This window comes from Acanthaster planci, unplaced genomic scaffold (assembly GCF_054643075.1).
Source record: "Acanthaster planci isolate LZ-2023a unplaced genomic scaffold, COTS_SCS Contig19, whole genome shotgun sequence".
Classification (NCBI taxonomy): Eukaryota; Metazoa; Echinodermata; class Asteroidea; order Valvatida; family Acanthasteridae; genus Acanthaster; species Acanthaster planci.
Window position 1 is genome coordinate 9,604 of NW_028257643.1, and position 144,179 is coordinate 153,782.

General features: G+C 40.8%; 2 long non-coding RNA genes and 1 pseudogene across 14 annotated transcripts; 2 read left to right on the top strand and 1 right to left on the bottom strand.

Annotated features, from left to right (window-relative positions):
* The first annotated feature begins 8,425 nt into the window (after positions 1-8,425).
* On the top strand, positions 8,426-85,331 carry LOC147795475 (uncharacterized). 10 transcript variants are annotated; one of them, XR_015423855.1, is made up of 11 exons: positions 8,426-8,549; positions 53,779-53,905; positions 64,117-64,215; positions 77,615-77,730; positions 78,960-79,318; positions 80,542-80,715; positions 81,750-81,891; positions 82,846-82,957; positions 83,188-83,255; positions 83,547-83,611; positions 83,786-85,331. It is a non-coding gene; the product is annotated as an uncharacterized LOC147795475 (long non-coding RNA). The 10 variants fall into 10 exon arrangements; XR_015423854.1 differs by lacking the exon at positions 78,960-79,318; XR_015423853.1 differs by lacking the exon at positions 64,117-64,215.
* A 7,124-nt stretch (positions 85,332-92,455) lies between these two features.
* LOC110990706 (uncharacterized) lies at positions 92,456-112,120 on the bottom strand. 4 transcript variants are annotated; one of them, XR_015423861.1, is made up of 7 exons: positions 111,930-112,120; positions 98,687-98,798; positions 97,980-98,124; positions 96,764-96,845; positions 96,217-96,292; positions 95,562-95,774; positions 92,456-95,409 (listed from the first exon to the last, which is right to left on the bottom strand). It is a non-coding gene; the product is annotated as an uncharacterized LOC110990706 (long non-coding RNA). The 4 variants fall into 4 exon arrangements; XR_015423864.1 differs by having other exon boundaries at positions 96,193-96,292; positions 96,764-96,874; XR_015423862.1 differs by having other exon boundaries at positions 96,193-96,292; positions 96,759-96,874.
* A 23,219-nt stretch (positions 112,121-135,339) lies between these two features.
* Positions 135,340-136,273, top strand: LOC147795476 (uncharacterized; annotated as a pseudogene).
* Positions 136,274-144,179: the final 7,906 nt, after the last annotated feature.

A 144,179-nucleotide genomic window follows, 5' to 3' on the forward strand; every position in this document is an offset into this window, starting at 1 on the left:
CTTTTAAAAAGGAGGCACTGTAATTTTGATCATTGCTGATAGAAGCAAAACTTTGAGCAAGTAAGTTAGCTTTATCTTCGTCTCAGAGATAAACTCTTTATCACGGTCTTTTAAAACTGAGATGTTAACCTTAGTATGCGTATTGTTAATATGATGAATTTTGTCCCAAATCTTTTTGGAAGGAGTTTGGGAGTTCAAGGTATCACAAAAACTTTTCCGATCATCTCTTTTAGCAGCTTTAATAGTTTTAAGAACAATAGCACAGGTACGTTTGTAAGCTATAAGGTCTTTCGGGCAACAGGTTTTCCCTAACAATTTAAGGGCTTTTTTCCGGTTTTCAACAGCTTGTTTACAGTCATCATTCCGCCATGAAGTAGACATCTTTTTGTTCTTTTTATGAGAAACTGTACGCGGGATGGAATGATTGATAGCCTCAGTAAGTTGCTCAATGTACTCATTATAAGCATCTTCAGCATTAATATTAATGCTTGGTTCAGTAATATGGTTATCACACGCTCGTTGAAAGGCATCCCAGTTGGCTCTTTTGGTGGACCAACGTGAGTTATAGTTTTTGGAAGTGTACTGGCATTTTTGATTAAATTCAATAATGATAGGATAGTGGTCGCTTCCCCAAGTATCATCTAAGGTAGTCCAGTTACTCTTGGCTGCGAGATCTGGAGAGGTGATAGTAATGTCAATGCAAGTAGTAGTACCATTGGAGGTGTTAATTCTAGTACCGTTTCCACTATTCACACAGACAAGTTTGTGTTTGTCCATTACATTTTCGATGATATTACCATTTGCATCAGTCATTTTACTTGGCCGTTAAAGTCTCCACAAATAATAGTGTTCTTACTTATATGATTTTCGATGTCAGTTAAAGAATAGTCCTTCAAAGTGAGACAAGGGTTATAAGCATTAATAATTTTTAATTTACTTTTATCACTATTATACATTGTACACTTCAAGAACTTGAGACTGGAAAAGAGAATTTTTGTCAGCAATATTTTTAACAACAAGGGCTTTTTTGGTAAAAATAGCACATCCCCTGCCACAGGATTTGAGGTCAGGTTTCCTGTCCAATCTGTAAATGTTATATCCAGGAAGATTGAAATTCTTACTTTCTTTAAGCCATGTTTCTTGTATACAAATTATGTCGGGTTTGTTGTTCCAGTCATTTATATCATGCTTGAATTCATTTCCGTGTGCAATAAGTGATTGTGTATTCCATTGTAAGATAAAGACCATGAGGATAAGATTCATGTTTATGTTTGCTGACTTTTCCCTTTTGACCGATTGGATGTTTTCAATGCTGATTTGAAGTTTCAGGTTGTGAGGACTTAGCAGGGGCTTCTCTCTGTTTCCCCAGTGGGCACGAGACGTCGTTATGACGTCTTAAAGACGTCAAATATTGACGTCTTATTAATGTCTTTTTTGAGTCGTATATGCAAAGCCAAAAGACGTCAGCATCCTGACAAGTAAACAACGTCAGTGGTCTGACTAGAAAAAGAAGTCAGCATTATGACGAGTAAAAGACGTCAACATCGCGACTAATAAAAGACGTCAACATTGAGACTAATAAAAGACGTCAACATTGCGACTAATAAAAGACGTCAACATTGAGACTAATGAAAGACGTCAACATCGCGACTAATAAAAGACGTCAACATTGCGACTAATAAAAGACGTCAGCATATTGAGCAGTAAAAGACGTCAGCATTAAGACGTCTTTTATCCATCAAATATCAAGGAAAAAAGACATCTGCATTGGACGAGTCACATTTTTTTTACTTTTTATGATAAAAAGAAGTTCACATGCCTTAACACGCTGCCTGGCTATAAAATAAATTTTGACTAAAGCAACTGTTTACAACTAAACATATTTTTTTTTATTTAACTCTCATTCTTCATATTATAATAACCTGTTAGCACACTTTGCTGAAAATGATGGTCTACACAAATATTATGTACCAATAATATTTCTGGTAAATTCAATAGCTTTGGACGGACCATTACAATTGCACCCACCACAATCAACGTGACGATGAAACAAAGTACACTTGTGTTTACACTTCCTGGATAAAAGCAGTTAAAAGGTTTTACTTTTACGGACAAGGCAAGAATGGGAAACATTAATCATACAGTACATGTAGTATAAGCCATGTAACTGAATATTTGGCAAAACATTTCCAGCAAGGCAAGACTTAGTAAAATACGTTTTAGATGTACATGTAATGGCATTTATGAGAGGTAGAAAAACAGACATCAGTTGATGAAAAGATGTATGCTTGTACAAATAAGACAATTCAAATCGAGTTGGCTTAGAATTTAAAAAAATGGAAACATTGAACACTTTGAGAAAATGTTGTCTCATGCAGTGGTTTGTCAAATTTTTAGAAAAGGACTATCCTGGAACAGGATGATCTAGTCAGTTACAATTTAAATTACTGTACGTGTTTTAATGCCGCAAAATATTTTACCCATGCCCCCCAAACGATCAAACGTGTAATTTTGTTATTACCGTACTTTAAACAGCCTTCATTGCTTCAACCTGAGGAAATAAACCGGACGAAACAATGTACATATTTTACTTGAACAACAAAAGGTTTAAAGTTTTCAAATAAGACCCAATACAAAAATAGTCTTTATGCTCATTAGTTAAATATCACCGAAATATATGAAACAGCCAGGAAACAGGCCACCTGATGCACTAGACTGGTCGCACAGTTATCCAGTGGGCATGCCTGCTGAATTACTCAGGGCTCTTGGTTCGTCTCTGGTAGGAATACTAAGCTTGAGGTACTTCGCTATTCGTTGTCTTACTGCAGACACTGTTGTGCCGTGTGATGCAACACTTTCTGCAAATGTTAGACAAATAAGACAATTTATTTTGTAAAAACTATAAGGACTTTGGTGGCAGCAAATAAACCGGTCCTCTACCATTGTTTACACCACGTCTGAGCTTAAGTGCGCATGTTCATTGTGATTGAGAATGAAAAAGAATTTTTCTGCCACCAACTGTCTCTGACATGTCTACATCAAGTGGCCAATATTGTACATGTACATTGCATCACATACATGTACTGCCGTTACATTTTCATAATTTAGTCTCACCAATACAATGGTAAAACGTTTAATCTTAAAAGGATAAATTAGATTTATTGACGCTGATAGTATTTGCCATATTTGATGACGCTGAAGTATGGGCACTATGGCTAGACCAGATGCTCCTTACTGCAGTACGACTGCGAGTCTACGTACGACTACGAATAAACACTGTCTGTAGTCCAACCATGGAGGTAGGAAACAACCGTGGCCAACCCGGTTGACTGTTGAGGATTAAAATTGTTGCGTTTAAGCCTGACGTCTGCTTCACCAACAATGCCCATACGTAACAGAACTACATTTTATAAGCACTTACCTTTTAAGGAAGGGCCTAACCTGTCTTACTCTTCTTTAAACGAACAAGCTGCTTGCAGCGATACTAGTACATGTACATGTACTCGAGCTCTCTTAATTCAAAGCACGGACGAAATTATGAAGTAGTCTGGTTCCCTGACCTGAAGATCTTTATTCCATTGGAAATACGTGTAGCCGCCAAAGTCAATAGACCTAACCGTAGTTCTGGAAGCCCGTTTTGACTTTTGGACATGACCTCAGTCTGTGCCATCGCTGGTTCCAGTCGGCATGCTCAGAGTCTCCTCGTAAGGCTGGAACCAGCTAAGACTAAGCCAGAGCCACTATAGTAGCGCGGTGCACACGCTTGAAGCCAGTCGTTGCTTGCGAGCAAGCAGGCAATGAAAGAAAATAGCCTCATCCATTTTAAATGTATGGATATTTTAATGTCATGTTATTTTAAATCAGACGAGGGGGTTGAGGGTCAGTTCCACTGCAAATAATCATAAATTACAAGCATGTGTACTAAACCACACTCGCAATTCCTCGTGTTAAAATTTCCCTGTAAAATGGACATTCGCACTATTACTATCTCACACATCCCTCTTGACGAATATATGAGAACAGTCAAACAGAACAGTCACCTGCGGCCGCAGGCGGGATTTCGCAATACACTGTATGCCATTGTTGACCTTCCGCGGTGAAACCGAGTGAGAACCGGCAAACTAATCCGAGACAAACTAAAAGTCACCGTGCAAAATCTTCATAAGGTTATCTAAATCTTTTTCTTTTTCTGCTGTATGTTGAAGATTTGATAACGACTGTAAAATGACGTCGTAAAGTCGTCGTGTGTTTCATGTATTGCTTGTTGAAGAAAACAATTCAAATAGAGAAAAAAAAAAGACGTCATTAAGACGTCGTTTTCTCCTTTCACTGTATGTGTGGTACCGATGATTTGATAACGACTGCAAAACGACGTCTTAAAGACGTCATGTTTTTTTGTGGTCATGGTTGCTGAAGCAATGTTTCGAACCGAGGATAAAAGACGTCTTTAAGACGTCGTTTTTTTGTCACGACCACTTTACGACACACGACCACATAACGACCACAAAAAGACGTCTTTCACGCGTCGTGTGCCCACTGGGTCGTTTTGGACTGAGAGGATTTCCTTTGTGTCCCCTGCGGGGATGTACCAGTGCTTGAGGATTGTGTATGAGCATTACGTTTTCTCTCTTTGTCTGATGCCTGCTGTGTTCTGGTGATTGATGGAATAAGTGATCAAAGAGAGACTTTATTTCTGATTCCCTACTTTCTTTATTTTTAGTTGACTCCCAGATTTGAAGTGTTCCAATAAGTAGTTCTATTAGCGAGTTATTTGCCAACAAACATGGTGAGATAGGTTCATTTTGGCTAGCTACTGATACATCTTCGGTTTGAGTAGAAATCTCTCTTTTGGACGACGGTTGCAAATTCTGTCTTCTTTGTTCACTGCTCACATGTACATTTTGTGTATTTTGTGTGTTCACACATGCTTTGTTTGGAGTCCGGGTTTTCAATTTAGGTGCTGGAGAAGGTGTGTCAGGCTTTTCAGCATGGACAGTGATGTCTGCACGGATGGACTTTGCTGCCTCAGCATAGGATATGTTGTAGGTTACTCTAACTTCTTGGATTCTCTTCTCTAATGGTATCACAACCAGCATAGGCAAAGGAGTGGCTTCCACCACATCTGCTGCATTTGACTTGGTCTTTTTTGTCACACTGATCGTACGTGTGAGTACCACTACATCGGACACATCTTGTTTTGCTATGACAATTGTTTGCAATTTGCAAGGTTTTGACAGTTGAAACAGCGTATGACTGGTGGTATGTATGGCTTAACATTGAAGTATTGATAACCGAGTTGAATGCACTGAGGCAGGTGAGGCGTGTTAAATGTGAGGCAGACAGAGAGGCTGTTTCCAGTTTGTCCATTTCTTTTGAAAGGGAGCCTTCGTACATCCATGACACCTTCTTTTTTGCATTCCTTGAGGATTTCTTTATCAGAGAGTTCAAGCGGTACTCCAGAGATAACACCTTTACTTTGTGTTTCTGATTTCGCAAACTCGGTGGTTACGGACCACTGTCCAAGCATATTGATTCTTTTAAATTTGTTAGCCTGACCAGGTGTGTGGCATTTAACACTGATGCCACCTTGGTTGGTTTTAGTGACATTTTTAATGATGTTCGATCCGATTTCATTGAGAGCTTTGGCTATTTTAATGGGATTTATCTGAGCAAGTTTGGCATCTGGAGAATTTATGATAACAATGGTAGGATTTGCATTTTCTTTGGACGAATACGGATAAGCATTTACATTTCTGCTCTTTTGGTATCGAGAATAGGAACTGTTGTCAGACTCTGTAGAATCTTCACTTGGGCTTATTGGTTTCGCTCTTTTGCTGGACATTGGTCTCCATGAAGTTTTTGGCGAGCTGACCCGAGTTTCCATATCTTTGGCATGCTCAGTATTTTCGTTATTGCTGTCTGCATCGTTGTCTTAGTTATCATTTTGGTCATCTTGGGCTTGACTCATGAGAAGGTCTAATGTAGAGCGTGGTTGCTTATTGTTTTGGTTTCGACAAAGCCTAGATTTATATTCTGATATCTGCTGTTGTGAAGCTGATCCCATGTCATGTCTTCCTCACTTTCGTCGGCCATGTTGACTCGACGATGTACATGTAGCTTTAGTACGTGTAGTTATAATCTGCAGATGTTACTGTAAATGGTCATAAAAGCTGCAAGGAAAAAAAAGACACAGCAAAGCAAGCAGAGTCATGCAAGCACGAAATCAAAGAAAAGATTGCGTATGGAGAAGGTCTCACCACTCGCACAGCAACGTAGAGAACACGTCCGTACCCGTTCAAAGCTCAAGCCGCTCTCCACCTCCGTAATCTAGACAGATTGCTGTGTTTTGTATCGGTTACCCAAGGAGCCAAGCTGACAGCTACCGGTAGGTGGCAGGTGATTATATGGTAACAGGTATGGTACCCTTTTAGAGGCAAGGGCATGATTCTTTGGGGAAAAGCGTTACAGAATAGAAATTTCCCTTTGCTCCCCTGCACTAGGAAAAACTGTGCTCAGCAACACACGTGAATTTTTTGTTTTGGATGACCATCTTGGCCAAACTTACTGGTACATGTGCATGTAGCTGGCTCTTGAAGCTGCTGCTCTGGGTGGAATTTCGTGCTTGAGTTAGTTTGGTGCCCGTCACAACCGTGTCTGGATTGTTTTCTATGTATGGAAATACCGTTTTGGGATCACTGCATTTAAGCTCACTGCTCTTTCTTCAAGCGAAAGTTTCTACCCAAGGAACAAAACCAGCGCAGGATTTCATTGTAGTAGTAGTTTTGTAGATAGAACAAAAACAACACACAGACTGACTTCCTTGCGTTCTAGTATGCGCTTCATTACTGCATTAAAGCTCTCGCTTTGGTTTGTTGTCATGTCAGGATTGTCTGTGTACCCCCCAGCCGTTGTAGCACCCACTTGCTAGCGGACAACAATATTGCAGGTTCAATCTCGAGGTCAAAGTAATCGATAAATGCCTGACTCCACTTTACCTTCAGTGTATCACGAACCTGAAAGTATTTTTCTTTGGTGCTAGACAGAAGAAGTTGCTTGACATGGTGTCTGTAGGCCTGGCGGTTTCCTGCCTTCCCTCCTTGTTTACTGATCCAGAATTTCACATCAGAGAGGATTTGGTTCCAGCAGCACATGCTATTGGCCCAGGGTCATTTGCATTGCAAGGCATTGACAATACTCTTTTCGCAATTGGTTACAATGACGGGTTCACCTTTGCGTAACTGAGGGCATTGCATCTTGACAACCTCAAAGAAATCCCCATGATATGCTTCCAATTTTTTTCATGTATCAAGACAGCAGCTGGAATCAGTGGTTCACTGGCAAAAGAGCCATGTTTCATAGTAAGGGCAGAAATATGAAAGTCACTCAAGTTGAATGTGGTGTCATACGGTATGAGACTACAAGTACAAGTAAGTTCATTGAGAAGTTCTTGCAAACCAACGTAAAGAACCAATTCAGGAAGCACCTGAAACTGGTGTGTGAAATCCCCAAGTTAAGTTTGTATACATTGTATATTTCATCATGAGACAGCCGGCTCTTTGATTTCTCAAATTTCACTTTGTTCCTCACCTGTACAGTATCCTTTGGGTGCAGCACTGGCACGTTGAAAGAGGGCACATTTCTGGATGTTAAATCCCTGTACACCTTGTGAGGATTTCTGTGTACCTGCTTTCTTGGCTAGGTCTTTCAGGACTGAGGGACATGTTCTCTCATATGGATGGGTGGGCTGTTTCTTAGAATTACCATGAGGAGGGATGGATTCCTTCGAAACGGCTTCTTCATTACCAACATATTGTATCAAGACTAATGTGGTTGGACCATGCACTGATATGCATGCCTAGTAACGGTGTCTGGACCACCAAAAGAGTACATGTACATGTACATGTACATGTAGGTCGTACCTACGGCCTACATGTACATACATGTACATGTATACATGTACGTGACTTTTGTAGTATTGTTGAATTGATCAGAAAACATAACAAATCGGAGTGTTGCACTTTAAGTGACTCTATTTAAACCAGTATGTAATTGCTTTTTTGTGTGGAAGACTTTAAATTAGTTATAAACTATGGAAACACTGTAATTCTGCTGTGAGCTTTGTTCAACCATAAATAACCTGAAATATAGTACCGTACATGTACTGTTCCTCCCCAAGAAGATTTACTGTACAACTTGTGGCCCTTAGGAAGTGCAGACACTGACAAATTGGTATCGTTGCTAAAAATCCTATGATTCCTGAGGTCTTTTTTGGTTGAGTCTTGACTTGGTTGCCAACTATTTGGTCTTGAGACTTCTGTTACAACCAGTGGTCTTTATTAATTAGCCTTTTTGATAACAAGATCTTGGTAAATGAATTTTTTTTTAGTAAATAATTGAATCTACTGTAATTTTCCATTTTCTACCTAGACAGCTGTTAACAAGTTAACATTCAGCCTGTTCCTACTTATTCATCTCTTTGCCATCAACCTTTCAAGACGACATCACTAATTGATTAAGAGAAGAGTTACAATGTATGCATCCAAAAATTGGTAAGTTTATTTCCATTTCTAGGCAGTGTAGGATTTTCACAGCTCATCAATGAAAAGTATTTGAGTTTCATTAATGAATCCTGAAAGTTTATTTTCCCTTTGTCTCAGTCACAAAATTAAAAGGGAAAAGTTTTAATTTATTATATTTTTGGTCAGTTGCACAAATTTTCCTTTGTTCCCAATTCATCACACTTGCCTTTCTCATCTTGAGAAGCGGATAACAATTCAAATGACCTCAGAGGGATGTACTGTTTTGGCTTGTGCATCTCAACCAACCCTGTAAAATCATGCTTCTGATGTTTTAAACTGTGCTTTGTAGCACGGTTGGCTGATTTAAATCATGTTGGTTTAACCCTTTGCGCGCTATCGGCGACTCCAGTCGCCCAGTTAAAAATACCCCTGCACGCTGTCGGCGACTCCAGTCGCCGATATGCATTATGCATGTTCAGTGAAAGAGTTCTTGGAATATACTGACCCCTGACCTTTATCCGGGTACTTTCAGACAAGATGTTTACATGAACGACGATTTTCACTTGTAAAGAAGCGTACTTTTCTTAGAAAATTTCTCGTTATTTACCGAGGAATTCTGTGCTACGACCACTGCTAAAACAATAGGCGCGCACAATGGATGTCAATGAAGCATTTGGGGAGATCTTTGGAGACTCTGACTCTGGAGATTCGGACTTTGAAGAGCCTTTTGTGAGCGGTTCAGACGACGATGAAGCCAGTGAAGGTACGTGTAATGATAATGATTTACCGGGGGAAAATGGCAGCATTGGTGGGTCGGATCCTGTCGACGTCCCTGCTGAAAATCGGCATCGTGTGGCAAAGGCCGATGATGATGCTGCATGGAAAGAGGCCTTGCAGAGGGCGTACGAAGACGACTGGTTGACAAATTTCAGCCATCAGCAGGGCCAGCTGCTGTATGATGCAGATGAAGAACCAACTGAATATGGGATTTTTTCCCATTTTTTTGATGGGGAGGTCATTGATCTGCTGGTTCATGAAACAAACCAATATGCTGCAACAACAATTGCAAGCAAAGGAGGGATGGAGAATCTCAGCCAACATTCACGATTCAAGAAATGGAAAGAAGTCCAAGCCAATGAAATGAAAGCTTTTCTTGCCATTATGTTGTTGATGGGTATTGACCGTCGTGCTAACTACGAACTTTACTGGACCACTGAGTGGACATTGGAAGCACCTGGCATAAGATCTATCATGTCACGGGATAGATTTTACCTGATACTTACCTTTTTTCATTGCACGGACAATGCCCAACTCACTACACCTGCGGATGAGAATCATGACAGACGGGGAAAAATAAAAGAGGTTATGGACATGATTGTGGCTCGATGGCAGACAGCCTATTACCCAGATCGAGAAGTGTCTGTCGATGAAACAATTATCCCATTCAAAGGACGTACTGCCATGAAAGTGTACAAACCAAATAAGCCCCACAAATGGGGATTGAACTGTTGGAACTTGGCAGAATCTAAAACGGGATATGTCTGGAAATCAGAACTTTATCAAGGCAAGCGAAACAACCAAACAGAGGTTGGTTTGTATCACAATGTTGTGGCAACTTTGTGTCAGCCCATCTATGACAGAGGCCACCATGTTTACATGGACAATTTGTTTACATCCCCTGCCCTTTTTGATGACCTCAGTATCCACGGTACAGGGGCATGCGGAACCCTACGAACAAATCGTGTCGGAACCCCAGAGGCAATAAAGAAGGCAAAGCTGAAAACCAGTGACCCTCTTCTTTCTGTTCGTGAAGGAAAGGCCCTGTATGTGTCGTGGTTCGACAAAAGACAGGTGAATATTGTTTCAACTGTTCACAATGCGACTACATTCCAAAAAAATGTTCGTGCACGAGGCCAAAAGAATCCTCGCAAGGTGGATAAGCCTGTCGCCATTGAGTGTTACACAAGATACATGGGAGGAGTTGACCGTTCAGACCAAGGGATGTGGTATTACCTTAACATTCATAAAACACTGAAGTGGTGGAAAAAGGTATTTGTCTACATATTGGAAGTGAGTTACGTCAACAGCTGGATAATCTGGAAAGCCCTGCATCCTGGCACTAGACAGCGTCCTGAAAAGTTCCGCTTTGCCATTGTCGATGGGTTACTGGAAGGATACGCCAGACCCGGTGGAAGACCAGGAAGAAGATCTGTGGATGCACCGAATCGCTTGACAGAAAGACACTTTCTGGCTGTCAATCGGAATCTCACCCCAGCCGGACGTCCATCCAAACCAGACTGTGTAGTGTGCTCCAATCGAGCAGTTCGACGACATCAGACTGAGTATATGTGCGCTCAATGTAATAAGCCAATGTGTCCCGCTCCTTGCTTCAGGAGATACCACACTCTCATGGACTATAAAATAGACTGTCTTCCAGGATGTCATCGATAAATGCATGAAACAGAAGAAAACGGAATCCAAACTTTCATGCAGATGTGCACACACACACACACCATGTACATGTACATGTATGTAATGCATGACCAACTTGACCAAGCATGTGTGGTGTGTGAAAAGTACATGTAGGTGACCTTAAATTTTGGGTGATATTTTTGGTGATTTTCAAAAGGTTATAACTTTTCTATTGCTGCACCTAGAAAAATTATATTTGTATCACCAGAAAGGAAATTTCACCAGGGAATTTTTTTTTATTTTGTAAAACCCTCAAAGATGCTTCTTTCATTATGAAAATGCAACTTGACTTACTGCCGGTGAATAAAATGTTCCGCTGCACAGGAAATACAGCGGCACAGGATTAGTGCACAGATAAATTGATAGCGTGCTAAGGGTTAAATCACTGATTTTAATCACAGTTTTAATCCAGTTACTTATTTGAACAATTACTGATTTAAAGTACTCTTTTGTAAATACCGGTATCCCCTTTTCCAAAGAAATTAAACCAACCGACTCCTTTTAATTGCCAAGTACAACACATTATCGACACATTCAGATAACCTTTCATTTCATCAGTGCTTGACTGAACACAACTTTGGACTTGAACAAAGTTGTTTAATATTGTCCCAGTAAATGTGTGAGGGTCATATGATTATCTGTCAAGCCAAGTGTCTTTTTGAAAGACTGTGTATGGAGAGTGAACTGTTTACACTCAAGCATGCAATGCTACCAGTACCAAAAATCTTCAGTAGTACGGTATTTGTTATGGAGGAGTTTTGAGTCCTTTGCAGCCTGTACATGTACCGTTACATGTACATGTACCCACCGGTACTGGTGGACAAAGTCTATTGGGCAATTCCCTATGAGAATTGAGAAAAATTACAAATATTAAAGCTGATGGAATAAAAATTAAATTTACTGTGCGTTGTCAATAAATGTACACCTGGAACAGAGCCAAAAATGTTTTTGAAAATAAGGCAAAGTAAAAAAAAATGTTTCTCGTCCAGATTTTTGACAAAAACAAAGGAAGTGGGGCTTTTTATTTTGTATTGTTTTTCAAGATAGCCGCCATTTAAAAATTTCCTGCAACCGTAAGTGTTTCCACTCATCAAAAACATGTTAAAATGAAAGACAAGTTGGACAAAAGAACTGAACATAATATTTACAGTGTCATTTAGTGTTTGGTCCACAATGAACAGGCTTAGATCCATTTGCTTTAACAGCCAAAAGTCAAGATTTATTTTGGATGAGTAATTTTACAGATAAACTCAAGCACCAAATGTCAACTCTCAAAATCTACAAGTGTACATGTCAAGCTATAAATAAAAATGTGATTGTGTTTTTCCATAAACATGTGAAGAAAAATATTTGAGGCAATTTTTTTCTTTACATTTTTGTCGGTTTACTTTTGGAAGTCTTTTTCTACTACTGAGATTTTACCTTTGGAGCATGCCCCAGAGGTTGGTTCCACAAAGTTGACTAGAAATGGTCAACTACATGTACCTTGCATTCGAATATGGTCAGTCCAACTGTTGTTTAACAACATTAATAATGTACATGTAGATATGCTTGAGATCAAATTACTCTAGATGTCTGCATTGTAGTTGACTGCATTACAGTTCTTCATTGTAATAATACATGTACATACATGTACATGTTGCTGCATTGACACATACATGTACATGTATGGACAATTATATTGTGATTTCACAGCACATTAGGTTATTCAGTGTTCTTAGTTTGTGTAATTCTGTTACCATGTTTAATGTACATGTATGCCGTTGGATATGTGGAACAAGTCCTACCCCACAAACTGAAGCAAGATTAAGCAGTTTGAAGCTGACAAATGTATTTGGAGCAACTGCCTTGTTTCTGATCACAACTCGGGGTTCAGAAGTTGGAAATTTCATGTTCTTCTCCAATACACCCTTGTTGCTCATGTACATGTATATATGTACATGTACATCTAGGTGTAAAAATTGTAATAGCTTTCAGATAGGTACATGTATACAGATGCAGTGTATTATGGTTTATGTTTAGGTATTATGGTTTATGTTAGTTAAAGCTGAAAAACATGCCCAGATTAAAAAAAAGAAAGATCGCTGTTCAAGTGGTAACAGAATTACAAAAAATGGTAATGGAATTACACGTGTGAAATGTACATGTACCTTGAGAAATGCCAATGACGGAGTATGGAATATTTGTACGTACCGGTATTGGCCCAGAGAAGTTGAGAGAACAAAGGAACACAGATTTTGGGTATGCTTCAGCCTTTTTCGCCGAGCATTTATTCCAACCGCAACTTGAAACAACAGATACAAATGTTATGGATTTACAGGAATTGCTATTGGGCCCCAGAAACACCTTGAACGATACACAAGTAAAGGCAACAATAATACACGTACATGTACATGTATGACCTTCGGAACTGTGTGGACAAGGACGTTATTTTTCATCTTGTTTCTTACCCAACCGACAAAACCAGACATGATACGCGAATAAGCGGTGGGCAAACTGGTGTTAAATTCACTTACGTTTATTCGTCAGCCCATACTCGGCGCGATTCACGAAAACACACATGCAGTCTCACCCTAGTGCTTGTGTGTCCCGTTTGAGGTTGAGAATAATAAAACCCAGAAACTGTCAGTGATCGAAGCAAATGAATTAACAACTTCCACGAACAGGATCGTCAGTAGCGGCCCAGCAGCCAGATAGACCCCCACACAATTTGACAAAGCTATTGGCGTTGGAAGTATCCACTTCACGAAAACTGACAGAATGCTTCTGTTAAATATAAACTTGGATAAGAAAAAAAGTCAATTTCCCCAAATGTAAAACTTTCTCAAGCATTTATACAAACGGACTGTTGGCGGCATGATGCGACACGTAATTTGATTGCCCAATGTCAATAACAGCATGAACAAATTTCTCCACTGGAGATAGGCGACCAACTGACGACCCTCTGGCCTAGATCAAGAAAAACTTCAATGCTGCTGATTCTTTCGTGAAAAATCCTGGGAGAAATGATAAACCACAGATTTCTGGGGACAAGGAAGCAATTGTGTACCCCTGTTTCCCCGAGTGACCTAACCGGACGAGTGATGTTGAATTCACTTATTAATCGGCCCTGATCCTGTGATCCAGCAAGATGTACGAGAAAAACTAACAGAAATTACTTCGATGTCCTGTGTGAGAACACGCAACTGTAAAATTACGAATTACAAACTATGTAGAATAGAATTGTTTTGAGTGCCCAGAGGTCCAATGAACCCCAAACATTTGAATAAAGCGGATAAAGATCCATGATAATAAACTTTTAAGGAAAATTATATCTGCTCCTAAAATGTACGTATACTGACGATGCAAACAGTATGAAAATATTACAGATTTTCACGAACAGAACAAAATGCGAAGTATTGGAAACCGAGTCATGCGAGTCACTTGCATGAATGGTACACTTTGGGAATGGGCGACGTCAATAACATTAGCGTGTGAAGAAAAGGGCAAAACGTGCTATCAGCTCCTTCTTGATTTGTGCATTGAGCTTTCAGGATCTGCCGGATTTGCCTGCTACCGTACTTGTCCCTATACGTTCGGAGGACGTCTGTGATTGCTACTACTGGTTCACGCGGTAGTTACGTAAACTGAGAACTTGACAGCACCAGTGATTTATTTTTGCTTGCGTATGATCTGTTCGCTTCACAATGGTCCAGTTAGTAGGCCTACCCTCATGAAGCCTTTTTTCACGCACACAGGGTAAGACACATTAATTTTCCGTTTCAAACATGGGTATTTTCCGTTGTGACCAAATCCAGAATTCCGCTTCAGAAACTCAAATTCCGTTTCATACCTTCGTAAGCATGAAATAGGAGAGCAAGTTTTCAACTATGAATAGAAACCATCTGCTCTACCACATCCTGCCTCCCCGGAAAAAAAGAAAACAAACAAAAATAACAAAAATACTGATTGGAAACACTCTGCAGTGTTTCCAATTTTTTAAATATAATTTCTGTAGTGAAAGTAAAAAAATCCACACTATAAATACCCCCAACCCTTGATTTCCCATCAGTGCACGATTGCACAGGGCTGGCCCGGACGCGATTGTCAAAAAAGTTGCTACGATTAATCAACGGACAATTCATGTGCCACTCCTCGTGTATAATATCAGATTATATGTACATGTACATGTAAATACATGTACATGTACAATGTAGTCACAGAATAGGTATTGCATGTTACAGTCAAAGATTACAATAGGTTAATGTTGGAGTCGAAAATAAATTTGAGCCTTATAATGTACGGTTGTGACTGAAAACTACACTCCTCATCGAACACTTCTGCGGGCCCATTCAGCTATGGTACACCAAGCTTACTAGGTATCATTTTATTCAAGAAATATGTACTTGGTCTTCGGTGTTGCTGCCGCGGTTTCATCGTTTCACCATGCGGTACTAGCCTTGTCTCAAGGTGTCTATGCGGATTCACAGAGTGAATAGCACACGTGTGCAATAATAGTACATTGATGTGTGAGTATGAACTTGTTTGTGACTTGATGTCATTGCTAGTACGGTGCAGGTGTGAACGGCCAATGAGAACCCCATACCGCGCCGCTGCGCTCTGCTGGCTGCTGCATGCTGCATGCATGGTGCTCACGCTCATCGTAGCACTTGCAAGTATCGGTACCGGTGCGGACAACCCAATCATGACGGAGCGGTGCAATCAGCATGTTTGATTTACGGCATAATTCCTTCATTAAAAGCCAGCAGTTTAAAAGGGTTTGGTAGGTAATTTATTTGTAGTACTTTGCAGAAAGTTTTCTTTACTTTTTAAGCCATTCTAAGATGGGAATTGTGCAAGTTCCGTTTCAAGTGGTGGATTCAGTTTCTAAGTGTTGATTCCGCGAATTCCGTCCGTTTTCCGCGCTCGCGGAAAACCATTGGCTCGAAGGGTTTATTTTGCTCAACGACTGACCCAACATTTTAATGCCGCTAGGGTCATGAAGTGCCAATTAAGGTAATGTTCAGGGGCCAGCAATCTGCTCTGGTTATAAGACATATGACTGTCACTGCGGCCTCATTATGTATGGCACATGTTACGCTGAAATCAGTTCATTGATTCAAAAAGTCCGAGTTGCAGATTTTACACTTGTATTTGTAGCACTCACGACCGTTTTTATAATGTGAAAACCTCAGGGATGTTTGCCAACACGCGGTCATGTAATGCGCATTTACATGTACAGTATTTCCTTTTTCCTTGTTTAGGTCATCTTTTTTTTAACTCTCAAAATATAAACGCGAGATATTTAACTTACATGTGTATTGTACTCACAGTTTATAGGTTTCATATGTCTATTTAGACTATTAAATATCAATTCTGGAAGGCCCCTGTGATGTTCACTTCATTCTATTTTCTTTTTATAAAAGGCAAAGGTGAATTAGCCGATCTTTGCAAACAAAGGCCCAATTGTTAACACCTTCATGGGGGCAGATAATCAATGCACACAACACCTGGAACAATTTGTTAATAAGGCCTAAACGATTTTCTTAGGTTTCTTTTGTTTTTCCTGTTTGTTTCTTTTTTCATTAAGTTCTTTCTTTCCATCTATTTCTTGATTTTTTTTTTTTTTTAATCCATTTATATACAAAATGAACCAATAAAAGAAACGATGGATGAGACATGCCAAAATAACTTAAGGGATGCGTCCAGCATTATTAAAACTCACTCGTCAAATCTGTCATTGTTACACTTCAGAAAATGTTATGCGATATATACTCATTTGCAGTTTGCAGTAATTGGTCCACAGAATTTATATTAAATGTGAAGACTGTACAGCCGAAGGGCTTGTAAGACACCTGTATTAAGAAACATCTTAAGCCAGTGAAAAATCCCGGTACATGTACATGTTTCAGTGACAAGAAGGGACAGCTCGTTAATTGTTGATTCCCAACCTAAATATGCACATCATACATGTATTTGCTTGTTTGGGCATTACAAATGCTTTATTACTCAACTTTGATTATTTTTTGTATTGAGTGATTCCTGTATCTTCTAACCATGGATTGGGTAGTACATGTATTAATCAGTCATGTTGTATTTACAGACAGGAAACCCTATAATGGAGATGTACATTTTAAAGTTAAACTAAACTAGGTTAAACTCTTTAATACAGCAAAGAAACCAAAAATTAAAAGGATCTTTCTGAGTTCTGAAAGAATGTACGATTGTGTTGTGTTCCAGCTGAAAATGGATGTTACAATTGAGATCTGCAATGAGCTTCCTATAGCAGAAATCACTACATGTATCCCCATTTTGAAAAGACGCAGTTGCACCTGAATGTGTCTTTTCCTCACTTTATTTTGTCAAGTTTTAGTAGAACAGATGGCAGGAACTCGTACATGAGGGCCTGGCATTGATACATGGGCATGAAGAATACTACAAGTATGTTCCACCTTGCTTTGATATTAAATTCGAAACAAGCTTACGTCTGCCTCTAGTTTAAACAAACAAAAAAATCCGTAAACCTCCATACAGGTTGATTAATAGACTTCAAAAGAACTGTGAAGTTTGAAAAAGCATATACATGTAGCAGCGCTGAACACTTCATGCGTTTTGTCTTTGCAGAGCAATGCTTGAAAATTAAATTGTGAAAATCTTTACCAGAAAATTCTTTATGCAATTGGCACATCAAAGCAGCAAGGACAAATACAACTTAAAGAAAATTTTGTCGTGAAAGCTACATGTACAAACAGCTATTCTTGCATTAAGTTTTTGCCAAACTGGAGCTCCGTTGTGAATCGGGACGTGACTAATGATTTGTTATTGATTGAGGAACATAAATGTGGAGTATTTTTTAAATTTTGCAAACTACTCGTTCTTGGACTAGTGGCTCGTTTGTACGGGGATGCAAATGCCATATTGTCACGCAAAAACCTGCAGTAATAACAGTGTGGCGTGTTAGCAGAGACTTGGTCAATTTTCACTTAATTAACCTACATGTAGTTATCATATACGGGTGGTGTTGCTATGCGCACTTTTAGAGATCTCAATTATATATATAATGGTTTTGCCCGTACCCAACGTATGTTAATAAGCACTGTATGCTCAGTGCTGTCCGATAGCTTGCGAAAAAAACCTCACAAGCTTACTCGGGTGGTTTTTTTTTTCGCAAGCTCTCGGACAGCACTGAGCATACAGTGCTTATTAACATACGTTGGGTACGGGCAAAACCGTTATATATATAATTAACATCTCCCCAACGCAAAAATACATCTTGAAAATTTAGAGATCTCCTTGCACTCCTATTGTACTCGTCAATTGTTTTAATGCAGGTTTTCCACACGCGCTCACGTTCATCCTCGGACCCCGGGCAAAGCTTATAGATGACTGCCTTTATTGCATTAATACGCACTGCATCCATTTTTGTCAGTCCCCGTACCCCGCGAACATTTGCAATGACTCTCTCCGTGTCCAAGAATAAAAGAGACGCCAACTTTCTGGCAATTTCTCTATAGTTGGGCACGAGACCTGCCACCCGCTCTACTACCTTCTGGCTCACAACCAATTGTGGTTTGCCATAAATATCGGCAGTTTCTTCCAGGTAACTCCAGATCTCTTCCATCGATTTACTTTTTTGCACTGCTTGGCTGTTAAGTACAGTTAGCTGATGAACTTTTTTCTCCAGTTCAACAATGCGTTCCATCATGTCACCGCGACACGAGCGACAAGTTCCTGTGCAGGAACACTTGCAAGATTTATTTCTTGCACTTGGTATTTGTGGAAGTGCGGGGGTAGCCGGAACTTCCAAGTTTGGAGCCGGGAGAGTCGTGAAGCTGGTCCCTGGAAACCTGCAGCTACCGGACGGTTGGTCCCAGGAATCTGATGCATTTGATGACCTTGGGGATGGCTCATTCCATGAGTGGTGGGTTAGTTGGTCAGTGAAGTTGGAAAAAGTTGATGGTCTCTGGACAGGTGCTGGCTGAGTGCTTGGGTAGTTGGTCATTTGGCCCCAAGAACTTGTTGCCGTTGCTGTTGAGCTCCTCGGAATTAGGGGTGGCTGGGTGTTTGAGTAGTCTTTGAAGCACGATGCTGAGGGACCCTGGTTTGGTGCCGGCTGCTTGCTGGAGTGGGGAGTCACCTGCTCTCGGAAGCGTGATGATGCGGGCTCCCGTGTCAGTGCTTGCCGATAGCTGGTGTGGTGGGTCATGTGAGTGCTTGGAAGGGGGCCCAGTTGAGCCGTGAAGGAAGATGCTGATGAGGCCCTCTTGGTTGGTGCTTGGGGAGTGCTGGAGCTTGATGGTGGGTTGAAGAAGGAGTTCAGTGGTGGCAGAGTTGTGCTCGATCCTGTGTGAATCCAGTTGTCTTGACACAGTGGCATTGTGGTGTTTGATGTTACTGCCGTCCTTGAGTTGCTTACCGGCCTACATGTGTAAGTGTATTTGATATGGTCTTGGGAGGGGCATTGTACCTTGGTGGTGGGGTAGGGGTCTTTGGCGGCGGGGTTGGAGATCTTGAAGGGAGGGTTGGAGATCTTGTGGGTGGAGAATCTAGAGACATGTCGCTCTCGCTCTCGTCCAAGTAGCCCGTGTCAGTGGTTTCTTTGCTATAGTCTACTTGTGGGATGAATGCACTGCTGTTTTCATTTTGCTTTCCTTTTTTGTCTGTTTTATGACAATCTCGCACTTCTATTTTCTGTTTCAGTTTGGCTATGGTCTCAGTCACATTGTTTTGGAGATCATCGACTGTTTTCTTTGGTGGTAATTTATAGTATACCCAGTGTCAAATTCATCGCTTGCATCGGTGTCACTCTCTGTCGAATCAGGGCAAACTGTGATGATTTCAGCCATCTTTAAATTGAGAAAATGAAGACTTTCATTCATTATTCTTGGAAAGGTTAAACATGTATTATAATTTCACTTGAGATTTCTCAAGCATTTGATATCCAACACACCCTTGCTGATGTATTTTTTAGTTTTTGTTTCCAAAAAGAACAATTATGTTGGACATGTCGCTCCTACAGCAAGGTTGATTTTTGTTGCACCACTGAGAAACACTGCTCTTATTTTCAAGTAGTGCACTTCCATAAAGAATCAAACCTTTTCTACCTGCACTAATTTGGCTCCTTAGAGAAGTTGCTTTGCCACGCCAGTAATACATGTGGATGCATCAAATATTCAATTATACGGTATTTTGTATGATTGAACAGGTAGATTGGCCTTATGAAAGTGTTCTTTGAAAGTGTACCAAATTTCTTGATGCCGTCTCATGGACTGGATGTGTGCATCTTTATTTCTGTTGATTAAACCTTCCATGGAGAAAAGATATTCCCGATAAAAAGTAACGGTGCGAAATAATCACCTTTTTTGGCTTTTCTTCTGGCTTTTCCCTGTGGCTTTCCTCTTGTCAGTCTTCGGTGGACAACTTTTCTTCTGAGGAAAAAAATTGATTTACAATAGTTTTTAAAACGACAATATTCATTTAAAGCTGATGTACATTATCATTACAAATTGGCACATGATTTGTCAGTCCAGTTGTACAAATACATTAGCTACTGAACTACTTTATCTCATGCGAAGAAAGTATGCTACAATTTAGGCTCGGTCATATGCCACATGATGACGTCATCAATACAGAACCCCAAATTTAATCTCCAGTTCTTATCTGAAAGTAATGCTCAATTTGACTTCATTTGCTACCAAGTTCAAGCAAATTATTGAAAAAGAGTATTAAATTGTTGGTGTTATCTGGAATGGACAAAACCTATAAAATATAGGCTATTGTTCCGGTTTGGAGCTTTTCTTACCTTTACCTCCAAACAACAAATTAGCAGAGTCTAAAAGAAAATGTTGTTTACTTTGAATTCCTATTAACTGTAAACAAACAGCTAACTTAAGAGCTCGATCTCAGTCTTTCTTTGTTTTCACGAATTGATGAAAAAATATTTATTTGTTTTCAGTACTGAATTATTCTACGATGAAGACAACATAAATGTATCTGTAACAAACTATGGATGAGCATTTTCCGATTCTGACATTTCCGGACTTTGCAAAAAAAATCCTCACTCCACAACATTAAAGTGATCGAAGAGACGTTTTGAAACGGATTTTATTTTCAAACGCTTTTATTCGGGAATGCCCATTCGCAAGATTTAGTCGTTTTTGGTGATTTAGTGAAATATCGACGAAATATTCCGAAAGAAAATGCAATAAACATATCTAACTTGGTTTTTGCAAATCGTTTCCAAACAATTTTGCCGGTTTTCCTTGGACATGGCAGTGATTTTTCGTAGAAGTGATTAGGCAAAAAAAAAAAAGAAATCGCTCTGCTCACAATAACATAAAAAAGGTTGCGTAGGTGGGTATTTATTTATTTTTTTTTTTTTTGTTCTAATTTTTGGGTGGGAATTTTTTTTATTAAAAAGGCAGTTTTATTGTCTCCACGATGTCTTCCATTCACTGTTTGCCCCCTCCCCCGCGGATTCGTGACCTTTTTGCGCTGTATGGATGCCGCCATCTTTCTTTACTCTGCTGTCCGGGCGGCCTAGCCTGTCGGGCTGCACGAGCAGGACCGAGTTTGTCACTTAAATTTCCACACTTAAATATTTTCAATAACGTGATACATCAACTATATCAAATATTTGCATAAAAATGCTTGAATATTTTGTTGACGCTCGTTGATACGAATTAGCATGAGCCCATTTCAATCACGTGAATGGGGCATGGACGTGGACAACGCAGGCGATGCGCTTATATAACAATTCAGTAAATGGGATAACGATATTTAGCATTTTCTGCGTGAATCTGGAAGCTAATTCGATATTTCTTACACACAATGGCAGGTCTTCAGGTCTTTAAAATATGATAAAATTACTTTTAAATCTTCAGAGTTGTTGACGCTAGTTGTGTATGTTGACCCTTGTTGATGTTCAAATAACATGACCACAGTAAATGGACATAAAATTTCCGATGTTATAACAGTGCACCTACTGACTTGTTCTGTATTGGGGGAAGAACAGGGGCCTCCTGTAACGGCTGAGATGCCACCACTGCATGTACCTCCGTTGCCTCGATTATGTGTTCATAACGAAGAGTTCTGTTGCCTCCAGTTACAACCTTTGAAAAAGCACAGTATGTTAACGACTATAACACCATGCAACAAGTCTCAGAAATGTGCTTTGTATGAACTGCAGTTCATTATTATTACATGTGCTTCAACACGAATACACTTTTGCGGTTTCATATCAAATACATGTACTCGCTCTGCGAATTCCAAAAGGTGGAAAGCATTCAAAATTCCAGAAAAACTGGAGCAGATGTTACATGACATTAGATCAACTTCGGTTATTCTTCAGAAGTGTGAAATGGTGAATTCAGTATATAACGATTTATTTCGCAAATCGCAATTAGTGTCGCGCCTCTTAAATGGCAAGGGGAAAGTTCAGGTGCTAGATTGATAAAGAATTGATTATGGTGGGATGAGTAGAAGTTTACCGTAAGAAAAACGCACAGAAACACAACTAGGCCCTATATGTTGAACTTGGCAATGTACAAACAGTTTCGCCTTAGGCAGCTTCCCGGGCCTGTTCTGTCCTCCATACTTTCAGAAAGAGATTTCTGTTGCCGAGTCAGACATTGTGTGATGTTCTGTGGAACCAACACACGTAATTTAGGCAAGTCGAGGGGTTTTTGGTTTAGACAAATGCTACGCATTCAAAAGATTTACGATTTACTGGTATTGTCGCATTAATATTTTAAATAGAATAGGCATGACAGGGCCTGACATACCTCACATTTGAAGATGTCGTTTACTTCGACGACGAAAGTTTCACCCGGTGTCCCGTCAGCTTTCAGATTGACTACTGAGTCTCCTCTTTGAAGATTCTTGGGTTCGCGAAGTTTTGGCCACTGGCGGAAATTAACTTCCCGCTTGAGTTGCCGGCGTGTTTCAGGAACGCGGACGTTCTCATGTTTGACCCAAACTTGATCAGCTTTCGGATAGTCTCGCCATTTTATGCGAAACTCTTTTTCGTTTTTTGCCGTAAGCGTACCGTACAACCATAGCCCGCAGGTGGGATCGATAGCTTGCACCAAACGTCCGACATCCATGGTAGACTGAGTGGAATGATTGCCGTTTGGTTCAAGTCAGAAATTTATACTGTACTCCATAATAGTACAGTGCAATGCGTGTCTGTTTATTCCCTTCCGCTTTTACCAACAGGGGAATTCGCAGGTCATAAGGTAGTGCGGATGTCGGAAACAAAGATTATCTAAAGCTTATTGTTTACTTAACAGATTAATAACACGTTACTAAGATGTGAAATAAACATCTTTCACAAGACACGAGAAACAGTGGTTTCACTGCCAATAACACATCCATCCACAACAATTCCGTATGCAATCTGGTAATAATTGATGATTGCAAATTTCTTTTTGCAGTCTAGACCATCACAATAACAGATAAACTTATCCAAGATGACAGTTTAAACAAGTCCAAAGGAAAATTACTTTTTTTGCCTATATAGTAGCTGCTTAATTCTTACTTCAAGACAATCCCTAACCACTTTAACAAAAATCTGCCTGTCCGTTTAATATCTTATCGATTTCCATTTTTTGTGGAGATTGGAGTCATTGACTCCCCTGAAAAAATGGAGTGTGGGATGACCAGGTTGGAAATTATCTGGATTAAACTATCCATCGGCCTCTCATATGCAACACGAGGACAGATCAGAACCAATTTTCGGCAGTGAAACAAAGATAGGAAATTTGGTCGTGTTACTTTTCATGGCTTTATGAGAGTGAGGCTAACTTGGGGACCCATTGCTTGCCTTTAGGGGCATAGGAACTAAAATTGGATCTGAAATCCAATTTCCTTTTTTTTCTTTTTCACAACAACAACAACGGGGAAGCTGGGGGGGGGTTTAAGTGCCATGGTCCTTATTGCTACCTCCGTTCTCTACCGTAGCCGTGATCTGGACATGGACCAGTGGATGTAACTAGTGGAAAACTGGAAACATTTTCGGTGAGCCTCTTGGAGTGAAAATACATCTCTTCGAATTTTGGTCGAACTCAGTTAGTATGGCATGAGCTTAATCCAGGGGAGGGGTTGGCTACTGAATCTTTCCCGTGAAGAATTTTTCAGACTTCTAATGGCTAAAATGTACTCAACATCAATGAGAATGGGGGAAAACAATAAATATTACATGTAAATGGAGCCATAAATATGGCATTCTTAATATATGTTACACAATACATGTACATGTATGTACATCAATATCATAAACATAAACCTACATGTATATGGTGATATGGTACTGTAGCGTTTTTCCCCCTTGTAAAAATAAGAACACTTGCATCTACAGTAGACTCCATGTACATTTTTCTAAGCAGTAGATTAGGAGCCTTCAACTTTTGACCCTGTAATGTCAAGCCACCTAATTGATTTAAGAGCACTCCTACACAGGACCCACTTTTATTGCTTTGGCCTTCTTACCACATTCCTCTGGCAGACTTCTGGTCTAGGATTTATTACTTTATAATTAGATTTTAATTAGATTTACCCTTGTTCTTCCGGCCTATGTTCCCAACCTTATTTTCACCACTTGGTCATTTTTAGCCAGTCTCATCACAACCACTCTTCAAGCAACATCTCTACATGCAGTACTCCCACTCTCTCTTGTACAAGCTGAAAATAGTTTAGAATAAAAGTTCCTTTCTTCAAAGTTAGTACCTGTTGTCGACATTGTTCCTTTTTGTACAACACTACTAAATTGGTGACCCTGACGTGATTTGAACATGCCACTCGAAGAAACACCAGCAGTGGGCTCGACTGCCACACCCATGACAGCTGCAGTTAGCCTGAAACTACCTCAGTACTGGCCAGCAGATCCACATGTATGGTTTGCTCAGGTGGAGGCCCAGTTTGCCACAAGAGGGATCAACGCGGAGAAAACGAAATACAACCACATCATTTCAGCTCTCACCCCGTCAATTGCTCAGGAAGTCAGGGACATACTCCTAAATCCTCCACAAGACACCCCCTACAAAACCCTGCGTGAGGAGCTGATCAAAAGAACAACGGCAACTGAACAAAAACGACTACAGCAGCTTCTGACAGACGAGGTACTTGGCGATCGTAAGCCGACGCAGTTACTGCGGCGGATGCGCCAACTCCTCGGTGACAGAGTACTGGAAGACTCGATCCTGCGCCAGTTATTTTTGCAACGGTTACCGGCTAGCGTACAGATGGTAATCACCTCGGCAGGAGACTCAATGACGATGGAACAACTCGCCGAGCTGGCTGACAAAGTTATGGCTGTGTCCATCCCATCTCACGGGGTGAACTCTGTGACACCGGTGGCTACCCCAAAAGTAAACCTGCAGAGCGAGGTAGAGCTTCTTCGAGGCGAGATAAATCGCCTAACCACCCAAGTCCAGAAACTCTCGACTAACCCTCAACGCTCCCGTTCTCACTCTCGCAGTCGTCGACCCCGTGCCAGCACTCCAACTCCTCCGGATGACGCCAACGTGTGCTGGTATCATGCCAAATTTGGTGACGGGGCCCACAAGTGCACCCAGCCCTGTTCCTTCAATGCCAGCAACCAGGGAAACGGCCAGGCCGGCAAGTAAAGGCGGCATACTCTGCCGGCCACTCCACACCCGCTCGCCTGTTTTATGTCACTGACCGCCACTCTGCACGCCAATTCCTCGTAGATACAGGAGCTGAGGTGAGCGTCATCCCTCCTACCCCGCAGGAGCGCACCCACCGTCGACATGGTCAAGATCTCCAAGCAGCAAATTCATCGACAATTGCTACTTACGGTGAGAGATCTTTGACACTTGACATTGGCATCCGGCGGCCATGTCGCTGGGTTTTTGTAATTGCAGAAATTCAGCAGGCCATATTAGGCGCAGATTTCCTTCGTCATTTCAATTTGCTGGTAGATCTTCGACATCACAGGCTTCTTGATGCCACAACCAAGTTGAGCATCACCGGCAAAGCCTCGAACACACAATCGGTCGGTCTTGTCCTTGCGCCACCGCCCCCATCACATTTTGCAGACATCCTGAAGGAATTTCCGGACATCACCAGTAGATCATCCTGTCGTGACACTCCAGTCAAACATAATGTTACGCATCATATTGTCACGACAGGCCCGCCTACCGCGGCCCGCCCACGGCGTCTAGCCCCTGACCGCCTTAAAGTTGCTAAGGATGAATTCCAGCACATGATGGCTCTTGGCATCATTCGGCCTTCTGACAGCAATTGGTCGTCGCCCCTCCATATGGTCCCCAAGAAGCAACCTGGTGATTGGCGGCCATGTGGAGACTACCGAGCCCTGAACTCATCCACAGTGCCAGACCGTTATCCTGTGCCCCACATACAGGACTTTACCAGCTCACTACATGGCACAACGATATTCTCAAAAATCGATCTCGTCCGCGCATATCACCAAATACCAATGGCACCGGAAGATATCGCGAAAACAGCCGTCACTACACCGTTTGGACTTTTTGAATTTGTTCGAATGCCATTCGGATTGCGCAACGCTGCCCAGACATTCCAGCGATTCATCGATGAAGTCACACGAGGACTTGATTTTTGTTATGCTTACATTGATGATCTTTTGATCGCCAGTGCCGACGCTGAACAACATGCTCAACATCTTCGTCTTCTGTTTAGCCGCCTCAATGAGTATGGAGTGGTCATCAATCCGGCCAAATGTTGCCTTGGTACGGAATCACTTGAGTTCCTTGGACATCGAGTTGATGCTCAAGGGGTGCAACCACTTGAAACAAAGGTCAGTGCCATCCGCGATTTTCCGCAGCCAACTACTCTGACCAAACTGCGCGAATTTCTCGGACTAGTTAACTTCTACCGCCGCTTCATTCCTCATTGCTCGCAAGTCCTCCAGCCACTCACCGATCTGCTCGCTAATGCAGGAAAGAAATCAGCACCGTTGCCTTGGAGTGACACTGCTACGGCTGCATTTCAAGCGATCAAAACTGCCCTCACTAATGCCACTCTCCTCGCTCATCCCAAGCCAGACGCGCCTCTGTGCATCATGTCAGATGCTTCGGATGTCGCTGTTGGAGCCGTTCTCCAACAACGAGTGGACAACGCATGGCAACCACTCGCATTTTTCTCCAAGAGACTTCAACCCGCCGAGACACGTTATAGCACATTCGGTCGCGAATTGTTAGCCATTTACCTCGCCATCAAACATTTTCGGCACTCGCTTGAGGGTCGACATTTTCATGTGCTTACAGATCACAAGCCGCTCACATATGCTCTCAGCACCTCATCTGACCGTCACCCCCCTCGCGAAAGTCGCCACCTCGACTTCATATCACAATTTACCTGTGACATCAGACATGTGAAAGGTGGAGATAACGTCGCAGCCGAGGCACTATCACGTGTTGAACTTAACACTCTTCGCTTGGAACAATCTTCTCTCATCGATTTCCGCAAAATGGCGGAGTTGCAGACAAGCAGTGCGGAACTGGCACAACTTCAGACATCATTGTCATCCTCCCTCAAATTCCACGCAGTTCCTCTCCATTCTTGCGACACAACATTAATTTGTGACATTTCGACTGGACATCCACGTCCGTTCGTGCCAGTAGAGTTTCGTCGCACCGTATTTGACGCACTGCACTCCCTGTCACACCCAGGCATTCGCGCCACGCAACGCCTACTTACTGAGCGATATGTTTGGCCATCTATCAACCGAGATGTCAGACAGTGGGCCCGGTCATGTATTCAATGCCAACGTGCAAAGGTTAGTCGTCATACCTTTGCCCCCCTCTCTCAATTTCCTGCCCCGGACTGTCGCTTTTCACATGTCCACATCGATCTGGTAGGACCATTACCACCATCCAATGGAAATACATACATGCTCACATGCCTGGGGATTCGAACCGCCGTCAAGGCAGACTTCGGCCACAGTGTGGCTGAGCGTGTCTATGGAACCACTCTTCGCTTGCCCGGAGAATTTTTCGATACTACCACAGATGCCGTGGACCTCGACCCAACGGCCTACGTTCATCGTCTACAACGCTCCATGCAAAGTCTTCAACCACCCCCTGGCCGTTCCCAACAACGGACTAACATTCATGTTCCCTCAGACTTGCATACGTGCACCCATGTTTTTGTCCGCCGTGACGCGGTACGCAAACCTCTCCAACCCCCCTACGATGGCCCGTTCAAAGTTCTCAGCCGTTCAGACAAACATTTCGCCATCGACCTAGGACATCGAAAGGACACTATTAGCATTGACCGCCTCAAATGCGCACATCTAGACATTGCCAAAGAAACAATTACTGTTCCGCCCAAACCTAACCAACCTGCCCCAGCACTCGCACCTAATATCACTCTCGATAATAATCACAATTCCTCTACGTCAGGCACTCCCTCCAAGCGTACCACACGCTCCGGCCGTACCGTCCATTGGCCAAAACGCTATGTTACATTCGTTCGTTCCTAATTTTTTTTTTGTTAATTTCTCAAGTTATTTTACTTTCCTTTTCATTATGTAGTCACTCACTGGAAGGGGGCTCCTGTAGCGTTTTTCCCCCTTGTAAAAATAAGAACACTTGCATCTACAGTAGACTCCATGTACATTTTTCTAAGCAGTAGATTAGGAGCCTTCAACTTTTGACCCTGTAATGTCAAGCCTCCTAATTGATTTAAGAGCACTCCTACACAGGACCCACTTTTATTGCTTTGGCCTTCTTACCACATTCCTCTGGCAGACTTCTGGTCTAGGATTTATTACTTTATAATTAGATTTTAATTAGATTTACCCTTGTTCTTCCGGCCTATGTTCCCAACCTTATTTTCACCACTTGGTCATTTTTAGCCAGTCTCATCACAACCACTCTTCAAGCAACATCTCTACATGCAGTACTCCCACTCTCTCTTGTACAAGCTGAAAATAGTTTAGAATAAAAGTTCCTTTCTTCAAAGTTAGTACCTGTTGTCGACATTGTTCCTTTTTGTACAACACTACTAAAGTACAACCCCCTTCAAATTTTATGCTAGGGCAAATCATCCCCACAGCCTTCCCCTTCCCTGTCTGCATTACATTGTTGCTATGCATTTTTTTCTCATTATATTTTTCCCCTAATAAAACCTAGGTGCACAAAACGTTTGGAAACACGTGCAAACGAACATGTATACGGGTACCAAAACCTTTCATATGACGAAGACATGATTTATTAAATTTGCAAAGGTTATCACAATAAATATCTACAGAGATACATTCTCAGTTTTGAGAAGTTTATGTCAAAACATCAATAATGAGCTTCCCCTAAATTTAGGTACATGTAGTTTCCGTCAATGACGTGGTCATTATGAACGGTGAATGAGTACAACACTTCACGTACTGAGTGGCCTGGGCAAGTTTAGCCTTTATAAATTGAAGAGTCCCACATGGAAGTACTTGTAATAATATAACTGTGGCGGCCACTTTGGCCTGTACACAAATTTATGCCATTAAACAAGTTTGCACTCGTAGTCTGGTGACATCAGAATTCCATGCACACAACACTTCTATTTTATTTTAATTGCGGGTTTTGTCCTTACACTGACGTACATACATGTATACATTTGTAAACGCTGTATGAGAGCTTTTGAAAAGCTGTATTCAAACCCACGACCTCCTGCTGCCCACAGTTACTATTTACATGCGTAAACACTCCTTCAGTGACTTGATACATGCAATCATGGTTTCATGAAGTGCACGGCCATTAATTACTAGGGTTACTGGGACATATCCTGTCTATTAAAAAAGAGCTCAACTTTGAATAAAAGACCTAATGAAGACTTTAGGGGAAGTGTGGAAAGTTGCCTAGAGTGCAAAGTCCTAGTATCCGGCAAAAAGCACCTTAAAACCCAGTGGCTCGACCTTCGCATTCAATTACTGCCGGAATAACTTTACGCAGGTGGGAAATGTACTTCCTGCATTTTTTGAGCAAGTAAGCTTGGTTGTCCAGAAACGAGTTAGGCCATGTATCAGCTCTTCTTTGGTTGTAGGCTTATATGCCTGCAGAAAAGACGAAATATTAAAACATAACACGTTTTTGAATTATCTACAGGAAAAATGTCATGGACATTTGCTAAAAGGTAAAGGGTTATATTGTTCCCTTGGCATCAATTGAGGAAAGATACTGATCTTGGCCTCGGATTTTCCTGTACCGCAAAGACGCGAAGCGATCCCCAACCTTTACATGTCTACCATTCGAAAATGTAGCTTGTTAAATTCATCCATTTTTAGTCCATGCTAAGATCTGTACATAAAATGTACGGACTGAATAAAACTCAATATGTACTCGCACATGTACGTTCAGAAGAGCGAGGTACATGTACGTTTGTTGATACTTTTTTATAACAGTAATTACAGACAAAACCTCAGTTGGGCAGAAGTTGTCCACCTTTAAAATTGATTAGGTTTTCCTAATAACAATAAGATTCAATTATTCTGCACGCTGATAACGGTGAAAAATTTATTTTATGAATTCTTTTTTACCCTCCTGAGAAACCATTTCATCTCACTCCAAACATTCTCTATTGGGTTCATGTCCGGTGATTGGGGGGGAGTCTTTACCCAGTTGATGTTCGTGTCCATGAAAGTCCGGACATAAATACTTGTGTGCTAGAATTAAGAATGATAATAATTTAACTGCTGTGCAGTTCAAGTTCCAATGGGGCCCGCTTACTGTACATGTATTCTTGACGTAAGAGCGTACTATGACCATGTCCTTCAACTGAATATATACATGTATGGTACTCGTAGCTGTGAAGGAGATTCGATTGATGTTCACAGCATTCACCGGATATGAAATGACAAGCAAGCGGTCATATAGTGTCCATTTTTATATGTATATATCCATGACAAAATCCAGCAATTTCACTAGAAAGTTTATATTCATAAGAAGTAGTGCATGCATGGTTGTAGGTTGATGAATAAACATCACGAATGAAAGGTACAGATGTATAACATAGAATTTTATGCTAAACTCAGCAATATGCATGTTGGGTTGCGGGAAACTATCAAGGAATTATATGTTTACATGTACCCTTTTATAATTATTCTTCCTACATTGTCATATTGGCCTACCTACTGTGAAGCCCAATAACAATGAGGTTATTTTGGCGCCCGTATTTATAGTAGACATGCTATCATACAACAAGCTTTTTTTACTAAGGCTTAAAATGGCTCTTACTTTCGGGTCATTTTCCTGCATGAAGCGGTGACCATTTCGATAATGTTCATCGAGGAACGGCTTCAAACCATCTTCTAGAATTGTGTCTTTGAAAAATGTTTGTTCCATTATTCCATCGAAAATCATCAGCTTTGTTGTCCCTTTCCATGAAATCCCACCCCAAACATGGACCTTGGTGGGATGTTTCGCCCTCGGCTTTAAAATCCTCTTCCCACCTTCAGACACTTTTCTGAATGTTATCTTTGAATGACGATCAATTTGGACGGTTGATTCGTCCGTGAAGACAATGTCTTGAAATTTATCGTCGTCTTGGATGCACTTTAGGGCGTACTCCAGTCGTTTTATTTGGTTCTCTAAACGAATTAGCTGGCAGTATTTTGCCCCAGTCTTGACCTAGCCAAGTTTCCGTCTTGCTCTACGTACTGTTCTAGCAGAAAACCAGTCGCCAGTTTCTGCTCTTAAGACATTTCTTAAATCGTTTGATGTCGTTTCGTCATCATTTTGAAGAGTTCTTTCGATGATCTCCAAGTGTCGGTCCTTAAGAATGGTCTTTCTGCCTGTACGATGACAATCCTTAACTTCGCCAGTTTCCTTGTTGCATCTAAGAAGTTCCTTAATGCCCTTGAATGGTTGTGTCCTTCAGCAATAAGTTGGCTGCGGATTCTTCTGCAGGACAAACCATTCCCTGCAAGGTGAATTATTTGTACTCGAACAGAAAATGGAATTCTTGCTGGCATGATATAGCTGCATGCGTAAAATAATTTTGGAAGAGATTTTACTGGAATTTGAAAGCGCAGTGATACTGAATCAGAACGGCAGCCTGGGCAGGAAGTGAAGGCCGTATCTAGCCCGAATCGGGATAAGCATTCGGAAGGCGGATGTCCCTTTACGGCGAAGCGATTTACACCTGCACCGGAACTTCACGTAAAGCGGCTCACAATATAGTGCACAACTTCCTGTCAAGTTGGAAGCTGACCCTGTTCACGTTGGGTTTGGCTACCACAAGAACACTGTCATTTTACTTTCTTCGTTCCTTCCTGACAGCACTAAAAAGATCCTTTGCATAAATCATTTTCAAGAAACATGCCTTCTCCAATTACTGAACACAAATCAAAGACTGTAGCATCAATAAAGAGTAGACGAGTGGTAATCGGTATAAATGTCCTTATGTTATAGATGTACATGTATCAAAATGGTAAGAGCATGGAGCTATAGCTCCATAGTAAGAGCTAGTGTGCTCAACTGTAGTACATGTACATCCCAGCTCCGGCCATTACTATAAATTCGAACTTACAATAGTAATGGCTTCGCAGACGTTATCGTACTTAGTACTATTCCTCCATGGTGTAATAATACGGGACGAACCTGGTGGCAAAACTGTCAATTGTCTGAAATTTACATTTGATTATATCTGTCGAGTGAATTTCTTGCATTTTGAGGTGAACTGTTTTACAAAGCAAGCAGGAAAGGAGTGTTCTACGACACAAAGAATAAGCCTCGAATACGAATCCTCTGTATAAAGTTACATCCAAGTCTCTCAATTATGTTACAGTTGATCAAAAACTCAACAATAACCAATATTCCCGACTTCCTGTAGATTTAAATTTCTTCCCTTTCAGTCTCCAGTTTTAGCCTGCTCTAAGATTTGATTCCTCTCTAGAAGTGAGACGTTTTCCGTCAGTAGAATTGTCAATTTGACATAATACGGAAACTTGATTATTTCATTTCACTAAACTGCCCATCTCGTGGTGGCTTTCCTTTGTCCCTTGTGAAGTTGTGCTGTGGGGCTATACCAGGCAAGATATGGGGTACCCCCCTACCTGTCCAATCCATAAACACACTCTAGACTATTGTTACGTAACCCCTCCCCCCTAGAAGTCTGTAAAGAATTTCTGAGATTCCGATCAAACAATGACCAACACAAAGGTGTGTGTGGGTGGGGGTGGTTCTCTCCATCCCATATCTTGCTTCAAATGCGTGTGGCAAGCTCTTAAGAGTCGTGGCCTGTCCACAGACGTTTGGTGACAAAAAATTATTACGGCTGTAATTCCCCAAGCATTAATGAACAATTACACGCCCATAGGTGAAACGGGTTAAAAGGTTCAATACTGAGAATCCTGGAAGGCCCCGGGTATGTTAGCTGTTTCGTTGAGTTTGATCAAACCAACAGTTGGTGTGAGCCAAGTCAATTGTCCAAACGATTTCAGCAATGAAACACTGGTGTTTGGGCACTGTGATTCATGTTTGAAGTCCAATGACGGGAAGTTAATTTAAATTCTGGTTAAAGGTAATATGCTCTACTCATTTTTTTCGATGTGAGTGAATAAAGAATTTCAGACCGCAAGTGCAGATACATGCACTGTTCTTTTTGTTAATTTCTAAGCGTTAAAAATAATTCATAACATCATGGAATGCATGCATGGCATGAGGGACTTGTGTAAAAGAAGGGTCACAACATAGTATGCTTTACCACACTCCCACGATTGTCAATGATGTTTTACACATAGCCCTCACAATTTATGGACATGTACAGTGTATTTCCTTTTTGGCTTACACCTAACGATTCTGAATCGTCACTGAATAATTCAATAGGTACTACTGCTGTTCTTAGTCGTACCCGTAAGGGTCATTACAACAGCTGGGATTTCCAACATTATTTCCAAAATGCTTGCAGGTGATCTTGCACTGTGTGATTTTATTTCACTACGTCCAGACACTTGTAGCCCCCACCGAATTAATGGGGCCTATTTTGGGTAGACATTCTGAGAGTGCATTAAAATTATGTCGTAACAGCAAGATTTGTCATTATTTGGTTATCCCTATTTCCCTGGACATGCAATACTGTTCGACTGGGGGTAGTGCATTCTCCATTGTAACGAGGTTTTTAAGATCTGGCTCGTGGTCGGCAGTTGTTCCGAACAGTTGGTATTAGTCTTCTATTGATCATGGTGACAGGAACGCAATACGCGCGTGCATTGACTGTTGTCTGCACGGTTTGGTGCCATGACTAAGCAACATATGCACACATTGGGCATTGAGGGGAATTTCTAAAGCATTCATTCACTTGATCATCTTTTTTAATTATGTGTACCAGAATTCCTTTTATGAAAAGAATTTTAATGCTTGATGACAAAATCTGAATGTTAGTTGGTTCGATCTGGCTGAAAAAAGGGATACCCCGGTGAATTCATTTCGTCTTTTTTCATGTAGGGCCTACGGAGATTTACCTTGACCCGTTGTGGCATCGGCATTCCGAATGATCCCATATCGTTTCGGGGGTGGCGGGGATATCTTTGTTTTTTTGAAAAGTGGACCGTAAAATTAATCCCGTTTTGAGAATTTGTGAATCAGTTGTGCCGAATCAAATTAAGCCGGCACTCTTCGTGAAAAGACTGCTCGGTGGTGACATTAATATCTGTGGTCAGGAGCACCGATCGATGTCGTAAACATTATTTTGCGTTCTTTGTTGCACGTTGGACAACTCAGTGTAGTTCGTTGTGCATCGCGATCGGATTTGTAAGCATCGGACTCTTGATTCTAATAGGGGCTGAACATGTATGCCACAGTTTTAGACATGCCCATATGTATTTGTGGTGCACAGAACGCAATGCCCGATGCGAGCGTGCAGCGCTTCCTTTCTTCACGTTCACGGGTTAGTGACACCACTTCGGAGCATTTCGCGTGCGGTTTACTCAATACACGTTGCGCCCCTGTTGGGCCAACCCTTTCAGTGCGTGTATTGAGGACAGCCTGCACGGTATATCAGGAAGCGTGTATTGCGCTAACGTGTGTGTGATCAATATATCATGTCATCGTGTGAACCTTTACTCTGGCCTTAACTGTAGCTATTAGCAAAGTACACAGTGCTAACAACGTAGCACCACTATAACAGAGAACTTCTCCATAGCGTCGTGAGCAAGAGACGCCGGGTTTAACGACACAAAGTAAAAGCAAGAAACGACGGATCTTGTAATGCATGTGTAACAGGCAAGAGATGCCGAAACTCTAACACATAGATAATGGGCAAGAGACGCCGAACCTTTAACTGGTGGCCAGTAACCAAGAGACTGTGTGTGCAGCAAGTCGCCAGAATGTTTGCCCCCATCCCAACCCCCCAAGGTACGGGGGGCCCACGGGAGGGAGAGGCCACCCTGCGACTGGGGCTTTTAGACCCAGAACAGGACATGACTTGAGCCAAACAAGTTCCGATATTAGGAACTTGCCCAAACCCTCACCCTTTTTGTTCTCAAGCCAGTTACAACCCCCACCCCACTTACAAGGGAATAACAACATACGGACAAAGGTGCACATGCTAGGGCTTGGAAATGGGAGGTGGGTGGAGGAGGGCCTCAGGGTTGTGTTTGAAGAAGGTGATAGCGGCAACTAAGTTCTGGCAGAACAATTTGTTGCCTAGCTGGGAGAGGTATAAGCCATCTGGCCAGAAGATGCAGTGTTGGCGAGGGTTGATACTGTCAGAATGAACTATGGCATGGTCCTTTCCCAGATGTCTGCACAGCCTAGAGCATATTTATTAAGGGCATTGACATTTCTCCGGCCCACTCCAGGGCGTTCCTCATTATAGTAAAAAAGACGCAACAGAATGTCTGACCATATGATGGTGGTGTTGGGGAGCAAATGACGAATGCCTTTGAGGCCCTCCTCCATGCTCTCCCGGATCTCCTTCACTGGTGTGAGAAAGAGATCATTAGTCCCAATGTGGACCACCAACACATTGGGTGCAGGTGTGCGTCAAAGCTGGGCCTTGACAGATGGAAGGAGTGAGGGTGTTCTGGCTCCCCGAGTGCCCAGCCATGTGAGAAGTCCGAGAGAAGGTGTGTGCCCCATGTGTCCCGCAGCACGGTAGACAATACTGTCCCCCACAACCCAGGTGCGCATTGTGCCTGTAAAACAAAAAGGAGAAAACCAAGGGAACAGAGGAGCACATGTCCTACTCAGAGGAGTCTAAGTGAGAGTGAGGGGGGGTAGGGGCCTTGTCTGGGCAAATGTACTGTACCTAAGAACTGCGGCAGATTGCCACCGCCCCATGGTCTGAATCTGTGATGTCATTCATGGCCGCGGTAGTAGCAGCGCCAATGCAGAAGCTGTACGCATTAAATCCTTCAGTTGAGATCCCGCAAGCCTCAAGGGACCTGGACAACATACAACGGAACTGGTACGAGGTCAGTGGGGTGCCGTCAATGTGGATGAAAAGAGGGCCCTGACGTGCTTGCCGCAGTTTCATGTAACTAGATACCAGGGCCATGGGGCAAATGCTGGGGGGCTGTTGGGGCCTGAGCTGCAGGTGAGATGAGGTGCCGCGCTGATCCGTGCTAGAAAACCTAATGGTGACGACTAAACTGGCCGGGGGCATAACTGAGACGTCACAGACATTCAGGATTTTGGAAGTGTCACAAGATCGGCTGGGGGCAGAGAACTCCCCAACCCGCAGGCAGCCAAAAAAGGCGAGCAAGAACGCCGCGCAGAAAAGGTTGGCTTTAAGGTCAGAGAAAGTAATTGTTGGCATAATGTTGCATAATTTCGTAAGCAACTCGGTAGTAATGGGGCGTCCGGAATCAGTGCTAGGCTTGAGCCTGCAGTAGCCTTCTTTTACTTTTTGTATGAGAAAGGAAAGAGTAGGGTCAGGCCAACTATTGATTTTGTGAATGTACATGTATGCCACCGCAGCAGAGTATGTACCAATTGTGGACGGTGCCAGACCTACCGCAGACAGATCCGCAACAAATGCAGCGACATGGCTACCAGGGGCAGGCCGCACAAGGGGGAGCTCAGCCTGGATCCGAAATTGGTTGAAACATTCGGCACCCCGCCCATACGCTGCCCACGTGCTAATAATAATAATAATAATAAAGCATTTATAATGCGCACTATATCTGCAAAGCATTCAGAGGCGCCGGTCTAGGTGGAAAAATGAAAAACTCAATTGTGCATTCATAGTGAAAAAGCTTGTGAGAAGAAGAATGTTTTGAGATGATGCTGGAATTGCTTGATGTCATGTTCTTGTCTTAGATGATCCGGGAGTGAGTTCCATAAGCGTGGTGCAATTGTAGAAAAAGCCCTGTCTCCGGCACTGGCCAGCCATTCCGGGGAACAACTAGGGTATTACTTGTTGACCTCAGACCCGGCCTGACAGAGCGGAGTTGCAGCATGTTTGCAAGATAAAGGGGACTAGAGCCGTGGAGTGTCTTGAATGTGAGAAGGAGGATCTTGAACTGAATTCTGTATTTGATGGGTAACCAATGTAGTTTGTTGAGAATGGGAGTTATGTGAGCTGTTCTTTTGGTGCTCGTTAGAAGACGTGCGGCAGCGTTCTGTACAAGTTGCAAACGATGAATTGTACCGTGCGGAAGACCAGTGAGCAGGCTATTGCAAAAATCAAGTTTAGCAGTGATAAAGGCATGAATGAGTTGCTCTGCTGCGTTCTGAGAAAGTACGTGTCTGATACTTGCTATTCTTCTTAGATGCATTTATGATGTCTGACAAATCTTGGACACATGTTTTTCAAAGTTTAAGAACCGGTCAAACACCACACCAAGATTGCGGGCATCCGTACTGGGTACCAGAACAGCATCGCCAATTTGTAGGTTTTGGATTTTGATTTTGTGTTGAAGTTGTGGCGAAGAAATAATCATGAACTTTGTCTTATGTGGGTTGAACCTCAGGAAATTGTCCAGCATTCACTTCTGGATGTCGTGCAAGCATGTGATGAGAGAATCGAGCATCTTTGTATCATCATCCTCAAGGTTGGGACTGAATGAAGTATACAGCTGGGTATCGTCTGCGTAAAAATGTGACTGGATATTGTGTTGCCGAGCGAGTTCCCCAAGAGGCGTTGTATAGAGAGTAAAAAGGATCAGACCAAGAACAGATCTCTGGGAGACCCCATATTTAACCTTAATCGCACACATTATGTCACTATGAACTTTGAGAAGGGCCGTTTCGACACTGTGACAACTTCTGTACGCAGACTGCTGATTTTCACGCAGCTGATATTTTGATAAGTGTGCATTTAGTCTTCCTGCAACAACTTTCTCAATGACCTTTGACACAAACGGCAAATTAGATATTGGACGATAGTTTTTCATATCATTACAGTCCAAGGATTGGTTTTTGACGGTTGGGGTGACCAAGGCCGTTTTGAAGTTGTCTGGGAACTGACCAGAGTCCAATGTCATGTTGATCATCCTGGTTATGGGTTCCACCAGAACAGGCAGATTCTTGACCAACGTGGTGGGTAAGGGGTCCAATCTGCAGGACTTGGCAGGAGCTATCTTGATTATCTTTTCAACTTCCTCAGTAGACACTGGTGTGAAGGTTGTGAACGTGGAAATTGAAGGCCAGACTGGATTTACCTCAGTTAAGGGTGCTGCTGGTTGTGGATTATTAATCAGTAAGTCTTTTCTGATCTGCTCAATTTTCTCGGTGAAGTATGCGGAGAAACTAGATGCAAGTTCCTTTTTGGACGTATGCCCAGAAGTTTGGGACCGTTGCTTTTCATGTTACATGTAAGTTGATTTATGATACGATAGAGTGCTTTTTGATCGCCCTCACAACTTTGTATTTTGTCATGTAGAAGGCTGATTTTGCTTCTTCAAGAGTTCGTTTACACAAGTCTCGTTGCAATTTGAAACGGTCATAATCAATTTGCAGACGAGATTTTCGCCATTTTCGTTCCAGCTGACGTCTCTTGCATTTTTCAGTGGTAATTTGCTCCTTGTACCAGGGAACAGCAGGCCGGTCAACAATTTGACGAGTCTTCAAAGGTGCATGGATGTCTATTAACTGACTGAGTACGCGATTGTACTGATCAGTAAGGGTCTCTATCGAGGTGGCAGGATCGGTGAATAAGGGGGATGCAGTGACGTCACTCGTGAACTTGTGCAAGTCCACCGATTTTACTTTACGGTACGAGACTTGTCTTTTTATATGCTTCGGTTTTGGGAGATCTAAGTAGCAATGAATGGCACAGTGATCAGATATAAATTCGGAGATGGTTACTGACTGTATAACGGTGTCTGATCGGCGTGTTATAATGAGATCAATAGTGTGGCCAGACTTATGTGTCTCGGAGTTCACCATTTGCTGCATATCGTACTGGAGAAGAAGATCTCCGAAACCAGTGGTTTCGTTTGTGTTTTTGTCCCAGTGGATGTTGAAGTCACCCAAGATAATGAGACACCCTGAGTAGAACACCTGTCGATCGAGAAGCTCAGTGAATTCTTCAGTGAACACACTGAAAGGGACTCTGTTTTTCTGTGAAGGTGGCGGGCGATAGAGAACAATGATGCGTATCCATTGATTGTTGTGGATTAAGTCGACTTCAATGTGTTCAAAAGAGGTAGGTGATGGTGTACGGTCGTCGAGTGGTTGCTTGGAAACGGACGCGGTCAGTGCAGATTTGTACAATAATGCCACGCCACCTCCCTTCCTGCCCTTTCTGGGGGCGTGAACAAGTTTGAAACCAACGGGGGTTACCTCAGCAGGTGCTTTGTTATCTCCAAACTTGAACCAAGTCTCTGTGATTGCCGTAATGTCAATATTATTGCCTATGATGTGGTCTTTGATTGACTCAGTCTTATTACATGCTGATTGGCAGTTAATCAGACCCAGTTTCATAGATGCAATGTCAATAGGACTGTGGTTGGAATCATTAGCTGTATGACAATTTCTTTCCCGAGCATATTTGCCACCTCTACAACCCCGGTGTACATGATGCCACTTCCCGATGCCGACACGTTTAACATGATTGAAAGTATCTCTTGGCAGTAGCAGTTGATGTGGAGACATGTCGGCCCCTTATATCCTTTAGCCTGTTGCTGCTGTAATGCAGAATCCGTTGTTGCTGTTGTTCTGTTGATGGCATGGTTAGGCACAATAGAGGTGCACACAGAACAGTCACGGACAGTAGATGTACTACGTGCTACTTGAGAAAGAAGCCCCCAGAAGTAGAAGTACATGTATACGGGCATTTAGAGCTTCCAAAAAATTTTGTAGGACCTCCATCCCTATGGGGGCAGCCAGTGGGGCCAGGAGTCGGAATCGGAGTATCTGTGAATGAAAGAGCGCATCTGCTACATGTATGTTATTGTGGGTTCCTGGTATACATGTATGTCAGGCTTTTAACTGAACATTGACTTGTAAACATCGCAAAACAAAGAATCTAACTAATCTCATTACTCGAGGGAACTTAGAGGACTGCTTGTTGATGATGGAGACTACAGCAGTGTTATCAGAACGAATTAGCACTCTTTTGCCCAATAGACTCCCACCCCACAGCGCGAGGGCCACTATTACCGGGAAAAATTTCAACCAGGCGATGGAAGGCTTGGAATCGCGTATGGATTGGGGCCATGTACCATGGAACCACCTACCCTGGAAGAAACCCCCAAACCCTTTTCCCCCACTGGCATCGGTAAAGAGTTGAAGACCTAAAGCAGCCAATACTGATCGGGGATTATGATGGTCCCATTGAAATTCTGGAGGAAGACATGCCATGTAAGCAGGTCTTCCTTGGCTCCCAAGGTGAGTTTTATTCTGTGCCATGGTCGTTTTGCCCCGGATGTGGTGTCAATGAGCAACTCCTCCACAGCCAATGGATGTCTGTACAGAAGCTATCACAATTGCCTACCTCTATCATTCGACTCACCAAGAAAAACTGTCACACACATTTTTTTGAAAAAAATAAATATGATGTAAAAAATACTTGGCAAGAAATTAACAAAATTTTTTTGGAAGGATGTTAAAGCAAACATCCCAAACTGTTGCACTGATGGCCTATGTGGTTCGATGACATTCATGTTTCTGTAGTAAAATGTGGTGTTCCATTTATATCCCGTCCTCTCAATCACATCTTCAATCTTTCTCTTCAAACTGGTTCTGTTCCCCTCAATCTGAAGGTTGCTAGAATCATACCTATATTTAAAAGTGGTGATTCTTGTGATATTCATAACTATCGACCTATTTCGTTCTTCCCTGTTTTTCAAAAATTCTGGAGTGACTTGTCTACAACCAATTGTCTGCTTTTCTCTCTAAGTTCAGTATCCTCTTTGAACATCAGTTTGGTTTTTGTCCAAAACACTCTACTGACATGGCTCTCATCCAGTTGACAGATCGCATTTCTAACTCTTTATCCAATAAACTCTTCACAGCAGGAATTTTCATTGATTTCTCAAAAGCATTCGACACAATAAATTAAAGCTTTCTTCTCTCTAAACTAAAATTCTATGGTGTGAGAGGACAGGCTCTTGGATGGTTTTGTGACTATCTTTCCAATAGGTCTTAGTTTAGTTTTGTTGCTGGTGCATCTGCGTCACGGAGAGTAATTACATGTGGAGTTCCCCAGGGTTCAGTTGTTGGGCCTCTTGTTTTCCTAATTTATATAAACGACCTGCACTCTTCTTCTACACTGTTATCATTTCTTGTATTTGCAGATGATACTGCAATAATCGATTCAAACACCAGCCAGCATTCTCTCGTCCAGACTCTTAATATCAAACTTGCATACATGTATGTCTCATCATGGTTCCAAGCTACTAGACTTTCTCTAAACTCTGATAAAGCCAAATGTACGTTCTTTACTAAGTCTGGATCAAGGACTGTTAATCTTCACATTTACATCAACAATTCATTAATTTCCCAGGTACATTCTGTAAAATCCTTAGGAGTTACACTCAACTATCAGTTGAACTGGAATGACCACCTTTCTTCGATTGGGAAGATCACTTCACAGAAGACAGGTGTCTTATCCAAGCTCTGTCCTTCCTCCTTTCACTCTATTCACCGTTTATAATACTGTAATCCTTATTTTCTTACTACAACTACATGTATCGTAACATTGTCTGGGCACGCTCAAGCTACAATCAACTCCACCCACTAGTAACCATTCAGAAAAGAGCTATTCGGATTTGCACTCAGATCACTTCCACCAGCACACACAGCCCCTCTTTTGATATCAACAAACTTCAAACCAGAATTGTTCAAATGTTCAAGTACACAAACAATCTTCTCCCAAATGCCTTTTCTTATTTCTTTACCCAGTCCACAGTGTCCGTCACTATCCCACAGTGGGCACGAGACGTCGTTATGACGTCTTAACCTCCACTTGTGACGTCACCGTATTGTTTTGCTGCTACATTATTGTGTACAAATCACATCACCTCTCCATTGTTTGGAAAGATAACGTCTCCATCTCTCCATTCCTACAAAATAATGGAGTTTTGGAATGGAATTCATTGTTAAAACATTACAAAATTAGTTTTTATACCAATAATAATGTAATTTATTAAGATATTTATTTAATGGAAACGTACATGTACCATTTGATCCAAGGTGCATTGTACCAAACTTTAAACAAGCTTGACAAGTCTCATGTTTTTTATGTTTCAAAGTTTCAGCTGATTTGTAAACAGTATTTTTGATTATGCCAGTCAGATTTAGTAAAATCCTATTTTTCTTAAACTCATAAATTTTATGCTGTACAGTTTATCAATAAATGCAGTTTATACATTTTGTACAAAAATACAAGACATAAACAGCAGATCTTAAATGTTTAAATTCAGGGTCAGTGTAATATTCCTTGGTCGGGTTATCGCTTTCGAGAACGCCAGCTGACATTAGTTCCTCCTCTTCCTCCAAGGTTATAACCTCAGCTTGGTTACGTCGACTCCCCAAACCCTCCTTGGCACGATCCTTCATAAAGTCCATCCAGTGTATTCTTGATCTGTAAGAAGTCAGGATCTTGCAGAAATTTGTAGGCTTTATTCATGGTGTCAAAATAAAGCTGAAGACAAATCATGAGTTCGTGAAATGTTGGTCCTGGAAATTTCTCTCTTTTTTGTTTGTTCATCTCGCACAGAAATCTTGCGATAGAATAATTAAGCTCATCCTTGGTCATATCCTCGAGACGAACATTGAAAGGACTTATGCTCAGTGTTGGGCAGTTGATGGCTCGCTGGTTGCGCTGACCTTGCCATTGACGATAAGGTCCTAACGCCCACTTAATCTTGTTTATAGCCTTATCAGAAAGTCTGAAAAAAAATTAGAAAGTAAATTTTTGGTCCAAATATTAGATACAATGTATGTTCAGTGCAATTGTGATCTTTACGTAAACTCTGTACTCTCTAGTTGGGCAGTTCCACGGAAACATCAACCTCTGGGCCAAAATTTCAAACTGGTCCAAATGTGACAAATTATATATCATTTTGAAGCTTATGGTGTATACTTTCATGAAACATACTTCATTTCTAACAACATTCAAGAATTTGGCTTTTACACATGTATATGATACTGAAAAATTGGTTTTAAATACCAAGAAATTGGGGGAAATATTTCCCCTCTGAAAGATTTTCTGTTTTTTAGCCTGATAATAATTTTTTGATCCAGTTTTGTTACGGTTTGAAGAGTGCCCCAATAAGTGAACAATGACAGAAATGAATTTTCATTTTCCTTTTGAAATTCTATGTAATGTCTTATTTTATAACACTTACTTTTCTTATATACCGGTACATCCGACACCAAAATGACACAGTTTTTTATCCCCTCAGTGCACCCTTTAGCAAAAGACTGCCAATTTACAATACAAAGCACAATGAGTTCCTTCTTTCTCGACATCAGCTTAACTCCCCCAATTATTTGTTCAAATACTCAAAAATTGTGGAATCAGATGTGTATGTCCGACACCTTGTATGTCCGACAGGACCGTGCATTGCTGGCAATGCAATGCTTTTACACTGTACAGAAACCACTACCACCTCATTTGCATACATGGAAATGAGGCCCCAGCCTTTTGTAAAAGTACCAAATAGAATTCACTTTTGTTTTTTACTAATTTGCATAAATTTGACTATTTGAACATACACATCCTAATAAGGTTATAATTAGGGCCCAAAGCCATTCCACATCATGTGTGGACAAATATGTGCTTTGCACGTATGCAGAAGTAAGTCATGTCAGTGTGAGCTTTGCTGAAGACAAGTAAAGTTCTAGGTGTTGTATACATGTACATGTAATCCACATCAAGAAAGAAGAATTGTCAAAGACTAAACAAAGGTGTGTTTTTATACCTTTGTTCAAGGTACATGTAAAATCAATTGGTTTCACATGGTGTTGCTTGAGGAGTTAAAGGGGGTGTTCCACTTGTATGTGCTTTCCATGGCATATACATGTACAGTATCTATCATGAAACATACAATGTAAGATTAGTTTTAAAAGCATCATGCCATTAGTCTTAAATTTCAGTGAAAAGGTTAATCTCTCAGCCTAATTGCCAGCCCATTCCTTTGATGTTGCAATCATCTAAAATCATCTAAAAGGGTATATACATGTACATCTACTCATTTAGCTTCTTTTTGGATTTTACATGTGCACTATAACCTGTGAAGTGTGCACTGGAAATCTTTAAAATTGCAGCTTAGTACACACGCAGCCTTTGTCATACAATTATGATTAATTTCATGTTCTAAGACCAAAAGATCTTACAGGTACATGTATGCAATTATAGTACCGATGCAAAACACAAATCAACGAACGTTTGTGGCAAAAGCAAAATAAGTGGTCTAGGAAAGATGTTACTATTTTACCCAACCAAAAATGGTCATAAACCGAATAGTCTTAGAAAAGAGCCAACTTCCCTCAATAAGGTGTCAAAATACATGGCACAACCTGTTAGTTCAAGTAAAGTCTTAGAAAAACGAGTTGGAAGTAACATTCATTTTGCACACCGAGTGACTCTGCCCTGTGCACAATGTCTCCAAAACAATCAGTTATACATAATCTACTCTACATAAAACCAAACGTCTTGACAAAATTTATAATCGGCAGGTTTTTAATGTGTTTTTACAATTCTGAACAAGAATAGGCCTACATGTACGTGTAAGGTGGTTATTTTCTTAAATTGTTCGGTTTGTAACCATTTTGGCGAGGTACAATTTTAAAATCTGTCTGCGATTTAATTTACAGCTGTTTCCCATTATAAAAACTGAAGGTTAAGATTCAGTTGGAAATATGATATTAAAGAAATGGTCCACTTTGATTTTTTCTCATTTATAATACTTTTTTCCAATAAACAAGAAACTGATCACATAAAACAAAGTTTATAAAGAAACACCTTCATTTTTAATTTTTCTGGGGAATGCCTACCTTCTCATTCTTACTCATTCGTGCTATCTCTTCGTCTCCTTTCGGCATCTCAAAATGGTTAGTTTGGATGTTTTTTTCCTCTAATGCGAAGGATGCTGGAAGGAGCTCATTGTCAGACATATCAGATACAATGGGCTGGTAGACACAGTGTTCTAATTGTGCTGTAGTAGGATTTTGTAAGTCTAAGGCGTCAGCTACCACATCATCAGTGTGATACTCAACACTGTCTTGTGACTGAAATACATTCTGTGTTAGGAATAGTCCGCCATCACTGTCACTTTCATTCCATGCCATGTTGATACAGAATGAACCCAGCTTAATTGTACAATTGCTTAAATATTGGGATGCCTGCATTTAAGAGTTATGTGACAACAAATCTTTCGGGTTTATTTTCTTGCAAACAAAGTTGCGACATTCGTACAAAATAACGGGGAGGCAAAACAATGCGGGGAGGTCATGGATGGAGGTTAAGTCGCATAATACCCTCGGTAAAGCGACATTGGTGGATAAGAATGGCCTGAGGGCAAACCGGCGGGCCCATTCTCACCCAGGAATATCGCGTACCTTGGGCATTATCCTTTACTTAAAGACGTCAAATATTGACGTTTTATTAATGTCTTTTTTGAGTCGTATATGCAAAGCCAAAAGACGTCAGCATCCTGACTATTAAACAACGTCATTGATCTGACCAGAAAAAGATGTCAGCGTTTTGACGAGTAAAAGACGTCAAATATCAAGGAAAAAAGACGTCTGCATTGGACAAGTCTTTTTTTTTACTTAGTTACGATAAAAAGACATTCACATGCCTTAACACGCTGCCCGCTGCCTGTAAAGTAACTTTTGACTAAAGCGACTGGTTACAACAAATCATGATTGTTTTTTTATTTATCTAACTCTCATTCTTTACATTATAATAACCTTTTAGCACACTTGCTGAAAACGATGGTCTATCCAAATATTATGTACCAGTAATATTTCTGGTAAATTCAATGGCTTTGGATGGCCATTGCAATTGCACCCAGCACGATCAACGTGATGATGAAACGAGGTACACTTAACTACATAATGTGTTGCGTGTCCACACCTCCTGGATAAAAGTAGATCAAAGGTTTAAATTCTACGTTTACGGACCAGGCAAGAGTGGGAAACATTAATGACACAAGAAGTATAAGCCACATATATGGCAAAACAAAACATTTCCAACCAGGCAAGACTTAGTAAAATACGTTTTACATATAATGGCATTTATGAGAGGTAGAAAAACAGACATCAGTTGATGAAAAGTTGCATGCTTGTACTGATAAGAAAATTTAAATTGAGTTGGCTTAGAATTTAAAAATAGAATGGAAGCGTGGTACACGTTTTTGAAAAACATTTGTCTTATGCAGTGGTTAGTCAAAGTTTTTAGAAAACAGACCTTCCTGGAACAGCGCCAACAATGATCTCGTCATTTACAATTTAAATTACTGTGCGCGTTTCAATGCCGCAAAATATTTTACCCATGCCCCCGGAAAAAAATCAGACTTGGTACTTTGTTATTACCGTACTTTAAACAACTTTCATTGCTTCAACCTGAGGAAATAAACCTGAGGAAATGATGTACATATTCCACTTGAACAACAAAAGGTTTAAAGCTTTCAAATAAGACCCTAAACAAAGAAGTAGGCTATTTGCTCATTACGTAAAAATCACCGAAAGATATGAAACAGCCGGGAAACAAGCCATATGATACACTAGACTGGTGGCACAGTTTTCCTGTGGGTGTGCCCGCCAAATTACTCAGGGCTCTTGGTCTGTCTCTGGTAGGAATACTTAAGGTACTTCACAATTCAGTGTCTTACTGCAGACACTGTTGTGTTGTGTGATGTAACGACACTTTCTGCAAATGTTACAAAAAAGTGACAACTTATTTTCAGAAAAAACTGTAAGGACTTTGGTGGCAGCAAATAAACCAATCCTTTACCGTCAATTACACCACGTCTGAGCTTAAGTGCACATGTTCAATGTGATTGAGAATGAAAAAGAACTCTTCTGCCACCAAGTGTCTCTAAAATCTTTCGTTGAGTGGCCAATATTGTACAGTGCATCATGTACATGTACTTCCCAATGAATGTATGCTAGTAGTAACAACTAATCGTTACTGCTCAAAACAACTTTAGTACTGCTAAAAAATAATAACAACGCCAATTGATTAATCTGTTCGTAGCTTTTCTAGCTGTGCTTAAACAATACATGTATATTAAATTTTGATTTAAAGTAATATTTGCTCTACTTTCGACTTTATAGGTCGTACCAAATTGACAGCAAATATGTATCAATTCGCATAAGCTAAGTCCTGCTGTTGAGCAATGGACCTCACACAGATTTATCCTTTGGTTGCAAACCCCTGACACAACCTGCACAACTTATTTTACCTTTTACAGAAAAAACAAAAATAGGCATACATGCACAGGCAGTTACATTGACTGACCCGTTCAACACATTCCGAACCATATCTCTCATGTCACTTCCACCAATTCGTCTACAATAGGCAATCTAAAAGAGACAAAGTTGAGAAACAAACCAGAGTAACTAGGGCTACCACCATGCCGCTTAATTTTAAACTCAAAGGCTTATTTGAAGATACAGAAGCACCATATGATATACTACAATCTCCCTTTTGGGTGATTACGAATATATATGCTAAAACACAGTTAATGCGTAAAAGTGGAGGGCAGGAAGCACATGCAGATAAACTGTGTTAATGACAAGCCAAGTAGATCAATACTATGTCGCATGTCATTTACATGTATATTTTGTTGCTCTCCTTTGCGTATAAACGTTGTCATGTTGGAATTCTAGGATATATGATATATAAAAGTGCATAATACAGAACGATGAAACTTCATAGGGGCCACACTTAATATGGATAAACGAATCGGAGCCAAGGATGAAAGAGTGCACAGGAAACCATATGAAAATGTATCAGATTTCTGAACGAAGAATCTGATCAATATAAGAACTCTTATTCAGATTCATACCAAAGCAGAGCAGTAAGTGACATCCAGTAGTTTGTTCTCAAGAGCCAGAAACTCCTCTTTTGTCTTTGTGTTCTCCTCCACTGGGGGCTTGGGGTGCTCTGAAGATGGCCTGGTTGTCCTCATCACTACTACTGTTTGCAGCTAGAACAAGGACTTCAGTCCGACATCTGCGCCAGGTCTTGTAATATGCCATTGCCCAAGTAACCTAAGTTGAATTCATAGCAAACTCATTTTATCACTCCTATGAAATGATTTGACGTCGTAAAGCTCATGTTTAATGGTTAAGGCAGTTGTATTGTGATTCTTAAGCTTTTTGGATGACTTCCAGGTGTACATGGGTCAAGGGTATGCATGTACATGTACAATGGTTGCGTACCCTAGGACGCAAATCCTGACCATTGCAGTGGGCAATGTTGGCAGCCACCATTTTGAACTTCACAAACTGGCATTATGAAAAAACAGTGCGCTTCAGAAATTATCGTTATCCCCGGCTCCTTACACTGAAACTCCTTCCTTTTTTGAAAGACCATGAGTGGGGCATTGGAAAGACCATGAGTGGGGCTTTGGAAAGACCATGTGTGGGGCTACATCAGTTCATGGGTCCATGCCATGGGAAATCAAATAACAACGTAGCAGCCTCCTCTCATTTCGAAAACGTGAAAACAAACATTTTGTTTTCCTGCGTAAAGCCGGCATGTCTGGAAGCAACTTCAGTTTTCCAGTTCAGTCTCACCAATACGATGGTATAACTTTTAATCTTAAAAGGGTAAATTAGATTTCTTGACGCTGATTGTGTTTGCCATATTTGTTGACGCTGAAGTATGGGCACCGTGGCTAGCCCAGGTGCTCCTTACTGCACTACGACTGCGAGTCTAAATACGGTTAGGAAGGAAGACTGTAGTCCAACCATGGGGTAGGAAACAGCCGTGGCCAACCCGGTTGAGGATAACATTTAAGCCTGACGTCTGCTAAACAAACAACGTCCATACGTAGCAGAACTACATTTTATAAGCACTTACCTTTTAAGGAAAGGCCTAACCTGTCTTACTCTTCTTTTAAAGGACAAGCTGCTTGCAGCGATACTCAAATTCACTTCAATTTTATTCAAAGTATGGTCGAAAGCATGAAATAGTCTGGTTCCCTGACCTGAAGATCTTTACTATATTGGAAATGCGTGCAGACACCAAAGACAATTGTCGTATTATCTGGCCGGGCTGCCGGATAGGTTTCTGCACGGCAAGCGCAAGGTTCTCACTGATACGACTGGGATTAGCGGACGACGTCTCTGTTGTTTACTCTACAACTGACGGAATCTTTATTGAAGCTCTCCTCAATAAAATAGGGTTAACATGTAGCGTTTTTCCCCCCTTGTAAAAATAAGAACACTTGCATCTACAGTAGACTCCATGTACATTTTTCCCAGCAGTAGATTAGGAGCCTTTAACTTTTGACCCTGTAGGGTCAAGCCTCCTAATTGATTTAAGAGCACTCCTACACAAGGACCCACTTTTATCGCTTTGGCCTTCTTACCACATTCCTCTGGCAGACTTCTGGTCTAGGATTTATTACTTTATAATTAGATTGTAGTTAGATTCACCCTTGTTCTTCCAGCCTGTGTTCCCAACCCTATTTTCACCACTCTCCACTCTCCAAGCAACATCTCTATGCGCAGTACTCCAACTCTCTCTTGTACAAGCTGTAAAATAGTTTAGAATAAAAGTTCCTTTCTCAAAAGTTAGTACCTGTTGTCAACATTGTTCCTTTTTATACAACACTACTAAAAACAGACTGATTGGATGGTCTATGGGTTGACAGACCGACGTACCCCTGTAATATTAGGAAAATAACACAATTACTTACATGTACAGTAGATAATACAGCACTTATTACACACAACCTGCATGGTGCAAATACTGTGCACACACACAATGGTAGTAAAAAGTCATAGGTCATACACAGTGGTTGGAGTGTATAGCCTTGAGTTCTTGTTATAACCAAAACACAGCTGTTAAACTGGACTACTGAAGGCATGCGACCAATTACACAACACTTTCTTTGGGTACTTTTCACACAACACATCATAAAATGACTTAGCGCACAAGTAGAACCTCTTAATCTGTGTTGGTGAGCACATACTAACTTTCCAATTTGGCATACAAAATCATGTAAAAAGAGTTGCAAAAGTCAGAGTGTGAAACTGCTTGGAATATAAATATACAATATAATTCCGGAGCTAACCTGGATATGCTAACTTGACTTCTCTCCTACTACTGACTACATCTGCCTCAACACAATTCAACACAGATGCCACTTGAGCTATATAATAGAAAAGAAATTTATCCTTACAAGGTGTGCAATCATCCTTAATTACAAACTAGGACATTGTTGAATGAGTGTGCCAAACAAGGGGGTAATCAGAACAAATGGAGAGAAGAGTAAACAATAAAATAACTTCATGTGAACGCCATGATTGTGATTGATCATAAAAACAAGCTAACAATACAAGTCCATCAACATCAGAAGTAGCACAGTCTATTATACTAAGTAATCAAAATAAATTTAAAATGAAGTTACACACAGGTAGATTACTAAGGACAGCAACTCACCCCATATGGCTACTGTGTAGACTCGAGTGTCGGGCTGTTGACCAGTGGTCTGCTGGGTGGTGGTGCAGACTGAATTCTGACCCCAACATAGGCCCTTAAATGCCTGTTATAGTCTCTTGATGGACATTTCCATCAAGACTATGATTGGTCACTTGCAAGTTTGACCAAACCTTCCTCAAAGTTTGATTTGCATATAAGCTTCCCCATTGGTCAAACCTTTGAAGGTTCATTGTGTAACTCTGCTAATCAGCAGGATCAGCAGATTTTCTCCCAGGTTCCAACAACCTGCAACCTCCAGTTTCATGAATCTCCCAAACAATGAAAACTGACATTCTGTTTCTAAAAATACTTGGTCAGGACTGTGGGAAAGTTCCCCTAAAACAATGGACTGGATTAGTAAGTGAGGTAAACATCATGACCTCCACCATTGCATACTACAGATAGTTCCGTTTGGGTTGTATAAGGTTGGAGAGTATCCCGGGAACGAGGGGAGCAGAATAAGAAATGTAAGATATTAAACCCACAAAAATTATACATTTTTCCATTTCCTGACACAATAGACCTGACCATACTTCTGAAAGCCCGTTTTGGACATGGCCTCAGTCTTTGCCATCGCTGGAGCTGCATGCTCGGAGTCTCCTCGAAAGGCTAGAACCAGCTAAGACTAAGTCAGAGCCACTATAGTATCGCCGTGCGCACGTTTACGTTTTTTTAATTCATTCGTTGCGAGCATGCACTGCAGGCAATGAATGAAAATAGCCTTGTCCATTCTAAAATGTACAAGAAGGGGTCCTTTATTGTCCTGTCATTTTACAGAGGAGGGGGTTCATGGTCAGTTCCACTGAAAATAATCATAATGTACATGCATGTGTACTAAAGCACACTCACGATTCCTGTTGTGTTAAAATTTCACTGTAACACGGACATTCGCACTGTCTCACACACCCGTCTTTAAAAATAGATGAGGCAAACAACAGTCACCCATTGGCGGGATTTGGCAGTATGCCAGTTTTCTGGTGGGAATTGACCTTTCGCGGTAAAATCAAGTGAGAACGTGCAAAATCCGAGACAAATACCTGACTAGTTAACTGTGAACGCATCCACACTTTCACACCCTGGATTCCAAAATTCAGGTTAATCCCAGTTAAATCTCGATAAATTGGTGTTATAGTAAGTGGCAAACCTGTCTATGGTATGCATCATTAAAACATTTTTGCCAAGATTTGTCTGCTGCCCTCATTGGTGGATTTCGATAAATTTGTGTGAAGAGCCCAGGCGGAGACTGAAACCAGCACACAGAAACCGCCAAGTTTTGCTGATTTTACATACGGTAAAAGAGGGGTTAATCCAACTTAATGTTATAAGCCAGTTGAAAGCTATCACATAATGTCAATTTAACTCTACATTAATTCAGTTTGAAGCCAGAGGAAGAACCTATGCAGAGAATCGCAGTTGCTGTGGTGCTGGAAAAAATGCTGCTGAAACAACAAAATGATAGTTGATGGGGGACTTTAACATTGATCTTCTTTATAATGAAACTCAAGCTGCAACTAATGGTGACAAAACTTCTTACATACTCATTTTTTTTTCTGCCCTACAATGATGAATCAACTAGAATAACTCAAAAATCAGCAACATTGATTGATGATTTCTTCACTTGAACTATCCTCCACTTTCATCATTCTATTGGACTTCAGTGATCACCTTCCAATAATTTTCTTTGGCTTTGACTTTGCTTAAACTCAGCAGAAACCTACATGTACATGCACACATTGAAAAGAAATACCATACTTCCGCCCGACATGTAAAGATGAATTAGTTAGGATGACTGGGATTCGGTTGCTGTTGGTGATGGAGTAAATTTGCAGTATTCACAATTATCTTCCAAATAAGTAAACTCATCTCATTGATTAATGCATGCCTTTTGCAAAGTGTAGACATAATAATAAACTACCTGAAAATCCCTGGATTACTAAAGGCCTACTAAAATCTATACGAAAGAGAAATAGACTTTATAAACTATTTCTTTGAAACCCAGATCAATTAACTTAAATAAACAGATATAAAAACAAATTATCTATTGTGATTAGAGCTTTCAAGAAAATACATTATCTTATCTTTTGAGCAACTTACCAACTTCTTTACCCAACCGCAATCTAAGATACGTCTGTCACCATAATTGTAACCAATTTTGAATCTCGATGTACTTTGAAACTTACATGTACACCAGGAATTGCATATAAAGCAAATTCGAACCAATGAATGTCGTAAAATCCAAGAGGAATGACGATGCTACTGTGCTCTCCAGGTTGCAAAAGGCCTCCCGATGTTGTCCCAGTGTGAAGCCATTGAATGATTAAACGATTAAATCCCCCCAACTAAAAGAGCATCTCTGGGTTCAGATTGAGCATTTCTAATTATTCTCGTTCTTTCATCTGAATTGTCGTCTACAAATCCTTCTTGAATAACTTCAATGCAATGCGACTGGCTTCTACATAAATATTGATATTTTTCTAGAGTTAAAAGCATTAGATACATAAATGCCCTATCTTTTATTTTAGGAATTGATAATTCTTCTTCCAATGTTCTTTTTTGTTGATTCTCAAATTTGGTTTTTTGTTTGTTGAGCTCATTAAATTTTTGTATCGTGTTATTATTAAATTCTTCTAAATTTCCTGTCTTGAAGTTCGAATAAAACCATTTATTAAGTTATAAAACAAAACCGAACTGTCTGCCTCGAATTCTGACAATGGCACTGTAAGTTCAATTAATTCTGAAAAACTCATATCAATATCTTATTTGTCAGGTCCCGTGTTTGTTTGAGGTAGTTGTGGTAATATCGGATTTGGTTCTGGTGGTGGTACATCGTGCTCTTCACGTCCTTCACGCTCTTTCAGCCTTGCGGGCCTCCTTTCTCTCGGTCTACCATCAATGTGAGTTTGCCAGTTGATTTCGGTAGAGGTTGTAATGTTAAAATATCCAGGGTGAAAACTTACTTTTTAAACGCTAACAGCTTTGTTGCCTTTTAAATTATCCATGGAGTCTTGTAATTGAAACGTTTGGTCATTTTTAGTAAAGTTAAAAATGTGAGAAATTTCTTCCATATTTTGTTACTCTGTTTTCAAATCTAACAACTTGCATGTTTTTTCTTTTAGTTCTTAAAATTATGGGAGTTAATTTTAGTGACTTGTTTATTCTCCTTTACACAGACAATTCATTTTAGGCCAAGTTTCCTGACATAACTTCATTTTATAAATTACCAAGGATAACAACAGATGAAGCCGTAAATCGTTGGCGTACAGATTCTTATCGTTTTTTTAAAAAATCAGATAAACTTTGCAGTCTATTGTGCAACGACTACGTGTAGTGCAGGTTTTGACTTAATTGTCGATCCCAACCCTTATATCAGCTTTGTTTAATTTTCATGTGTACTTTACGGTAAGAAAGATCTTGTTTGACTGTGCTATACCTACATGTATACCAGGTGACAATATTGTTGCGTTCCCTAAATATCAAGTCGATGGTAGCATGGACTTCATTAGTGTCTACGGGATGTGATATTTGGGGTCAACAATTTATCAACTCGCACTCGCAGCAGATTATCACTGCACTGCACTTATGTCAATGCAGAAATTGACACATGGATGTACCCTTGGCGGTAAACGGCAAATGCAAGAGAAAGTCCCCTGCACAGACCGCCGCGTCGACCAGCAGCAGTGCCGCACCATTCCGGTGCACAGATGAAGACAGTTCACCGCTGAAGTACGGCTTCACTGGTAATGGTGGTGCTGTCGATCCCCGTCTGCATCGCAGCTCAACCTGCAGTGAAGCCTTGGAGCTGTTTTTTGACGATGTTCTCTACAACAAGATAGTGCAAGAGACCAACCGGTATGCCGTGCAGAGGCCCACTACGACATCGGCGCACATGCGATCATGGACTGATCTGAACGCTAGAGAACTGAAGGCCTTTCTGGGCCTTTGCATAATGACGGGCATTGCGAAGCACCCTACCCTTCATAGCTTCTGGTCCACCGACCCACTACTGAAGATGAGCCTATTCCCATCCGTCATACCCCGAGATCGCTTTCTTGCCATCCTGCAGTCCCGACAACACAGCCATGCCGGAGGACTGTGATGACCGTCTCTTTAAAGTGCGCCCAGTCGTCGACCATCTTGCTCAGAGGTTTGCCACTGTCTACGTTCCTTGACGGGACATTTCTGTCAACGACTCCCTTCTGAAGTTCTACGGGCGTCTCCGCTTCGCTACCTACAACCCCAGAAAGAGGGCCCGCTTCGGCATCAAGATGTACAGGTTGTGCCAGAGCACTGGGAATGCTACCGGGTTCTGCTACAACTTCAAAATCTACGCCGGCCAAAGTAAGGGAGACCTCCCAGCAACTACACAAGTGGTGATGGACCTGGTGAACGACCTAAGTGGCATGGGTTACAACCTTGCCCTCGACCGGGCCTTCAGCAGTCCCGATTTGTTTCGACGACTTCACAACCAAAAGTTCAACGTCGTTGGCACCGTCATGGCCAACAGAAAAGGGATGCTGAAAGACCTGCAGTCCGTCAAGCTGAAGCGGGGTGAAACAGCATTCCAGTCGGCCGACCTGGGCGTCAGCAGTTCTCTTCTGGCCATGGTGTGGCGAGACAAGCGCAACAGCCGTATAATCTCCACCATGCATACAGCAGACATCCATGGCTCCGGCAAGCAAGACAGGATGGGGGAGGAAATGTAGAAACCGACCCTCGTCATCGAATACAACACCCTGATGGGGGGTGTTGACAAGAGCGACCAACTAGCGGCAAATCATCGAGCTACTCATAGGTCCCTCAAGTGGTACAAGAAGCTCTTCTTCTACCTGCTCGACTTGACGCTGGTGAACAGCTATGCCGTGTACCTGGCCGTTGGTCACCGCCTCTCCTTCCTTGACTACCGCTTGAGTCTTGTCCGTGAGCTGCTGTTGGACGAGCCCTTGCTCGAGTACCACCCCAGCACAATACTCCACCAGTCACCAACTCCCACTTTGTTGGCCGACACTTCCCCGTGGACTTTGAGAGGACCAGCTATGGCAACTTCCGCTACCGGCGGTGTGTCCTCTGTGCTTCCCGTGGTCAGTGAAAGAAGACACACTTCGAGTGCGACACGTGCCACCAGCCCCTCTGCGTCGCCCCCTGCTTTATTTCAACTATTTCAATGAGAAATGAAAAGAAAACACAAGAAGAAAAAAAGAGAAAAAGAAGTTCTCTCCAAATATTTATCTGTGTGTATTTCTATATGTACTTGATTTTACTAGTTTCTAAGGTTTTACTCAAAATTGTTGGGAGGATAAAGTTTTGGGAAAGGAAATATCCATTTTGAACTAAAACTTACACTGTAGGAGGGAAAATGAACAAGTTGGGAGATAAAATATGAGAGTGGTTTGGGGAAGATGTAAGTTTTGTAGATGGGAAAATATATAAAACAGAAAAAAAAAACCAATAGCTTCAAAAAATAGCAAAAGTTATATGCAGCAGCGGCGCAAAAAAAACAACACTTTTAGACCCCATTTTTTAAAACATGATTCATTTGTCTGTCATGGCCGGCACTCATTGAACAGTTTACAAAGCCCGGTGCATGTGGGCACAGCTTCCCATTTACTCACCGCAAATTATACACCGAGGTCGCGACCGTTAATCGCTCTGCAAAGCAACACGGCAGTATGGCAATGCACTGGGCCAAGGCCCAGAACAAAAGAGCCCTTATTTAACACTTCACAATGGGGGCTCTATACAGAGCAGGCGGCGTGGCTGCAAAACCGATGGGTCAATTGAAGTTGCTCGTGAGGGCTAGACTCGCCACGAGACAGTCATTTTATGTTCAGAAACAAAAGATATGAATTTTTGAAGATTTTTGAAAATGAAAATAAGAAAAAACAGCCCGGTAGCGCATATAACAGTTTAAAAAAAGCACCCAGCAGCAAGTGGTTAACTCAGAACCAGATCTGGAACAATCGATCGAACAATTTCAAGACTCGTTACAGTATGCCAAACTCCTTTGAATTTTGTAGTGAGACCAGGTTTGCATCTAGTACCATCGAACTTGGACCTCAGAATCGGAACGTTTGAGGGATACAACAACTTACAAATCGCAACCAAAGACATGCACCCACATTGACACACAAAGTGTACCAGAGTCAGACCTAGATGATTTTAAACAAGAGCCAACTCCGCAAGACCTGGGCGATTTTGAACAACTGCAAGACCCTGACAAGTTTAAACCAAATTCAGAAAGCGTAAGCCAAAGTAACGTAAGCCAGAGTAATGTAAGCCAGAGTAACGTAACTCGTGTACCTCAAGCAAATCCAGCTGCTACTAAGACTACTACCCATCTAGGCACTCACCAAAACGAAAAACTGGCACTTTTGTTCGGAATGGCCGCAATTTCACTGGCTTTGATTTGGTTTGAACAATTTGAACAAGGTGTTAAAAATTTTGACAGGGTTTATCTTCTTACTTTTTACCAGAATTAAAATAACCCAACACCAAAGCACCCACGGCCAAAAACAAAGCCCATACGTGTTCTGCTGCCCAACTGATAGCTTTACTCGCAACATTAAAGAACCAACTCAACACTCTCCCTGATTTTGGCCCGGTTATTGGCTCGGGTGTTATACCTATGCCTCTGACAGCAGCCACTATGCTAGCCACGATGGAAGTGATCGCTAAAGCAAAAGCTGACAAAATACGACCGTAACGCCTTGCTCTCTAAAAACAGTTCTGATTTTTTCACCGAGTGTTATATCTGAATGCATAAAAATCAATTAGTTCTGTAATTTGTCTGATTTGGTTTTTTAAATCACCTTCAAGTCTGTGTATAATAGATTTACTTGCTATTATTTGATCTCATAGTTCTTCTGTACGGTTTTCTCTTTGCGAGGTTTCTTCTTCGTTTTTTAGTTATGTTATCTCATTTTCATATTCGCTAATTTTAGCTCTCACAACTTGCATTTGACCTCTTATCAATTTTATCATTTTGTCATGACCTTTAAGTTCTCTACTGGGTATTTTCCCAATTTTGGTTTGGACATGTACCTCCGTGTCTTGAGTGAGGTTTTCTACGGTTTCACTTACTTGATCTGCCACTTGTTTCTCATTCTGTTCCGTTAATTGGTGTTCAAGTGAAATGTCAGCTAAAGTCGATTGCACTTCTTGAATTTTTTTTCCATAATCACAGAAACCCAGTTCGTTTCTAACCAATTTTGGTCCATTTCGATACCCTGCTTGTTTCGTGTTATCTCTTATTGTATCTAGTTTTACAAATACGCTGGGGATTTTTTACTGGTTAACAATACTTCTTTGTATCTACCAACAGCTTTTTAAAACAGACCTTTACCTGTTCGGTATGCAAAATTTTCATAGCGGGGTTTCGGTATGTCTTTTCTATTATAATATTTATAGAAATTGTCTATTCTAGAATTATTTATAAACATCATTCTTCCTCTTTCCTCCTGTTTTTTTTTTTTATAAATGGAGCCACATGTGTATACGGCTCCTTTTATTTCATTTATATACACAATAAACATGACATTGTCACAATTTTTTAATCACAAAAAGTGTGACAATTGAAAATATATACATGTACATATATCAATAACACCAATTTGATTAATTAAACTAAACAAAATTTTCAGAATTGGTGCTATACAAATAAAAACTCAGGAAAATAAATGAAAGTTTAGAAATTAAATTTTAGGCTCTCCCGATTGAAGTAACACAGAGCAGAATTTTTCATGTGAACGAGTTGAAACAGATTTGCGCCCAATCTCATTTTTTCTAATGTTAGAAATCTTCTAAGAGATGCTTTGTACTCGGAAAGAATACTTAGTTTACATTGACTCTCCAGCTGTACATATTTACATGTACATCTTGTTTTACAAATGATTCTATGCAGTCGTCCAATTAAAATTAAGCACACACTATCTTTGATATCAATTCCCAAGATTCTGTATGCATCTGATGAGAAAGTCGGTTTCTTATTATACCTTCTGATTAAATTTTCTACAAACATCCAAGCCTCAATACGAGACTTACTGTACAACCAATGAATAAATGCTCCATAGTCTCGGTCTCTAAATTACAAAGAGGACAAATGTCATTGTTACAGATTCCCCACTTCTTCAACCTGTCTTTGGTTGGGAGAATTTTGTGCTTCAGTTGAAAACCAGATATCTTTGTCCTTGGCTTCTATATTATTGTACTCTTTACTCAACCAGATTTCTTTCCAATTGGTCACACTAAGCTTGAAAAAATCACTCCAAACAGTTTCTGCGACAGGAGCAGTAAATTGTGCAGAAATTAAATATCTATATACAGTTTTAACATCAACTTGAGACCAATCTAAAATTGTATCATCATCCACTGATAAAGTAACTGTGTTAAGAAAATGGTTTGGGGGGCCTGCTCTATGTTCTGTTGTGAACTCAGGTTTTATAAACCTGTTTGGACCTGTTGTAATGCGGCCAGCATTAATTGGAAGAATATTACAAGTGTCAGTTAGTCTACGAAATGACATTATTCTATTATTCTCGATTATTTGACCCAGGCAGTTAATTCCACTACTTCAGAGTACACTACTGTTCAAATCCTTGTCAGCATTTCCAACAATAATTGTATTTTTCCAAAGTGGTAGACTTTTTGTTTCATTGACACAAGAGTAGCAACAGGCGTTTCTAGCACCAACGCTATGGTAAGCTAAAACAAGATCTTTATAATACGATGTGCTTCACGATGAATGGCATTAGGATTACTGAAAACATACCATCCGAGTTTGAAGTCGCCACTGGTTTTTGATAAACAATAGTCAAAAAGATACTTCCATTTAACTGAGTTTTGTCTATACCTTCTTGAGACATTGAATTTCTAGAACCCGAACCTCTACTGTAAGTTTGGAAGACTTGCTCAAGTTCGTCAAAATCACCTTCTTCAGAAATAAATATCGTTGTGTCATCTGCGTGCTGAAGTAGTTTGATAGTCTGCTATTCGGCAGAGGAATACCTCTAATAATATGGTTACGTCTTAGTAAACAAGCCAAACCTTCAGCACATATCGAATAGAGAAGCGGTGACATTGGGCACCCAGGACGAATACCTCTGGTAACATAAAACGGCTCAGTGATATAATTGTTAACCAGAATCGAGCTAGTAGGATTGTTGTACATAATTTTCACCCACTTAATAAGTTTATTGGGAATTCCCATTTTAATCATAACTCCAAACATACATGTATAACTCCATTCTATTCAATCAAAAACTTTTTCTTGATCGATACTTAACATGGTACCTTGTTTATCTTCATTATTGACATAATCAATTTGAGGCAAAATAAATTGCAGCTTCAAATAATTTATCACCGCGGAACATTGGAGGCTCTTGTCACTAAGTGGGTCAGTAGTGTTTACTTGCGGTTGCTGGCAAGGTGATTTAATGCCTCGAACTAGTTACTGGCGTGACCTTAAAATGGTAGTAGCATTGGAGAGAGTTACTCCCGGTCACTTTTGCTTGAGCAGCCGTGGCGCTTGGTTGGAAAAGAGAAAATCTGTCTGTTTTGCAAAAGCAATTTTGTTAGTTATGCCCCGCGCCAATTCCAAGCGGCGGGCTCCTTCTGGGCCGACGAGTGGAGCGAAGCGTGCTCGGGGGCGGCCTCGCAAGTCTTCCCGTCAAGATACGTCGGTGGTTGCGGCCCTTGCGGGGTCTAGTGCACCGCAGCTTGCATCGCCCGGTCCGGATACCACTATTACACCATTGGCTACGGTCGGAATGATTCCAGACAGTGCAAGTGTTGAGGCTAACCATGCAACGCCAGCGCCCGCTACCATCAGTCGGCCTGGAGGGAGCTCGGCACAAACTTTGAAGCCGGGTAAGTCCCCCGTTGCTACTCCTTTTGAATTAGCCCCGCAACCTTCCATTTTCACGCCCGTGGTGTCGGGAACTTTAGCTCCAAGCACATTGTCAATTACCTCCTTTTCCGATTCGAATATGCCATTAACTAGCGTCTGTGACGATCTCGGGGCCACGATTCCTCAACATCTAAAAGACAAAATTTGGAGGGGGGAGTACGTAGAATTCGGAACCTTGTTGAAGTCGTCGCGCGGCACCGGCTTGGATAATTCCTTTGACGAGACACTTTTTACAATCGGGTCCAATGAGTCCCCACTTTGGCAGATTCGTCCCCATAAGCAGGCTCCGCGTATAACGTCTATCGAGCAGTGGACGTCAGCGTTTCTAGTTTTTGCATCTGTGTATTTGTTGCGCCATCCTACCCACGCGCGTTCGTTACTGAAGTACGCGGACACTATTCGCTCGGCAGCATTTCGACATGTGGGGTATGGTTGGCGCGAGTACGACATCCAGTTTCGATTGCGCCAGGCGCGTGTGCCGTCGCGCTCTTGGGCAACTATTGATGCCGAACTTTGGCTGGTGCTGCTTGGTGCGCCCGTTTCGCACCAGCATAATTTCCGTTCGTACCAGCAATGCGAGCGTGCCCCCTCCACTGCCACCAACCCCTGGTCCGATTTCGGGCCTGCTCGGCGCCCAGTCGCCGGGGTTGGTCAACCTACATGTAACGACTTCAACCGCGGTCAGTGCAATCGCCCGTTGTGTCGCTTTGCGCATCGCTGCTCCACCTGCAGGGCATTTGGCCACCCCGCAACCCGTTGTCGGGAAAACTCACAGTCTCGCGTCTCAGCACGGGTGCCGGCAGCTGGCATCAACCCCAGTAAAACTAAGTAGTATGCTTCCTTTTTTACGGGCTTACCCTAATACTCAGGACTCCCACTTTTTGCAAGAAGGTTTTTTGCGCGGTTTCCGGGTAGGCTATTCAGGTCCCAGGGTTAGTACCTCTGCTCGTAATTCTGCATTTGCTCGCAAACATCCCAACATTCTGCAGTCAAAAATTGATCGTGAAGTTGCTTTGGGTCGCGTTGCTGGCCCGTTTTTGTCCCAGCCTCTTCCTCATTTCCGTTGTTCGCCTATGGGCCTGGTGCCCACACAGACTCCTGGTGAATTTGGTTAATCCATAATTTATCGTCCCCTATCGGCAAATCGGTGAATGATTTCATTGATCCCGCAGACACCACCGTTTCATACACGAGTTTTGATGAGGCGATAACTATGATCGCAGGTTTACCACGCAGTGCCCTGATGGCTAAGTCGGATATTAAATCGGCCTTTCGTTTACTTCCCGTCCATCCAAGCGATTTTGATTTGCTTGGTTTTTCCCATAACGGCCAATTTTATTTTGATAAATGCATGCCTATGGGCTGTGCTATATCCTGTGTTACGTTCGAGTTGTCTCAAAGAATCATCAGATTGTCTTGAATATTCCTTCCTGCCACTCCACACGACTGATCTTCACCAATGATGACAGGCATTATTGTTTAAATGCGATTACAAACCATTTTTGAGATTATTTTATAATCCACATTTAAGAGACTAATGGGCCTCCAATTTTTCAAATTACTCCTCTCTCCTCGATTCTTATAAATTAAACGAATCAAGGCCATATTTATGGATTTGGGAAGACTTCCTGTTCGGCTACATTCAGCAATTACTTCTTTAAAATCGTCCTTAATCAGATGCCAATATTTTTGGTAAAATTCTGCCGTCAGGCCATCAAGACCTGGTGATTTATTTTTGTTTAATTGATTGACAGCTGAAGTAATTTCTGATTCGTCAAATTCATTCTCCAACTCCTGAATAACATCTTCATCTAATTCTGCATTGTTAATGGAATTGAGAACTTCACTGAAATCTTCATCGACAATTCCTTCACTGGTTTACAAATCGTGATAAAAGGAATTGACACATTGGCACATTTCCAATCGTCCATTTTGGTATTTACCAAATTCGTCCACTAAACAGGAAATGAAATTGTAATTTTGTCTGATTTTTTTCAGATTGAAAAAAATACTTGGATGGTCTTTCCTCCTCCATTTAATGAACATGCAACCTGGCTCTAACTCTGTCTAAATCCTTCATCTCAAAAGTTCTGATTTTGTGTTCGATATTACTGATAGTGTGACCGTTAGGATTTGCAGTATTCAGATGTTTTGTAAGATCTTTTCGAAGTTGACTTTTGTATTTTTTCTCTTTTTGATATTTTTCAAAAGCGTAATTCCTAATAATTTCTTGAACTTTCCTTTTCCCACTATCTTACCGGTTTAAAATTTGGCATCTGTCTTTTTGAGTTTTCCAAAATGTCCAAAAAGTGTGAATTCACTCAACACACATATTATCATCATCTAACAGGGAATTATCACAAATCCACCTTCCAGAACCCTTGACAACTTCTCTTTTATCAAGTCTACATATAACAGCTAAATGATCCGATAAACCTACGGAGCAGACATTTGCATCACTAATACAGTGTATGACTTGAGATTTCTGGAGAAAGTAAAATGTAGTATAATCTACTGCTTCTTTTAAGAACACGATGAAAAAAGGTGTATCCATGATCATCTGGATAGAGAAATCTTCATACATCAACCATATCATGCTCATAAATAACATTTTTAAAGTCATTTATACTCTTGTCAGCACTTTCCAAATCAATCTGACTGTTGAAATCGCCTGCGGCAATCCAATTAACTCCTTCATGCAAATACTTGCTAAGATTTTGGAAGAATTTTTTCCTGCGATACATACAATTAGGCGAATAAATACATAAAATGTTTAGATTTTTTCCCATCCACCAAATATCACATGTTACAATTCTACCATCATTGTCAAAATCAGGATTTTTGAGTTTAATCTGACTTCCAGTCGATGCTAGAATAGCAACTCCTCTAGCGTTACGTTCGCCATGGCTGAAAATAATTTCCCCTCCCCATTCTTTCTGCCATAAGTCTTCATCCCCCTTAGTGAGTTTCTTGCAGACAAATGATGTCAAGTTTCTCCCTGCTCAGGTGGTTGAATAAAATTTCTCTCTTTTCTTGGTTTTGGAGCCCATTTGCATTTAGAGTGATTATTCTAAGCATCGCACATAGTAATATAGCATAGATCATGACATATCGAGAAATGAGATTAAAACATTTCTATACTAACACTTCTGTTGTTGGCGCTTCCCTACCTCGACCTTTCCCTCGTTGGTTTGGTTGACTTAGCTGACTTGGTTGTCTGGACGGTTCACCATGAGCGTCTTCTGTTGACCTTCACACCCATGATGTTCCCTTCTTCCAGGTTCTTTGCACCCCACCCCGAAAGTAAGTTAGGTTTTTGTGTCTAGAACTTTCGCGTCTGCGTTTTTCCCATCTGCATCATCCACTGTCAATTCTTGATTGTTTTCTGCCACGACTTGTTTGTTCCCACCTGAAGTTAATTCGATCTCCATGTCGTACGGTTCCTGGATGTTGTCCCCGTCTTCTTTGGCCAGTTTTTTCTTGTCTTCTTCTTCACCACTCTGATCGTCTTCTCTTGCCTTCCTTTTCCTGATGTCCGTAGCATCCATGGCCTCGTCCCAGAAACCCTCTATCTTCTTTTTTCGGTGTTCTCTTTCGCTGGGCAGCATTGCCTGAAACAGATTCACCAATGCTTCTCTCTCCAGCGGTTGCCATTTTTTGTCCGTGTCCCGTTACCTCTATCTAAGGTGTCTTCTCTGGGCTTTATTGTGTCTGTCGTGTCTGTAAACGTGGTTTCTTGCTGTGGGGGATCAAGGGTATCCAAGGTAACATTCAGTGCTCGGTCTTCTTGATCTGCTTCACTTGTTTCATTTCTCGCGTTGTCAACAGGATCCAATTCTATGTCAGTCCCTCCTTCTGCCATGCTTTCTTTTTAAATTAAACCAAGTTTAAAATGTTTCGCTTTTACTGTTAGATTTTGTTGTATTAATGCTACCCGGAATTAGTTCTTGTGCTATCAACCACTCTTTGGTTGCTGTCGATCCATGCTATCAATGCTGACAGTTTTGTGGTATCTTTGACACTCATTCTATCTAAATCAGGTGACATCCATTTCAAGATTCTTTTAGCTATCATTGCATAACCCATCAAAATCAGACTCACGACCTGACCATGGTACAACCACGTTGATATCTTTTGTGTTTGTTGTCATAGCCATTTGTTGTTTTAATATTAAGAAAAACAAGTTTAATTGGTTTTAAGTTACTCCATTTCTAAAATTGTTGGTGCAGCTTTTGGTCAGGGTTTGGATTGTGTGTTGGCTCAGGTTTTGGCTTTCTGCATTGCTTTCAACACGAAAAGACCTGCACCAAATCCTGCTAAAACCAACCCCAAATAGTTTCCGGTTTGTGAATAATTGTAATTACTGTGTTGTTGCTCATGGTCATGCTCACTCTGGGTCGTTTTAACAACACCAAGTGTTGTTCTTTCTTTTTACGATTATGTTCTGCAAGTCTTTTACCCAGGGCAATTCGTTTGTGATTTTTTACTCTCATGTTTTGGTTTTTAGTCACTTGGGTCAGACTTGCTTTGCTCGGGCTTGGTGGGCTTGGTTGGGTTGGTGGGCTTGGGTCGCTTGTGATGCTCGCTTTTGCTAGATTTGCTGGGCTCGCTTGAGTCATGCTTGCTTGTTCCGTCACTTGTTGTTTTTGTTACAAAGGAAGAAAGTTTTGTTTCAAAGCTAGAAAGTTTTGTTTGTTCTTTTTGTTGAAACAAAGATGTTTGGTTGTAATTAGTGCTAAAACTAGCAGAGAAAGATAACATCCATACTTGTAACAAACCGTGAGATCGGCACCCATGCTCAGACTGATAATGGGATCTCGCTCTAGATTTTTGGTTAACACTTCTTCTGAGTCTAATTTGACGTCATGACCCATAAATTCAATCAGAGTGCTATTCTGAGTGAGTGAGAGTAAAGACTTAACAGACTTTCACCCACTGTACATGTAGATACGACTTCCTTTCCAAATTTAGCTGAATAACCATGATACAGTTTTTCTTGTTCTGACGGTGGTAGAGTTTCAATTTCTTTGACTGTGTACTCCTTGCGGAGATAACGTTTAGAATCACCCGCAGTTACTGCGGACAAAGTTGGTCTTTGAAGTCAACTTGGGTTTGCTGGTTTGCTGCACTCGGTAAACTCCGTAGACTCGGTTTTATCTCAGGTTCCGGTTTTAAAATGGTTTGAAGTCTTCTATTATTAAAAGAAGTAAAAAATGTTGCTCAAACATTGCATCAACACTTGACTGAACAAATTGGTTTTGTTTTAAAAATTTTGATTCAATCGTAAATATTCGTAGGTGTAATACATTAAATTGAGTGCTGTAACTAGCTCGATAACTAGCTGAACATATTGCAACATTGCTCCTAATTACAACTTATTATGATTACTCCTTATCATTTATTTACAACAACATTTTAAAAATTCTTACCACTGGCCCTGTGATTTCTGCTTCTCGCGTCATTTGTATCATGATATCACCCGAATAACCTAAGTCCAGTGCCATGACCAATGTTGTCATTGGTGCTTCTAAAAGTACATGTATTCGGCCATGTCAACACCCATCAAGTTGAGGTCTTTGGTGACGTATTGTCCCGATTCTGTGTCAGAGTCTCCAAAAAACTTACAAGCTTCGTTCCAGTGTTGGTATTTGTATATTCCTTGCAAATAAAGTTGGTTGGGTTTACTCGTAGACAAATCGAGCACACTCACGCCATAGTAAATCAGTTTGTTCAACACAGTTTTAACTGTATACATTTCAACTGACGAGAAATCGCTCTCGGGGAATGGGGTGATGGATTTGTTGTGAGGTTGAGAAACCAAGCGCTTAAAAAGTTTCATATCTTCTTTGTCTGGCAGTAGATGTCCATTGATCCGGTTTCTAACATTTTCCATGGTTTTACCAAGAATCGAGTTATTCATCAGTTTGAGGAAGTCTTTCTCAAAGTCTGAGGTGGCTCGTTTGTGCAACTTGGTGTTTTATCTTTATACTTTTTCGTCTTTTTCGTTTCGTGCTTGGTTAAAAGACAACATGCGGTGAACTGTCTTCAACTGTAGACCGAGTTTGAGATATTTTTGCAACGTGCTGTAGTGAACAACATACTTGTGTTTGGTTGAAACTGTAGCCACGAGTTTGGCTACAGAGGTGGTCTTTTCCCGGTTTGTGTGATCAAGTCTTTTTGATAGTGAGACAAACATTCGTTAGATACATGTATCTGAATGTTTTCAGGTGCCATGGGAAAGTCGTTGTGTAGATCGTGCATAAGTTGAGGGTAGTCGAGAGTCACCTCGAGCATGTACCCGGTTCTAGAGTGAGGTGAAAGCTTTTGTATGTATACAGGAGTAAACTTGCTCAGGTCTCCGTCCCAGCAAAAATTACTCTAGGGCAGCGGTTGAGACATGGCCCACTGTAGAGATTGTTAGCATCTAAATAAAGAATGTAAGACGTTGGTTGATTTGGGTCGTAATTTTGAGACCCGGATTTTTGGCTTTGGCATAACGTTTACCACCTACGCTAGACATATATGGACCACCTCGTTCAAAAAAAGAGGTGTTTATCGAGATCTGTTAAAAGCTCGAGTTGAATACCAGTTTGTTTCAACAGCGCCTCCCAAGAGAGACTTGGTGATGTGATGTGTGTTGGCTGGGTCTAAACCGTAGTTGGTCCTACAAACGCTGCGAAAGTTTTCATAAATGCCTGCTAATAACTTATTCTCAGACTGAAATAAGTCACCGCGCACACACACTTCACTTTGTCTTCTGGCCACCGCTTTGTTTTATTTGCAAGAACTCTGCCGAATATTGCCAGATACCAGAATTATTTTGGGCAAACTGGTAACAAAATTGGTTAGATACCGAATACCTTGCATGATCAAATGAGCATCGTAGTTTTCTAAGTTGTGAATTACAACTGGAATGTGGGTTTTGTTAGGCTCGACTTGGAGTTTGAGGTTAGAGTAATCGTGAGCTGTGCCTCTACATCTATACGTGCCGGTGATGTGACAGTGATCTCTGACTTCTCTGAACTTGTTAATGGGTTTTCCACACCTCATGCAGAAATAGTCAATAAAGCCTTTGGTGTTTTTAAAACTAAAATCCATGCATTACAATACCATACATTTTGGTTTTTATATACATGTATAGGGCATTGACACTGATAGTTTTTGATAGGATATATGGTCTTCTCACAAATCCAACAGATGTTGCATGCATCGTGTTGTTTCGAAGTTCAGGCAACCAGCATAGAGGTTTTGGGTTGGCAAACGTCTCGTGAGAGCCTCTATAAAGTTAGTAACAGCATCTTCACCTCTGTAGGTTTGATCATTTGTACAAACACCATCACAGCGTACGACTTTGTAAGAATAACCAGACGGTCTGTGGTGTTGGGTTTTGACCGTGTTAGCTTCTTGTGTTGACGCAGGTGCTGGCACAGGTTGTAACACAGATTGGCATACTGCAGGTCACAAAGAGAGTGTCTTGCTTGTTTTTATCATTCTCAACTTGAGACAGTTTTTGTCTTTTTCGGGTAACACTACTTTGGAAAGAGTGGCGTCTATTCCTTGACAGTCTTCGAAAAAATTCTAGAAAAGTTTTTAATCCCACAGTAGTGTGCATTTTTGCCATGGCTAAACAAAAGGAGGTTGATTTGTTCTTTGTTTTTGCAGTTTTTAGTCTTGTAGAGGGGGAACACACCGTCTTTGGCAGTACAACAAAATACGTTTATCGCCAAGTCATTTTTATCTTCGATACGCAGTGTGAAAGTCAAAAAAGTGTACTAAATGGTTGTTAAAGAAATGTCCCAACTCCCTGTTTCTAAAGTTTCCTTGAAATCGTCTGACATTGCGAATATCTACTTCTTCAACAGTTTCTAGTTGAATATAGGCTTTGATTGAAGTAATGAAATCTTTACAAAGTACATGTATGTGACCTTGTCGACCTGCAGCTGTGTTTTAATCGATTGTCATGTACTATTAGTAAGAGTTGATGATACGATTGACACGATAAGTTCTTAAATTGACGTTGGGGCGCTTGGATTGTTTGGTGTGTTGACAGGGTCAAGGTGGGGGTAGAGGTCCTTGTAAAGTTCTATCGATATACTGTACTTAGATAAAGTGATTTTTGGATATTTGAGGGTGGGTTAATTCTTTTTTGTTTGGTTTTAAAGAGTTAGCTTTAGCTACAGATTTTACACTGTGACTTATACTTTTGTGTTCACAAGAGAGAGATCTTAAGGTATATAACCCTTGACGTTTCACGCTATTTCTTTGGTGTGTGCTCTACATTCCCAACAAAGATGTAATCTGTGTTTACAGGTGCTCCATTTTTTATTGCGTGCTATGCATTTTAAGCAACCATTAGTAAACGTTTTGTTGGTTTTGAATTTTAACTCCTTAAACTCTCACAATGGTTTTTCTTTGAAGCAAGTGTTACACTTTTTGGTTTCATGTTTGATGGGTGTTGCGAGTTGATTTTATTATATATCAAAATTTTTTTCAGTTTTTTAAAGAGATAGGGTGGTGGTGAGATAAGCGGTTGGGGAGATGAGCGGGTAATGAGATGAGCAGGTGGTGAGATGACCGGGTAGTGAGATAAGCGGATGCTGAGATGAGCGGGTGGTGAGATGAGCGGGTGCTGAGATGAGCAGGTGCTGACATGAGTGTGGTGGTGAGATGAGCGGGTGATGAGATGAGCGGGTGCTGAGGTGAGCAGGTGCTGAGATGAGCGGTTGGTAAGATGAGTGTGGTGGTGAGATGAGTGGGTGCTGCAATGAGCAGGTGCTGAAATGAATGGGTGCTGCGATGAGCAGGAGCTGAGATGAGAAGGTGCGGAGATGAGCGCGTGGTGAGAAGAACGGGTGCTGAGATGAGCGGGTGGTGAGATGATTGTGGTGCTGAGATCAGCAGATGCTGAGATGAGTGTGGTGGTGAGATGAGCAGGTGGTGAGATAAGTGGGTGGTGAGATGATCGGGTGGTGAGATGAGCGGGTGATGAGATGAGCGGGTGCTGAGATGAGCGGGTGCTGAGATGAGTTTGGTGGTGAGATGATCGGGTGCTGAGATGAGCGGGTGGTTAGATGAGTGTGGAGGTGAAATGAGTGGGTGGTGGGAGAGATAGAAGGAGTGTTGGAGAGAGGCGGGAATTTTTAAGATTTTTTTTTCCATTTTTAGGGCTTCGGTAGATACCCAGGGTAAAAAGGGGTCTTCAAATATCCTACGCCCCTGCTCAGTTGGGAGAGCGACTGATCCTATTTGGAGTGTAGAGATATGTCAGATCAAAAAGTGTACAAGTCAGTTCAAACGGGTTAACAGTAAAAAGGTAACGACAGGTCCAATACTGTACTACCTGACTGACGGGCCCAAGCGTTCTTTTGTGCAAGAACAGCTTCAAGTGGTACCCGAAGACACTGCGTTACTGCCTGGTTCTGCTGCGGCTTGAGCTTGAGTTGTGAGTGAGCACAGCGAGTGAGTTGTTTTGTAGTGACCGTAGGCTAAGGTATCTATCCTGCCAGACAAAATGTATCGCTTGTTATCAAGCAGATCTGGAGATAGTTTATCTTGAATGATTGACAAAAGCTTATGTTTCTCTGATTTAATTAATCACTGCTTTCAATGATTTTAGATTTGTTTGAGAGACAGTTTTTATAAGATTCTTGGGTTAGGTCTCTGTCGGTAACAATTTTAGTGACCCCTTTGGCTTTCTTGAGCGCGTTCTCGCTGCGCTCACCTGTGAAAATTGAATACATCTTGGGTCTGACACAGACAACTTCCCATATAACTTGCCCACCAAATTCGTCATTAAATTTCCTCATGACTTTTCAGGTAGTTGCTTGTATCAGGTTGATCTTGGATCTGCACTAGATCCTTGTAGAGATCCTCAGTTTGAAACTCACAAAGCAAACTAACAGTATCGGTATAAAGTAGCCGCACGCGGTCGCCATAACGAGCTTTCAACATGTTGTAATAAAATTCAAATATTAACATCTTTGACAAATTGAGGATGTTTACTCCACAGTACATGTAGATGGGCTTATTAAGCACCACTTTTATTTTAAAAAGTTCCACATAACACATCGCATTCTGGAAATGGTGTCACGCTTTTAAAACTTGGTTTAGCCAACAGCCTTTTAAATTTCTCGGCGTCATTGTGGTCTCTGATCAGCTTGGCACTAAAACGTTTACTTGCCAGCTCCATTGTTTTAACCATTCTTGGCCAATTTAAAAAAGGCTTTCTCAAAGTCTGTGGTTGCTTGTGTGCATAGCTTGGTATTTTTAGCGAAATATCTCTTCATCCAAGCTTGTTGTCTAAATCTGAACACGGGGTGTACTTTTTTTAAGCTTGAGCCCGAGTTGTAGGTGTACCGGTAGCTGCAAAACACGATAGTGCAAAAACTATTTTTACTTTGTTGCGAGTGTCGCTATTAAGTTGTTATAGCTTTTATATTTTTGTAGAGTAATTTCTTTTGATAATCGCTATAGCTTTCTATGCAATGTACATGTAGGTATAACCAGGTTTTCTGGTGCAAGGGGGTAATCATTGTGAGAATTGTGTAGGGTACTCGAGATCCACCTCGAGCATGTACCCATAGTGATCATCGGGTGCTAAATTTAAGATGTGCTCCGTTGTATAGCGCTCTACGTATTTTATTCCTTTCAAATTTGCAAAAAGAAGCAGCTGAGACATAGCCCACCCATAGAGATTGTTTGCATCGAGATAGGCAGTGTACATGTAGGTGGATAGTTTACCTGGATCAAAATCTTCAATAAATTCATTGTTTGCTTGCTCATAGCACTTCCCACGCTAGAGATGCCACCGCGTTTGGCACCTTAAAAAAAATAAATAAACATCAGGGTCTGTAATTAACTTGAGCTGTAAGCCGTTTGTTTTAACGAGGCATCCCAAAAAATCCAGGAGCTGTGTAATAGTTGGCAGGATTGAGATCTTAGTTTTTATAACGCGTGTCTCTAAAGTTTTGAAACACATCGGCCATGTCTGCCAAAGGCAAGGTGTCAGTTTTGACATAAAGGTTGGGATAATCACCCAGGGATGTACAGTTAAAGCTTTACCAGACTTGTTGTGCTTCGGTGTATTCTGATTTGCTGATGCTATTTTGTAAAGCTTTACCAGACTTGTTGCTCTTGGGTGTATTCTGATTCGCTGACGCTATTTTGTTTAGATTTGCTAGATTTGTTGTGCTTGGGTGTATTCTGATTCACTGCCGCTATTTTGTTTAGATTTGCTAGATTTGTTGTTCTTGGGTGTATTCTGATTCACTGACACTAGTTTGTTACGCTTTGCCAGACTTGTTGTTCTTGGGTGTATTCTGATTCGCTGACGCTATTTTGTTTAGATTTGCCAGATTTGTTGTTCTTGGGTGTATTCTGATTCACTGACGCTATTTTGTTTAGATTTGCTAGATTTGTTGTTCTTGGGTGTATTCTGATTCACTGACGCTATTTTGTTTAGATTTGCCAGACTTGTTGTTCTTGGGTGTATTCTGATTCACTGACGCTATTTTGTTTAGATTTGCCAGACTTGTTGTGCTTGGGTGTATTCTGATTCACTGACGCTATTTTGTTTAGATTTGCTAGATTTGTTGTTCTTGGGTGTATTCTGATTCACTGACGCTATTTTGTTTAGATTTGCCAGACTTGTTGTGCTTGGGTGTATTCTGATTCACTGACGCTATTTTGTTTAGATTTGGCAGACTTGTTGTGCTTGGGTGTATTCTGATTCACTGACGCTATTTTGTTTAGATTTGCTAGATTTGTTGTTCTTGGGTGTATTCTGATTCACTGACGCTATTTTGTTTAGATTTGCTAGATTTGTTGTTCTTGGGTGTATTCTGATTCACTGACGCTAGTTTGTTTAGATATGCTAGATTTGTTGTTCTTGGGTGTATTCTGATTCACTGACACTATTTTGTTATGCTTTGCCAGACTTGTTGTGCTTGGGTGTATTCTGATTTGCTGATGCTATTTTGTTATGCTTTGCCAGACTTGTTGTTCTTGGGTGTATTCTGATTCACTGACGCTAGTTTGTTTTGATTTGCTAGATTTGTTTTGTTTGGGTGTATTCTGATTCGCTGATGCTATTTTGTTTTAAACTGCTATAAAAAGCAACTCAAGGTGGTACATGTAGCTGTATCATGTTAAACTTTCAAACGAGTCCATGTATTCATAGGGACAGATCCCTTTTATCAAAAGAAGCGAACTTTGCTCACCACACGCTTGTGCTTGAGTCCGTTTGAGTTTGTTTTTTGGACACGCTTTTACATGCCTGGCTATCGACGTTGCCATAAAATGAAACTAGTCTATAAATCGAAGCTGGCCTAGAGAAAACGAGCCATACTTTTCGCTGTTTAGAGGGATGCAAAAAATCTTGTCAGTTTTTTCATTACCTTGAAATACATTTCAGGCTTGCACCTTGCATGATGAGATGTGCGTCATAATTTTGTAAATTGTGTAACACGACTGGGATTTGTGTTTCATTGGGAACTACTTTGAGTTGTACATGTAAGTTACCATTGGCGTGGGCTGCGCCCCTTAAGGCCCCTGTCATGTGACAGTGGTCTCTCACTTTGGGGTTTTTGCTAGATTTCTTGTTACACCATAAACATTGGTTATCGTTGGGGTCCGGTGAGATCTCTGGTTTGTCACACCAACAGTGATATTTGGTATAAAAGATTTAATTTTCGCTGATCCAACAGGTTCTAGCTTGTCTAAGTTGCTATTCTTGATCGCATGTGAGCTGTGAGGGTTCAGGGTTTGCAAAGATGTCATTGATCTTTTTGACTTCCAACATCAAAAACTTGAGCCACATTTGGACCTCTGTAGAGCTCTTGAGCAACCGTTTTTGCATCACATCTAACAACTGTGTAATAAACACCACAAGCGACATGTTTTTGAGGGTGAGCTTTGACTGCAATGATAGATTTTACCATATTGTTTGGTAATCTGTGATGACAGTAGTCTTGATTCACGATATCGATCTGCATGATATCCCGATGTGTGTTTTTACAGACGATATCAACATATCGAAATATTGTGAAATATATTTTCATATCGCATAGCCTTAATATGGCGTTCCATAGCCTCAACGATACTCTGATAACGGGCTTGGAACAATTCATGCTGGTTTCTCTTTGAGCCACTGCATCCAGCCGTGAGTCTTTCATTGATGCTATGAATATTCTGCACAAATCAGTGAAATCAGCTCTTTGAGGACTCCCTCTATTGGCTAAGGATCTTTTCACAGGCCAGTATGTTAGCCTTCAGGAGAGCAAATGTTAATAAGAATCTTGACAGCGCCCGGGAGATATCCTTCTGCCAGCCAACTGAACCTCGACGTGCTGTGGTACGAACAACATCCCAGAGATCACCCCGTCTGGTCTACCCTCCACAGGCCCTCAGCAACAGCCACAGATCATTCAACATCGCCGGCCTCTTTCTTCAGGCACCCCCAGTGATATGCTGGTGGCCGGCGCCGGTGACTACTCGGTTTCTCCCGCTGCCCCCAATTTCAAATCCATTGGCGGCCGCCTGCTCAACTTCGCAGGGTTCTAGGGAGAAATTACTTTGCACGAATGGGTGCTCACTTCGCTTACCAACTGCTATCTGGAACTTATGAGTCCCCCCACCGTCCGATGTATCTTTCCGGCCGATTCCAGTTCCAAAAGATCAATCCCAGCAACAGGCTCTGGAGTTGGAGATATCAGCGCTGCTGCAGAAGTGCGCCATTGTTCTGGTGCAGTTACAGGAAAATCACCAGGGCTTCATGTCAACGTTCTTTCTGACCCCAAAGAAGGAACCGGGGAAGTGGAGGCCGATTCTGAACTTAAAGCCACTCACCGTTTTCATAAGACCGAAGAAGTTCAGAATGCAGATGCTACGTACCGTCCCACGATCACTTCCCGTCCCGACTTGGGCATCGTCCATCGACTTACAGGACGCCTACCTTCACATTGCCATTCATATACAAGACCAACCATTCCTCCACTTTTTATATCGTCACCTGGTCTACGAGTTCTGCGTGCTGCCGCCTAACCTGTCCACTGCTCCTAGAGTCTTTACACCTACAGCGATCAGATGTGCTCATATTTCAGTCCCTTGACCACTGGTTGATAGTCGGACGCTCCAAAATCGAGGCTACCTTGGCGACCAAGACAACGTAAGACCTTGCATCTTGCCAGGGTTCCTTAGTCAACTACAAGAAGTCCAGACTGACCCTGTCACAAAAACCGACTTTCCTCGGGGCAGTTCTCGACTAGAACCGTGGCGTTGTTATTCCCACCGAAGAGTGCATGGACAATCTCATGTAGTTCACTCTATTCAGGGGACAACGCTAAGTGAACGCCCGGGCATGGTTCCACTCAGTCTGGTGGCCAGCCGTACCGACCTCATTCCATGGTGCCGGCTTTACATGCGGCCTCTACAGCTCCACCTTCTATCTTACTTCAGGCCGAGCAGAGATTCCCTCGATTGCCATAGGTTCATCTATCAGGCCTGAGTTACCATCACCTGTCGTGGTCAGCCAGGGCCAATTAACCTCAATGCTGGTCTTCCCTTTGTTCCACCTCAACACCAGATAGTTATCACCACTGATGCTTCCAGTCTCACTTGGGGTGCCAGTCTCCAGTCATATCAGATTTCCAGCTGGTGGGACTCGTCCCTAGTGGGTTCCCACATCAATGTGCTTGAACTTCAGGTGATTTTCAAAGCCCTCATCAGCCACTTCCAGCCTATGATTACAGGCAAAACGGTCTTGGTCTGACCAGACAATGCGACAGCCGTTGCCTACATCAACCGTCAGGGAGGCACTCGTTCTCCAACTCTCTGTGTTCTTGCCTGGCGCCTATTACACTGGACCATGCAGCAATCCAATCTGGTTTGAGCCGAACACTTTTCAGGGGTACAGAACGTCCTTGCCGACGCCCTCTCCCGGGGGCGCAGTTCGCCCGACAGAGTGGGCCCTACAACCGGAAATCATTGAAGCTCTTTTTCGGGTGATAAACAGACCTCACTTGCACCTCTTTGCGTTGCACCTGAACGCTCAGCTGCTGACATTTTGCAGCCGCTATCTGCATCCTCAAGCATGGGCGGTTAATGCCCTATGCAATTTCACCCCATCTCATTTGCTGCATTCCAATGTTTTCCCCTCTAAATTCTAGCATAACTGAAGGTCCAAAAATCAGAATTTTTCCAAGAAATCAGTTCCTACATAGCCCACAATTCAAATCGTGTAGGTATTTAGATATTTGGTCATTGAGTTTGAGAGGTATCAAGTCTTTTCGTTGCTTTACCCTTAACTTTTAAAATACGTGCATATTTCACCTCATGGCATTTGCAGCATTCTGATGTTTTCACCTCTGAATTCTAACATAACTGAAGGTCCAAAAGTTCTAAATAAAAAAAAAATCAGTTCTTTAAGAGTCCATGTTTCAAATCGAGCAGGTATTTAGATTTTTTACCATTTAGGTAGAGAGGTATTGAGTCTTTTTGTTGCTCTACCCTTAACTTTGAAAAATCATACATATTTCACCTTTGCAGCATTCCAATGTTTTCTCCTCTCAATTCTGACGTAACTAAAGCTCAAACAGTCTGAATTTTTAAAGAAATCTGTTCCTAAATAAACCAGGCGTTAAATGCCTTTTAAGTTATAGAGGTATTTAGTGTTTTCTCTCCTCTACCCCTAAAAGTACACATGTTAGCCCCTCTCCAGCCCCCGTCTTTCTCATCTTCATTTGATAAATGGATTGTATTCCAATTTGTCACTGGTTTGGAATTGCATTCCAGTACGTGTATTTGCCATTTCCATGTGGACCTATTCTGTCTGTCTGGCAGTGCCCTAATGGGGTGCTGTAACAGTACTAATAGCCAATTTGTCACTGGTTTTGGTCTCCCTGCACAATGACTAGCATTTCTAATTCAAATATGGTAAAATAGAAAACAAAGGAAAGACTTCCATATACGGATGCCACTTGACACCCTGTGCACAAACCCTATGATAGTGGTCTGAAAAAATGTCTTTTCTAAATAAACGATTTGGTATTTTCCCTCATAAATTGAACTTTCCTGGACACATTTTTGCTTTCTGACGGCTATTAATAGAGCACTGTATGAAATAGTTACTGGTGTCTGTATACATGGAACTCTTCCCAAAACAAAAATTGATGGAACTAGCATTTTGCATTTTATTGGACAGACACTTTGTTGTGTTAAACATACCTGTCCATATAGGGCCCATTTGATTTGGTTGATCCAGATGCTGATCAGTGATTTGATACTTGTTTACTGACACCAGAACCTGCTCAGTGGCTGGAGTGAACCAGTGTTAAGATTGATCTATTCAAGATCCAGATCCCGTGTGACACAAAAAGACGCTCACATGGGTATACATTTACACGTATGTACATGCGTGTACCATACTGGAGATGTTGACAGAAAACTTATTCATTGAAGGAGTCTTACACCAAGCAAGTACACATGTACATGTACGTTGCTTGTACGTACACGTACCATACCGGTACATGTACATGTATGTACATACATCTACTATTGTTTCAATCTGGCAGTGCGCGAGTACTGCAGACCATGATGTCATACATTTCAATACACTTCCAAGCCTGTTGCTTGATACATTTCATGCAGTGCAGATGTTTCTTTTAGTTAATTTCTGGCATTTTCCATTTTGACATTTTCTTCCCAGGTGCTATTCACAATTCAGCATGCAGCCTTACATGTACTGTACGTGTACGTCATGTCTCAAATCATCAATTTGATGTAACTCAGAATTTGTGAAGTTTCTGTGCTCTCTGCAGTTTGGTAAGTCTCTTTCCTGTCTTGAACTTGAGAAGCTCAAATTTATGAACTAGGTACCGGTAGGAAACAATTCCATAAACCCACACCACTGATTTTTCCCTGCAGTGATCTACAGTCATCTGAAAGCAAAACCGTGTCATAAAAACATCAATTTTTTCATTGAAAATATTGTGATCCGTGCGCAACTTTTTACCACATTTGGTTCTTCTGAAGTTGGGATCATTTTGTAATGAATTTTGTGATCCACGTGCAACGGTTTATCACATTTGGTTCTTCTGAAATTGGGATCATTTTGTAATGATGTTTTTGTCCGTTGTACCTGTATGAACCCAGCAGCATGAAAACCTGTATTGAGCACCACGCGACCATTCTGAATTAAACTGCCTTGTAACCTTCCACACATACAGGTCTGACTAACACGCTCAGATCCAGCAGCATAGTGCGCAAGAAAATTGACATCTGTGCCGTATTATGTGAATTAAGAAATTCACTTTAAAAATTACTCGTGCAAGTGCAATTTTTTGGGTAAACCTGTGCCAAAAACTGAACTTTGACACTTTGAGCTCGCTGTATCTGTGCTGTGTACAGTACAGTAGGGCTGCATTACACGTATGTGACATGTATCAATACATGTAAAGACAATTTGGATAGCAAGATGTTGGCACATTGCTCAAGTCTTACAGTAATATTCCTTGTCACAGGGGATATTTATTTTCATTGGATGTGTTGGCTGAAAGTACATGTAACTGCCACGTTTGATAGACATTTTAGGTATTATTTGACACTTGAAGACCAGGATGCATATTGTGCGAAATGTTTCTGTTGGGAACTTTGTCAGTATTCCTCTTCCGGCCAGAGCAAAATTTGAAATAAATGAAATACAATGGCTTACAAACTGACTCAACTACCAGCCCTATTTTCCTTACAATGTTTATTCAGTATTCATTGTTCTGGTCTGTGGGTTTGTTATCAATGTGCAACAATGCCAAGAGTGTCAGCGTTTTCGAATGTACATGTACTTGTGTCATGTAAACCTGCCATCGTACTAAAACCTATTCTTTGAATATTTCCTTGCTACATTTTCAGCGCAATTATGCATCTTTTCATATAGAAAGTTTAAAGTGTATTTTAAACTTGAAAGTTTCAAGTGGGGAAAGTAAATGTTTGGTTTTGCAGATTCTCTAGTAAAACAATAGTATCTTCCTGTTTACATGTACCTTTGTTGCATAAAGGGAGAGTCAAAAAAGCACACAGGTAGACAGCCTGAAGTCGTTAGATATTGGCTGAAGATATTGACAGGCTGAAGTTAACATCGGTGCTTAGGTTGACAGAGGTAGACTGGCCGATGTCAGCCGAAGTGGATACGCTGACAGTAGAGGTAGACAGGATGATGTCAGCAGAAATAGATGTGCTAAGGTCGGCAGAGGTGGTCACGCTGACAGTGGAGGCGTACAGGCTGACATCAGCAGAGGTGGTCACGTTGACAGTGGAGGTGTACAGGCTGACGTCAGCAGAGGTGGACAAGCTAATGGCAGAGTAGACAGTCAGAGAGTTGAAGTTGTCGGAGGAAGACCAGCTGGCATTGGCAAAAGTACATCTTGGATATGATGATTTGTGATGACGTGTTATTATTTGAGATTTACCAGTAGAGATTTAAAAGTGCTTCCATCTTGTCATTCCTTAAATCTTGAAGGATTCATCATTGTTGAGACAAATTGCCTACTGTTGTTCAAGAAGCTCCCTCTGAATACTTTTTTTTCAAAGTTGACCTGCATCAATGGGAATTTCCTAAATTTGTCAAAGTGTAGTTAATTGAGATTTTGTTCATTTTGCATCAATTACTTTATGTTGCATTTTCATCAGGAATATAAATTTGTTTAAATGACTGCAGTGAACGTTACACACAAAAATTCAGCTGTTTGTTAAGTTCCAGTGCCGTAAAGTTCTCGAACAGTTTAAGTGATTCAGCCCAATACCGCTATTCTGAACACCCCTGTACCAAACATTGGGGTATACTGAACATTCTCCTTGGCTCCACAGTTCTCCATACCGAACATTAAAAGGTCGCTTTGAAAGGAAATACATTTAGGACTGATTTAGAATACTGACAAGTTTAGGAAAATCTGTCTTGCAAAAGATCAGTGCCAACACCGTCAATATCATTGTGTTTAATTTGCCTCAGAAATTGTATTTGATGAGGCTTATTCTTGTAATAATGCTGCATCGTCTTCTCAGGATTTTCTTTTAAATGTACGTGTACAGGTATTACCTGCGGTGGCTCTTGGCTCCCAAGTCTATTAGCCCATGCCTCATACATGTAATTAATACCTCCCCCATTCACTCCTAAAACAAGATTCAATCCTAACGTAATTAAGAGTCAAGCCCACAACTACCCATTAGACCACTTTCTCTGATCTCCTTGTAAAGACATCAGTTTGTCTTGATAGTGTCATTAGAATCAATGTGTTTTTATTGTACAAGGGGGTAGGATTTTTAGGTACAAGTACATGTACCCGGTACATACATGTACCTTATAGGGTGTAAACTTCAACTTGAGCAGATATCCTAAAAAACTGGTCTTCAAGCTGCACTACTCACTCAATTCTGAGTTCAGCTATAAGCTACCCCTGCAAATCTGAAATGCAAAGTTTGAATTTTAATTGCAACAGGAAAAGAGTAACATTTTGAATTTGTGCATTAATGCAAATTGTTTGGTTGACTGTCATCTGTTTTGGGAGCTAAGAACAACTAATTTGTCCATGGTTTACGTGTATTTAATGGTGTCTATTCTTTGATTTTCGTATTCATGCCAAGAAACTGAAGTGAGACTAGACGCCATCCAGTCTATGCTGCTTTCCTTAGGATGTCACAGCGATGTGAATAATACCAGTCCCCACTACACAGCTGTTTGAGAAGCTCTTCCATCTCAGTGGATGCCATTCCACCCATGTATTCAGTGACCAGGGAATCCCATCCTGGACAACGCACGTAAGGATTTGAGTATGGTGTCTCGTCACTGATGCTCTAATCATTTGTGGACGTTTTCCTACCAACATCACCGCTCCACGGATAGTGCTGTTCTGTTGTTTCTCCAGGAGGCGTTGATGTAGCCCCCCTGTAGATACCCAACCATCCTACATGCATGTGTGTTACCTGTCTCTTGATGCCATTGATGTTATGCTCCGGCATATGCCTTGCCATTGATACCAGTTCCTAGTGGCTACTTTTCTGCAGTGGTCCCTTCTGTGCCGGTGTTGCATCTCGCGAATGCGAGTAGTGTGTTTACTAAATCAAAGCTTTTGACATTATGCATTGCCCAAACCATTGTCATAAAAGTTGTGGACTATGCTTGAAATTGCTATTTGAACTAGAAATCCAAGAGAATACTTTATTTTTGGCTGGGTCCCGCACGTGGATAGGGTTTTTAGTCCCTATCTGATTCCGTGGGTTTTACCGAGAAAATTCCTCTGGGTTTTTCTTCCCACCTCAAAACTGTAACTGCTTCTCATTGTGTCCTCACAGCAGGTTTCTTCAGGCTTGCGAGCCACAGTGCCAAGGGTACTTTTTAGGAATCCTTTGTGTCATTATCAGAAATAAATAATAATAATAATTTCCCAAGAACCTTGCGGGTAGCCATTTCATAATCAAAAACCCATCCTCTTTTTGAATTCAGTAGAAATCTATTTGCCTTTTTAAAATTTTTGTTTGAAGTTGTATGGATTTCATATTGAAATAGGCTTTTTGGTATCAACTTTGGAAAAACCAGCGAACCAAAACATCTAGAAAAGCTGTAAATTTTTAAAATTTTCTGTCCTTTTGTGAGCTGTCCAGTGAAAGTGCAGAAGACAACTGCATGTTTTTGGTGGACATGTATTCCTTTTTTTCTGTTTTGCATTTTTACATATTCTGTCAGTCTTTTATTAAAGTCTCACCCTGACAGGTTAGTTTAGCATGCTTGAATAAAAGAATAATTTGACGTTTTTGTTAAACCCTTGCTTTTACTGACCCAATTTCAAATGCAGGTATTGTGTGGCTTCCCACAGCTTGCTGGCTATTGAGGGACATACATCATTGGCTTCCAGTAAACTAAGAACAGAGCAGTTGATCATCTCTGTCATCTCATCAAACAGCAGTTTTAGATGCCTTACAGATTTCACATTTAAGGTGAGCGAGATTTCTTTTGTAATTTGAGAAGAAGCTCAGCATTTGGGAAAAAGATTGTAATTTCATACACGATGTTTGTCTAACACAAACTCGATTGGCCTGCAGTGGACGGCATCGTGACAGAAATATTGTCAAATATTATACCACTGACTTTCAAGAGTCGATACTTATGGCGGTGTTGAAAGTTGGTCGATAATCTTGCTTTTTCAAAAGTCAGGGTTTCAGCTGTAAATAATACCATCAAGTGGTTTTCTGGTAAAATTAAGAAGTTGCAATCTGTAGCTTCTTTGGATTTTTTATCATATGATTTAATAGTTAACATAGAATTGAAAAACGACTTCCTCTTGGTGTGAGTCTTGAATGTGGGATGGATTGGGGATTTATGTGGATGTGGGTTTTGATTATGTTTTGAAACACAACTGCCAAAACAGCAGCTGAAAACCAAGAGATGAATAGGCAACTTTATTTGGAGATCGACGAAAAAAGGACTGTCCCAAAATATTACTTTATTTTCAGTTTTATTGAATATTTCCAGCAGATGAATCATTTATAATTGACCTTGCCAATTGGTATACAAGCTTAAAGACACGAATTTCACATGGCCGTCAGATTTAGTTTATTGGACGTTTTTTTACTTTCCCTTTCTTTTGCATCATATTTCTCCAAAATACTCTTTTCCCACAAAAGGTAAAAAAACAAGTTGTATGAAAGGAATCCACATTGTGTCGGTCGGTCTCAGCAGGAAGTGACATATTCCGTATAGTTGCTGCACCACAAACTGACTTATCGTGTGTACAAAGTCTATGGATGGTATGTCACTTTGTGGTGAACCCAAAAAATTATGTATCTTTTTGCACGGACACCTTGCAGTGGACTTTAATAATTAAAGTAATTTGTAAAGAACTGTTGATTATGCAGACATCCCATGTCCCCTTTATGTTACCTTTGTTGCAGGCAGAGATAGTCACAAATGCACAGAGAGATGCTGATGTCAGCAGAGGTAGATGTACTGAAGTCGGCAGTCGTGCCAAAGTCGGCAGAGGCAGACAAGCTGATGTTGATTGAGGTACGTTGTGGATATGATGTTTTATATCTGTTATCCGTGATATTTTTGGGACAAATTGCCTGCCATAATTCCAGGATGAGCACTTCAAACGTTAAAAACATGGACATCAATCCTCCGAAGCTGTAGCCTAGTTATTTCAGATTTAATTCATTTTGTCAGTGTTTGTTTTACGTTGCATTTTTTAACGGCTGTGGTAGGTTGTGTAACGTCGTCAGTTTTTTGAATTACAGCGTGGAAGACACCTAGATGGACATCGACAGGAGGAGAGACAGACGGAAGCGAGATGACTATCCTGAAGGTTAGGCTTGGAATGTGTTTTTGGCTGATATACCATAATGCACAAGAAGATATAGTTTCATGAATTTATCTTTAAAACTGCTGGTTTAGAATGCTCTGTTTCCCAGCACTTTGGAATGATGTGGTCCATTCATACCATAGTAGATATTTTCAACAGGGCTAACCGTTCATATATGCATTTTAACATTCACTATTTGTAAAAACCCAGGTGGAAAATATCATAAACAGAGCGTGGCAAATGGAACAAAATCCTTGCAGTTTGCATAATGCCTTTATACATTGTTTATTCCAGCTTTCTGGATTCACTCATCAATGGGGAGGTAGACAGTGTAAAGGAAGGAACAGATTATAGTACCGGTAAGTTTTTTAACCCGTTTTCTTTAATGAAATGGGAAATAAAATCACGTTAGATGTTCTTCACAATTTATAAACGTTAAAAAAAATGTCTGTCAAATACTTTGGAATCTAGAATGTTTGTCAACTCTGCAAATTTATTTTGATTTAATATGTATTTTTTTCTGTTGACTACAGGTTGGGAAGATCATCCGATGCCTGAAGATGAGTGAAGTTTCTTTCAACTTGGAAGAATGAACATCAGTAAAGCAGTATAAAGAGAATGAAGACCTCGCTTGTGTAAAAATTTGTCCGCCTCCCCTCCCGCTAAAAATTTGTCCTTAAACTCCCTCCCGCCTCCCCTCCCGCTAAAAATTTGTCCTTAAACTCCCTCCCGCCTCCCCTCCCGCTAAAAATTTGTCCTTAAACTCCCTCCCGCCTCCCCTCCCGCTAAAAATTTGTCCTTAAACTCCCTCCCGCCTCCCCTCCCGCTAAAAATTTGTCCTTAAACTCCCTCCCGCCTCCCCTCCCGCTAAAAATTTGTCCTTAAACTCCCTCCCGCCTCCCCTCCCGCTAAAAATTTGTCCTTAAACTCCCTCCCGCCTCCCCTCCCGCTAAAAATTTGTCCTTAAACTCCCTCCCGCCTCCCCTCCCGCTAAAAATTTGTCCTTAAACTCCCTCCCGCCTCCCCTCCCGCTAAAAATTTGTCCTTAAACTCCCTCCCGCCTCCCCTCCCGCTAAAAATTTGTCCTTAAACTCCCTCCCGCCTCCCCTCCCGCTAAAAATTTGTCCTTAAACTCCCTCCCGCCTCCCCTCCCGCTAAAAATTTGTCCTTAAACTCCCTCCCGCCTCCCCTCCCGCTAAAAATTTGTCCTTAAACTCCCTCCCGCCTCCCCTCCCGCTAAAAATTGTCCTTAAACTCCCTCCCGCCTCCCCTCCCGCTAAAAATTTGTCCTTAAACTCCCTCCCGCCTCCCCTCCCGCTAAAAATTTGTCCTTAAACTCCCTCCCGCCTCCCCTCCCGCTAAAAATTTGTCCTTAAACTCCCTCCCGCCTCCCCTCCCGCTAAAAATTTGTCCTTAAACTCCCTCCCGCCTCCCCTCCCGCTAAAAATTTGTCCTTAAACTCCCTCCCGCCTCCCCTCCCGCTAAAAATTTGTCCTTAAACTCCCTCCCGCCTCCCCTCCCGCTAAAAATTTGTCCTTAAACTCCCTCCCGCCTCCCCTCCCGCTAAAAATTTGTCCTTAAACTCCCTCCCGCCTCCCCTCCCGCTAAAAATTTGTCCTTAAACTCCCTCCCGCCTCCCCTCCCGCTAAAAATTTGTCCTTAAACTCCCTCCCGCCTCCCCTCCCGCTAAAAATTTGTCCTTAAACTCCCTCCCGCCTCCCCTCCCGCTAAAAATTTGTCCTTAAACTCCCTCCCGCCTCCCCTCCCGCTAAAAATTTGTCCTTAAACTCCCTCCCGCCTCCCCTCCCGCTAAAAATTTGTCCTTAAACTCCCTCCCGCCTCCCCTCCCGCTAAAAATTTGTCCTTAAACTCCCTCCCGCCTCCCCTCCCGCTAAAACTTTGTCCTTAAACTCCCTCCCGCTAAAACTTTGTCTTTAAACTCCCTCCCGCCAAAAATTTGTCCTTAAACTCCCTCCCGCCAAAAATTTGTCCTTAAACTCCCTCCCGCCAAAAATTTGTCCTTAAACTCCCTCCCGCCAAAAATTTGTCCTTAAACTCCCTCCCGCCAAAAATTTGTCCTTTGTCCTTTGTCCTTTGTCCTTTGTCCTTTGTCCTTTGTCCTTTGTCCTTTGTCCTTTGTCCTTTGTCCTTTGTCCTTTGTCCTTTGTCCTTTGTCCTTTGTCCTTTGTCCTTTGTCCTTAGTCCTTTGTCCTTTGTCCTTTGTCCTTTGTCCTTTGTCCTTTGTCCTTTGTCCTTTGTCCTTTGTCCTTTGTCCTTTGTCCTTTGTCCTTTGTCCTTTGTCCTTTGTCCTTTGTCCTTTGTCCTTTGTCCTTTGTCCTTTGTCCTTTGTCCTTTGTCCTTTGTCCTTTGTCCTTTGTCCTTTGTCCTTTGTCCTTTGTCCTTTGTCCTTTGTCCTTTGTCCTTTGTCCTTTGTCCTTTGTCCTTTGTCCTTTGTCCTTTGTCCTTTGTCCTTTGTCCTTTGTCCTTTGTCCTTTGTCCTTTGTCCTTTGTCCTTTGTCCTTTGTCCTTTGTCCTTTGTCCTTTGTCCTTTGTCCTTTGTCCTTTGTCCTTTGTCCTTTGTCCTTTGTCCTTTGTCCTTTGTCCTTTGTCCTTTGTCCTTTGTCCTTTGTCCTTTGTCCTTTGTCCTTTGTCCTTTGTCCTTTGTTCTTTTTCCTTTGTCCTTTGTTCTTTGTTCTTTGTCCTTTGTCCTTTGTCCTTTGTCCTTTGTCCTTTGTCCTTTGTCCTTTGTCCTTTGTCCTTTGTCCTTTGTCCTTTGTCCTTTGTCCTTTGTCCTTTGTCCTTTGTCCTTTGTCCTTTGTCCTTTGTCCTTTGTCCTTTGTCCTTTGTCCTTTGTCCTTTTGTAACCTACCTTTTATTTCCAAGTTGTGAATAAATGCCACACAAAATAATCACATCTGCTCATTTATTATTCTTCTTGCAATTATCAACTTAAATAAAGTTTCTAGACTTGTAACAAATTGTAATATGTATTATTTAGCTTCTATTAATTTGTGAATAAATGCCACACAGAATAATCAGATCTTCTCATTTATTATTCCTCTTGCAATTATCAACTTAAATAAAGTTTCTAGACTTGTAACAAATTGTAATATGTATTATTTAGCTTCTATTAATTTGTGAATAAATGCCACAGAAATTAAATTATCAAATCTGCTCGTTTATTATTCCTCTTCCAATTATCATCAACTTAAAATAAAGTTTGTATACTTTAAACATTGTGTTGTTTTTAGAACATGGGAGTTTTAAATGCAAGGTTGCCAACAATTCTTCTTACACGGGGGTTTAAAAAAAATTTTAGAAGCAATTATTCTTGCAGTTTACTCTTAAAACATGGGGTTAGGAACAATCTCCGCCTTTTTATATACTACCTTTTAAAATGAGAGGTTAGAAAAGTTGCAAACAGGTCACTTTTTTTAGAACATGGGGGTTAGAACAAATTTAATGTCAATTTTTAAATGCGAAGTTGCAAACAATTCACTTTTTTAATCAAACATTGGGTTTAGAACAATTTTAGAAGCAACAATTCATGCAGTTTTACTCTTAAAACATGGGGTTAGGAACAATTTCCGCCATTTTATCTACTAACTTTTTAAATCGAGAGGTTAAAAAAGTTGCAAACAGGTCACTTTTTTTAGAACATGGGGGTTAGAGAACAAATTTAATGTCAATTTTTAAATGCGAAGTTGCAAACAATTCACTTTTTTAATCAAACATTGGGGTTAGAACAATTTTAGCAAATATACTTGTAATTTTACTTTTTTAAAACATAGTTATTCATATTTTTAACATGGGGGTTAGAACAATTTTAGAATCAATTATTCTTGCAATTTTACTCTTAAAACATGGGGTTAGGAACAATTTCCGCCATTTTATCTACTACTTTTTAAATCGAGAGGTTAGAAAAGTTGCAAACAGGTCACTTTTTTACAACATGGGGTTTAGAACAAATTTAATGTCAATTTTTAAATGCGAAGTCGCAAACAATTCATGTTTTTAATCAAACATTGGGGTTAGAACACTTTTAGCAGCAAATATACTTGTAATTTTACTTTTTTAAAACATAGCTATTCACATTTTTAACAACATGGGGGTTAGAAAAATTTTAGAATCAATTATTCTTGCAATTTTATTCTAAAAACATCAGTTTTAGGAGCAATTACTCCCGTTACATGGAATCGGAAACAATTTTCACCATTTTTTTCTGCAGCATTTTAAAACGTACTGTAACGAACAATTTTAATGTCAATTTTTAAATGCGAAGTTGCAAACAATTCACTTTTTTAACCAAACATTGGGTTTAGAACAATTTTAGAAGCAATTATTCATGCAGTTTTACTCTTAAAACATGGGGTTTAACAATTTCCGCCATTTTATCTACTACTTTTTAAATCGAGAGGTTAGAAAACTTGCAAACAGGTCATTTTTTTACAACATGGGGTTTAGAACAAATTTAATGTCAATTTTTAAATGCGAAGTTGCAAACAGTTCACTTTTTTAATCAAACATTGGGGTTAGAACAATTTTAGCAAATATACTTGTAATTTTACTTTTTTAAAAACAAAGTTATTCTCATTTTTAACAATATGGGGGTTAGAACAATTTTAGAAGCAATTATTCATGCAGTTTTACTCTTAAAACATGGGGTTAGGAACAATTTCCGCCATTTTATCTACTACTTTTTAAATCGAGAGGTTAGAAAACTTGCAAACAGGTCATTTTTTTACAACATGGGGTTTAGAACAAATTTAATGTCAATTTTTAAATGCGAAGTTGCAAACAGTTCACTTTTTTAATCAAACATTGGGGTTAGAACAATTTTAGCAAATATACTTGTAATTTTACTTTTTTAAAACAAAGTTATTCACATTTTTAACAATATGGGGGTTAGAACAATTTTAGAAGCAATTATTCATGCAGTTTTACTCTTAAAACATGGGGTTAGGAACAATTTCCGCCATTTTATCTACTACTTTTTAAATCGAGAGGTTAGAAAACTTGCAAACAGGTCATTTTTTTAGAACATGGGGTTTAGAACAAATTTAATGTCAATTTTTAAATGCGAAGTTGCAAACAATTCACTTTTTTAACCAAACATTGGGGTTAGAACAATTTTAGCAAATGTACTTGTAATTTTACTTTTTTAAAACAGTTATTCACATTTTTAACATGGGGGTTAGAACAATTTTAGAAGCAATTATTCTTGGAGTTTTACTCTTAAAACGTGTGGTAAAGAACAATTTCCGCCATTTTATCTACTACCTTTTAAAACGACAGGTTAGAACAATTTTAAATGGAAAGTTGCAAAAAGTCACTTTTTTTAGAACATGGGGTTTAGAACAAATTTAATGTCAATTTTTAAATGCGAAATTGCAAACAATTCACTTTTTTAACCAAACATTGGGTTTAGAACAATTTTAGAAGCAATTATTCATGCAGTTTTACTCTTAAAACATGGGGTTAGGAACAATTTCCGCCATTTTATCTACTACTTTTTAAATCGAGAGGTTAGAAAACTTGCAAACAGGTCATTTTTTTACAACATGGGGTTTAGAACAAATTTAATGTCAATTTATAAATGCGAAGTTGCAAACAATTCACTTTTTTAACCAAACATTGGGGTTAGAACAATTTTAGCAAATGTACTTGTAATTTTACTTTTTTGAAACAGTTATTCACATTTTTAACATGGGGGTTAGAACAATTTTAGAAGCAATTATTCTTGCAGTTTTACTCTTAAAACGTGTGGTAAAGAACAATTTCCGCCATTTTATCTACTACCTTTTAAAACGACAGGTTAGAACAATTTTAAATGGAAAGTTGCAAAAAGTCACTTTTTTTAGAACATGGGGTTTAGAACAAATTTAATGTCAATTTTTAAATGCGAAATTGCAAACAATTCACTTTTTTAATCAAACATTGGGTTTAGAACAATTTTAGCAAATATACTTGTAATTTTACTTTTATAAAACATAGTTATTCACATTTTTAACAACATGGGGGTTAGAACAATTTTAGAAGCAATTATTCATGCAGTTTTACTCTTAAAACATGGGGTTAGGAACAATTTCCGCCATTTCATCTACTACTTTTTAAATCGAGAGGTTAGAAAACTTGCAAACAGGTCATTTTTTTACAACATGGGGTTTAGAACAAATTTAATGTCAATTTTTAAATGCGAAGTTGCAAACAGTTCACTTTTTTAACCAAACATCAGTTATCAGTTATTCTTGCAATTTTACTCTTTCAAAGCATGAGAGGTTAGAACAATTTTAATGGCAATTTTAAAATGCAAGGTTTCAGACAATTCACTTTTTTTAACATGTGGGTTAGAACAATTTTAGCAACAATTATGCTTTTAATTTTACTCTTTCAAGACGCAAGGGTTAGAACAATTTTAGCCATTTTTAGGAACAATTTTATTAGCATGTTGCATGTCCTCCAAGTAATGCCATTCAATTAGAATCTGTTCATTATAGTTTAATTTCAAGTTTAATTAGGGCAGAGGGATCAACATATTTCTACCTGTTTTGTTTTATTTGAAAATACTGAATTATGAATAAATACCAGAGTAATTGTGAAGTTCTATAGTCGGTTATACTCATTAATTGGGATTAAAATCACATTAGCAGCAATTATTTTTCCAACTTTAAAACATGAGGTTAGGAACATTTTCGGCCATTTTGTTTTCTACATTTCCAAAATATGGGATAAGACACTACTTTAACAATTATGCTTTACCTTACAACGATCAATGAGTCTCTACTACTCTATTAGTCTGTACTAGTAGCCTTTTCACTGGAGGAGATTGCAGTCTACACTCTCGTTGCAGTGGTGGCCTGGAACATGGAGACGTGGTGACTGTTTCTATAGCAAAAGCAAACAAGACACACAGAAAAGACAATGAGAATTCTTTACTTCATACAAAATGATGTCTTGAAAATGCCCAAATAGCATCTCAAGAAAATAAAAAGCAATTCACACAAGAAGCAACAAATTATTGTCAATGATGCTAGTGAAACAGCAAAGTGTTTAATACACCGTATGACTTTATTAGTGGAAATGCAGGCAAATTTGTTCCCTTCTGTAAATCTAATTGCATCGAAGCGCGAGTTTTATCTCAGTGGATCAGTCTTCTACCTTTTTCGGTTAATGCCACGTGGGAAATGCTCAAGATCAAAATTGGTTTTACTCTTCATCAATAAATGGGTTAATTAGCCTAACAAGATGGTTTCTCGTCTGAAAAATTCTGAGTGTTTTCTAAGTAAAGACTTAGATTTTCCCTAGTCCATTTAACTGTTCCTGACGCGTGTTTGCTTTCTTACAGTTTATGAGTCACTGCCCTGAATAATTAATGGCGTCCGCCTGTGGAACTCTTCGGAAGAAAAGAATTTAACAAGGTGTTTCACAGAACGGATCTTGGATTGCAAAAACGAATGAATCTGCTCGGAATTCTAGTCATTCAAAGACAACAATAAATTTGTCTCACAGCAAAAAGTGCGAAAAATGCCGTTTCTTTTTAGGGATTTTTCTTCCAATCAGATTTTCACTGTTTCGTTAACCGGAGATCCGGGGCGTAACCTAACATTGCATGACGAAATCTTATTTTCCAGTCATATTTTAACCTCGACACGTTTTTCAAGAGCCTTTTTGCCAACTACATTCGATACTAAATTCCAAAACGAAGTATATTGTTTGTCTGTTCAGAATTCTGACTTATTTTCCCATGCTGGTAAGAGTGGACTCTGTTAAGTATCCGATACAATGCACTTCAGGTCCCAGAAAACGGCCAATAGGGCCTCAGCTTGCATACGTAAAATAAGCTCGGTTACGTCAGTTACGGGAATTGACCACAATCAAATTCATTTTGTGTTAAGGCGCTGAGCGAGTAAAGTTACAGCACTACTCGTGTTCGTGTTCCACAAATTAATTGCGACTTGATAACGCCCGGTCGCATTTTTGCTTTAACTTCGACAAATGGAGTAAACAAGAAAGTAAACGGACCGGGCCTACGTTGAAAATGCGTTTTCACATTTGATACTTACAGTCATGACACCTCTCTCGTTGAAACTGTAGAAAGTGGCACGTTTTGGATGCCCTCGCGGGAGATGTTTCGTGACGCAAGGTCAGAGCAGCAAATGCCGAAATGTTGCAAGCTTCGGGGGCGAGGCTAACGTCGATCTAGAAATGCGCATGTCCGGTTACCACGTGCAGGCAAAGGAATTTCAAAATTTGCATAAATGCCTGCCCTACAAAACACATTCTACTCGTATATCGCATGATGCCTTTGCAAATCACAACTGGACCAAATGCGGCGATGGGACGCAACAAATAATTGGAACAGCGTCAAAGAAAATCGTGCGTAACAAATGCTTTTCATTCATTTTTAAGTTCGTCTAGGGGAACGTTGAGAGAACGTATCAAAGACTGAACGGCGTGAAGTATGCGCTTTCTTTTATTGCCGAAGTGGGGGCTTTAAATCAAACAAGCCTTTTGTTAGTTCTTTTAATTCAATTTGAATTCTCCCCACTAAAGACACTAAAGACACTCTTGATTCGGGGCAAGCTTTTGTTAGTTACATAAGAGACCCCTTGCACCAATACACTGTTTTCAATGGACAAGAAGGGCACAAATTTAAGGACTCTACATTTCAGAGACGGAGGTCGCTACGCAAAAGCTTGCCTCGAATCACGAGGGAGAGCGCAGTATCTTAAGTCTAGGGAATTTGAATTATGTTGATGTGCAATCAGATGACTCACTGTACCAACTTTTAGTCAAATTAAACTCTTAAACGATCTTTCTCGAACTCCTTGGTATTTTTTTAAAGGCATCCAATAAAAGAAGCACTTGGCGAAGCCAGCAGTCTCAGATAAACGTTTATATGTGATCTAAATAAATATACAGGGCATTTTGCCTACAGTGGAATTATCCTACCGAAAAAGTGAACACGTTAAACCTCTCTCTTTGCTAATATTACGAAACTAAGTTCTTCAAGATCCTGATTGAGACACGCCAAGAGAAAAAGCAAAAAACTGCGTGAACGTTTTGGAAAAGTAAAAGAACTGATTATTTTGTACACACGAGCGAATAACAATTAAAAAAATAAAACAAAACAAAAAGGAAATAGGCAAATTCAAATAAATCAAATTAAAAATCAACAAACAGCACACACACCTGACAGAGACTACAGTTACAGTACCTTTTATTGACATATTCTTCCCGAAATATGTTGATGGTGTGGGTCAAGGGCAGGTCAATGAAATAAAAAAGAACAAGACATAAATAAGACAACTAAAATAAGACAACTATTTTTGCCTTATTATTGACCTACCAAAGATGAGGGCGGAGGCAAAAGAGGCATTTTATTGATCGAGAGAAAAACATTGGGGGCCGTTTAATTTTCCTTCCTTCTAATAGTATATTCTAGAAAGGCCATTAAACATTGCGTGACAAAAGATTACAATTTTATGGGCCCACCCCTCCCCCACAAAAAAATGTAACTGTCCCCCTTTCAAAAAAGGTGTGCCTCAAATCTGCCCAAACCCAAGGTTTACGTTTCCAGCTCCTTGTGCATACATTCCAAAGATGTACACAAAATATACATGAAGCTAAATGTTAACAGAATGTGCACTTGGTGCTGGTAAATAAACCCCTTCACCATTTTTGGAGCAAAATAATACTGTGTAATCGAAATAAAGGTTTCACAACCTTTAGTTAGTTACATGTACTTCTAATTAAACTGTGTGCTGCTTAAAATAAAAGCTAAACAAAGGATAAGGAGAGACCCATCACCAGTTAGTTTAAAAGATTATTAGAGAGATTGTATGTAAAAGTAAATGAAATTCAGTACTACAACGCATTAGTACATCAAAAGTATGATGCCAAACACTGTATGGTTGCATCTGAAAGAATACCGCTAGTTCAGAAGTTTCCGGTTGATGCCTGACTTGCATACATGTATCTGCCATTATGGATGATTAAGCAATGTTGTTTTACAGATTAATACGTAAAACCATCCTTTTCTCTAACAGGGCTGATGGTTCTCTGAGCTTTCTACACGTTCTGGCACTGGATTTGTGAATAAAATAAACAAGCTTTCTTGGGAATTAACTACTTATTCAGAAAAAAAGGATAATGATTCACCTCTTCATTCAGCAACACCTTCAACACCTCTATGTTCCCTATTTACAATAAATTTCACAGCAGTGGTGCATTTCTTGGACTGCTTGTCACACCACTGCTGGGTTGTTGCACAAGACCTTGATTTTTATTTAGAATACGGAATCACAACACAACAACATCATGATGTTTGTATACATAAATAAAGGGAAATAATCACTGGGTATGAGACCAGATGACCAAGGAGGCCATTCCACGGCATCATTGAGGGAAAATCACTCTGCCTTCTTCGGACTGCGATAAGACAATGACCTGCGGCACTGTCCTGTGACCAGCACAGACGTCTCAAGACATCATGGCCCAGTTGTACAAGTTGCTTGCGCTTAAGCGCATAAGGGAAGATTTTATGTGCTTTTGATGGTGACACACTTAACCCCCCACACTGGAAACAGGTGTTTACCTTTTGTGATGACAGGCTAATAGCTTTTATTTATCTGTGATTATAGAGATCAATTGAGAGCTCATAAACTAAGCTTTCCCGTGCAACCGTACTTGAAATGTTCAGCTTCAGAAGTTCAGCGTACCAATCCATTACCAATCAATTACCAATCCATTTTGTATTGCTATTTTTTCATTTTTGATACACCTTAAAGATATAATTTTAGACATCATAAATAAAACTGACCAACGCACAAATTTCTAATTAAGAAAAGTTTATGACAAAGAACCAGCTTCTTATTTCCTTTGTGAATATGCCACACTCAAATATCGTGCACAAATAAGCATTGGGAAAATGTGGAAGCCTTAAAGGGCTCTACGGCACAAGCACAGGAAACACACACCTGCAAAGGTTGGTGCATGGTGTTTGATGCAAGGGATGCCTGCAATTTCATCAAAGGCTTTTATAGCTACAATATGCAGCATATTGGTAAACGTTCCTGGTTTTGCCACATTTTCGCCACTATCACTGATACTGCAATATTTTCAGCAATTTTCCAACCCATACTCTTGCTTTTTTATGCATGAACATTTGTGCAAGAAACCAATGATGATGAAACATTCGACTGCTAGAGGTTGATCTCAATTTGGTGAGAGATTCCTTGATTCTGACTCACAAGTAGCCATACTGGCAGCACATCTTCCCTGCCACTTAGAGGTAACTTTGTTGCCGTCAAAGATTTATACAGCTCCAAACTGGTACTTTATAACATAAACAATTTCTCATGTGAATGGAGTAGAACAATTCATCCGTTAGACATCAGATTTTTAAGTGTGAGGTATCCAGTTTGATCCCGGGAATTGCTGTGAATGTGTTGTTCCTTTTTTCTGAATTTGGCTCAAGAGAATTTTTTCCAAAGGGAAAGAAAGTCAGAAATTTCACTGCACACAATAATTCATCATTTTGTTTCCATTCATGGGTCCAGACGATAATTGTTATAAGGGAAAGGAAGGCTCCAACTTCATAAGTCAGGTTTCAACCCCCCCCCCAGAAAAATGGAAACACAATGCTAATGTGTGTACAGAACCAGATGGCAGCAAGGCTATGACTGATGGGCAGCATATTGTGTCCTATTCTGCACAAAAGCAAGAGCAAGATAGATGTCAATACACAATATCCTCAGGATAATGGCATGCTTTACCCGGTGACACTTGCGTGGGTTATGCACTGATGATGGAGTTAGGAAGGAGGTTTCAATCCGTGCAGAAAACATGCTGGACCTGTGCAATTTGGAGACAAGGGTGCACTTTCAAGACACATAACATCCATGCAGTTTGAAGCTATTTCACCACATAGGACCCGTGTTTTCAGAGCTTGTGAGAAAGGACCTCTCGTCGTTTTTTAAAAGAGATGAAGGAAGGTAGAATGTGAACAAAATTGCAAGACTCAAGCGACGGCGAGCACCCCATATCAGCACCCTCCACATCGGAAGCACCGTCACACTGATTAGGCTGCTGGGTTGCATTCCCAGGGCAGGCTTCTGGAAACCTGACAATTCCCAAAGATTACTGTTGCATCAACCTAGAAAAACACAAGTGAAAAGAAGCAAATGTCAGATGCTAGGAAGTTAATTAAACAAGGCCACTGCCGAGCCTATTTAATGCAGTGTGTCAATGGCAAGAATGAAAGCCATAGCCACTGAGCATTTGATTCTGACACAAGCTAGGACTTACCCTTTTCGTACATAGCAATAGCAATAAAGTGAAAGCCATGTGACTGGTTCTTGGCCAATCAAGATAGAGAATCTGTGGAGGGTTTTGTCCATTCTTCTGATCGTGTCCATCGTAGCAAGCATCACCACTTTTTCTCTGCTCAAGTTAGTTCAATATCTGTGCTGTGTTTGCCCAAACCACTTCAGATCAAGGATGACACGTATTCGGTTCAACCTATAGGAAAAAGGTAAAGCATATGTATCAATGACACTACTCTGTTCAACTTACAGCTGAACTAGTTTTCAATGTCAGAAAATTCCTTGGCCCTTTAAAAAAGTGCATGATCATTAGTTGTCAGCAAGTAAACTTGATACATGGAACTGAGCCAAAAAGAACAAGAGAGGCTTACATTATCTCACAAACTTTGGGAAATGGAAATGTTTTTAGGGTGAGCAAAAAATTCAAATTCTCTGAGTACTAAATATTTTCTTTGGTGCTGAAATAGTTTCAACAGGAGTTTACATTCAGTCACATTGATATTTTGTAAATTCACAATGCAAGGTACTTTGAAAAGGCTGACTTAAAAATAGACTGACAGAAAATTCTCAAGTACAGTCTAAAATTTTTTCAATAAATAAACAATGAAACTCACAATAAGAACAACAGATCTTCATACCAGGAGTGACAGGCAGAGGTGGAGTCTTGACAACATCCTTGACAACAACGCATGCATCCAGAACCAGCCTAATCTCCTAAAATCAAAGAAGAAGTGAACAAAAAATGTAGTATTTGGGAAAAGGGATTGATTTCCAATAAAAATGTCAGTATTCTAATTCATCCTTTGACATCCAACCACTTCCCCTGCAGAAAGTCTGCACAATATGGAGCACCACTGCTGAGTCCAAGGACTTGTCTTAGGTGTTCTGTGACGTGCATAATTATGTGGACAATGTGCTTTGATTGTTACTGGATTAAATATTCAAAAAAGCCTCTCTGAGTGTGCCAAATGCAGGCTCTTTACTACTGAATAAATCACTACGTGTGATTTTTCGGATGTACAGTATTGTTGGGTGCTTGATTATGAGGGAAAAGTGGAATTAACCAATCTGCAACGTAGGCTCCATACAGTAAAAGCAAATCACCTAGTTCCCCAAACCTCTCACAAACCCAAGCATTAAATTTGATATGATTCGCTCGGACTTGAAGCTTTATCCTTACCATACCCATGAAACTGATGATCAGTTCTTTCAAGGAGCTGCCCTGGAAGAGACAGTGCAATCACTTGTCCATGAAGTCCAAGGCACACTGTGAAAGGTATAGTTGTGGGTGAGTTTCTGTCCAAACAAACAAAGTCTAATAAGCTTCTTGTCATGGATTGCATCTCACGAACCAAATAAAAGCACAGGTGCAATGAACCTGAATAATCTTCCAACTACTTTTTACAGCCCGTGACAACTAAATATTAAGAGACAAAACGTTACACATTTTACCAATGCAACTTTCAACCGTGTTCAAGTTTTTTTGTTGTTGTCAATTTTGTGAGAAGCTGTTGCAAAGTTCATAGTCAACTGTTACAAAGTTACTTTTGTGTGTTAACCATTTCTTAAGTTTGATCATTTGTGATACATGTACACTTGTTTCTCTGAATTTCGGAATTCTTGTCCACATAGAAAGTGTTTAAATTTTATTCAATTCGAGAGTGAAAGCTAAAGTAGCAAGTCATCAACAACAATAAATGAATCAAAACGTTTAGACTGACATAAATCAACAGCACTTTGATTTTGGCTATCTGTCATATGCATCCTCCTTAAGCCATTTACCACTTGTGCACTGTATAATTTCAGCCACAAATTTTGACTTTTGAAAAAGACAAGATTTAGCAGCCTACGTGTACTTTCGATATAAATTTATATGTACAGCTGAAGTCGTTGTTGACTTAAGAGTTCTTAGAATAATACAGATCAACGTCACAAGAATGAACACAATATAACAATATAACAGCATTCATGCAAAATTCCCTGAGGCGATTACCAGTTGCCCACAAATCCATTCCCCGCCCGGCCCACGCAAACGGGGGGCAACCTGCCTCGCAATCTTTTCTGAATTAGGATTTGGAACAAACATTTCCAATGCAAAAACTCAAGTTAAAAAGAAGTAACACTGAAATAAGTGGATTTTCTTCAAGGTATGATCATCTTTCATATCTCACCTTTAGGGTAGTTTTCAGTTGAAGTCAAATTCCCAAAATGAAAAAAGGTTGGCAAGTTTTCCTTCAGTCATTCCTTTAAAATGCCATATGGTCATGCTAGTATCCTTTTCTAACATGAAGCTTTAATAGATGTGTTGAGAATTATCAATTGAAAGCAAATAAAAACTATGTAATGAAGATTTCTGTAAGTAAGTAAGCAAAAATTAATCTACTGGCATACATGAACATACTTTCCACTTTGAGTTTTTTACAAGGTTTCCACATCAGCGTTGCCCGTACTGCCTCCAGGTACTCAGTGGCTGGTCTACACAGCCACCCATTCACCCATTATACATGTGCCCATAAACGATGCAGACCGTGCTGACAGTAGTTACTCTGAAAGTAAAAATGTCCTTAACTTTCAAGTTATTATTATTCGTCCTCGACATGTTTCTTTTATGTAAAGCAAAGTTTCCATGTTCAGTAAATGTACACAGAAAATTCAGGTGCCAAGGAGTATATGTTCAGTATAACCGACAGTTATTGCAGTGTTCATTATACATGTACTGTACCGACACTGAACTGCATGCAACCTTGTGTTCTTCAACATTCTGACACACAACCAAGACGCAATATTTGCTACCAAAAGAGGCCAACAACAGTGGCTAAATTCAAGTTCAACATACAATGTACCTCCACACACTTCTAAGACTTTTTGCGCAGGCACAGATAAAACAACAGCCAGAGTCGATGAGACGGGGCAAGTGCTGTGGCTTAACCCATCAGATGTGTCTACATGTACAGATAGCCTGATCATATTTTTATATGTCCTCTCACATGAAGAGATTCTAGACAGTCTGTGTACTTGCACATCCAATCATTTACTGGACAATCTGTAATGCCATTATCCAAGACTTCAGGACATTCGAGCAGACGACATAGCCATTGACATCTTTACCTTATGTAGGTCGTTCTGATGCAGCCATTAGGGCAGATGCAGGAGAAACTCAAGTTCTTATCCATGAGGCATGTTCCAGCATTCTGTCAGGGTTGTGCTACTCATAAACACGCTGTGGTAAAGGAACACAAGAAAATGTGTATTTGAATAGACTCAAGGACTCAAGCTCACATTAAATAAAATGTATGAAGAATCAGTCTGAAAAGATAATCTAGTTCATGCCTGAAACAACGGGAGTGTGGAACTGGCTTAGACTATATCTATACACATATGATCCCTCATATTTCTGTTGTAAACCTCCAATGAATATTCATTCGGTCTGAGATCTTTCAAGATACTGAAAGTGTCAGTACATGTATAATTTTCAAAATATGTGTACATTCAACCTAATAAATCCCAACTCTCATCAACCCATCCCTACCAAACCCCCCACAACCGACTGTCACCAACCCAGCCCACAAATCCTTGACTAGGCTCAGGTGTAAGTTCATTGGTTGCCATACTATAAGTACATGTAGTTGCATACATGCACATGGTGAGAAAAAACTGCAATGGTAGCATTTTTAAGAATTAATGGGAAGATCATACAAGAAGTCAAAGCTTGTACTGGGTCTACCCACAGCAAAAAGAGGAAGTTTATTTTATCCAAATCATGATTAAGTGAATAGGAATATTTATACTGAGAGGAGGTTAAAATACAAAATGAATGAATTTGTAATCTGTCAAAATCAATAAATTACAGTAATTTTTAAAAGTGCTGTCGACAACTTAGCTTGACAGTTACATCCACGTAATTACCAGTAACTTCAACTACATACATGTAAACCAGTAAGTTTTATTATTCCTTTTGCAAGTTATACTTGACTCCAATGGACAGAATGATCAACTTTAGTTCTACGGTATGATAGGGGTCCCTGGTTTCTACAATCCTGGACAGACTTGTTGGGACACTTGGTAATAGCCATATGCTCTCCAGCCCCCTCCCCAACTCCCCCCCGGTCAATGTTGTCCAGCTGGAGCGCAGACCGTGCGCACAGACCCAACATTGAACAGGGGGTCTGGAGGCCTAACGAGATTTGTCCAGGATTGTAGCAGTAGATGATATGGCAAACTTGTGACTTGGTTGAGATGAAACTTGTTTGATGACCTTGTCCAGTGCTTCCACAGTCAAAATGAAAATTTCCGTATCCCCAAAGCCAAATGTCCTTATTTTCCTCCCGATTTCCTTATTTTTTAGTTAACCACCAAAAAGCCTAATATACTACCAAAACTACTGTGTTTGTTTGCTAGATGATAAGCAGAGGTCAGTACAATGCTCAAACTCACGGTCTTGAACAAAGAAATCAGGCTGTGTGCATCATGTGTGGTGATATAACTTGTGCACACGCGCATACCATTTTATTCTACTAGTCTTGTTTCCAGTCATCCTGAATCTGACAGAATATTACTGTAGAGTTTGAAATGTAGATTTTGCTGCTAATTTTGAGAATATTTGTAGAATTTGCTCAGAATTTAATAATTTCCTTAGAATTACTTTAGATTTGGGGCATTTCCTCAAAATTTCCTTAGATTTTTTCATGTCCTTCAAATTTCCTTCGAAAGCAAAAGTTTCCTACAAATAAGGAAATTTCCTTGAAAGTGGAAGAGCTGACCCAGTGTCAAGATTATTGAAATCATTATTCCTTACGATAGCAGCTTTTACATTCGGAGGCAGACAGGTTTTTCAAAATTATACATTACAGCACACAAATACTATTTATAAAGATAATTCTTTGATTGCATAAACGATAAAAGGCATTACTCTCTGAAAACGCATGAGGGAATCCTTTGGCTTTTCTTGTTTTGCTGTCATGTGGGCGCGGCTGTGAATGATCATGAGACTGGGCTGTAGTGTTTGGGTTTGCGAGTTGCTTGGATACCAAGTGTCCTTATGCAAATTGGTTAAAGTTGAGGCCAATTAAATTGCAGTTTTCAGCGTTCCTTTTGAATCCCTTGTGGGAAAGGCAGCAAGCCTCACTGTAGTCGGCCTACGTAAAGGAAGAATCACAATCGGATTTTCTTGTGCGGATGGATCCCTTCAGCAGGCCACTGCCAGACTGCGTCATTCATCTTTTCCTGAGCATTAGTTCTCACTGTATGGTCTCATTTTCCTCGCATTTGCTGTGAAACTGGGAAAATCTTGCGGGGCTTGGCTGCTCTGCCATATCCTCTTCTCTGACAGGAGTGACTCAGGAATGGAGTACACAGCCTTGGAAATCTACAAGTAAATGTGCTGTTTTCATGTGATGCCGCGTTCAACGGACAGCACAAGAGACCCTGCTCATCAGTCACCTTCACAGTATGCCAGCATGCATCACCTTGGACCCGTATGGCCATTGTCCATGGCCGGGCCTGTACTACGAGGGGAAAGCACCATGGATTGAGTCAACTTGCCGTCGTGCATCGCTATCTACAAGCAGCCCATGGAGGAGCAGCATTCTCTCTCCAGACAGACAAGTGCTCATCCAAAAGACGGTTCCATTGTGCCATCCTTGCCACCGCTCATCGCTTAGTGCAGTCAGTGGAGCAGCGCACTCCGCATCCATCAAGGCCATCGATGTCAGGGAGCCCCTTTCATGCAGCAGGCATCCAACCGGCGGTGCTACCGGTGGTGATGTGCCGTCGTAATGAGTGTTGAACCTAGCTCAGGAAGACTATTGGCAGGCTACAGCTTCATCTACGGCACCAGACTCTTTGGTTCACAATTTTATACTTGTAACTGTAGGATAGTACAGGGTATGTGGAAATTGACTTCGGCTGATGCCAATTGTTTTGCGTTGAATTCCCTGTGCACCTACAATTGGCACGGTGCATCTTCATCTTCAGTCAGCACTGCGAAGCTATGTACACGCACTACACGGTGATTCTGGCTGCCGCACATGGCATACAACAGGAATTGCTGGCCGCTCTCAATGGTTTTTTGGTCAGACTTGCGCAGTGGTTTAAATGACACACAAAACAAATCAATAAATAACTAATGATAAGGCCTATGATAATCTGTTTTATCACTCCAAGATAAAATGTATTATTCTGGACAGGCACAGTTTGTTGCCATGGTGTTGTAAACATGTAGCTTGGAGTGCAGGCACGCGACCGCCTGACTCTCTGCTGGCTGGCGGAAGGCCAAGGAAAGTAGCTACATAGCATTACTATTTACAGCCAACGCGCAAGAAATAGGTTGCACATTGTTATAATTCGGCATTAAAATAAAAAAAAAAAAAATAACAATACTAAAGTATATATGCCTAAGTATTTTACTTACTTGTAGGCCCTACCCCTAATCTGAGGATATTAGGAACCTTCTTTGAAACAGTTTTGGACGCCTTCCATGTAAGAACTGTTGCAGTTAAAGTAGGATAAGTCTAGCCAAATTATCACTTTGTCAGTGCATGCAGATTAATGCTTCTCACTCGAACAAATTTAAACACATCAAGTGCAGGCCTAACGAAACAGTGAAATAATAACGTGAATAAATTTTTAAAATAAATAATAAGAATAAAGTAAATTAATTAACAATGAGAATTATAATGATCAAATAAAGTACGTCCAAGTGAAAAATAACAATGTGCTATGTCTGTCGCATGCTCAGGGGAAGGGGCAAATCGTGTGCACATTGCATGCCTCCTGCTGTCAGCTAATCTTGTAGAACAACAACATCTTACAATAAGTACACCGGTTGTCATGGTTCCCGTGCCCATTACTTGTGAGGGCTGTATTTTCCGTTTTCATGAGCAGTCTGCATCTGCTTCGCTTGTGCATAGTTTGTCGCTTTGCTTTAGAGGCGCGCGATTTCTATTTCTTTTTTTCTTAGTCCGTACCGTAAAGGTACCAGGTAGTTCTTAGCAAAAACCAAAACAAATACGAATTCGGCAAATTGGCTTGACTGTTTATCCATCTGCCAGTTCCAATTATTCAGTTCTCTCCAGCAAGGCTTGTCCTAAGTACCAACCAGGCTGTTTTGCTTTATCCAACATTTGTCATAATCATACCCTTTAATCAAAAGTGGTTCTTTGAATGAATGTATCAATAATGAGGACTGCTAAATATTTATTGCATGCGTTACAGCCGTCAGATTGCCACGTCTCATAGTATCATTCATGCTATGGATGAGGCCTTAGGCCTAAACATCTACTTCTGGACTGCCTCCTGATACTTCTCCAAACGAAGAGCATCTTGGTTTTCATTTGCCAAATTAGTTTCACCGCGCCTAGCCTGGCTATCTTATTTTGTTTGCACTGTTGGATATAAATAGCATTTTTGGAATTTCACGATAGTGGGTTTTGTGCATCTGCAGCCTTTATATCACATTATTTGGATTATTTATTTTGGATTTTTTAGATGAATTCAACGGAGCATCACAGCGTTTTTATGAGCACTTTAAGGTTTGTGTGCAGCTTGGAGTAGGCACTCGGAGGTGATTTCCGAATTAAGGCCCTTGTCATACCAGAATTCCGCATCTGAATTGGAGAATGATGCGACAGTAGCAAATCTGTGTGCCATGAGATTAGTCAGTCACCCTCAAGCAATATGGAAAAAACCTCTGATATAAAAAAAATACACACACAAACACAAACACACAAAAAAAGGAAACTGTTGATTTCTCTCAACATTGTCTGTTATGCCATCACTCAAGGAAGAGCATTTCACATGAATGTGTCAGGTTTATGAAATAGCCAAAGCTCATCTGTATGCACAATTATATCCTCATGACTTTAAACTCACCTGTTCAAAAAGTTACTTGTAGAGAGATTTAAGGTCCATTTTCCCTTTGGGTTTATTATGATCTTAGTTTTATACAAATTGGAAGTGCTTCGCTCACCTATTTTCAAATAATCTCGGGTGCGCCGTACATTTTTGCTGGGTAGCCGAAAATTGTCAATTCTAATGGCTTCTTATAGTTATGAGAGGGAGTCCTGAATTTAAGAACTCTCTCAGTTATAGGAACAGTGGTTCCCATGGATAACAAGTTGGTTTCACAAGTTTCTTCTGTTGTGACAATTATTGTCAGTGGGGAACTTTTCTCTGTCATTTCAGACTTGGCAAGGCCCATCCTAGAACCCATATTGTCTTGTATGTGGTAAATGGCTTGCTAGCGTGCCAATAATTTGGGGAGTCAGGTTAGTGTGGTAGCTCTTTCCTCACCTTCCACCTCTGCGACCCGGGTCTGAATCCCACCTAGGTCAGCATGTGGATTGAGTTCCTGACACCTTGGGTTTTCTATGGTATTCATTCTGAGTTTTTCTCCCACCCCTAAAGCCGACCATTTCTTTATTGTCTTCATACTTATCACTTCACCTTCTATAAATGAGCTGAAATGTTTGACATTTAGCAGGATTCAAGGAAAACCCATTACTCTTCGACCACTCACTCAAGATATCAAGATCATGTTGTATATTACCATTCTCATTGAACAAACAATTTTTCCCCAAGGTGAAGTCATCGATATACATGTATTTTCAACATCTATTATGACTGGAATCAAGAGCACTATTTATGCAAATAAAAAAAATCACCGGGCCAAGTTTAGTTCCTTGGAGAACACCCCAGACAAGGCCTGCCAGTCAGAAAAGACTGTTTATATCTGACCATCTATTGACGTTCTGTTAGAAACTCAGCAATCCATTTGACAACTGATAGGGAAACCCCAAGCTCAATAAGTTTGTTTATGGCTATCATGTGGTTTATTGTATCAAATGCTTTGCTGAAGTCAGTTAATATTAATGTGCCAATGTTACCTGGTCTATTTGCACCAGAGATTAAATGATGATAGATATCGATAATACAGTGAGTGCTGGACATTGCCAAATTGTCTCAATTAATTGAGTAGATAACCCATTTGCTTACGAAGCTTTCAGCGACCTTTGCAAGCAGAGGAGAGAGATTGGTCTGAGTTTCTGCAAGGTGGGTGGTTGAACTTTCGGTATGGGAACAACATTAGCCTGCTTCCATTGGAATGGGACAACACCCTGCTTAAATGACGAATTTAAGATATTAGAAACTGGAATATTAAATTTGTAACCAAATTCTTTAAAGATCTTCGCAGGCAGGTTGTCTGGACCGCCAGTTTTATTCGCTGAAATCTTCCTAAGTTCTTTATAAATCTCCCAAGAATAGATGCATACATGTAGGTTACAAATTTCTTTGTGCCATCTTCCAGGGTCAATTTTCTTTAATTTACGTACTCGACCAGCATAGTACAGCTGCTTAGCAGATCTTATTTGACGAGTAACCTGGTTTCTGAGGATACGATATCTGACTCTATCTCCATTATTGAATGCTTTTTGTCTGTGCAGTATTATTTTCTTAATTCGATCATAAAACCAGGGTTTAGCGTCATTATACTTTCTAATAGTTCTAGTGGGGAAATAAAAATCAACATGTTTACTGATCATCTCATAAAAAAATATCAGTTTTAACTTGACAAGAGCTAGTGCTAATTATTTCCTGCCATGTTTGATTTTGAATCCATTGAGCTAAAGATCATACACTTGAGTCTTTCATCAGGCAAATAATAGACGTGCGATAGTGATTAGGCTTCAAGGAATTAATATTAGGTTCCCACATCACACAATTATGGTCACTTTGAGCTTCTGGTTGCAAAGTCAAAGGGTTTATATACTGATTGTCAAAGTTAGTGATAATTAAATCCAATACAGCATTTTCTCTGGTTGGATTAGTTACAACCTGTTTCATATTGTTCCATAACAGATTGGATTGACAGCAAACTGATTAAAGTCCCCCAAGATGATTAGGCCAATATGTGGCCTACAAATCAGCAATTGATCTACGGTAGCATTGATGTCTTGATACAATAAATTAATATGTGTTGAGTCTGGAGCAATATAAACTGCAAAGATAGCAATTGCAGGAATGCCTCTCGGTAACTTGGGGTGAAGCACCAACAACCACTCTCCTTCAATTTCTGGTGGGACCGTAACATGTTCAATGGGGGATGCTGTAAACTTGTCACTAACACAGACAAGTACCCCACCTCCTGTTCTGTTCTGCAGACTGTCTGCATGCACTGAAGGCACAGTACCTATCTATTGTGTATTGTTCCAAAACCTTATTAGTAGAGATCCACGAGTCAGTTATCACTGCAATGTCAATTTGATTAGAGTGCAGGATAATCTCGATTTCGTCCAGTTTGTTCAATACAGACTGAGCATTCGTTAATAAGAAGCAAGGTAGGTTGACCTGGTTCGAATGTAGGCCTACTCCTAGCTGACGTGTACACTCTGTCAAAGAAACCAAGTTCTGTAACTGCATTCGCCGTCTAACATCATGAAGGCGTTGTGTTTTTCCCCACCCACTGTTTAATTGATAAGTTGGGCCTGCTGTATACATGCATGTGCCAAATATGGCCAAGATGAAGGCAAGGTGCCCTCATTGTTATAGGTATGCTGCAAAGGTTCTTGGTAGCACTCCATACACCCAGTTCACTTGGTGAATGGTTGGCAAGTGTGCCAAGGATTGGTTGGTTGATAGTGGTTTCCTTCTTTGACATGTCACCCAACTATTCCAGAGACTAAAGCCTTGGATTTACAGACGTAAGGGAAATCTCAAATTACAATACTTGTTTGTTCATAATTTATTATGTACATCTTATTAATGTGCAAGAAGCCCACTAACACATCAAAAAATGATTAAATATCTTTCAACAGGTTAACTGTTTAGGACAATGTAGGCTCAATTATATCCCCATGTTTAGCATCGCGGTCTATACACTAAATACGAATGTTCCGACTTGCGGCCAGAAATGACCGGTTCCGGGCTAGGTAGTATCACAGCCAGAAACGGAAAGGCAAATTTAAATTCGGTTTGTAGAATTGGTTAAATTAGTACTTAGAAATATTTGCTTAGTGTGAACTCAGGATTGTACCGCAGCCGCGGTGTATTACTTTCTGTCATCATTCAAGTGACCACCCCATTCGGTATCAATTTCTTGCCCCATTAGAAAGGCTTTACAGAGATCCCCCCACTTTTTTTATCATCTACGGAGACACGGGCACCATCTTGTCGACTGATCACAGTACATGTAGGCCTAGGTGGAAATGTTTTGCTTCAAACAGATTCCTTCGCATTCCCGGTGCAAGTGCGACTTTTCGTGTGGGATAGGAATGCGTCCTCCAAATGCTACACACAATAGTAGTGTGTGGGACACTCTCCCTCGCGCATGCTTTGCACTCTTTTCCTGTCATGTGCGGAACAGAAAAGATGTTCAACCAACTAACGGTGCCACTCATTTGGTAGTGGGTTTGGAATCGCACTCCTTGCACCAACATTTTTCCTATGATTGGTTTCATCATTTGCAGTCATTGGGTGAGCGGTGATTCAGTGTGTTCTTCCAAGGGGAGGGGTCCAGGGCTACTCATCGTCTTCCCATTTAAGGTGCACTTTGCGCATGTGGCGAAAATGGCATGGGAGAACAACTCGCAACTTTTAAGTTAAGCCGACTGATCGTTTATTGTTTGAGTTAACCTTTGTTGGAATTCACAATTTTTTCTTCGTAAAGCGGTGGATAGGCTAATCCTACCATAAGTACAGCTGTGGGCCCATACAACAAACCAATTAATGTCTTTTTTTTCAATTAAGGTTACACCAATGTATTTAGTAAAATGCATCGCAAGGGTGGAATTCTAATTATGTCCGTAAGCATACCATCTCACATGCATAGTGACGGGGCAAATCGTAAAGTGACATTTTACCCCTGTTCACTTGTGACAAGCATGTCAAGTGTCAAGGGCAAGCACCCTGACTTTTGCACATGCATGCGCTAAAGCTGCAATGCCTTGGTCAGTATTATTGGCACACATGCCACTTTTACTTTATTGACAGGTTTAAGAATTTAAGAATTGCATTGCTTGAACTGTTATTTAATATTAGGCCAGTGTCCTGATCAAGTTTGCTAGCCAATAAAGTAGCACCGCTGTCCAAAAACACAACTTGCTTGTCTGACAATTTCGTTTTCTGGGAGCGATATGCAGATAAAATTGAATTTAACAATAATGGGCCAGAGTAATCCTTAAAGCAAGAACCATTTATCAATGTTAGGGATTTCTTTTGAATCAAATAATTTCTCAAGAAAGGCTCTAAGAGCATTTTCAGAAGCAAATATACCATACTGAGGCAAGGGTAACGTATTGTAAATAAAAATCAGAATATGGGCTGGAACAAAATATGTCAGTTTTCCCAGAACACCAAGGATGCGTAAAATAAGAGTATGAACATTCAGGCAATTAATTTTGGGGATAAACTTGTCATCAATAACATCCAAAAATTTATAGTAATCAACCTTTTCAAAATAACAAAATAATTATACTTTTAGGTTATCTTGAAACACCTCCAGGGCTGTACCTCTTCCACCATATTAATGAAGTTTGCTGAAAAGAGTACCAAGATCAATTGTATCAAATGCTGAAGAAAGATTTACAAAATACCAATTATAAGTTCACGTTTGTCCAGACTAGATGTTACTCTGTTCACTAAATCAAGGCAACTTACATGTACATGTAAGTCAAATATTTTGCCCTGAAGCCCGATTACAAATGTGAAAGAACGTTAAATTTAAAACTTTTCAAGATGGTTTGCAACTAACCCTTCTAACAGTTTTGAGAAGCACGGCAAAATGGATATCTAGGGTGATAATTAGTGACTTGGATATAATCACTATTTTGGTAAACTGGAATAGAATAACTTTAACAATTTTGAGTTCATCTGTGACTTTTCCGGAAATCAAAGAGTGCTTTGAAATATCTGTTAAAGGGTGAACGACATGGGGAGCAATATTCTTGAAAAGAAGATTGTCAAGTTTGAACAAAATGCCAGGTAATTGCAACAGCAAGACCAATCACCAGCCGCTACCCTCTCATTCCAGCTCCAAATCATTGGGAATCACATGCAGACAATGCTTACCCCAATAAAACTCCAGCGATAATATGCCTCTACTTTTGTCACTGGGCATTAATACTCCTAGTACATGTACAGGTATATCCATTTCCACAAACACAAGTCTATCATCACTTCTCAGACTTACAATTCCAGCAGCCAAAGTCCTAGGCAGAAAAAGCCAACAAATATGACATCTGTCAAGAATCACATCACTCGCCAAACAAGATGCATGTACCTGTCCATGACCATTGAGGGTGCACATGCTTTTGCTACTATTTGGGGGGTATCTTCGGGGGAAAGGCAAATAAAAAATTTGCATGGCCAACTCCGATAAAATTGAAATAAAAAGTGAACATCTTGCCATAATCTTGAATTTCCAGTGAAAAAAAATCTGGCCAACCTCTTCCAGGGAGTCATTAGACAGAGCTATTTTGGTCTGACCAGTGTTTTCTGTGGGCCCATATTTCGTTCAGCGCAATTTTGAGACCTCCACACTTCCATCACACAAAGAAACCACAGTACGACAACAACATCCAAATTTCTGAGATCCTTCCAAGAACATGTGAACAAGCGACAGAAGAGAACCCCCCACTCTCCAACAGAACTACATGTATGCTAGAGGAGGAGCAACACCAGCTAACTACCACAGGGGAACAGCTCACAAAAACCTGGCGAACAGCTCTTCAAATTACTGCTGCGCTATTTCAAGACCAAGACTGCATCACAGCCCAACAACTGCTTGGCTACTTCATAAGACCAAACCAACCTCAAGAGGAATCCATACTGAATGTCTTAAACCAAGCAGTCTAATTTTAAGGCAACCACATCTTCCAGATGAGATTGTCAAGCATTGTTGCTGTCTACATGTACATATCGCTCTCATCTCTGGAATATAACCCACTATCCTCCACTTATATTCCTATCCACCTTCATCAAAAGAAAGACAGCAAGAGAAAAATTCAATGGAGAATCAAACTATTTCTCTGGTACAGTATATGCAAAGCCAAAACCAAGAAAACCAAATCCAATAAAAATACCGGTACATTTCATAGAACACAAATTATTACTAAACCAACCCATCCAAAGTGACACTAATACAAACCGAGAAAAAGTGAAACGTCTTAGCTCCATCCCCACTCCAGATGAACCAAACTGCACTACACTTTTGATTGATATAAACACCTTCAATCAAAGACCAAGAATAGCACTCTTAATGGATATTCATAAATACAGTGTACCTCAGTCTCCCTATTCACCAACATGCAACTTGACCATTTATTTAACCATTTGACCATTTGTATAAACATTTGATAACGCCTGCTGAGAAGTGATCATGCCTGCTGCATAAAACATGCGCTGGTACCTGGATTACGAGAAAGTTTACTCCATCCCTATGGGCCACGAGCTTGACCAAGAAAGGGCACACTTACATGTATCCTAGCAACCGTGACTCCACTTGCCGTACTTACTACGTTTCGCTAGTTAACAAAGGCATTTCATCACTGATTTATTGCACGGTATACCAGGTAATGCAAAGAGACTGTTCCTGAACATTTTTTGCATGCAGGGACTTCTAGTAACAGTGAGGCGGAAACTAGGCTCTTGAATATTGAGTTTGGGAGGAGCTAAAAACTGTTGACGATTGAATTAATGAGACAAACCGTGAATAATCATGAGCGGGAAATACATTGTGGATTTTGTGAAACAGGAAAACAACAAAGCGGAGGAACTGTGGAACGGAAAATTGCTATCTGAATCAAAACACGTTTTCAATGTCAGAATTTGCACAAGAGGGGAAACCACAATAAAAGGCAGAATGATACCACAACACAGGATTTTGAACTCTCCTTATGAGGTGATGTTGTCAGTCAGTCTTATCTGAGGATGTAATAAAGCTTTATTTGGTTGAAATGAAAAGTGCAGACGTGCATACTTTCAGACTGGGTTTAATTCTATTTTTAGAAAAGGCAAGGTAAAATACACCAAGAATTAATTATTAAATAATAACTTATCAATCAAAACTGTTGACAGATAAACTTCAATTGTTTTACTTTTTGCTTGTTAAATTTCCAGCCAAGTTCGAAAGCAACCTGTGTCTTGATTTCTGGAAATCCTTCATCTGCTATGATTACATCCCCTGGCTCTAGTAAATCCAAAATACCAGACTCTATTGTGACTTGACTGTCTGTTGTTCTTCAAGAAAAAGTCTTGGACAAGGAAGAAATCAATCCGTGTGGAGATACCAACAATACTTTATAAGTGCATGCTCCTTTGTAATTAGAATACATCAGCACCTGTCCATTCACAGCTGACGGTTTCTCAGTTTTAAAGTCAAAACAATCTATAATACACTTGGCATTTGGGCACTCAGAAAAGGCAGATGGCAACAAAGACTGGACTATTGCTGCTGATGGCAAAATGATCCAGTCAAAAGTTGATCCGGAGAGATTTTCCAGCACAAAATGAAAGCTCTTGGAGTTGTTGCTCTGAATACTAAAAAATTACTCCTAAACATGTAAACGGCAAACCAAATCTGCTGTTGTATTGTCGATTGTAAAGTTCTGCTTACTGTAAGGCCAGCAAGAGCTGATTGCAACACAAATGCACGTTACCAATTAGAGTGAAATGTTTATTACCAAAGTATCAACTGGGCGCTCAGTAAAAATATTTCAGTTGGATAGATCTGTAAACAGATTATGTAGACAAAACAAAAAAGTTGTATGGCAATAAAGCTTGACAGGGGCTACCATGACAACAGGCCAAAAAAGAAAAAAAAATTAAGTTCAGTGTCTGTCCTTTCCTCTACAGCCAACAGAAAGCACCATAACTCAAAGTACAGTACGTATACACATATGGACATGTATGTGTACTGTGATACTCCACTGCATCCTTTCGCTGTATTTCTCCTTGAAGTGCGGTTACAATTTTGAGTTTGGAACAATTCAAGAAAAGAAACTGACATGAGACATTGTTATTCTGACATGAAACTAAACCAGAACTAGCCAATATGAAATGAGATTTGACATCCACAGTCAAACATGTAGACAGGTATTTAGAGTCAGGATTTGAAAAGTGGTAAAAATTAAGTTGAAAATAATTGAATATTTTCAAAATTAAAAAAAAAATTATTCATTTGGCTTCCCTTTAATCAGATATAAGTACACGCACATGATGTGAATTTGAATGCAGTGAGTATGCAACAAATAAACATGGCTGTGCACATGTATGCATGCATGCATTATAGTGACATACATGTACACGTACATGTACAACTTTCCTGAGACAAGACGGAAATGGCCTGATAGAAACTTACCCTTTACTGCCTAAATGAATTTCCTGCTCCGTCAGTCAACTGTTCATCAGCACACCCCGTCGACCTGAATGGTGTCCTTTTGTGACCACCAGATGAGTGACACCTGGAATGGGTGGGCGTGGTCTATCTGCCGACTCCCTCCCATGACAGCACAACGGTGTCAGTAGACCAGCACAAATGCGTTCTCACCACAGTCCTGAAAAGCAGCAAGAGAAAAACAACTTTAAACAACTGATTTACATACAGATGTACATGTACCTTGTATTCTAGCAAAAAGCTAATGTACATAAATCGGTACTGGAATCTCTTTACTTCTCCAGCAACCCAACATTTAAGTCAGGAAGTTTATTAATGGAAATATTAGTAATTTCCAAATAATATAAAACTTCAACAAAGTCATCAGAATAACACACCCATTTATGACGAATATATACCAAAGAAAGTAAATATGTTCGTTTGAGTGACCGGGTACGAATTGGAACATATTTGTTTTCTTTGAGAATAAAGGGTGGAATGTACAGCTGTGGAATGGGCGGAGGAATGTATAGTGGACGTTTCAGTGATGCATGTAGCATACCCTTGTGGGGGGTGCGCAGGGTATAGGAGATTCACTTCACATTGGTCTGACGCAGGCTAAAACACACTTTTTTATTTTTATCAAGATTTGAATCCTTGTACTTCCATTGTTGCTATCTGTTTCACCCGAATTTTATTCATGAATATACTAAGCATTATTTGTTATTTAATAGGCGAGTCAAAGACTTGGTTCAAGCTGCAGTAGACCAGTTAGGTTCTGACAACCCTTCCTTGTCGCTCGTAAAAGCAACGTTGTCCAATGCCACAACCACCATCAACAAGCGACAGAAGTTGATTCGCTTGGCTGATTTTAGCACATACCGTTAAACCACGGTTACGGAGCATGAGGAACACCAGCTGGCTGCAGACCAAGATGATGACATGATTACCCTTGCAGAAAATCAAGCCGCCAGAAAGACTAAGCAGAAGAGGGTGGCAGTTAAACAGGCTAAGAGGTTAAGAGCTCTTACAAACGTCCTGCTTCTATTTTCGTCCCTTTTGAGCAGTCCCAATATTACCATTCTCAGGTCAACAAGCCTCAAGGTTTAGGAGGAACGTGTTTCCTGTGCGGGGTTTCTCTCATTGGAAGGTCACCTGCCCCAAGTGCAAAGACCAAAGTGGATGTGCAAGCTCAAACTGGTAAAGTTAGGTTCAATTCCGATGCTGAGTTGTATTTTGATACTATTCAATCTCATGTTGTTGACAGTTACTATGAATATGAAGAAAACCCAGGCATCTTTTATAAGGGTTGTGGGTTGTCTTAAAAAGCACAAGACCTTTTGGGATCTATTGCAACCACCAGAATTAGTTTCCAACATAGTGAACAAAGGTTATGTATTGCCGTTGACCTGCAATCCTCCTGAAATGGTTTCCACTAATAACAAAGCAGTGCTAGAAAACACTGATTTTGTTTCAGAGGCAATATCTGAATTTGATATCAGTAGGTACTGCAAAAGTGTTTCAGAGTAAGCCAAGAGTTGTGAATCCACTGACAGTACATGGATCTATCCAGATGAATAGCAAGAAACGGCTCATTCTGGGCTTGAGAATGGTCAATAACGTACTGCACTTTTCTTCCTTGAGAAAGGTGGGTACATATTCAAGTAAGATTTAAAACCAGGCTACCATCATGTAGATATTTGTCCACCCCGTCGGGAATTTCCTGGTTTTGCTTGGAAATATGGACAATCGTTGTCTATCGATTTAAGCAGTGGCCGTTTGACCTATCAGATGCATCTTGTATTTTCATCAAAGTGATTCGCCCTCAAGTTAAGAAGTGAAGGGGTGAAATAAATCAATCATAGTTTTTCTTGACGATGGGCTCGGGTTTGCAAAGAGCGCAAGAACACAGCGAACAGGTTCACTCATCCGGTTTGGATTTGTCCCAATTTTCAGAAAAGCATTTGGGATCCAATAGACAATTTGGAATGGCTTTTGACATCAATCTCAGTTTTGGTACCATCAGAATTCCCTACAGGCGAATAACTGCTATAAAACAACATATTGAAAATATCGCCATTTGAACCAAGTAATACCCTAAAGGTAAGGTCTTTACCAAGTCTAGTGGGTAAGATACATGTACAGCTTCCACTTGTCTGGTTACAGGGCAAGTGACAAAGGTCATGACCATATCATTGCATGTCTGTACAGAGACCAGGAGGATACGGGATGCACCTCTGAGCATTACACAGCGAGCCAAAGTGGAATTCCAATTCCGGTTTGACAATATACAGGTAGATAAGGTCAATGAGGCTAATATTGATATGCTTCCCGAACACTCTAGAGTAATGTATTTTGATGCAAGTAACAAGGGCTGCAATGGCTATGTGGTAGAGTTGGGTAATGATAAGGCCCAGGGATCTTGGGACAGTAGCCAGTCTAGGAAGAGTTCCACATGGAAAGAACTCAAAGCAGTTGACTCAGTTCTCAAATTGTTTGTGTGTAAACTGTCCAACCTCCAGACTACATGTAAGTGGTTTACAGATAACCAAGCAGTTGTGCAAATAGCAGCGCATGGAAGTACATGTAGGAACCCTGAACTTCAGGGGATAGCCTTAAGTATTTGCCTGACATGTTTGGAGAATAATATTCATGTAGATATAGACTGGATTTCAAGGTCCCAGAACCAAAAAGCTGATATGCTAAGTAGGCAAATGGATCAGGACGACTGGGGTATATCTGATTAACTATTCTCATTTTTGGATGAATTGTGGAAGCCTCACAGAGTTGACAGGTTTGCAACTTATTACATAAAAGATACCGTAATCCAGGTTGTAATACAGTAGATGCTTTCACTGTTAACTGGAAAGGAGAAAACAATTGGGTTGTACCCCCAATCGCCTTGACACCCAGAGTTATCAAATGCATGGAAAGTACCAAGGCAGTTGGCACTTTGATTAACCCATGCTGGTTTGGGCACCATACTGGCCGATCTTATTCCCAGATGGTTATAATCTAGGGAAACCAGTACAACTTCATGTAGCATATGAAATTCCTAGAAACTGGCCAATATTTGTCCCCAGAAGAAGTGGCAATGTTAAATTTACAGAGAGTATTACTCAAAGCGAAATACTTGCATTAAGGTTAGATTTCTCATATATCTAAATTTAAAATGGTAATAATGACAGTTTTGTTGTCTCTGTGCGGACCATGACAGTTTTGTTGTCTGATCATGACAGTTTTGTTGTCTCTCTGCGGATCATGACAGTTTAGTTGTCTCTGTGCAGATCATGACAGTTTTGTTGTCTCTGTGCGGATCATGTCTCTGTGCAGATCATGACAGTTTTGTTGTCTCTGTGCGGATCATGACAGTTTTGTTGTCTCTGTGCGGATCATGACAGTTTTGTTGTCTCTGTGCAGATCATGACAGTTTTGTTGTCGCTGTGCGGATCATGACAGTTTTGTTGTCTCTGTGCGGATCATGACAGTTTTGTTGTCTCTGTGCGGATCATGACAGTTTTGTTGTCTCTGTGCGGATCATGACAGTTTTGTTGTCTCTGTGCGGATCATGACAGTTTTGTTGTCTCTGTGCAGATCATGACAGTTTTGTTGTCTCTGTACGGATCATATTCAGCAATGATATTTGGGCTTCAAGTATGGAAGAGGAATCACCAGAATGGAGGCATTCAGCAGCTCAGCTTCTGAGTGTAATGCTGGACTTACATGTAAGGGAGGAATAGGGAAGCTGTACTCGGGAGCTTTCTTACAGTGGCCAGATTGGGCTAGGGATCTTGGAAAAAGCACATGAACTCAGCCCCTGTTGAGTATACATCTTCATGAAAGTAAAAATTGTAATTATTAAGGTGGTAGCATCCACATCTTGGGCACACAAAATGGCTGGAATTGATGATCCCACGGTCTTTTCACTCGTAAAGTTTACTCTAGAAGACCTTAAACGATGGCTCTCTAAACCAATTGAAAAGAAAAGGCCAGTACCTGCATCAGTTCTAAAGGAAATCATAGATTCTTACTTGTATAATGCAAACAAAGAGGCAGACCTTATGACCTTGAGATCAGTTACAATGTGTCTTTTGGCATACACAGTTATTTTTCAATTTAGTGAATTTGCTCATATCAAACTTTCTCAAATTTCTGTAGTAGTCGGGCTTAGTCAAGTCTAGGGTTCTCTCAGGTTTCCACACCATGCCCTTTCTCACAAACCTTGAGTGTTCCTACTCGTTCAGCATACTCCCAACATAATATTTAAATCATTGTAGTTTCGGTGTAGAGTCACCCCAGTGGTCATTCATGGTCATAATCATAAATTAATCATACCCTCATCAATATTAGTCTGCAACAACGGGTTCTAGTCCATTGGTTTGTACCAGATGTGAACGTATTCTTGTACGCTTATGCGACGTACTTCGCTGTGGTGTACATGACAATCTGCCTCTTTCTAGCAGGAGTTTGTCCTGTCAGAACGTAAGTTCACTTTTGTCCTAAACATTCTTGCAATTTGTATCGTTCGTTTATCAATATGCACAGTTCTGGCCTGTTTGCATTGACAGATTGGTCTCGTAGTACATGTGGGCCACGTGTGGACTACAAGTCAGGTCAAAACTTTGTCATTTGGACTGATTTTGTTCGTCATGTTGTCCTGAAAGTTTTGTGGAAAGTTTGGCAATGTGACTTGTACACATGCACGAAGCATAAAACTGTTTCATGTTTGGACTCAATGACTATTACATATACTGAATTGTTTCATTGTGTGGTCTTTACACAGCCGAACTCTGTAGAGAGAGCAGGTTGCACAGTACTCCTTTATCCTTTAGCCTATCATTTAAGTATCCTTTTATCTTTGAATTATCCCTTTGCCCACTGGCTCTGCCATTTCTTATGACTTACTTTTTTATTCTTGCAATTATCACACTCACAGAATAACTGGTCATTACTGGTTAATCAATCGATATCATTGTCAACTCCATTTAGGAGTGTCCGCAACTGTGTAAATTTTCTCAATCTCAACATTGGGACAGTTCTAAATTTCTCAACTTAATTTCAAATGGAAATAAATCAACTCTAATATACAGTGAGAATAATTCTTTGTGCCAATTTTTGATCTTTATTTGGAGTATCTTAATCGCCAGAGAGATCAATCCCTAAGTTAAAACTTAGGCGTACCCCACCACCGTAGGGTATCACCACCCTACGTATGAACGTGACACATCTTTCATTTCTGAGGGTTTTACTCTGCTCATTCTGTCAAGCACAACTGACCAGTATTGACAGGGTAGACAAATAGTCAGAAATAAGACAGATTCTAGGTATAGTCCAGTAGAGTTGTTACAGAAATATTTATCCGCAGCGGAAGTTTCTGAGTCAGATGCCTTTATTTTTCATGCTCAGTCAACAGTTACAGGCGGGTACACATTAATCAGCCACTCTCATATTCAAGAGTAAGGGAAGTTATCCTTGAGGCTTTAGCCCCATTTGTTGCAGATAGAAAGTGTTTTGGCTTGCATAGCCTCCAATCCTGGGGAGCAACCGCTGCTGCCCAAGCGGAAGTGCCAGACAGATTGTTTAAAAGGCACATTCAATGAAAATCAGAGTTGGTAAAGGAAGGGTATGTTGGGGATCCCTTGGAATGATTGATATCGATCTCTTAAACTGTTAGTTTGTAAGAGTAGTTCTTTGGCTCAACGGCAGCCCTGTCTGGGGTGTAGCTACATGTATATTGCACAGAGCAGACCTACGTTTCTCATCCTTACATCAGGGTGAGTTTTTCATAGCTGGTGACTGGCGGTGCCACTCAATGCAAAGACAAGGAAGTAATCTGATAAATGTATTGTCCAGGTACTGGTATAGTGGTATGAATTTTAACATGTGATTTTTATGGATGCTACAGATGGCAAATTGACACATCAATTTCCCACCAAGAAATAGACTGACATTCCATGATAAAAAGTCACTTCTTTTCAAGAGAGTTTGCTGGAAATTAAAGGACAGGCTCTCTGATCTTCAGTTTACACACGTGTACATGTAGATGTTTCAGCTGTAAGACAAATTTCACTACCAGAGCTCATCTGCATGTTTTCTTTAAAGACTTGAGCAGCACTGGCCTTAACAATGCAACAGACCAGAACAAAAAGCATTGTCCAAGCAGTGTCTGTTCCCTGCCTAGATACATGTATATTACGTTGCTATTGTAAGCAGGTCAGAACTGAATTTGGGTCAGGAGGGTCGCTGAGCTTGCCAGAATTTGCCAGCAAACCACTACTTTTGCAAGAAAGTGAAACTCATTTATGCTACAAAGCAGGGTTGGCTGCTTATTTGATTCAAAAAATAATAATAATTTTAAAAAGCATTTTCTTAAACTTACATCAGATTTTTCTTTTCTTTTACTTACAGATTTTTGGTATGCCTCAACATTTTCAGAAATACTCCCACACACCATTAAATATGGTACCCATTAACAAGGAGCTTTTAGGTTTCTATATCAATTACCTGATAAAAATAATTCAGTATTTAGAAATTTCTAGAAAACAATTCCCCAAAATTAGTAGTGATATGCACCTTTGACAAAAAACACTGCTGCATATTCATTCATTCATTCATTCATTCATTCATTTACGGTTTATTTCTTAATACCAAATAGAAAGTCAAAAGACTAAAAATATTTGGTTTACAATATACACAATAAGAGGTTAAAATTGACATCAAAAAAAAAATATTAATAACTGAATATTAAAAAATTGCACAGAGTACGATATTTAAAGAACAAATACCACAGATTAGGCGAATTAACAATAAAACATACTATAAAAAATATGCAGTAAAAGACAGAGCCAACAAATAAACGATTACACCAACATACAAACCAACCAACATAAATACATGTATATGTACCAACCAACCAACCAACATACGAAACGACCAACATATCAACAACCGACATACCAACCGACCAACATACCAACTGACAACCTAGACAAGCGATCAACAAAACCACCGACGAGCATACCAACCAACCAACATAAGCGACCGACATACCAACCCGACGACCAGAATGCTGACAAATCAACAATCAACAGACATGAACAGGGTCAAAAACACGAGACAACAGGGAGGATATATACGGGAAAAAAAAAACAAAAAAAAAAACAACACAAAAGACAAGGGACAAATCGAGACTACAAATCACCACAAAACAAAGATCCAAAGAAAAATATTGCAAAAAATGTAAAGAGCAAACGAATTAAGACTTAAGTAATTCATTGTTAAGTAATTGCACAAAATGGGGTATGGGGGACTGCCTGAATCTCTGGGTTCTAGCTCGGGGGAGATCAAGTAAGTTGGAATGCCTAAGATTACGACCCGACATGCACTGTCGTGTTGAGGGTAATAAGTGGCAATGTCTGGGAGAGGCGAGCAAGGATTTGGCAAAACGAGTTGTCAACTGAGTACGCCTGGTTGATAGGCTATCAATACTAAACTTTTCTAGAAGACTATTATAGGGTAATACATCTGGATAAGTAATGATGCGAAGAGCCCGTTTTTGAATTCGCTCAATACTTTGAGCCTGGGCTACAGTAATTCCTGATGCCCACACAACTACTCCAAATTCAAGCGTTGGGAGAATATATGATTTATAGATTGAGAGTAGCTCTTTAGCTTTAACCCCATTTCTCCTAAATTTACTCAAGATGTAGAGCTGTCGGGAGGCATTATTTATTGCACGCTGCACCTGCTGGTCCCACTTTAAGTCATTTTGTATGACTATTCCAAGAAGTTTGACCAATGAAACAGCCTCTAGCTGCACATTGTTAATAGCAAAAATTGGGGGTTCAGGTGGGTTGCGAAAAAATGACATTTGCATGACTTTACATTTAGAAGGGTTGGGCTTCATATCATTGTTATGACACCAATCCACAAGTAAGTCAATATGCAGTTGCAAACAAGATTGTTGACCTTTAGAGACAACGTCAACAAGGCTCAAATCATCGACATATTTCCAGCGATTTGCCAACGTGAGAGCTGCATCATTCACCATTGCTAAGAAAATAATGGGTCCCAATTTCGTGCCTTGTGGGACGCCACAAGTGAGATTTAATGGTGTTGAAGTGGATCCACAGTATCGGACAGTTTGTGTTCGATGCATGAGAAAGCTACATATTTTCGGGAGAATGGCGCGGTTAACACCAAGTTGGATTAATTTTTCAACAGCAATGGTATGATTTATATGATCAAATGCTTTACTAAAATCAATCATGCATAGATTCACAAAATGACCCCCTTGATCAATAGCTCTGTGGATAGTGGCAAGCAAACTTACAAGATAATGCTCAATTGAGCAGCCCTTCATGTTGCCAAATTGCTGGAGATCTATTAGATGGTGAATGTCTTTCATCACCCAGTCTGCTAGAAATTGCTCAAAAACTTGTGAAATAACAGAAGTAATGGATATCGGACGGAGCTGATCAAAAGTAGTGACATTATTAGTTTTAGGCACAGGGCAAACGGAGGCATTCTTCCAAATATCTGGAAAGCAGCCCAACTTCAGACAAGCATTATAAATATGAATTAAGGGTTCTGACAGTTCATACGCAAACTCCTTGAGGAGACGTGTAGGGCAGTCATCTGGATGGCTTGCTTTAGAAACGTTAAGATGGCGGGGAGATCTATAGACCTGGTACCGATAAATCTCAGGAACTGGTGTAGATGCTGGTAAATATGGCGTGAGAGCTGAAATGTTAAGGGGTGGAAGACTTGAACAAATATTAGCAAAATGTTGATTCAAATCATTAGCCGTCTCCGACGGTGATTTACCATTTGCTGGGAGACCTAATGATTGTTTCTTTAGTCCAGTCAGATGACGAATTTGTTGATACCACTTTCCACGTTCAAACTGTTTTAGGTATTCGATTTTCCGAGTGTAGAAGTTGGTCTTGGCAGCTCTGATGGTCCTCTGAACCCTGTTACGGAGGAGGTGATAATTGTCACTGCCACGTTTAAAGGCGGCATCACGCTGCATTATCAACCTGCGTATCTGGTTGGTTAACCAAGGTTTGTCCCCCATTCGTCGCTTAACTACAACAGGTTGGAAATGTTGCATGTACTGATCGTTGACAATTTGCTGAAAGCTGTTTACCATGTCGTTTGGATCATTAATTGCCTTGAAGACGGACCAGTCCATTTGAGTTGCCCACTGACCGAAGGCGCGAATAGATGACTCCCGAAATGGTCGAATGATAGTTCTTAATGATTTCTTGGGCGCAATGGCATTTCTGGGGTGATATGTGATGACTGAGTGATCACTGGTTGAGACGGGTGCAGATATATATGATGTCACCCTGAAGGAAATTGCTGTTATGTGCTTTACAATTAAATTTTCTCGGGGAAAGTGTTATTAGTACAAGTCATGGCAAGGAAAATCCCTAGCAGTCATTGCAAATTTTCTGGGAATCCCAGGATCAGCAATGACAGAACCCGGTATCTTAGTCCACTAATTTTGAGGACAACCCATGTCAGGCAGAAAAAAAATGATCCCACTGGGTGCCACTTTGAGAAAACAGCATCAAAAACAGCGAGAGACATGAGTTGTACCGATTGGTGAAGCGAATCCCTCTGGGAGATGACATATGGTCTCGCTACGATCAGACATAATCACTGGATGCGCGAGAGTGCATGGCAAATGTTTAATCTGGCACCCAGTGACAACCCTTCCTCTACTTTGTGATCCTTTTGGCGAGATATCTCAAAATCAGGAGGTATTAATAATATCGATATTCCCACTTTCTAGGCCCATTTAGGACTAAATTTGGCTCAAAATGGATGATGAAATGGAATCAGACACCTCATGGGACCAACCATCACAGTCTAAATCCATATCTCATAATAACCCTCTGAATAATAATGATCTACATACATGTGTAGATCAACACTAGACAGATTGAATGAATCGCAACCTCAAACTAAAAGCCGTTAATGACCAAAACACACATCATACAGTTATGCTTACACAGACTCAGACCTCCACAAAACTCCCAACTCATGTACATCACTTTACCAAGGGCCAAAATACCAAGAGTCAACCTACCAGGACACTAGTCATCATCAATTCCCCAGATGTCAAACTTGCTAAAGTTAATCCAATCAGAAATAGCCAAAGCTCTGAATAGTCTTATTGGTAATTTTGGAGGTTAATCGGCTGCTGCACAGAACACACAACCAACTAGAAAAAAGTCTCTGTCTGAATGCGTGATTGGAGACCTGCGAAGATTTTGCCGTGACCGGACATAGGATTGGATGTCCGGGAGCGCGCGAAAATTTGAATCTCAGTCAGCCAGTGACTGCCTTCATTTGGCATACTTGATTATTTTTCAAGATTCTTGTGTTGCTACTTCAACTGGTAAGCAATATGTCATTATCAGGAGGTTTTAAACTTTAAGCTTTCCCCCTTTCTAAGCCGCTTTAGGCCGATTCCACCCCAAGATGGAAGATGAAATGGAATCAGACACCTCATGGGATCAATTATCACAATCTAATCAAAGGCCTTATGACAATCTTCCAGAGAATGATGACAGATCATGATCAACCCTAGATAGATTAATGAGTCAAGCCCAAAATGAAACACAGTCTCAACCAAAAAGCCGTAAACGACAGCACATAACATACAACGACGTCTACACAGATACGCCGTCTCATTCAGAACTCAAACATCAAGAGTCAACCTACACTGGTCATCATTAATTCCCCTGATATCAAACTTGCTAAGGTTAGCCCGATTAAAATTGCTAAAGCCTTGAACATCCTCGGTCGCAACTTCATGAAAGCGTCACCAAAAACAATCAAGGGGGCATTACTGAAAGATGTCATATGTCAGCCCAGGCCAAAAAACTCAAAGCCATGTCGCAACTTGACCAATGGACTATAACTACCGAATTTGCAAAATCAGAAACCCAGAGTAAAGGTGTAATAACTGGAATCCCCACTGAAGTAGATGACAAAGAAATTCTAGAAGATTGCAAGAAACAAGGTATCCTAGAAGTCAAGCGTCTAATGCGCAGAAAAGATGGTAAATTGGAGAAAAGTCTGTCTGTCAGCCTAACTTTTAACACTCCCACCCTCCCTGAAACCTTCCAGCTAGGATATGAAAACTTCAGAGTCAAGCCTTTCATCCCACCCGTCATCTGTTGCTTTAACTGCCAACGACTAGGTCATGTGGCAAATAACTGTCGTAGCGCTACTAGGTGTGTTCGTTGTGGCGGCTCTCACTCATACGAACATTGCACACAGAAGGATGAAGTTAAATTCTGCAGATGTGGGGAGCAACATTCATCAGCATATGCAGGGTGCAATACTATGAAACAAGAAAGACGCATGCAGAACATCCGAGTTTCATACAATATATCATATGCAGACGCAGCAAAGGCTATTAAAACAGACATCTCAATAAACCCAAACACATCATCCACCCAATCTACATGTACTCTTGCACCACAACCAATGGCGACCCCTGAGGTAGAACCCACAAGTCGTGACAACCCAAATAGAACAAAAACTAAGATCAGCAGACCTAATCAACCCAAAACTACCCTCCCCTCGAAACAAAGAAAGGATGCCACCAACCAAACTGAACAGGCAACTGCAACACAAACTGAATCCATGCATCAGTGCCTTTGTAGCGCAGTCAATATCCTAGAACTACTCACCGCAGTTATGCAAATAATGGATACCCTCAAGAACAAAGACGAGAGAGTATCTGCAACTAAATCTCTTATCGACCATCTTCGTCCCGAAACTGAAGAACTCAAAAAACACAAAAAAAGCCTGGCAGATGCAGATCAACTCCACAGACTCCATCCAGCCCGAAGAAAACAGATGCGTCGAAATCTCATCAAACAAAAACAGGAACACACTCATCTGACCAGTCAAATGCAAGCCAACCCCCCAAAAGTAACAGAAACGCAACATCATGAATATTTACACTTTGATGACAGGTTTACTTATCTTACAATGGAATGCACAATCCCTTCTGGCTCATCAAAAGGAACTAAAAGAAATAATTTACTCCTGGCCTACGATCAAGAAACCAGACATTATTTGCATCCAAGAAACTTGTTTGAAAGAGAATAAAAATTTCAGATTAAGTGGCTACGATATATACCACCATGACCGAAACAACTCAAACAAAAAAGTAGTGGTGGATGTGCTTTTATTGTAAAACATGGAGTTGCTTTCAAATACAAAACGTGTTTTAATATCCCTCTGGAGCTCCAAATAGGTGAAATTTACGATGACTGTAAAAATAAAATTAACATCATCAATGCTTACAACCCTTGCTCCACACTAGACTTCAACTCACTTAATCAAATCTTTGGAAACACTGACAAGCCTTGCATAATTTGTGGCGACTTTAATGGTCACAACCCACTATGGGGTAGCTCTAAACTTGATCATAATGGACAAATTATTGATGATATCATCTCTAACAACAACTTGGTCTGTCTTAACACTGGAAAAGGTGCCAGAGTTAACTCGTCACGCAGTTCCCTTTCATGTATAGATATTACCATTGCCTCCCCTTGCATAGCCTCCAAATGCAAATGGACCATTCTAAATAACACGATGGGGAGCGATCACTGTCCAATCACTATTGAAATTAATCACCACATTTATAAAAGCACTAACCACTCTACACCTTGGTGGTCACTTAAAAAAGCTGATTGGGGCAAATTCGCAAAGGAATGCAACTGTCTAATCAATAAGCCAGACAGCACAGTCAGTATCAACGCCGGCGCCACATACGACAACTTCATTCATTAACTTGATTGCGCAATGACTAGTTCTATACCTAAAACCAAACCTAGTCGCACAAACAAACCACCTACCACTTGGTGGAATGACGAATGTCAGAAAGTTATACAAAACAAAAAGGAGGCTTTAAAAAAATGAGAAAAACTAGTCTCCCATCTGATCTAATCAACTACAAAAGAGCCTGTGCTATCGCGAAGAAAACCATCAAAGTTGCAAAAAGAAAAGACAGGGAACAATTTTGCAACGACCTTAAGCCGAGAACTAATACTAAACTTATCTGGAACAAAATTAAACATTTTGACCCTACTCACAAAAATACCAACATTCCAGTCATTAATTATGATGGCAAAAACGTTGTCACTGACAAAGATAAAGTTGAGACCCTTGTTGATAATTTTGCTAAAATCAGTAGCAATGAAAACTACAACCCCTCTTTCATCAACACCAAAAAAGAGGTGGAAAGCACTTTCAAGTTTCAAGACAACAATGATGGAGTCCTTTATGTACCTTTCAACATTGACGAATTGAATCATGTCATTCATGCTTCCAAATGTACAACACCGGGAAAAGATGAAGTCAGCAATGCGGTTATCAAACATTTGCCCATTAAAATCAATGATCTGGCACACCTCCCAATGCCCTAAGCAGTGGAAAGACACTATTCTCATTCCTATCCTCAAACCAGGGAAAGATCCAGCCAACCCTTCATCTTACCGCCCAATGGCTCTCACCTCCACCTTATGCAAGCTTATGGAACGCATGGTTAACTCCCGCTTATTGTGGTATATAGAAACACATGACCTCTTCAGCCAGAAACAGAGCGGCTTCCGTAAAGGACGTAGCACAGAAGATCACATTCTTAATCTTGAGTCGTCCATTAACAAAGCCTGTGCTAACAAAGAAAGTACTCTAACAGTCTTTCTTGACATTGAGAAGGCTTACGATATGCTATGGCATAAAGGGATCATAATTAAACTCCAAGCCATGGTCATATATGGGCGAATAACTCGCTGGATTGATAATTTTCTCTGTGATAGAAAAATCCAGGTTAAGGCCAACAATATTCTCTCTACTGAAAGAACCCAGGAAAATGGTGTTCCCCAAGGCAGTGTCATCAGTCCTTTGCTTTTTAACATTGCAGTGAACGATCTCTCCCAGCACCTTCCTAACGTCAAAGTTTCCCAATATGCAGACGACATAACCACATGGAAGTCTAACAGGAACATCTCTTACCTCAAGAAAATAATCCAAAATAGTCTCAATAATATTCTCACTTGGTGTGAAAAATGGGGTTTCAAATTATCCTACCCTAAAACTGTTGCAGTTCTATTCACCAACAAACAGAAAACCAACATCTCCCTCTCTATCCAGAACCGCTCGATCCAATTTTTACAATTAGCCAAATTCCTGGGCGTTACCTTTGACAGCAAACTTACGTGGAAACTACATATAGATAATATTGTCATGAAATGCAAAAGAAAACTTAACCTCCTGCGCTGTATTAGTGGAACCACGTGGGGCGCTGATTGCAAGATATTTTATCAGTTATACTCAGCTTTAATCAAACCAGTTCTTGAATATGGATGTGAAGCTTTCGACTCCGCTTCCACTACCATGAAACAAAAATTAGACAGCATACAATATCAAGCTCTTAAAATCTGTACAGGGGCTCTCCAAGGTACTCCTCTCTTCAAGCTTCAATTAGAATGTGGCGACCCTCCACTGAACCTCCGTCATCAATTCTTGAGTGACATTTACAGCATCAAAATAAAGGCTCACAAAAACCACCTAAATAAGTATATTGATCAAGATAACTGACAAAAAAATTACTTCTATGAGAAATGGAGTCAAACGCCACACAAAACTCCTTTTGAAGCCAGAACTACTAAATATGATATTGTTACCTTCCCTTTGATTAACAACTTTCCATATTGGCACTATTACAATCCTAACATACATGTATCTACAGAAATCTTTTCCAGGATCTCATATAATGATGACCCAAACATGAGAGGAAGTATCAGCAAAGAAGTTATTAATACAGTTTGGCACAAATCACTTCGGATCTACATTGTATACTGATGGATCTTTTAATCCTGACCTCAACACAGTTGGCTGCAGTCTGCATATTCCCCAACTTAACTACTCCAAAAATGTCAGACTTAACAACTGTATCTCTATTTTCACAGCTGAACTTTTCGCCATCCTCTTAGCCGTGGAATGGATAGAAACCGTCAATCCACTTCTCTTCAGAGACTGTTTAAGAGCATCCAAGCTATTGCTAACCCCCTGCCCCAGAATAAGATCGTCTGTGACATTCGACATACCCTCATTAATATTCAGCACCAAGGAAACACTGTTGTATTCGAATGGATTCCAGGCCATTGTGATATTCCTGGCAATGAAAAAGCTGACAAATTAGCTAAACTGGGAACAAAAAAACCAAATGTTGACCATCACATCCCTTTCTCTGACACCGAAATCGAACGCTGTCTTAAAAAGGATCTCATATATAATTGGAAAAAGTCTGTCCCAAATATTGACCCTTCTAAGCACCTTCAGCTTGACCCTTCCTTTACCTTTACAAAATGGGGCAAAGGACGTACACAAGAAATTAAACTACACAGACTTCGCCTGGGCATCTGCAAAGGACTTAATACTTTCCTCTACAACATTGGAAAAACTTCCAACAATCTTTGCAATTCTTGCAGCACTATCGATGACGTCAAACATTTCCTGCTTGAGTGTAATAAGTTCAATACACAGAGACAGACCCTCCAGAAAACACTAGGTTTAACTGACGCTCAAATGAATCTCACACAATTATTAGGGCAAAAACATTTCTCCCATCCATAATTGTAATGTCAATATGTAACTTCTCCCTTTAGAGTGTTTATTCCTTCTTGATTTTGAGATTATTGCGCATGTGCGGAAGAGGGGGGTGCCAATGGTTGGCTGGACACAGTGTTGCCTTTCATCACCTGAAGGTGTTGTGGACCTGTGAAGATCCCGGCGGGGCCCGGGCCCTTAAATTGCACGGTACACGGTCCGACCTTGCAGGGCACCAGTGACACTGCATGTTCGGAGGATCATTGGCATTACCTCTTCTCTTGCTCACATGTTAATGTCATTCTGTTGTAGCATTTTTAATGTCCTTTTCTTTTTCCTTTCTGGCTCTCATAATATCCACTCTTAACTGTCTGATCAAGTGTCTTTAGCTATTTGAATTTCTAGCTGTACTACCACATGGCTAAGCGACCTTTTTGCTAATGGCATAAAGGGCACTAGCGTATACCATACATAACATTAATTCTAGTACGACAACGAGTCTCTGTCTGCCTAACCTTCAGTACACCCACTCCACCCGGCACATTCCAACTGGGATATGAAAACTTTGGAGTTAAACCCATCATTTCACCTGTAATATGAAGCTTCAACTGCCAACAACTTGGTCATATTGCTAGTAATTGACGCAGTCCAACGAGGTGTGTCTAATGAGGAAGATTCCTTTCGTATGAACAATGCTGACGAAAAGATCAGGTTAAATGCTGCAAATGTGGGGAACAACCTGCATTGGCTCACTGTGGGAGCAAAATTATCTAAAACGAAAGAAGAATACAAAACATCAGAGTATCATACCACATATATGCTTAATATCATCCTAAACCACAACATCAGCCAAACAACAAAAGGATGCCACTACCCAAACTGAACATACATGTACACCTGCGCAAATGGACCCCTGACATCAATGCCTCTGCAGTGAGCTAAACATCTTGGAACTACTCACTAAAGTGACGCAAATCTGGGATACTATCAACGATAAAGACCAGAGAACAACGGATCACCTCCAAACTATTCCTGAGGAATCCAGACAACATAAAAAACGACATAGAACAGCATCGCAGTCACCAACTGGTGCAAGGAAAACAGAATATGCCAAAATCACACTAAATGAAGACAGGAACACAAACAACTACATGTACATGTACATGTATGTACATGTAGTGCTAGGTAGACTACATGTACATGTACATGTATGTACATGTAGTCTACCTAGCATTACGCAAGCCATTCCCCTAAGGAAATCCAAACACATCATCATGAATATTTATGGTACCTCATTATCGCAGGTTGAATTATTTTACAGTGGAATGCACAATCACTCATAGCCCACTACAAAGAATTGAACAAAGCTATAGATCCATTCTTGGCACACTAAACCAGATATTATTTACATCCAAGAAATGTGGTTAAAAGACGATACAAAAACGTAAGAATACCTGGTTGTGATGTGTATTGACACGATAGAAACAACACTGACAAGAACAGTGGTGGTGGGTGTGCTTTTACGATAAAGCATGGTGTTGCTGTCAAGTACAAAACAGGTTCCAATACTTCTGTGGAATTCCAAATCAGATTATTAAATGTACCAACAATCCACGCGTTATTGGCAGCGATTTCAACATTCATAACCTGCTGTGTGGCAACTCTAAACTTGACCACAATGGACAAATTATTGATGACATCAGTAACAATCAGGTCTATCTCAATACTTGAGAAGGCACCAGGGTTAACACATCATACAGCTCCCTTTTTTGTATCAATGTTACTCTAGCTTCCCCTTGCATAGCCTCCAACAAGAAATTGGATTGTGCTACATGACACGTGGAAACAACCACTGCCCAACCACTAAACGCTTGTTGGCATCCGTCGGTCTCGGAAGACAATGGAGCTGCACCTGAAGCTATGTTAGTGAAAACAGTAAAAATTAAAATGGTCGTTCACCACAATGGCGGTTGAAAAAGTAAAACTCACAGAGCCTCCAGACACCATTTCAATTTGGCAGGTTTAACCCGAAGCGGTTTATCTCCTTTTCTCGGGGTCACGAAGAACTTCCACTCATTTACATAAAGCCCACGTAAGTTTGTTTACATGCACACATGGCCGGCGTGCGTTTGAAGCAGATTTGGACTGGTTACCGATATACTTAATGTACGACGTATAAAACACGCTGATTGTCACCCAGGTACCAGCGTTTGTGTTGTGTTTGCAACATGGTGCTCTATCAGGAGACACTTGTTCATATTATCATTGCGATGCAACAAATAACGGTTGCCCAAGAAAATGCTCATAAGCATTCCATAGCCTTACAGACATTAGCAGTCTTGGGCATCCTTAGAAGGCAAATACAACAAAGATGTATCGCTTTTTCCCGAGTACAGCGGCAGTTCCGGCAATATACCACGGAGAGGCAGGTGAGGGTGACCACTTTTTCCCACGTTGTAATGGCAGTTTCGAGGGGTGATAGCATTGCACCGGTCGCTCAGCATGCGGTTACATTGTATACCTCTTTGTTTATAACAAAAGCACACCAAAGAAAAGCTGTTACGTAACTCTAGGTCAATGCGCTGGCTAAAACCGGATGCATTTTAGCTAAAACCATTTTGGTTTAGTGCTAAATCCTCCCTCTGAGGTGGTGTCTTCAGAGAGTTGGTCTGCCAGCAGGTCTGTAGACCATAAGATGAACGCATGAATCCTTCCAGAAATAAATTCTCGTTCCAGGATAATCGGTGAACATTACACTGGTGGTGGAGTAAAATATAAATGACCCAAACCTGAAAAGTTCAACTCTTTTCAGCAGCAAAAAACAGGAGAAATTTGCCCTAGAAGTACGAGATATTCCGACAGAAAATGCCTGTGAACTTGTGTTAGCATTAAATGTGACTCTAACCGTTAGTTCATGAAACCAGCGAGAGCGCGAGTTCTGTTGTGCAACACTGAATAACGACCCATAGAACGCAGCGTGACTTGAGTCAACTCTGTGCTTCCACGTGCAGAGATAGACTGGCTTCCTGTCTCTATGTGCAAGTTTCGTTGTGATTCTTGGCCACACGACCCCACAAATACATGTACATACATGTACATGTACAGGCGCTGGCATTACAACTGTGTTCAGTGTTCTTATTCCTCCATGGTTTAACTTAACCAAGGGCAGAATCTTCCTCCATGGTCCTACCGCAACAATTTTGATCAGTTAACATATTTATACCCAGTACCCCCACAATAAATATATCTAAATAAAATAAAGTTGATTCGTCCTGCAGACTTCCAGAAAAAGCAGCTTGAATCTGATTCCAAATGTTTCACACTTCACAAGAACCCTGAGATCAACTTTCATCAAGTTCATCTAAAACCAATGAAGTACATGTACACGTACACACATCTACACAAACTCTGCACACAAGATGCATAGTAACCAGATGTAAGAAGTCGATACTTGTTTTGATTTTACAGGAAACTTTATAAAACAAACCGAGTATGAGCAAAAACAATATCAGTGAAAAACACAGAGAGATCTGTATTTTGGCAGACTGTTGTAATAACGTTTGGGATTATACATGTACAGTGTAAACATACAGGCTCCTCCCACAGTCACAATCTGTTCTGTGTTTCGTTTGTAGCAAACTGCATACTCAGGTGCTGCATCTTCTACTAGGGAGATACCCCGCTCTTTACATGCAGTAACTGTGTAGTACCGGTCAGAACACATATGATGAGAAGAAATTTTCCAGAGGCATGTCGCCTGAAATGCGAAAATAACGGTACCGGTCATGACAGTGTTTCGCAACAACACTGTTAAACCTTAGGCATTCTCCTGACTTCGTGATGGATTATGATCAGCCACTGGTAACGTTCTTCCATCCAAATATGCATGTAGCTACGAGCTGCAACAATGGAATTAACAATATGGACGTCAAACATTTTCCAATAAAAGTCAGGGAATACTTTTAATCTTTAACAAGATTTGGCACACTTCTCAATGTCCCAAACAGTTGAAAGATACTATCCTCATTCCCATTCTCAAACTGGGGGAAGATCCTTCCATACATTGTACATGTGTACCGTACATGTACCTTCATCTGGCCACCCTATCCACTCCAAGCAACATCCTTAATCTTGAATTGGCCATCAACAAAGCCAGAAAAGCAAGTTTCTTAATAAATCCAAGCTACTGGTAAAGTAAGGCCAACCACACCCTTTCCACTGAAAGAATCTCAGAAAATGTTATCCCCCGGGCAACATTATCAGCCCATTACTCTTCAATGTTGATCACTCTCACAACTTTCTTGATGTCAGACTTTCTTAATACAGTTTTTCAGTGCTCGTCTCCGAAGAACATTTTTTGGGTCCAGGGGGAGTGAGAACAGGCATTCTACGTATGGTCCACGCCAATCTGGATCAGCTGGTATGCGGATCAGACCAATGACAGGCTGGGCTTCCTCGCGCACTTTCCCAGTTTGCGTGGGAAGGCCGTCACTTTCTTGGTTTTCCCCACCATACATGTTTGCATCAAAATTTCATCTCGGTTCACATCGTAATTCTTGTCGAAAATCCTGCCTATCAACCTAACTTATCGAATCCTCAATGGCGAAGAGCGGACGAGGTCGGAAGAGAAAGGCTCCTAGAGCGCCGGAGCGGCCGCAAAAAAGGGAAATTCGGCCAACGCTTCACGTCCTCCAAGTCAGACTCGGTCACAGGCCAGAGCTATGCAGGCATTGCTCGCCCCGCCGTCACTGGCTGCACGCCCGCCAGACATACATGCTTACAGCGGCCCCGATGACCCCGTGGTGACAAGTCAGCCGTGTCAGATGATCGTAACAGCGCCCTCTCGTGGCCAGGGTTCGCAGAGCGCGAGCACTGCAACATGTACACCATGCCGTCCTCAGCCGATCTCGTCGCCCGTTCCGGCCCCAAGTGTAGCGCCTTCGTCGGCCCCTCCGAGCTCCGTTCAGCCTATTCCAGTGCTGGTATCTCAGGGGCCCCTTCCTCAACGTTCACTCGGCGCTCCGCTGCCAGAATTAAACCAACTTGGTCCCTCAGGAATTTGCCAGTCTTGCCAATGCCAGTCGCAAATGAGCAGTCTAGAGTGCCCGTCAGCCGTTCCAGCATCGTCAGCGCCGATCGTTCGGTCGATTAGTCATCCATCAACTCATCCCAGCGGGCGCAGTCTTGATGCTCTTCCCCTTCAGCAGGTTGTTTCTGGAGCCCCAGCTACAGTGACATCCCAACCCACAGGTGTACCATCTCTTCCACCACGACCAGGTGGAGCATGTGGGGCTGGATCCCCTCCAAGTTCAGTGGTGCCTGGCTCGAGTCACCGCCCTCTTGGTGAGTATGGCATTCCTATTCAGGGGCCTCCTTATGCTTGGCACGACACCTCTACACAAGGGGTGGACGAGGGTCCCTTAGTTTCAGTTTGTGATCCCTTGGGGGCTACAATTCTAGCTAGTACTAGAGAGAGGATCATAAAAAGTGAATTCATTGAATGAGATCTGCTTCTGGAGCGCCACTTTCACAGTTCCCCCAATTCAAACCTCACACTTAGTTTTGACAACTCCGGGCAGTTACTATTGAAAGACACCAAGAAAAAGCCCCGAATTACATCTATTTTGGGCTGGACGGATGCTTTTCTTGTCTTTTCCTCGATATTTATCGGTGCGCACCCCGAGCGGGCCCAAGAACTCCTTAAGTACATGCATGTGATTAGGATGGCCGCAGCGCAGTTTGCGGGTAAGGGCTGGTTAGAATACGATCGCCAATTCAGGTTGCGCCAACAATTCCACCCTAATAGATCCTGGGCTATCATTGACAGCAAACTGTGGGCCCTGTTTGTGACCGCCCCCGCTGGCCCCAGCTTCAGCCTTGGGACCCAAAAGGGGTCAATTCTAGCTTTCCCAAGCAGCGCCCTTTCAACTTCTTTCGTGGCAGGGCTTCATCCCGTGGATCCGGATTTTGTTTCGCATTCAAACGTACAGGGTGTACCAATTCCCAATGCAAGAACACCCACAAGTGTTCCTCCTGCCAATCCCCCGAACACGGGGGCGCCTCATGCACAGCACAAAACAGCAAATCTAGCGTCTCCCGCCGCTAAGGCGCTACTTCCCACTCCTAGTCCGTGTAACCCAAATATCTCAACAACCTGCATTAATAAAACCCACTGCTTATGCTGCCTAGCACATACTCCAGTACACTTGTCTGCTTTATTACCATTTCTTGAGCTGTACCCTAATAAAGAGGCTGCGACGTGCCTACGTAATGGGTTTTCCGCTGGGTTCAAACTGGGGTTCCAAGGAGCAAGGACTAGTTTTGATTCTTCCAATGCTCAATCTGTTAACAAAAACACTTCTGCTGCCCTAGATAAATTGTCCGATGAGATTGCTCATGGTCGCATGGCGGGTTCCTTTACAGATAGGCCATTGCCAAATCTCAGAATTTCCCCAATAGGGCTTGTCCCAAAACCGGAACCAGGACACTATCGTCTTATACATAATTTGTCTTATCCAATATCTGGGTCAGTTAATGAAGGGATCGACACATAGCTTTGCACGGTGCATTACACAAGTTTTGATCATGCGGTCGACTTGGTAGTAGGGGTAGGAAAAGGTGCATTTTTGGCTAAAGCAGATGTAAAATCAGCATTCTGTCTGCTCCCCGTCCACCCTGACGATTTTTATCTCTTGGGCATCAAATTGCTTGATCACTTTTACGTTGACAAAGCTCTGCCAATGGGGGCTTCCTGTGCCCCTGCCTTGTTTGAAACATTTTCCACCTTTCTCGAATGGGTGGTTAGGAAAGTGTCAGGTACAGATCGCATCTGTCATTATGGGATGATTTCTTGTTCATAGGGAGTTCAAACTCATCAGGAGGTATCTCCTGCCTGGAAATCTTAAACTGTTTCAGGAAAGTTTGCAAGGAGTTTGGAATTCCGTTGGCAGAAGACAAAACAATCGGCCCGTCCACTAAGCTGATGTTCCTTGGACTTGAGATAAATTCAGTAACCCAAATGGTTTCGGTTCCAGAAACGAAACTCCAAAACATCATAGATAAGGTTCAGTCTGTAGCTCAGTCAAAGAAAGTTACCTTAAAGTCCCTGCAGTCCCTCATTGGTTCCTTGTCATTCCTGTGCCGTGCTATTCCCCCTGGGCAGGCATTCCTGAGACGCCTCATTGACCTACTCTCAGGTGTTAAGAAGCCCTGGCATTTCATTCAATTGTAGCGGGGTGCCAAAGCCAACCTGCATATGTGGCTGGTATTTCTGCGTAGTTTCAATGGAAGGGCCATCATTCCAGATCGGTTTTGGTTGGAAGACACCGACCTGCAGTTATTCACGGATGCAAGCGGTGGCATCGGGTTTGGTGGCTACCTCAATGGAAATTGGTTCTGTGACACTTGGCCCCAGTCCGTTTTGGCTGATTCTCGGTCAATCGTATGGCTGGAATTCTTTCCGGTACTTGTTGCACTAGCTCTGTGGGGCAGACATCTGACAGGTAAGCAGATTATCATTCGCTCTGACAACAAGGCTTTAGTTGCTATTGTTAATAAACAGTCTTCCAAGTGCCCTAAGATTATGCATTTGGTCAGATTCTTTGTCCTGCGGTGCGCCTCTCGGACAACATCTCCTTCAAGGCCACTCACATTCCAGGTGTTAAAAACCAAATTGCTAACGCCTTGTCTCGTTCCCAGATGACCCGGTTTCGGGAGCTGGCTCCACATGCGGCCATTCAGGGTAGGAAATCCCAGCCTTCCTTTGGAAAATTTAATGGGCGAGGCAGAGCGACTCCTCGGAGCTTCCATGGCCAGCAGCACGTGGGTGAGCTACAATAGAGGGGTTTCACTGTTTCAAGAATTTCGCCTTCAAACTGGCTTACAGACTTGCTGGCCGGCTCCATATGGCCAGGTTGTGGCATTCATAGCTCATTTGTCCCTGCAGGGCCTGGCCTCCTCCACAATTAGTTCCTACACCTCTGCTATTTCGTTCGTTCACAAAATACACAACTGGCCCGATCCAACTAATAACTTCTCGGTTCAAAAAATTCGGGAGGGTTGCCGACAGCAGCCTCATCAACCAGACAGCCGTCGCCACATCACAGCTGGCCTCTTGCAGAAGATCTGCACCATATTAGGCCACATCACTTCATCGGATTTCGAACGTTCCTTGTTTTGTTCTGCTTTCCTCTTAGCGTTCTATGGGTTTTTACGGGTAGGTGAGTTTACTGTAGGCAGTGAATGTGCCGACAGCTCTCGCACTCTGGGGCTCAATGATGTTTGGTTTGAGGGCTCCGATCCATTAGTCATGACTGTAAGACTCCGTTTTTCCAAAACCGATCAGTGGGGAGAGACTGCAACTCTCCGTTTTCATAGTACGCTCCCCCCTTCCTTCTGCCCAGTACACTCTCTAGCAGGCTATTTGCACAAGCGGCCTACTTCAGGGGGCCCCCCTATTCATCCACTTTGATGGATCCCCCCTAACCGCCTTTCAGTTCCGTCACATGCTCAAAAAGTCATTGGAAGCAGCAGGAGTTCCCTCAGCAGGCTTCAGCGGTCACAGCTTCCGCATAGGAGCCCCTCCATCCGTGGCCCTTAACGGTATTTCAGTATCAGAGATTTAGACTCTGGGTCGTTGGAAGTCCCCAGCGGTAAATCTCTACATCCGTCCCCATAGGGTCTAGTTAGGAAAATATTTCATTCCTTTATTGCTAAGTACTTTTTATCGGGTAATTGACTTTAACACTGGGTTTTGGAAAGGCCTTTGCTCTCGTTCCCTTATTTTATTTATCGACAGGCACTACACGCACATGGGTAATTGGAGACAGCATCGTCTTCAGAGCCAGTCGGTCCGACCCTCGATGTTCAGCTACACAGTGCCTCCAGTGGTTTGGCGTGAGGGGAGCAAAACTGATAGAGCTAGTCCCCATGCTCAACCGTCATTGGAAATCAAGGCCAGTGCCAAAAACCCTTGTCATTCATTTGGGTACAAACGACTTGTTCTCAACCCCGGTCAGGGAGCTACGTCGTAAGATTAAAATGTACCTCTGTACTGTTCGGGAAATACTCCCGACCACTCGTATTGTTTGGTCAGATATCTTATATCGATTGTTTTATTATGGGGAGACAAAACATGGGGTTGGCAAGACCAATGTTCGTGCTTTAAACAAGTTTGCTCACAGGGTGTGCCACCAAATCGGCAATGCCAGTGCAATCATTCATGCACACAACATAAATGCATCAGATCAATCCCTATTCTGGTGCGATGGCCTACACCTCTCCGCTGTTGGCAATATAAAGTTCTGCGAGAATTTGCACAACACGCTGGCCTTCTTTTCACTCTATCCAGATGCACCTTGTTACCCAGCTTAATGTTTAGAGGTTTCACACACCCCCGGGAGCCGGTACCGGTTTGGTTATTTAGTCTGGTTAATTTTGTTTTGTTTTGTTTTTTTTTGGGGGGGGGTTGGCAAGTTTCCTGAATGTCAACTTGTTTGGTGGTATGTCTATTCAATTTGAGTAGGAAATGCCCCTTCTCCAACCTGGGGACATCTTCCCGGGGCTAGCCTCCCTGTACCTTGGGGAGGTGGTTGTGGGAAGGGACCCTCCCGTTGGGAGGCGGAGTCTGCCAGATCGCTACAGGTTAGCAATTTTTCCCAAATGGGGCCTCTTTTGTTTAGTTTTCGTTGAAGCACAGGGCTGTTCCAGGCGACAGAGCATTCCTTATTTTGACCAAAGTGTTGCTTTCTTGTTTCAAGTACAACCAGAAAACCGGTAAATCTGATCATCAATTAAAGCCCAGCTGGCAGTTTAGTTCGAACTTCATCTGATCTCTTACAGATTTTAACAGGTCGGGGACCAAACCACAATCTAGCGACGTCGCCCTCTTGTGCGCACGTCGCTTAATCGAACAATGATGACGTCATTTTGAAGACCACGGTTCCAGAACTTATATCAATCTCTTTGTCGGCCCCAAACCCTAAATAAAACATTGCTGTGATAGTTGGATTTGCGTTACATGTGCTACCTTGGATGTCATTAAAATTTTGATTTCACTTGAGTTTTTGAAAGTACATCACATCGATTTCTCGGTCGAATTCTCCATAGGCGAGAATTGTATCGCAGACGGAAGGTAGGCGAGCTCAATCAACAGAAACGTTAACGCGAAAAAAATAGGGTTTTGCCGAAACTTACTTTGTGCGAAGAAACGTTGCCCTTAACCTCTACCAGCCAGGGACTCCGAAATCGGAGCCGTATGGTTTATATGTGTGGCCGGGGTCTCCGAACTCGGACAAAGGAAACAGGGCCCTGTAACAAAAGACCGTACTCCGAACAAAAGACCAGGCTGCTGGGCATTACCGGCATTTTTCACTCTCAAAAGTGGTGATAATCCAGCGTTATTTTGAAACCGTATACCAGGGTTTGGGGTATTTAGAGCAAGCGGATTACCACCGGGGACAAAAGCTCTCCCCCACCGCAGCGATGAGCCACACAGCACCGCTGTATGCTAATCTGGCCCCTATTGTGAAGAGGTCAGCAGTGCACTGAGCCAGGTTCGTAAACAAAAGACAGTTGTATAACACCGCACAATCTGGGCTCTGTTTACAAGGCTGCAGGCCGGGCTGAAGTATTCGGGTGTCAATGAAGGTCACCTGTCAACTTAGAGTAGTGCCTGAAGATTACTCCGTGCGGCTATAAACGACTGTTAAATGGAATGATGAATTGTTGAAGAAAACGGAAAAAATGAGAGTCATGCCGGCCCAGCATCCTCAAATTTGAAAAATGCCCCGGCCCGAAGTGGTTAAAAATCCCCACAGATTGACCGTGGCAGATTTTATGATTGACGTGGCAATTTTCTCAAATAGCTCTCGGAATTAGTGTTCCCATAGATTACAGCGCGACCGGCAATGGCGGCCATATTAGCCCATTGCGGCAAATATTAGACTGGTTTCCAGCCCTCTAGTCTCCATTCACTACAACAATAAAATCAGCTTTGAAAATTGATTGTGGTGGTTTATAACAGTCAACTTGTTAATTTGTACAAAGTTTGTGTGATTTTCAAAATACATGTACAATTCTCAGTAGAAAAAGTCTTTAAACCCACTCCTATACCACCACCAATTCCTGTGTCCAAATCTATGCTGTGCCGTAGTAGTGCAGCCTACGTAGCAAGTTGTGTGCTTGTTTACAAACTTTTGTGCTATATTAAGTATTTCTCGGAATTTGTTAAAAACAATATCAGTCATCATTGTCATTATTTTATTCCATCAAAGCAAAAAAACACCCAGGCAAAATTGTCAAATTTGAGACCTACTGTACTTCTATCTGAAAAAAATACCTAGTACAGCTAAGGCTCCTGTGATTTGTTTTTATTCCATTGTACAAATTTATCCTCAGTATTTGAGAAATGCCCAAGGTGAAAAAAAGTGTTCATTTGCCCCTCAGTGTGCAAGTCACAAATTACATGCCCAGTGGTTTTGTTCTGACAATGTCAAACTTGCACATGAAAGTAAAGTCAGAGACAAAGTGAGAGCCAAACTGCTGTCACTTTCTGGATTTATTCCTGAAGTTGGTAGGTCAGTCAGATTTTGTGAAGAATGTGTTGATGAAGTCAAAAGAAGATTCCCAGAAGTGGCTGGGAAGACAGACTCTCCAGTAGAATACCAAGAAGATCGATCCTCCGTTGATGACCATGCTTATGCCAAAAAAACAGAAAACCCAAAACTGCGGTGTTGCTTTGGTCATAGAAATGATAAATGAACCGAGCAGAGAAGAATGTGCCCAAGTTGCATTTCATCTTGGGAGTATGGAGGGAAACGATGTTACAAATGATTCACTTAACCCATCAGACTGTAGGACCATAGATGAAATACTGGATGTGCTACAGCTTCATAAATTTGTTGCTGCTAGAAATAGAACTGTTGTTGCATTCCTTTGTGGGTTGGCAAATCAAGATTTTCCAGCTTCTGAATTACCACCAAACAAGACAACCTCAGGTACCTCTTATCAATGTAGACTATATCATTTGTGTAAGACAGTTGAATCTGTCATGCACTATGTGAATCCTGCTTGTATACTTCCCATTCATTTCCATGAGAGTGCACTCCTGTATTCAACTATTGGTAGCAAAATGGTTCTACAGATCACACCTCTTGGCAGCCCATATGCTTCCTACCAGACTGTGAAACGTTGGCTCAACAGTCTTGCTGGAGAAAAGGCCAGTTGTCCTAAAGGTGATTTTGTTGTTGTCTTTGATAACAACCAGGTTCTGCAGAGGTGCTGGAGGGTACAGCTGAACAATACTTTCAAAGTGAATATTGTTACAGTTGTTGTAATTTTCACAATCAATGGAAAGGGAAATCTCTTGGTAAATTCAGGACTAAAACCATCATCATGGCACTGTAGAGAATTTACAGCAGATGAAATTGAACACGTAAAGCATTGTGATCAAACCCCCCAAGTAAGAAACACCCATGCAGCATATTTGAGCAAATATATTGCTGAGAGACTAGATCATGTTGTTGCTCAACAGCAGTGGGTAGATGGCAAGTGGCGAGATGAGATCGATGACAAGGTTCTGGAACAAGAAAGGAGAACATCATTCAAAACATGTCATGCTTGTGAGATGGATGACATTGTCAAGAGCACACGAAATTGTCCTAAGTGTGGTGTCAATCTGAAACAAGCTGAAATGTGTCACCTTGGGGTTGATGAACGTGGAACTTACACAGAGTGAGTGGAGGTGAAGCCAGGTGGCACAAGTGCTGAAACACGTGCTCAACTGGAAACAGAGCCATCTGGTGTTCGTTTGACTTCAGAGCGCATGCAGGAAGTTCATAGGGAATATTCCAAATACAGTGAATGTTACACTGTATCAGTTCAAACACCTGTTTTTGTAAATCCATGCTCTTATGATGCAGTTGCAACTGTGTTAATCGCAGTGGGGGAAAAGGCAGGAATCAAACAATATGGCACAGGAGAAAATGAGTGGGCACCTGTTGTGTGTGATGGACTTCCATACGGTTTGGCAAGGGGAATTCTGCTCTGTACATGTACATATAGATGCTCTTACTGCTCTGCACTAATCTATAGCCAGGAACGATATGTAAGTCATGTTAAGTCTGATCATCACACAGGCAGCCCCGTTGTTCCAAGCAAGGAGTTTGAGTGGGTACTACTTATTCCAGGTCCAGGCCACATTGAAATGAACATGGTAAAAGCCTTTGTTGATCTCACTTGGGATATATTCTGGCGGGACATGGTTATCTTGTTCAATTTTAAGTCTCCAAATGCCCTGAAGTGTGCAAAGATAGTGACAGACCATCACAAAGCCTGGACACTCTGTAAAATTGCTCAAGAATCAATAACGGATGAACTATTGCTACCATTTGTTCGTAGTGTTCTCTCAACACCTCACACAATGGTGGACATTTCACCGGCACATTTCTTCAAGTACATCATGAACAGCAGAAACCCCAACTATTCATGGCTGATTGTGTCTTTGAATTGCTAAGCAGTATCTTCATTTACAGAACCGGTATTCGATCAGGAAATCTGGAAATCATTGATGCAGGAAGGGCAAAGTTTGCCAAAGTATGGTTTGGGAGAGTTCATCCATTGTACAGAGAGTTAGAAGTTGCAGACTCACTCATGCGGGAAAAGCTGCCTCCAGCACTCAACGAATATTTAACTAAGATACTGTCCTTGAACACGAATGGAGTACCCTATACTGCAGAGGGGGCTGATTTCAAGTTAGAGGCTGTGAACAAGCAGGTGCAACGTTTAATCCCAAATATCCCGACCGGAAAGGACTGGATAACTGCCTGTGCTTGTTATGACAAAATCATGACGACAAGGAAGAAATTTTTTGAGACAGCTGGTACCCTTGATCCATCAGATCGCACAACAGTCAAAAAGATGCAGGACACTTCCAATGAGGTACTTGCTTTCTGAACACTACTCAGATCAAAAGGGTATCTAAGTTGTCTGGAGGCAGACATTCCACATACTTCACTGAGTGAAGTGGGGAAAGACTAACTCATGACCTGAAATATTTCTGTACAAAGGCACGTGACATTAGGTCTCGATACATTGACTTTATCTTGAAATCTGAAGTGGATGCTCAGCTGAAAGAACCTAAAAGAGCATATTTCAAGGAACAAAAGCTATGTGTAACAGAGTACGAGAAACTTAATGCTTCTGCGATCCACAGCAAAACAGTTGTGGAAATACAAGCCAAAATAGAGTCCAGTATATCGGATCTTCAAGATAAAGAAATGCAAGCTGCATTTCTTGCAGTATATCATGAAGATATTAAGCAAAGAGCTCTGAAGTCTGACTGTGTTGACTTCTATGAAGAAATCACCCTGTATTTGGCTCAAGAAGATGTACATTCCCATGATGGGGACATTGGATCCGAGGATTTAAATGTACAAGAAAACATTCTCGATTAGATTGTTCAAATCAAGTTGAAGGAAATTCATCAGCATCGTCATGTTTTTTAATGTGAATAAATGTAATAAAGTCCAGTTGGCCGCTGTCATGTCAAAGGCACTCATGAATAAGCATGTGTTGGTTCCTTTACAAAAATGGTGAAAATTTGAAAAGCAATTATTATTAAGACTAAACTAAAAAACAAGCAAATCATGGAAATGGCTTCATGTAAACAAAATATGCTCGTACTGTTTTGATGGTAATTTCGATGCTGGACATCATACAGTGTATCTCTAATAATTATCCTCGATATGATTTTGAGTCATATAATCCAAAAGATTTGATAGTGTCTGAAATATCTTTACAATGTGAAGCTATGGCTAGAATTTCTTTTGTCGTGTCTGATTAGTTTCACAGCTGGTAATGAGTGGGTCTAAATAACAGCCATTTTGTATGATGCAATTAATCGTTTTCAATACCAAAGTGCACACATTTTAATCAAAGAAAAAAATACTTTTTTTGATGATGAACCTTTGACAAGTATTTCAGAAAACTGTATCATCAGTAGTAAGCAAAATACCCTGGTTTGAAATATATCTGGTTTTAATTTCTTAAGATCTAAATGAATGACTTGAAGTGATATCCAAATATGACATCACCATTCTGATTAAGTTAGTTTTCTTCAGTGTGTATAAAGCAACTTCAAAGGCAGTGCATTATTCAATACGACGGCTGACAATACTCTTACAGTAACTGATAACGTGGAAGGTCATGAACATCATAAAGCATGTTGAAGTACGGTAACTGTCCCTATGAAATTTGAATCATTGCTAACTACACGTATATATACATGTACATGTATGTCAGAAAGGGTTATTTTGATTTTTACATGATACTATTTGAGAACAAAGTATTTATACATGTAACATCATTTAGAAAGTTCAACAAAAGAATCCCGCATTTTTTTCTGGTAAATCAAATGTGACATTCATTGGAAGGGAAATGTGATCAGAAGTGTATACATCACGCATATACATGTACATGTAGTGTATACATGTACCATCTTTTTTTTATTAAAGCAACTAGACAATACTTTCAACTTCAAAATTGTAACTTAATCTCTAATGACAGAAGATTTGTGCGATATTTATAAAAAAAATTACTTAACATGTACATGTGTAATCAAATCAATTGTAATTTTGAGCCCTGTACATTAAAGGAAATATTTAACAGGATAAAAGGAAAATTTCCATAAAACGTGTATTGATCGTGATCACATCATGTGTTTCTTAATGTTGAAAGGTGTAATTATACAGTTGGCAACGTTACAAATTGAGGTAACAAATAATCATCAAGGCTAGGAAAATACCAGCAAACCGTCTCACTGGACTTACATGTACTTACACTGATCACACCAACTTATTTATACATGTAATTAGACCTTTAATAATTAAATCATTATCCTTTGTATAAACTTTGAATAATCCTTGTCATTTTCAAAATATTCATGTATGATTATTGTTTTTAGTCTCAAAATGTGTGAAAATACTTTTCAACACGATGTTTAGATTTAAATTGTGCTGAAACACGTTCACGAGTTGGATCATTGTTAAGTTTGCAGCCATAGCTTTGTTGGCGTTCAAAGGTGTCATCATACAGCAATTTTGCAAATCAAGACTACAAATTACGGTTAACAGAAGGAAAATACCAGCAAACCTTCTCACTGGACCTGCTTACACTAATCACACCAATTGATTGATTTCAACATGATAGAACAATTTAAAATTATACTTACTGTATTGGAAAGAGACTCAATAGTTGGAGCATTGATTAGTGGTCAATCATAGGTTTGTTGACATTCAAAGTTTTAACTACATATGTACATTGTATGCAGATGGCGAGATTATACATTTTTTTACATGAAGCCTTGATGAAAATGCATGTACATGTACACTGTAGGCTATGTGAAAGGCAGGCAAAACACCATTATAAGCAATCTACATGAATTCAATTACACTTGCACTGGTCAGAGCATGTGATATGTGATTGGATCTCTGATAATAAATTGCATACATGTATTTTTGTGTTTTAAAATTATTTTAAAATAGTTTCAAACATTTTTAAATGTTGAACTATGCAATTTTTCAGCATAATTGG